The sequence below is a fragment of the Arachis hypogaea genome, chromosome 9 (genome assembly GCF_003086295.3).
Source record: "Arachis hypogaea cultivar Tifrunner chromosome 9, arahy.Tifrunner.gnm2.J5K5, whole genome shotgun sequence".
Classification (NCBI taxonomy): Eukaryota; Viridiplantae; Streptophyta; class Magnoliopsida; order Fabales; family Fabaceae; genus Arachis; species Arachis hypogaea.
Window position 1 is genome coordinate 3,905,349 of NC_092044.1, and position 143,362 is coordinate 4,048,710.

General features: G+C 33.0%; 12 protein-coding genes, 2 long non-coding RNA genes and 1 pseudogene across 30 annotated transcripts; 11 read left to right on the forward strand and 4 right to left on the reverse strand.

Moving 5' to 3' along the window:
- Positions 1 to 4,222: 4,222 nt before the first annotated feature.
- Positions 4,223 to 6,503, forward strand: LOC140173183 (uncharacterized). Its single transcript, XM_072203823.1, has 2 exons — positions 4,223 to 4,589; positions 5,882 to 6,503. The coding sequence occupies exons 1-2, from the start codon at positions 4,401 to 4,403 to the stop codon at positions 6,278 to 6,280; spliced, it is 588 nt and encodes a 195-aa protein (XP_072059924.1). The 5' UTR covers positions 4,223 to 4,400; the 3' UTR covers positions 6,281 to 6,503.
- Positions 6,504 to 7,529: 1,026 nt separating this feature from the next.
- LOC112710007 (uncharacterized) lies at positions 7,530 to 13,290 on the forward strand. Of its 3 annotated transcripts, none has more exons than XR_011866185.1 (4): positions 7,530 to 11,508; positions 12,079 to 12,153; positions 12,437 to 12,509; positions 12,772 to 13,290. XR_011866185.1 is itself a non-coding variant. In XM_025762059.3 (3 exons), the coding sequence occupies exons 1-3, from the start codon at positions 7,821 to 7,823 to the stop codon at positions 12,961 to 12,963; spliced, it is 573 nt and encodes a 190-aa protein (XP_025617844.2). In that variant the 5' UTR covers positions 7,617 to 7,820; the 3' UTR covers positions 12,964 to 13,290. The 3 variants fall into 3 exon arrangements, 1 of the variants encoding a protein (XP_025617844.2); XR_011866184.1 differs by having other exon boundaries at positions 12,084 to 12,153; XM_025762059.3 differs by lacking the exon at positions 12,079 to 12,153 and having other exon boundaries at positions 7,617 to 8,128.
- A 1,479-nt stretch (positions 13,291 to 14,769) lies between these two features.
- LOC140175424 (uncharacterized) lies at positions 14,770 to 18,839 on the forward strand. The gene is made up of 3 exons (XR_011866189.1): positions 14,770 to 17,595; positions 17,826 to 17,913; positions 18,245 to 18,839. It is a non-coding gene; the product is annotated as an uncharacterized lncRNA (long non-coding RNA).
- A 1,525-nt stretch (positions 18,840 to 20,364) lies between these two features.
- LOC112710010 (polyadenylation and cleavage factor homolog 4) lies at positions 20,365 to 23,797 on the reverse strand. The gene is made up of 3 exons (XM_025762077.3): positions 23,480 to 23,797; positions 20,922 to 21,023; positions 20,365 to 20,837 (listed from the first exon to the last, which is right to left on the reverse strand). Exons 1-3 carry the CDS (start codon positions 23,747 to 23,749, stop codon positions 20,670 to 20,672), a joined length of 540 nt encoding a protein of 179 aa, XP_025617862.1. The 5' UTR covers positions 23,750 to 23,797; the 3' UTR covers positions 20,365 to 20,669.
- Positions 23,798 to 42,189: 18,392 nt separating this feature from the next.
- LOC112709998 (tubulin-folding cofactor D) lies at positions 42,190 to 51,513 on the forward strand. Its single transcript, XM_025762038.2, has 17 exons — positions 42,190 to 42,576; positions 42,878 to 43,425; positions 44,019 to 44,121; positions 44,339 to 44,515; positions 45,316 to 45,501; positions 45,769 to 45,885; positions 46,055 to 46,159; positions 46,789 to 46,959; positions 47,070 to 47,285; positions 47,758 to 47,956; positions 48,214 to 48,419; positions 48,524 to 48,748; positions 48,840 to 49,415; positions 49,504 to 49,773; positions 50,222 to 50,266; positions 50,761 to 50,946; positions 51,034 to 51,513. Exons 1-17 carry the CDS (start codon positions 42,364 to 42,366, stop codon positions 51,322 to 51,324), a joined length of 3,834 nt encoding a protein of 1,277 aa, XP_025617823.1. The 5' UTR covers positions 42,190 to 42,363; the 3' UTR covers positions 51,325 to 51,513.
- Positions 51,514 to 52,145: 632 nt separating this feature from the next.
- Positions 52,146 to 73,430, forward strand: LOC112710001 (LRR receptor-like serine/threonine-protein kinase IOS1). Its single transcript, XM_072201906.1, has 14 exons — positions 52,146 to 52,815; positions 54,692 to 55,198; positions 64,138 to 64,684; positions 66,046 to 66,527; positions 66,637 to 66,778; positions 66,889 to 66,960; positions 67,228 to 67,299; positions 67,381 to 67,461; positions 70,715 to 70,884; positions 71,035 to 71,273; positions 71,546 to 71,672; positions 72,336 to 72,404; positions 72,500 to 72,689; positions 72,802 to 73,430. The coding sequence occupies exons 1-14, from the start codon at positions 52,146 to 52,148 to the stop codon at positions 73,217 to 73,219; spliced, it is 3,786 nt and encodes a 1,261-aa protein (XP_072058007.1). The 3' UTR covers positions 73,220 to 73,430.
- Positions 73,431 to 81,559: 8,129 nt separating this feature from the next.
- LOC112712814 (probable LRR receptor-like serine/threonine-protein kinase At1g05700) lies at positions 81,560 to 93,971 on the reverse strand. 7 transcript variants are annotated; one of them, XR_011866182.1, is made up of 16 exons: positions 93,598 to 93,971; positions 92,982 to 93,519; positions 91,875 to 92,374; positions 90,816 to 90,948; positions 90,637 to 90,708; positions 90,483 to 90,554; positions 90,184 to 90,264; positions 89,792 to 89,973; positions 89,450 to 89,679; positions 89,240 to 89,366; positions 89,081 to 89,149; positions 88,805 to 88,994; positions 87,332 to 88,655; positions 87,096 to 87,184; positions 86,766 to 86,831; positions 81,560 to 82,158 (listed from the first exon to the last, which is right to left on the reverse strand). XR_011866182.1 is itself a non-coding variant. In XM_072203813.1 (13 exons), exons 1-13 carry the CDS (start codon positions 93,668 to 93,670, stop codon positions 88,187 to 88,189), a joined length of 2,736 nt encoding a protein of 911 aa, XP_072059914.1. In that variant the 5' UTR covers positions 93,671 to 93,971; the 3' UTR covers positions 86,859 to 88,186. The 7 variants fall into 7 exon arrangements, 1 of the variants encoding a protein (XP_072059914.1); XR_011866181.1 differs by having other exon boundaries at positions 81,560 to 82,305; XR_011866183.1 differs by lacking the exon at positions 81,560 to 82,158 and adding an exon at positions 83,880 to 86,665.
- Positions 81,813 to 85,490, forward strand: LOC112710005 (putative disease resistance RPP13-like protein 1). Its single transcript, XM_025762056.3, has one exon. It carries the CDS (start codon positions 81,813 to 81,815, stop codon positions 83,577 to 83,579), a length of 1,767 nt encoding a protein of 588 aa, XP_025617841.1. The 3' UTR covers positions 83,580 to 85,490.
- LOC112710004 (putative disease resistance protein At3g14460) lies at positions 83,710 to 86,235 on the forward strand. Its single transcript, XM_025762055.3, has 2 exons — positions 83,710 to 85,453; positions 85,718 to 86,235. Exons 1-2 carry the CDS (start codon positions 83,710 to 83,712, stop codon positions 85,753 to 85,755), a joined length of 1,782 nt encoding a protein of 593 aa, XP_025617840.1. The 3' UTR covers positions 85,756 to 86,235.
- Positions 93,972 to 97,671: 3,700 nt separating the features above from the next.
- LOC112710002 (probable LRR receptor-like serine/threonine-protein kinase At1g51880) lies at positions 97,672 to 102,851 on the reverse strand. The gene is made up of 13 exons (XM_025762046.3): positions 102,004 to 102,851; positions 101,376 to 101,919; positions 100,766 to 101,250; positions 100,538 to 100,670; positions 100,393 to 100,464; positions 100,228 to 100,302; positions 100,063 to 100,143; positions 99,625 to 99,803; positions 99,324 to 99,541; positions 98,891 to 99,017; positions 98,721 to 98,789; positions 98,454 to 98,643; positions 97,672 to 98,202 (listed from the first exon to the last, which is right to left on the reverse strand). Exons 1-13 carry the CDS (start codon positions 102,083 to 102,085, stop codon positions 97,800 to 97,802), a joined length of 2,658 nt encoding a protein of 885 aa, XP_025617831.1. The 5' UTR covers positions 102,086 to 102,851; the 3' UTR covers positions 97,672 to 97,799.
- Positions 102,852 to 111,040: 8,189 nt separating this feature from the next.
- Positions 111,041 to 112,062, forward strand: LOC140175017 (disease resistance protein RGA2-like). Its single transcript, XM_072201907.1, has 2 exons — positions 111,041 to 111,455; positions 111,542 to 112,062. Exons 1-2 carry the CDS (start codon positions 111,041 to 111,043, stop codon positions 112,060 to 112,062), a joined length of 936 nt encoding a protein of 311 aa, XP_072058008.1.
- On the forward strand, positions 111,175 to 116,512 carry LOC112710003 (putative disease resistance protein At3g14460). Of its 9 annotated transcripts, none has more exons than XM_025762051.3 (5): positions 112,361 to 114,641; positions 114,958 to 115,158; positions 115,419 to 115,512; positions 115,669 to 115,709; positions 116,040 to 116,512. In XM_025762051.3, exons 1-2 carry the CDS (start codon positions 112,361 to 112,363, stop codon positions 115,017 to 115,019), a joined length of 2,343 nt encoding a protein of 780 aa, XP_025617836.1. In that variant the 3' UTR covers positions 115,020 to 115,158; positions 115,419 to 115,512; positions 115,669 to 115,709; positions 116,040 to 116,512. The 9 variants fall into 9 exon arrangements, with proteins under 9 accessions (XP_025617834.1, XP_025617836.1, XP_025617835.1 ...); XM_025762050.3 differs by having other exon boundaries at positions 115,435 to 115,537; XM_025762048.3 differs by having other exon boundaries at positions 115,435 to 115,512.
- Positions 116,513 to 119,016: 2,504 nt separating this feature from the next.
- LOC112710013 (uncharacterized) lies at positions 119,017 to 121,335 on the reverse strand. The gene is made up of 3 exons (XR_003156613.2): positions 121,168 to 121,335; positions 121,018 to 121,072; positions 119,017 to 119,355 (listed from the first exon to the last, which is right to left on the reverse strand). It is a non-coding gene; the product is annotated as an uncharacterized lncRNA (long non-coding RNA).
- A 798-nt stretch (positions 121,336 to 122,133) lies between these two features.
- On the forward strand, positions 122,134 to 124,821 carry LOC140173010 (putative disease resistance RPP13-like protein 1). The gene has a single exon (XM_072201908.1). It carries the CDS (start codon positions 122,134 to 122,136, stop codon positions 124,819 to 124,821), a length of 2,688 nt encoding a protein of 895 aa, XP_072058009.1.
- A 243-nt stretch (positions 124,822 to 125,064) lies between these two features.
- Positions 125,065 to 126,594, forward strand: LOC140173019 (isocitrate dehydrogenase [NAD] catalytic subunit 5, mitochondrial-like; annotated as a pseudogene).
- The last annotated feature ends 16,768 nt before the right edge of the window (positions 126,595 to 143,362 follow it).

Consider the following 143,362-nt stretch of genomic DNA (forward strand, 5'->3'; position numbering starts at 1 on the left):
ACAATAGAAAATTGTAAAAATTCCTAAAGAAAAATAACACAAAAAAAAATAAAAATAATATAATATAATACAATATAATTTTAAAAGATACATACAATGAAAGAGAAGAGAGGACAGTAATACTGGTGAGGTGCAAAAAGAATAGGAATTAGAGAAGGGTTAGAGAAAAAAAAAGGATAATATATGATACAGTAAAAGAGTATAATAAAAATTAAAATTAAAGATGGTTTAAAATATTGAATATAGACTTGAGAAAAATAAAAAACACTTTTGCAAAGAATGGATATTATTCTTTACTCATTAGCATTGTACACGGAGATGGCAGATGAATGAACAACTGTGTTTTTTGAATAGAAATTTATAATTAGATTTCAATTAACGTTGTGGGAAAAGAAATAAATTTCAACGACATTTGAAATAACTAATTTATAAATAAGATTTGTAAATATATTCATCTTCTGTTATACATGATATTGTAATATTTTTTCTTAACTTATTTAATTCAAATTTATTTAGTCTATGCATTTTAAATATAAAGATCGATAACTTATGAAATATTGTTATACATTTTTCGAATCATCTATTATTTTTAATTAATTTTCAAATTATTGATCTCAAACTTATAATCATATGAATAAAAATATAAAAAATAATTCTTCTAAAAGACAATAAATAAGTAACTGAATAACCGTTTCGATTGAATTACTGGCATAAAATAACATTACTAACAACTGTCAATTTGATTTTGGAGTTTCTACCAATAATAAAATTGTTACTTGCATTTTAATCAAATTTTAGGGTGAGGGTGCACAAGAAACAAGTACTTTTTGCATCAATGATGAAGAACATCATCTATAAAAAATGTTTCAAATATTTTAAAAATATATACTAATATTCTAATCATTTTAGTTATTAATTTTAATTATAAAATATATACATAATTAAAATTAATGGCTAAAATAACTGAAACTCCAGATGAAATGCTTGAATATTTCGTGTAATATATATATATATATATATATATATATATATATATATATATATATATATATATATATATATATATATATATATATATATAATTATAGCATTAACAATGTCTCAAGTAGTTTGAACAAAACGCTTAAATAAAGAATAATACATTACTGTAAAAAAATGTTAAAAATTTATCTAAATTTATTTTTAGTCATTAATTAGTTATTAATATTTTTATGTTAAAATATGTTGTTGAATTACTAAATTAAAAAAAATTAGATTAATAACTAAAAATAATAATAAAAAATAATAAATTTTAATAATTTTCTATTATTTCTCTTAGAAAAATAATATTTATTTTGTCATAAATCAATCTATCTATTTTTTCATATACAAGTTGATACAAACCTATGATAAAATAAGCTTGTGTCATATTGGTTTATATGATTGTGCCACGTCAATGATTTTACATAGATGACAATTTTACAATTTTATAAAATAAAAATAGTAGATATTTATATAAAAATGATACAAAAATAATTAAATTTAATATCTGTTATTATTCAATTAAATTAAAAAGTAACTAAATATAATTAGTATCTACATTAAAATTGTAATAATTATTTTAAGTTAAAAATATTTAAAGTGTATAATGTCACATTAATATTTGTTTACTATATATACATATATTCTAATATATCATAAAACGTTCATGAGTTAATATTTAAAAGGTGTTTGTTATGGTACGATGATAAATTCATACGTACCGATATGTTTAAAATATGAATAAATAATAACAAGTCATGTGGAATTTATTTTTTACATTAACATTTAATTTTTGTTTTTTAAATATATATTATATCATCACTTTTGCTAATATACCTATTTAATTAAATAAAAATAAAAAAATATTTTTTATTTGATTAGACAAAAATATCCTTTTAAATTAACGAAATTTTAGAATTCAATTAATCTTAATTTTATAGTTTCAAATAATTTAAACAACAAAACAAAAACATATTAAACAAAAAATCAAAATTTCTTCATCTTCTCCAATTTCTCTAATCATTCGTATCTCCTCTAAACAAAACATATCAAAGAAATAAAAAATCGATCGTTCTTTATCTTCTCCAATTACCGACCCTGTCAAACACCAAACCGACAGCCCACTTCTTTTTTCAAATGCAAAGAAGACAGAGATCTTTTTCAAAGTTCACACATCACAATAAATGCAAACATTTCATATTTATTTTTTTTTCTAAGCTTCCTCAACAACCAAACATTGATCACCAAACAAGAATGAAAAGTTCAAAATTAGAAGAGAGGAGATCAGCGAAGAGATCTAACCGGCGGCGAGAAAGAGTACAGAAAAAGTGACCGAGACTGAGAGTACCATGCAATTGGATTGGTGTGCAATGCACCCATTCATCATTGGTAACTTCCGTTAAACTCTACCACCTTAATCTATCTAGCACTTTATCTCCTAGAATCTGTGACCTTCCAAGGATAATTGAGTTGAATCTCTCAAAGAATTTTTATTCTGGTCCAAATTCGGGTGGTTTTGCTAATTGCCATAGTTTGGAGATTCTAGATCTTTGTACCAACAGGCTTCATAGAGAAATTCTAACCCCAATTCGGAATATAACAAAACTTAGGAAGCTTTACCTTTGTAAAAATTATATGCATGGTGAGGTACCTGAAGACCTTGGAAACTTAACTTCACTTGAAGAGTTAGTTATATATAGCAACAACTTAACAAGGAGAATTTCTAAACCAATTAGCAAGTTGAAGAAGCTTAGGATTATTTGGGCGGGACTGAATGCTCTCTCAGGGCCGATACCAGCTGAGATTAGTGAGTGTGACAGCTTGGAGACATTGAGTTTGATGCAGAATCAACTAGAAGGTTCTATTCCAAGGGAGCTTCAAAAGTTTCAGAACCTTACCAACTTGATTCTATGGCAAAACTCACTATCCGGGGAGATTCCTCTTGAGATTGGGCACAATTGCTTGCTTTGCATATGAATTCGTTTGTCGGTGATGTCTCGAAGGAGCTTGGAAGAAAGAAGTGGACTACTGACACCTGTCAGGGTCAGAGACTGGGAGCTGTCGAAGAAAAAGATTAGGGATTTGGATTTTAGAATTTAGGGTTAAATATAGAGGGAGGGACCAATGTAGGTATAAACTGGAAACGTGCCACCTAAGCTAGCTCCAACGTGGTGAAACGACACCACGTAAGCGCTCCGGTGATGACTCATCACCAGAAATATGTCCAGGGACCACTATGAGTGCTCGGAACTTTATCTGGAGGACTACTATGGGAAAATTGAGATCTTGAGGACTACATTGAGTATTCATGCGAATCTCAGGGACTATTATAGGGATTTACTCTGTTTTCATCTTTAGCTATCCTAAACCCTAATTTCACTACAATGATTCTACCGTTGCAACCCCTACAACGACGCCCATCGCCGCCTCCCTTATGACGCCGTTCACTGTCGCCGACACGAAACTTTTCAGTGCGGCATTCACCCACTTGTCATTGCAACAAAACCACTGTCACACGTCTTCAACGGCCAAGTCCGACCCAATCCGTCACTGCGCCACCACCCTTTTGTTTTTATTGCGTTCGTACTTGTTTCTTTTTTTCAAACTATATATTGGAGGGAGAATAAATTCGGGTTTCTTTGAATGGTGTTTAATAATGAACATCCACATATTAGTGAAAAGAACCATCTGCATATGTAATCAAATGAACATCCTGCGAAGTATGAGCACTCAGAATCAAGCAAATCAAATAAAATACCAACAGTATACCTAAATAAACATCAATTTTAGAATGAAAAAGAACCATATGCATACATAATAAAATGAACATACGAATTAGTTAATAAAAAATAAGTAACGAACCAGCAACTGCGGGGCACCGAAGTCGCAATACAATAGTGGCGGTGGTGGCACAAGATTGCGAAAGAGCCGTTGCGGCAAAAATAAAAAAATCAAAATTATAATTAAACCTAATTAATTTGAAATTTGATTTTTAAAATTAAAATAAATTTTCCTTTTATTATGATTAAACTTAATTAATTTAAAATTTAACTTTTGAAATTAAAATAACTTTTTTAACCTATTATTTAGATTGTTTAGAAAAAGCATTGTTCTCCTATCATAATTTTAATAGTTTAAATAATATTTAAATTTTTAATATAAACTTATTTAGGATTCTTTATAATTGTTATATATAAAAATTGAAAAAAAAATGGAAAGATAATGATTAATGACAGAATGTGGTAAGATGTGGTGCATTTGCGTCTCCTGTGTCTCAAATTCTCAATTCTCAAACCCACTGTCATTTGCTTTCCCAACTGCCTCTTATCTCCCCTGTTTTCCTTATTCTTCAATTCCAAAGAGAATTCCAATCAAGAGGGATGACGCCACTTCAACTTGCATTGCCGCCTTCACAACTGCCCAGGCCTTACAGCTGTCCGCCGCTCCTCCGTCTCTCTTCTGCCACCTCCACTGGCCGCTGGTGGTCAGCTGTTGGCACTGCTCCACCTCCTTCGTTGTCCTTCTCCTCCATCCAGCCAAGTCTCCACCTTCACACTCATCTCTCTGAGGTTAGTTTCTTTCTTTCTAGTTGATTAGGGTTGCACTTGGAAATCATTATTTTCTATGTTAATTATTAAAAGCCTTTCTAATCCAATTGCCATTCGTACCCTACTTCATCCTCTCATGAACTTGAAGCCTAAGATGAATTAAAGGTGATAGTAAATAATAAAATAATTGTAGATTGGATAATGGGTAAAGAAGAGACTAGTTGGGAGATGAGGTTTATAAGGAATAAAACACATGACAAGAAACATGCATTTCAAAAGACTCACATTGAGTACAGGGGAGAAAATGAGTTCAAAGAGAGGAAGAAATGGATACAAGAAGCTAGTAATAATAACAATTGGGTGCTATAGCTAGACCGCAGACATGCATGTCATGAGGTAGTGGTATGCTTAAAACTAATAAGCTCAAGGCAGTATGGTGGAATGGGCACAAAAGAAACAACTCTTGGAAACTACCAAAAGACTTGAAGTGGCGTTAATTTTGATTGCTGTGGCAGAGCTCTATAATTTCATTAGTTCTCTTTAAAATAATTGTGTACAATGCTTTTCTGATGATCTTATTCATGTGTTGCATGTTTGGTGTGGGTTGTTTTAGTGTGTTATGTTTGGAGTATCTTGACTTGTAACTGTTGTAACTTAAAACTCGTGGTTTTTGGTTCGTTCTTGATGGCAATGCCAAAGGAGATAGATCACAAATCTTCTGTTGTTTTCTCCCCGTTTAGGGTCAAGCTTGTACGAACGATCTAAAAACAATTGCAAAACAAGATATGGCCTGCCAACACTTATTTATCGACCTTAGTCAATACTTTGAGCCAACGTCTTATTTTTATACTATTAAAATTTAGAATTTAGAGTTTATGGTTTAGAATTTAGGATTTAGTATTTAGAGTTGACCAAGTATTGGCTAAAAATCGATAAATTTTGTTAGTCATGTAGTATTATTCTCCCAATTTAGTTACTAACAATTTTCACGCTGCACAATTGTCCTAATCATGCAATTTACCGGAAGAAATCCCTAGGAATATGAACATTACAAATTCACCTTTCATCATTGCTTTACCAAAAAACTTTCTCCCTTACCATTAAAAAAACTGGAAATATTAGTCCTCCTTTGTGTATTATGTACAACTTGCGTTGACGATTTATATGCTTAGGAATTTCGAGTATAATAAAAAGATAGTGACTAGATTGTCTAAGATTGAAATTGTCAGTGACCAAATCAGGGTGTTAGTAATTTTAATCTTCTCCTTCTCCATGCTCAATCTACTCTTTGTATCAACATCTGTGTTTTGTAGGGGTGCTCTTTCATTCGAGCTGCTTGGACCCGAAGATCTCGAAATGAAGCTGCAAAGAAACCTAACAGGAAATCATGGAAGCAGAGGACAGATATGTACATGAGACCGTTCTTACTAAACGTTTTCTTTTCAAAAAGATTTATTCATGCTAAGGTGATGCACCGAGGAACAAGCAAAGTGATCTCTGTCGCTACCACAAACGCTAAGGATCTTCGAAACTCTCTCCCCTCCTTGACAGATCACAATGCATGTAGAGTGGTTGGAAGGCTTATTGCCGAGCGATCAAAGGAGGCTGATGTATACGCATTGGCTTATGAACCAAAAAACAATGAAAGGATTGAAGGTAAACTGGGTATTGTTATCGATACCATTAAAGAGAATGGAGTAATTTTTGTTTGAGTTCATTCCATATGAATATACATTTGTCAATAATATAGTTAAATAGATGTAGTGAAGTACCATTAGTTTGTTTTCATATTTGTTTTATCTTTTTCTCCCTCTAATTGCTCCCATTATTTTAATTTGCATTTGTACAACCACCAATATAATGGTGAGAAATAGAGGAGATGAGAAAAAAGTTACAAATTTGATGTGTAATTTATGAAGAAATTTTTTCGATTTATCTGCTGTTCTGTCTATTTCTCTCCAATCAAATAAAGCCTAAGTGTCTAAGTCAATAATTTTTAGTTTTTGCAATATTTCTTATTATCTTTGTCCTTGTAAAAAAAAAGTATTTAAATACCCTAAAACTTCCGCTTGGATCAAGGTAAGTTCTTGTCTCACAATGTCAGCAAGTTTACGAGGAGAAAATTTGACTATAAATCATGGATTTGTTGCCGAAAATTTTGATGTTTTAAATGTTCAAAAAGATTGTAATAGTAGCAATAACTCGTAATTTTTTGTGGCATGAATAGAATAAACACAGATAGAATTTACACTACTTTTCTTTTGTGTTTCATGAGTTACCAATTTGTCATGTTAAGATAAACAAACTTTTTACCATTCAACGTTGGTAAACATGATTTTGATAAAAGTTCATATTAATACTCAAGTATGAATATACATCTTAGAAGGGTATTATTGAGTCACTTATATAATATAACATAGTGAAGTATGTATAATCTAAGTAGTTCTAAGTTCTAACCTGAGACAGAGTGGGGCACTAGCCAGCAAGCAGTAGTAGGAGTGAAAGTGGCATCATCATATAGAAGATAAATAAAAAGCGTCCTACTAGATTCTCACCATATGTATCATTATCACAAGGGACAAGACAAAAGCTAAGTTATTAGCCGTTGCATTGGAGCAAAGGTATCATAATTCATAGAAATTTTAAATTATTATTTTATCTGCAAGTGGTTTTAATTTACCATGAAACACTGCTCGAGGAAGTGTTATAAAAAATTATTAGAGATAATATCGAGTATGAACACAATTTTCTAAGAAATATATATATTTTTTAAATAGATTCTTACATTACTTAATACTAATATTATATCTGTAACAGCTGGCTGCCATTCAACAAATAAAAAATTCCTTAATCTTCTTTTTATATTTTTAATTATTTTTTAATGCCTAGTGGAATTTGAGTTTAAAATCTAAGGGGGGCAAAAAAGAACTACTTCCTCTAACCAAGTGAATTAACGTACATTTTTAGTTTAGTTGGTAAATTCGTTGATTTTATTGCTTGTAGTATAACAATTGTTGGGGTATGTACGAGTATGCATATCATGTTATTAACTAATTATTATATGTTGTTTCAGCACTAGTATATAAAACTAAGCAAAGAACATTGTTAGTGCACTACAAACCACAAACACTTGAGATTCCTTGTGCTTGAGAAAATCCAGAGATCTAAATACAATACATCGATCTACGTATAACAACTTCCCTCAACCCCTTTCATTGTTTTCTCATCATCTGGTGCACTTGATTTTGAATCATGGCTGCAAAACTTGAAGGTGGGGCTTATCTTTCTTCTTTTGTTGATGCTGTTTTGGAGAAGCTGTCTCCAATACTTGAAGATGATGACTTTGTCCTCGAAGGAAGCGACTCTGCCCTGGAGTTGCTTGGAAGGCTGGAGAGAAGTCTATTTGATGTTGGATCTGTGCTTGATGATGCTGAGCTGAAGCAGTTCAGTGACAAGAAAGTGAAGAAGTGGCTCGTTGATCTCCAAGATGCTTTGTATAAGGCTGATGACTTGCTGGATGAACTCGCCACTAGAGCCGCCACTGCCACTCAGAGATCCAGGTAACTCTTCTCCCTGGTCTCACTATGTTGATTCATGTATTGAAGATAGTGCCATCAATGTCATCGAAAAAACAGTTGCCACACTAGAGTCTGTTGTAAAACGAAAAGGTTATCTTCGTCTTCTTCCGAAGGAGAGTGCTAAGATGGACATCTCGTCATGGAGAATTCCGTCCACATCTCTCGTTGTAAGTACTGACATATTTGGTCGGGACCAAGACAAGGAGAACATAATCAAATTGCTGTTAGATGATACCTGCGATGTTGGGTCACCTGTGACTGTGATCCCCATCGTGGGTATGGGTGGAATAGGAAAAACTACTTTGGCTCAATTGGTTTACAGTGATGTCAAAGTCGTGGGAAAATTTGACACTAGAGCATGGGTGTGTGTTGCTGAAAATCCTGACCCTGTTAATGTTACAAAGACAATAATAGGGGCAATAGATTCTTGTCCGGGTAACATGGATAAGTTTGATTCACTTCGGAATAATTTGAAGGAAACGGATAATTTTGATTCACTTCAGACTAATTTGAAAGAAAAGTTGACAGGAAAGACATTTTTAGTTGTCTTAGATGATGTCTGGCATGATCGACGAGACATGTGGGAGGATTTTTTAAAACCTTTTCGTTTTGGGGATAATGGAAGTAAGATTCTTCTAACAACCCGTAATGAAAATGTTGCTTCTGTGTTCACGGCTAGTAATTTACATTATCGACTAAGTTTATTGTTGATTGAAGATTGTTGGTCGATGTTTTTGAAGCATTCATCTATTTCTACTAATTCTAAACAATATGCAACTCTAGAACAAATTGGTAGAAAAATTGTTGAAAAATGTAAGGGGTTACCTTTGGCTGTGAAGACACTTGGGGGTTTATTGCGTAATAAGTTAAATAAAGGAGATTGGGAAAATATACTTGAAAGTGAAATGTGGGAACTCTCGGAAGATGACAGTAAGATTATTCCTGCATTAAGAGTTAGTTATCACTATCTTCCTTCCTATTTGAAGCGGTGTTTTGTTTATTGCTCATTATATCCGGAGGATTATGAATTTGACAAAGACGAATTAATTTTGCTATGGATTGCTGAAGATCTTTTACAACCAAAAGAAAACAACACATTAGAAAAAATTGGTTGTGCATATTTTGATGAATTAGTTGCAAGATCATTCTTTCAACCTTCTAGTGCTAGTGGAAAGTTATTTGTAATGCATGATCTCATGCATGATCTAGCAAAGTTTTTTGCTGGAAAATTCTATTTCAATCTCAAAGAATTTGGCAATCGGCACATGATAGATAGCAAAATTCGACATTTGTCATATACCACAAAATATGAGGACAACTTCAAGTTATTTCAAGAGGACTTTAATGGAACAACACACATGAGAACATTTTTAAATTTTCCTTTGTTTCGCTTTCAAGCATCAATTACTATGGAAAGCGAGTTTTGGCTCTTAGGACAACAATTGGAGTGTTTAAGAGTTTTGTCATTTAAATACATTTTTCTAAAATCATTACCTGATTCAGTAGGTGAATTGATTTATTTGCGTTATTTGAATTTATCTTTCACACTTATCGAGACATTGTCTGAGTCAATATGTAAATTATGCAATCTCCAAACTTTGAAGTTGAGAAAATGTTTAAGGCTAAAGATGCTTCCGAGCTGCATGCAAGATCTTTTGAACCTTTGCCACCTTGATATTCGAGGGGCTTCTCGTCTGAAAGAGATGCCAAAGGGAATGAGCAAGTTAAAGCATCTAAACTTCTTAAGTGATTATATCGTCAGCGAGCAAGAAGAGAATGGGATGCGAGAATTAGGAACATTGGACAATCTTCATGGCTCATTTTGCATTTCCAACTTGGAGAATGTCAAGAATAGTGGTGAAGCTTTGAAGGCAAAGATGGGTAACAAAAAGCACATCAACACTTTAAAACTGAAATGGGTTCCAGATGGTGACATTGATGATATTGGAATCGAAAGAGATATACTTGACAAGTTGCAACCTCATGAAAACTTGAATAAGTTATCAATTAAGGGTTATCCGGGTGAAAGATTCCCAGATTGGTTAGGCTTTTCTTGCTACTCCAATATGACCAAATTGAGTCTGGATTGTTGTATGAATTGTTGTGAGCTTCCTTCACTGGGACAGTTACCCTCTTTACAGCATTTGGAGTTTTCTGATCTTGATCGGTTGGACAAGATTGGTTTGGAGTTTTACAACAAAAATAATGGATCATTTCAGCAGGAGACACCCTTCAAATCTCTCGAAACTCTGAAGATTGAGTATATGTATTGTTGGCGGGAGTGGCATTTTCCTGATGAGTTTGATGGTTTTCCTTAGCTTAGAATCCTTTCAATAAGAAACTGTCCTGTGTTAAGTGGAGATCTGCCTGCTCACCTTCCGGCTCTGGAGGAATTTACAATTGATAGATGTTCAGAGCTTGCATGTTCGCTGCCGAGAGCTCCCAAGCTTCAGCAATTATATCTAGAGAGTTCTCCGGTTTTTACGAATAATGGTGAACCGCAGAAGTTAGTAATTTCAGAAACCCAGCTGGCGCAGTCTGTATTGGAGTACCTGCCCCACATCCAACCCCCAAGTGTCCAATGTCTGGAAATCAAGGACTGTCGGTCAGCGATATCAATTTCAGCAGATTATTTGCCCTCTTCATTACAATATCTGAGAATATCTGACTGTTCAAAATTAACATTCTTAGATCAACTGCAACACAAGTCTCTAAGGGAGATATATGTAGAGGGTTGTGATTCACTGAAGTTGCTTCCATTGGGGGACTTTCCAAATCTCAAGAAACTCATGATCAGTAAATGCCAAAGCATGGAATGTGTTGTGGTGCCACAGGCTCTTCCAAGTCTCCAATATTTAAGCATCTCAGAGTGTCCCAGTTTAGTATCCTTGCCGGCGCTAACGTTGACTGTTCCCCAGCTAGAGGAGCTGCATATATGTGATTGCCCAGAAATCAATTGCTTTGCTGAGGAGTTCCTCCCGCCAAGTTTGAAAACACTTGAAGTCACTAAGTGCCAAAAACTAGCAAGTTGGATAACATCAAAGGGTTTGCAGAGTGAAGGCCTTACCCATCTTTGGCTTGGTCCATGCTTTGATGTAAAATCGTTCCCAAGAGAGGTTGCCTTCCTGCTTCTCTTCAGGCTCTAATATTGTCAAACTTTCCAAATCTGGAGACGCTTGACTGCAAGGGGCTTCACCATCTTACCTCCCTCAAAAGTTTAGCAATTACAGACTGTGAAAAGCTTGAGAATATCACAGAACAACATTTGCTTGCTTCCATAGAACATATCTACATAGGGGAAGAATGTCCTTTGAGGTGGAAGCTAGAAGAGATGGAAGACCCACGGATTTAATTCGTTACAGGTAAGTGATTTTGCTCTGATCTTCCCTAAACTCAATGCTCTCTAATTACAATGCTAATTCTTTGGATCAACCATTTTCATTCCCTTTTCAATACACCAACAAGTTCATTGAATAGATTATTTTGCTTTATTTGTGAAAGTCATTCCAATTAGCAAGAAAAAAAGGCTCACTTTTCTTATGCCATTGAATTGTAATTTTAAAGATTTTCTTTTATAATTCTGTCATCTTGAACACTTAAGAGATAAGTTGTAGATTTTGAAAGTGTTTCGACCTATTTATAATATTTATGAAAGTATATTTTTAATTTATCTTAATTTATCTGCCTGCTCACCTTCTGGCTTCAATATCTTGCTATATATGGTTCTTTATTATATCTACTTGTTAGTATATTCTTAGGGAATTGAATAGTTTCTTTGAATTAGTTGTAACTCTGAATTCTTACCTATAAATATGCAGAAGACTGAAGGTCTTTTCCTCAAGGTCTATCATTACCTTCCAATTACCTATAAATATCTATCTTATTTTATTTGTGAATCTAACAGTAACCTTCTATTTTGAAATTTGTTTTAGGGCAGTCGTGAGGTTGCAGAGAAGTACCCTGAGATAAAGTATGAGGAAGTTGTCATTGACAATTGCTGCATGATGGTATATTTGTGAACTTGGATTTAGGGTGCAATTGTATTTGGAAATTCATTTTGAGTATTGAAAATGGAATTACTCTCATTCATTTTTATAATCTACAGCTTGTGAAAAATCCTGCTCTTTTTGTTGTCTAGTGATGCCAAACCTTTATTGTAACATTATTAGTGACCTTTGTGCTGGCTTGGTTAGGGGTTTGGGTTTGACAGCAAGGTAATTTTTGCACTTTGGTCAACAAATTCTAGAACCTACAATCTTATCATCTGACATCATTTCATACATGTTTCAGCTGCAAGATTGGTGAGGGAGGTATTGCACTAGCTGAGGCTGTACATGGTTCAGCACCTGATATTGCTGGAAAGGTAAGCTGCAAAGTTCTTTCTCAACCTTATATTATCTTTTATCGATCGGTTCACCTTATCATCAACTTATTACTGAATATGGGATTTGAATGCATGTTTCATGAAGGTGCTCAAGATCAGTTTGCCCTCTGTGATTTCATAAAACTAATTTGATCTCCTCTTTATTTGAAAAACAAAATTGTGAATAGTAATTGTTGTCAATTTACTTCTCTGGTATTGGTCACAAACATGTTCTAACCTATGAAACTTTGTGCTTGTGTAGAATTCGGCAAATCCAACTGCTTTACTGCTGAGTGGTGTTTCAATATTGTGCCATTTAAATCTCCATGACAAAGTGGACCAAATTCAAAATGCCATCCTCGACACAATTGCAGAAGGGAAGTACCGAACTGCTGATCTTGGAGGCAAAGCAAAGACAACCGAGTTCACCAATGCAATTATTGATCATCTCTAAATTACGCTCTTGAGTGGGCAAGGAATTGCTGCTAGTTTTGTTTTCTGTTAATTTCCTATTTATTTTTCCCTGGCTTTTTTTTGAGGAGTAGGATTACCTCAGCAGTCAGCATAATGGGAAAACTCATCTAATGGTGTGACCTTACAACCACAAGGCATGGGCAAGCCTTACAATATTCACTGCCCATGCAGTGTTATGGCCTTGAGAGGGTCGGAGTCTTTTACACTTCTAAAATGCTTTTGATTGATAACCGTCTTTATTCTATTTTACAATTCTTTGTCAATAATACAGTTAAATAAATGAAGTACCATACGCATGTTTCATTCATTCGTCTTTCTTGACTCTGCCTGTTATTTGCTTAAATTTGAGTTATTGTTGGAGGAATTCCCATCAATACAATCATGACTCTGCCTGGATGATTTTTGTTTTTATCTCCAAAACCATATGTTTGACTATGTATATACTTGATCCAAATCATGATAAACCAAATGGGAAAACAAACTCCCGAGTTTCTGTTGTTGGAAGTACGTGGATCACTAGTTATTGGCATGGCAAAAAGGTGAAGAAAGATGATTGTTTTTGCTGGAACAATGAGAAAATAGCTTTTTTTTTTCTTTAATTAATGATAAAAGTTTGATCATTTTTACACTAAGTTTATAATTGAGAAAATTATTCTTTAGCAACATTTGGATATGGTCCTCTTTCTCTATCTTGATAGTGGGATTTGTCCTCTTTGTTGTTCTTTTTTATATTAAAAATAATCTTGCTGATTAAATTGTGTTAAGAATCACTATAATATATGTTCTCTTTATCAATTAAAACAACATTTTATATTTGTATTAGTCTTTTTATAAACCAAGAACCAACTAAAGAAAACAGAATAAAGTTGTTCTTTGAACCCAAAAACTTCAAGATACAAATATGTATGAGGCACGCCAAGGGGATGCTTTCTGTAACAGCATGCCAAGGGGCTGCTTTCTGTAGCCAAATTCATGATCACGGTTCTGCAACTATTAATTTTTTTTAGCCAAATTTGTAACCGTAGCCAAACATTCCTTTACCTCGGTCACAAGTCACAGCATCAATCATGTATGGTCTTTTGCAGTATTGTTTGTTCTACCATTTTGCTTTCTCTTTTTAATGTAAGTGATGTTTACTGCTGCATGATCTACTAGTAGCACAAAAATTGCATCAACAGATTCTATGTTAAGGCTTGTACAAAAATTGCATCAACAGATTCTAGTAGCACAAAAATTGCACAAAAGTTTGAGGGCAGCAAAATCTTTTTCAGGTACCTTTTTAAACTAACTACCAATGCAAAGCTTGTCTTCTATGTTAAGGCTTGTAGCCTCTAGGCATATATCATCTTCTAAGTCTCATATATTATGAGATATTTTACCCTAAAATATATAAAACATTATTCTCTGTATAGCACAAAAATCAATCAAGAGAACCATCCATGCTTCTACACCTTTTTTGGTCTTTTTGTCCCTATAATTACTCCCATTATTTTAAGCGGTATTTGCACAACCACCAATATAGTATGATAGTATTATTTGTTACTATGAGATCTGTCAAAACAACTCAGCACCCACTAATCAAATTAATTGTGAGGAAGACTAACTCAGTATCTTCAATTTGTTGCTTAGTTTTGGAAGGATTTTAAATTCTTGTATGTGGAGGCTGGAGCCAAGATGTCACAAATCAAGTCAACGAATGCTGTATGTTTTATTATTTATTGAATTATTGTTTTATCTACAAGTGGTTTGAGTTTAATTATTATACAGGTTTCAGCACTATATAAATATATTACTAAGCAACGAGCATGGTTAGTGCACTGCAAATGGCAAACACTTGAGATTCCTTGTGCTTTTAGAAACCCAGAGATCTGAATACATTACATCGATCTACCTACAACAACTTCCCTCAACCCCCTTCATTCTTTTCTCATCATCTTCTGCACTTGATTTTCAATCATGGCTGCAAAACTTGAGGGTCGAGCTTATCTGTCTTCTTTTGTTGATGCTGTTTCAAAGAAGCTGTCTTCAATACTTGAAGATGACTTTGTGCTCGAAAGAAATGACTCTGAGCTTAAGTTGCTTGAAAGGTTGGATGATTGTCTGTGTGATGTTGGACCTGTGCTTGATGATGCTGAGCTGAAGCAGTTCAGTGACGAGAGAGTGAAGAAGTGGCTTGTTGATCTCCAAGATGCTCTATATGGCTGATGACTTTCTCGATGAACTCTCCACTAAAGCTGCCACTGCTGCTCCAAGGGATCCAGGTAATTCTTATGACTGGTCTCGCCCTGTTGATTCAATTATTGAAGATAGTGGTGTCATTGTCATTGAAAATATAGTTGGCAAACTAGAGTCTGGGGTACGACGAAAAGGTAAACTTTGTCTGAGAGAGAGTGCCAAGATGGACATCTCGTCATGGAGAATTCCATCCACATCTCTCGTTGTACATTCCGACATATTTGGTCGGAAGGAAGACAAGGAGAACATAATCAAAAAGCTGTTAGATGATACCCGCGATGGTGAATCACCTCTGACTGTGATCCCCATTGTAGGTATGGGTGGGATATGAAAAATTACTTTGGCTCAATTGGTTTACAATGATGCCAAAGTTATGGAAAATTTTGGCACTAGAGCATGGGTGTGTGTTGCTGAAAATCCTAACCCTGTTAATGTTACAAGGACAATAATAGGGGCAATAGATTCTTCCTCTTGTAACGTGGATCATTTTGATTCACTTCAAACTGATTTGAAAGAAAAGCTGACAGGAAAGAGATTTTTAGTTGTTTTAGACGATGTTTGGCATGATCGACGAGATATGTGGGAGGATTTTCTAAAACCTTTTCACTATGGGAATACTGGAAGTAAGATTCTCCTAACAACCCTTAGTGAAAAGGTTGCTTCTGTGTTTGTCGCTAACAATCTACATTATCGACTTAGTTTATTGTCGGATGAAGATTGTTGGTCGGTATTTTTGAAGCATTCATCTATTTCTACTAATCCTAATCAGTATGCAACTCTAGAACCAATTGGTAGAAGAATTGTTGAAAAGTGTAAGGGGTTACCTTTGGCTGTAAAAACTCTTGGAGGTTTATTGTGCAATAAGCGTATTGAAGGCCATTGGAAGAATATACTCAATATTTCCGGAGGATTATGAATTTGACAAAGATGAATTAATTTTGTTATGGGTGGCTGAAGACCTTTTACAACCAAAGGAAAACAACGCATTAGAAAATGTTGGTTGTGCATATTTTGATGAATTAGTTGCAAGGTCATTTTTTCAACCTTCCAGTACTAATGAAAAGTTATTTGTAATGCATGATTTTATGCATGATCTAGCAACGGTTTTTGCTGGAAAATTCTATTTCAAAGTCAAAGAATTCGGCAATCAACACGTGATAGACAACAAAATTCGTCATTTGTCATATGCCGCTACAGAAGATGAGGATAGCATCAAATTATTTCAAGAGGCCAATAATAGAGCAGTACACATGAGAAACGTTTCTATATATATTTTTCTTTTTTTCACCATCGTAAATCAATTGATATTGAAAGCGATCCTTGCCTCTTACGCCAACAATTGGGGTGTTTAAGAGTTTTATCATTTGAACAGCTTTTGCTAGCCTCATTGCTTGATTCAATAGGTGAATTAATCCATTTGCGTTATTTGAATCTGTTTGACACACCTATTGTGACATTACCCGAGTCAATATGTAAATTATACAATCTCCAAACTTTGAAGCTGAAGAATTGTGTTGAGTTAGAGATGCTCCCCAGAGGCATGCAAGGTCTTGTGAACCTGCGCCACCTTGACATTCGAGGTGCTTCTCATCTGAAAGAGATGCCGAAGGAAATAACCAAGCTAAAGCATCTAAACTTCTTAAGTGATTATATCGTCGGCAAGCATGAAGAAACTGGGATAAGAGAACTGGGAACGCTGGACAATCTCCATGGCTCATTTTGCATTTCCAAGTTGGAGAATGTCAAGAATAGTGGTGAAGTTTTGGAGGCAAAGATGGGTAACAAGAAGCACATCAACACTTTAGAATTGAATTGGCTTCCAGATGGTGACATTGATGATGTTCAAACTGAAAGAGATATACTTGGCAAGTTACAACCTCATCAAAACTTGAAAGAGTTATCAATTGTTATGGCTGCGCCCCATCTAGAGGAGCTGCATCAATACGATTGCCCAAAAATCGATTGTTTTGCTGACGAGGGCCTCCCGCCGAGTTTGAAAAACTTCAACTCACTGAGTGCCACAAACTCGCGAGTTGGATAGCATCAAAGGGTTTGCAGAGTGAAGGCCTTACCCATCTTCAGCTTTATCGATGCTGTGATGTAAAGTCGTTCCCAGGAGAGGGTTCCCTTCCTGCTTCTCTTGAGTATCTAGAATTGAGGAAATTACCAAATCTGGAGACGCTTGACTGCAAGGGACTTCACCATCTTACCTCTCTCAAAAATTTAAGAATCAGATACTGTGACTACCTTCATAATATAAGAGAAGAACATTTGCTTGCATCCATAGAAAATATCTACATTGGGAATGAATGTCCTTTGACGCGTAAGCTGAAAGCGATGGAAGACCTACGGATTGAATTTGCCCGTTACTACCTGGGTAAGTGTTTTTGCTCTCATCTCCCCAAAACTCATGCAGTCATGCTCATTCTTTGCATCAACCATTTTCATTCCCTTGTTAATACACCAATGCAATGTTTATTATCTTTTCATTCTTAGTATTTAAATAAAACCATCTTATGGGTGCCAAAATTTTCCAAAAAGGTAAACTTTTTCATGATTGCTTCTTTATTGCTTACAGTATTTGTGATTTTGTATGGTATATTGCAGACTCGGATTACTCTGATGATGATTACTGGTACTATTGATTCTGATTTTACACCATTTTATGTGAATGAGAGGGGTCAAAGGCATACGGGTACGCACATACTTCTTGAAATGCATTATTTTTCTTTATTCTTGAAAAGTTATTCCAATTAGGAAGGAAAAGGGTTACTTTACTTCTTGAAATGCATTATTTTTCTTTATTATTGAAAAGTCAATCCAATTAGGAAGAAAAATGTTTTAAACGTAGAGTCTAGGATTCCAAGAACATGCAAGTCGTTTAGTAGATATGATAATGCAAGAATTCAATTGTGCTTACTGAAAGACATCAGATGATAGTAACTAATGTTGCAAAATTTAAATTCAATGGGTATTGGGCTTCTTATAGTAAACTTGACAATTAAAAACTTATCTTTCCTGTATAGGTATTGGGCTTGCCAGAGACCATGAAAGCAGTATGATTTCTTTCTTGAAACATTGAATCTATAATTGGGACTGCTAGCCTGTGTGACTTGAAAAACCGGTAGCAATTCAATGCTTGGTTGCACCCTAGGTAAAATGTATTAGACTAGAACATCGCCTACTTCTTTAATCTGTGGCTTTTCATCAATAATAAATCCTCTGCCAAGATAACACAGACAATTGAAGGAAAACTTTTTGAATCCTCAAGAAGGAAGAGCTTTTCTTCTTTCACATCAATCTTGAAACCATTCAAGTGATTTTGGGATATGTAAAAAAAAGGTAAGGGGTCTGCATGAATAAAAGGCAAAGATGAGGAGGAAAGAATCTCTCTACTTGAAGGACCCAAACCTTGGCAAAAAATTTCCCATGTATGGGGCATTGATGAGGTATTGCACTAGCTGAGGCTGTACATGGTTCAGCACCGGATATTGCTGGAAAAGCAAGCTGCAAAGTTCTTTCTCAACCTTATATTATCTGTTATGGATCTTTTCCACCTTGTTATCAACTTATTACAGAATATGGGATTTCTTTGAATGACTGTTTCATGAAAGTGCTCAATATCGGTTTGCCCTCTGCAATTTCATAAAACTAATTTGGTGTTCTTTTTTCTTCTTTAAAAAGGATAAAATTGTGAATAGTAATTGTTGTCAATTTACTTCTCCCATACTGGTCACAAACAAGCTCTAACCTTGAAAATTACAACCTTTATTGAATTTAGGGTCATATTTCTGTTGCTTACCTGTATTTCCACTGGACTTTTGCTCGTGTAGAATTTTGGCAAATCCAACTGCTTTACTGCTGAGTGGTGTTCCAATGTTGCGCCATTTGAATCTCAACACAATTGCAGACGGGAAGTACGGAACTGCTGATCTTGGAAGCAAAGCAAAGACAATCACCAATGCAATTATTGATTCACTGATCAATGCAGTGTTATGGCCTTGAGAGGGTTGGAGTCTCTTACGCTTCTAAAATGCACTTTGAGTATTTGATTGATAACCCTCTTTAGTCCATTTTGCAATTCTTTGTCAATAATATAGTTAAATAAATGAAGTACCATACACGTTTCATTCATTCTTCTTTCATGACTTTGCCTGCTATTTGCTTAATTTAAGTTCAATAACTTACTGGAAATCGCCACTCGTTTGTGTTCCTCAGGGTTTGTTTTATTGGAGTAATTCACACCAATACAATCACGCCAATGTTGGGAATTATCCCAAAATAATGTATATTTTTCCTTTTAACTCCAAAACCATATGTTTGAGTATATACTTGATCCAAATCATGGTATACCAAAATGGGAAAACAAACGTTCAAGTTTCTGATGTTGTGAAGGAAAAAAGGTGAGGAAAGAGGATTGTTTTTACGGCAACAATCAGACAAAAGCTGTTTCTTTTTTTTTTTTTTAACTAATGATACTATTTTGATAATTTTTTCAAAAAGTTTGTAATTGCGAAAATTTATTACCTCAGCAAAACTTTGATAGGATTCTCTTTCTCTATCTCGATAGTGGAATTTGCCCTCTTTGTTAATCTGTTTTATATTAAAACTAATCTTGCGTATTAAAATGTTTCAGGAATTACGATAACATAATCTTTATATCAAGTATAACAACAATTGACTAATTGTATTAGTCTTTTTAATAAACTAAGAACGAACTAAAAAAAGAGGAAAAATCTTTGAACGGAAAAATTTCAAGATACAAATATGCATATGACAACAATAATAAACTTAAGATCCAGCCATTTCTGTTTTAAACATCATTATGGGCTTTAATTATTGCTGGTTTACCTGTGATTATCTCCTATAAAAATACTCCAAAACTATAAACATCACTTTTCTCTGTTAGCCTATTAGATACTTGGTACCTGCATGAAAGACCATATACTTGTTTTCGTTGCTTTCATCCTTTTTCTGTTGGTCACAAGAACCGGATTCACATAGATTTGGATTTTGTCCATACCTAGCATCATTAAGCTAGAGAATTATGTATATTAAAATCATCCATGATTCAAAAATCAATCAAGATAACCATTTATGTTTTTACACTTTTTTGTCTTTTTCTCCCTATAATTGCTCCCATTATATTTAATTTGTATTTGCACAACCACCGATATTATCATTTCTTATTATCTTGTGTCCTTACAAAAAGAAATTTGAATACCCTAAGGGTAAGGCTTCCACTCAGAAGGGTCAAGGTAACTTCTGGTCTCACAAAAATTGCGAGTCTGTCATATTTGTCACAAAAATTTACTCTGATTGGGGTAACGTGTACAAAAAACAGCTCTATAAAAATTACAACCTTGGGGAATAAGCTGATAAAAACAAGTGTCAGACTAGCCCCTGGACAATTTTTGTATCAAAGACAGAGATGTAATCGAAAAGCTTACTCTATCCACAGTTGAGCGCTCCAACTGCCGCAGTTACTTGAGAAAGTTGCAACTCAGCTTCAATCTTGCGTAGGGCAGACGGTGGAAAGACTTCTGACCAGGTGCCAAAGAGATGGTGCATAGCAGGGTGCAAATGAGGCTGAACCTGCCTGTATGCCTCACAGAAAACCTGGAGACAGAACAGAACGAGAAGTTAAGTGAACAGAACAAAATGATACAAAGTAAAACAATAATGTGAATCTAATTGACCTACTTCGGGCAGGCGTAATGCAAAGTATTCAACATATTCCTCTCCAAAGTTCTTCACTATACTGTCCAAGAGATAGAGTGAAGGAAGCTTTTGCTCTGCAGGCACCTGCACAAAGGAGATTCAACAAGTGGCATAACAAGGCGTATAATTCAACAGAGGTTCTAAAAATCAACCCCAAACTAACTCTCTACCACTTAGTCACAAATTACATAGTTGGAGTCCATCATTAACAATATAGAATTAGGTATATCATTTCTTCTGATCTGTTGTATTTGTGAAAAGAAATCTGAGAAAGTGTTCCTAAGCCTATATATAATCAAATACCCGATAATGGACCTTTCTTTGTCAAGTTATAGCAAGACTTCAATTCAGCAAAAGTAAAGTAACAACTTCCTTTAGATACGACGCCAGATTCAATTTGCCCCCTTAGAGTTTCCTGAAAGGAATTAAAGTACTCAAAACGTGTTTGCATACTTTCACCTAATCTTCCCTTTTCTAATCAGTTAGATTGCACTAATTCCTGTTCTTTGAATGACCATTAGCAACTAATTGTTTTAGTTGAATGATGATAATACACATAATATAGTACGAGTTGAGGATGACCCATTTGTTCACTCTATGTCTGGGCGACATTGCTTTTCAGATAAGATTAGACCTAAAAGCAGAAATAGCAGAGTTACTGAAGTCCCCTCTCTCACACACACGCACACACCTTTCATTGTTAGAAACAAAAAGTCAAAAACAACAAAATAAAATAAGGGAAAAAAGACAGGTCCTAACTTTTCAAACTTTTGACAAATATATTCCTGACAAAATTTAAATGCAAAAAAGTCCCTGATTTTAACAAACGGAGGACAATTTAGTCTTTTCGTCTATTTGCCTCTCATACACCTAACGGAACTGACGTGGCTGAAACGGTGTACATGTGTCCGTTACGGTGCCACGTTGGAAGGAGAAAAAAGTTCGAAGGACAAATAGGTCCTTGAGAATTTTTTTTTCATTATACTTCTATTATGCTTCTATTATGAGAATTTAGTTTATAAAATTAGGCTAATTTTTTTTTGTATGGAAAAAATATTGGTGTTTTTGTTGAAAATGGGAGAATGTGATGTAATTATAGATGGGTGGATTTTTTTTGTGGGAAGTCAACACGTGGGGCGTGGTGAACACGTGGCATCATTCTGACCAACACGTGGGGAGCGTGTTGAACACGTGGCAGCATCTTAGCCAACATGTGGGGGCGTGTTGAATAATTTCCACAATACTGTAATACACTTCAAATGTCAATATTCAACCAAAACACCAATTTTCTTTCCATATTAAAAATAATTTCTGATAAAATTATGCTTGTATTTTGAAATCTAGTTAACTTGTTTTATTCTACAATTTAAATTATTTGTATTAAAATTGTAGAAATTGGACTTGTTATGTTTTTACTCTTTTTCTTAAATTGCATTAGTTTATTTTTAGTGCATTTGTGTATTATATTAGAATTTGTTAAATTGCATTAGTTCAGTTTTTATCATACCAGTGGCATTAGTTAGCATCAGTTCATTTATGCATCAAGTTAGCATTAGTTCATTTGTGCATCATTAATGTATTAAGTTAGCATTAGTGCATTTGTGTATTATATTAGAACTAGTATTTTTATGCATAATAACATTACGAGAATATTTTTTAAATTATAGTTCACTTTGTTCTAACAGTATAAATTATGCATGACACAAAACATTTATAAAACCAAACTACTTTTACAAAAAAGTCGTAAGTTGACAAAAGTTTCTGACTAAGAAGACCAAGATATTGCAGATAAAAAATTAAATAATAAGATTTTTAATTATTATTTTTATATGAAAAGTCTAATTTTTTATTAGTAATTAATTTTAACATTCGTTATTGAAAATTTAAAATAATTTAATGTGTATAATTTTACATTTAAAATATTTTAATTGTAAAAAAATATCGAATGGCATATTTTGATTTGTCAAATCACTAATATAAAATATAATTATATATAGAGTAAAAATAGTAGAGAGAAATATAAAAATGGAGAAAGATAGATGAGAGAATTTAGGAAATGAGTTTATTAATTTTGAAAAAAAAAAATTCTCAAGGACTTATTTGTACTTCGAACTTTATTTATAAAATGACGTCAAGGACTTATTTGTTCTTCGAACTTTTTTCCCTTCTAACGTGACACCGTAACGGACACCTGAATACCGTTTCAGCCATGTCAGCCAGTTCCGTTAGGTGTATGAGAGGCAAATAGACGGAAAGACTAAATTGTCCTCCGTTTATTAAAGTAAGGGACTTTTTTGTATTTAAATTTTGTCAGGGATGTATTTGTAAAAAGTTTGAAAAGTCAGGGTTGTCTTTTTTCCTAAAATAAAATCCGAAAGACTTTGAACCCAACTTCTGTCATTCAAGTTACGAAAACTGAAACTTTCACCCAAATATAACAGTGGCAGTATCTTCGATCCTAGCTCCAAAATGGGATTTTTACGAAATTCCGAGAACAAAGAGAAAAAGAGAGGAACTTTTCCGCGGAAACCGAGACAGACCTTGAGAATCCGAGCGCAGATAGCGTCGGCGATGCCCCTGGCATGCTCACTCTGGTGCACAGCGATGAAGGTGAGATCGTTGATAATGAGCTTCTGATTGGACGTGAGCTCCGACAGCAGCATCTCGTACAGCTGAACGATTTCTTCCGTAGACGGAGGGGACACGTGACCGGCGGTGGCCCTGAGCTCGTCGTCGCGCTGCTTGAGCATAGCCTTGAACCTGTCAACGAGCATGGAAGGGGGAGGCTTCTGTGCGATCTCATTGCTCATGGGTTTCGCGTTGGCCGATAGGGTGTGTTTGGAAACGGGGAAGAAAAGAAGTACGTTTAGATTTTTTTAAAGTTTTAATTTTTTATTTTTTACGGAGAAAGAATTAAATAGTCTGTTATATTTGAGTGTAATTTTATTTTGGTATTTAAGATTTAAAATGTCTTATTTAAATATAAAAAGAGTTTTATTTAGCTTTAATTTAGTCCCACCGTTAAGTTAAAAATAAATAATTAACAAAATATCTTACATGGCAGTAATATAAGAATAATGTCAATAATTTGGAGAATAAGTACAAGCTCCAAAGGTACAAAATCATCCGTAGATGTATTAATATATGTATTTAATATTTTTTTTAGTTTTATAGAAAATATTTTATTTTAATTATAAAAAATGATAAATAAATATATTGATGCATCTACGGTTATTTTGTGACTCTGAAACTTGTACTTATTCTCTAAATTATCGACATTGTTCTTCTATTGTTGTCATGTAGGATATTTTGTTAATTATTTATCTTTGACCTTCGGTGGGACTAAATTAAAGGGACTAAATTAAAGCTAAATGAAACTTTTTTAGATTCAAATAGGACACTTTAAACTTTAAGGACCAAAACAGGATTATGTCCAAACGTAGGGGACCAATTTAATACTTTATCCTTTTTATATATATGCAGAAGTGATTTTGCTACCAAAACTACATTTACAGGAAGCAACTTAATGGGCTTTTAGTCATAGATACTAACTATTTATTTATCTTTTTCAACTTTATTCTTTATGTATATTATTATATTATCTTTAGAATTCTTGTTATTTCTATTTATATGAACTCTATTTTTTATTATTTATTGATTTTTTTTCAACTGTTTGTTTGACATTATACACTTTTATAATTGAAATTTTTGTGTATTATATTTGTTATTATCTTTTTATAATATAATTTATTGATTCTATTAGGTAAAATAAATTAAACAAAAAATTAACAGTAAATAATAATAATAGTAAAAAATTATAGCATACAAAAAAAGAATACTAAAAATATTAAAAATATACCATATAAAAAGATTATCAAGAACTTTCAAATATGTTTCAATTACTACAAAGTAAATATTTAATTTTTTTTATTATTTTTAATACTCTCTTTTATAATTGTAATTCTCATATACTATGTTTTAGTGTAATTTCTTATAATATAAATTATAATTTTATTTAAAAAGATAAATTAAATAAAAAATTAATCATAAATAATAATAAAATTATAAACGTTGGATTCCAAATTAATATTAAAAATAAGATTATTAAAAGTATTAGAATAAGAGTATGATGTAAAAAAAATACTAAAATAACATTCTTACAATAATACTTAAAAAATATAATATATTTGATTAAATATTCTTTTAGATATGTATATCTAAAATTTATATTTTTTATTTTTATTTAAAAATATATTTTATCTATTTTTATATGTTATTTTTATTTTAGTAAGTAAATATTAATTTTATTATAAAATTAACTAATAAGATCTATTTAAATATTTAAATTAAAATGATAGGATAATATAAAAAAATTATTTAAGTTGATGTCCATTTTAGTAATTTTTTATCCAAAATGACTTTGAATGGTATAAGGCAAACAACATTTATTTTACTAAAATTTATTTTGATACAAAAATTACCAAACATAAATCACTTTAATACAAACTTACTTTTTATCAAAATTAAGTTTACAAAATCAATTCTATACAAACTCCCGTTTGTAAACTGTAATACAAACACACACGTAGTAGTAGACGGAGAAAAAGATAGATGTTGCTGACACGCGAAGGGCCTAGGGTTTTCAGCGGATACTATCAGATTTTCAGAGTACATAAGAATATGTAGAAGAGATGAAGTGAATTGGGGTTAGGACTTTTATATTTATTTGGCCCATTTTTATTTTAGTAAATTTATGAATTAGAGTTTTAAACTTAAGAGGTATAAAAGTTTCTAAATTCTGGTAGCCATTTTCTTTCCTTAATTTTTATGAATAAATTTTTTTTTGAATTTTTTACTTTTTTTTTTTGAGAAATTTAGATATGAAAAGGTGAGATAGAGTGATTTTCTTAATTGTTGTATCAGGAAATTAAATTGAGGTAGAGAAATTTTTTTCTTTAATTTTTCATTTTACTCTAAATTATGTTCCGTATCATTTGATATCAGATTTCAGGTATTAGATTAATCTTTATTAATCTATATTTGTGCTTCTTTGACCTTATTTAAAAAAAAAAGTTCCCCTAAGCGGTCGCCATCTTACTATTCACTGCGTCATTCATTATTTCTCGTTGCTGTCTTTTTCGTGCCTTGTCTTTTGTCTTTTCTTATTGTTACTTTGCTATAATTACTGTTCCTTTTTCTGTTATTGGTTTCTATCTTCTTTTTTGTTTTTTTTTATTGTGTTTCTTGGGTAGCGTTTATTTTGAGATACTGAGACAGAGACTGGGAGACTGAGACTCAGTATCATGTTTGTTGGTTTAGAGACTGGTACTAAAATTTCTGTCTCTGTTTCTAAAATTTCAGTTTTTCAGTACCTCCAAAAAGTAGGGATATAAGGGACTAAAATTTGAGAGATGGAGACCGAAACTTTAATAACATTTTATACCTAAAATATTCTCATTTCAATTAATTAATTCCAATTTTACCCTTGGTATAAATTAAATTAAAATTTTATTCTTGTTTCAATTTCTGTCTCTCACTTTGCATCAAACAGAATACTGAGATTTATTTCAATCTCTGTCTCTTAATCTCAGTTTTTCCGTCTCTGTCTCTCTACCAAACGCTACTTTGGTGTCTTTTATTTTTCTCTTCTTTTCCTTTTCTTCTTGTTTCCGTACAGTTTAGATTTTTTATTTTTATAATACAAAAAAAAAAAACAAATTGCCCATTAGCATTTACGTAAAAAAAAATACAAAACACCTACAAGAAAAAGGCAGTTGTGTTACCAAAAAAAAAACACACCAATCTCAATCAAACAAATTCTTGAAAGAAAAAATATTATTATTATTATTATTATTATTATTATTATTATTATTATTATTATTATTGTATTCTATGTCTTTTGCCTTTTGTTTTCGTCATTTTTATCTCTTATCGTTGTGTCGGATTTTTTCTACTTTTTTTTATTTTATTTGATTTCTAAAGTGCAACAGTAAAAAAGATTCAATAGTGGTAAAGAGATAAGAGTGGTAAGTTTAACAGAGGATAAAATCCAATTTTGAGAATAAACACGAGTGCCCATCATTAAATGAAACACGTGAGAGAGTGATTGTGAGGTCCTTTCTATAACATTTTTTTTACAGGTTCATTGTTATAGGGCTCATTTCGAAGATACTTTAGTTGACATGGAATTGATGCAAAGGGTCATTCAACACTTAACTAATCGCTTGACTGAATTGAAAGCTTGGAGGCAAGAGGTGACATAGACATTGTCCAAGAATACTAAATCAGGAACTTTTCGTAATCGGCGTCAGAATCATGTACCTTCTGATGATGACTCTGATGGGGTTATAACACCTCGACACAAAAGTCAAGATGTAAATACTACCATTCAAAGGGAGAAATGATCCTGAAGTTTATTTGGAGTGGGAACGTAAGGTGGAAAGAATTTATACTTGTCATAATTACTCTGAGGTAAAGAAGGTTCGTTTGGCAGCAGTTGCATTTTCTAACTATATCTTACTTTGGTGGGATGAACTAGTGAAGACAAGACGGCGAAATGATGATCACCCTATAGAGACTTGGGATCTTATGAAGCGCCTCATGAAAAAGAGATTTGTGCCTTCGGACTACTACAGGGAAGTGCATCAGAAATTACATCGGCTGACTCAAGATTCCAAATCCGTTGAAGACTACCATAAGGAAATGGAGATGCTTATGATCACTGCCAACATAGACGAGGACACTGAGGTTACTATGGCACGATTTGTAGGTGGTTTGAATAGAGCGATTGCTGATGTGGTGGAGTTACATTATTATGTGGAGATGGAAGATTTAGTCAGTATGGCAATGAAGGTGGAGAGGCAATAACAAAGAAGAGCACCAAGGAGATTGTCTCATGCTAATCCAAAGTGGGAGTCTCGTAGTGCTGACACAACAAAGCCTAAGGATGCTGAATCCAAAGAGTTGTTTGATGCTAAAAAAAAGAAAGGTAATTCTAACTCTTCTTCTGCTACTTCTACCGAGATATTAAATGCTTTAAGTGTCATGGTATGGGTAATTATGCTAGTGATTGCCCAAACAGGAGATTGATGATTATTAGAAGGAATGATATTGTGTCTGATTCTGATCATGGTGACGATTCTGATCACAATAGTATGCCACCTTTGGAGGGTTCTGATGGTGATGTTGAGTATGCAGTCCATGGTGAATCTCTTGTTGTTAAACGTGCTTTGAATTTGCAGATGAAAGAAGATAGCATAACGCAACGCCAAAATATTTTTTCGCACTAGATGCTTGGTGGGTGAAAAGGTGTGTAGTCTAATTATTGATGGCGAAAGTTAGACTAATGTGGCTAGTACACTTATGGTGGAAAAATTGGGTTTGACATGTGTTCGACATCCTAAACCATATACGTTGCGGTGGTTGAATGACAGTGGTGAGATCCAGGTTGATAAGAAGGTGACAATTGCATTCTCTGTTGGAAAGTATGTTGATGAGGCTTTGTGTGATGTGGTGCCAATGCAAGCTTGTAATTTATTATTGGGGAGATCTTGGCAGTTCGACCGTCGAGCATTTTATGATGGTCACACGAATCGGTTCTTCTTTGATTTTAATGGTCGTAAGACCACTCTTGCTTTTTTATCACCTAAGGAGGTTTAGCTTGACCAGTTGAAGTTTCAACAGGATACCAAAAGAAAAATGGGATGTGAGTTCACAGAAAAATATGAGAGAAAAGAGGCTATGAGAGAAAATAATATAGCAAAAGGCTCAAAGGTGAGTGAAAAGAAAGAAAAGAGTACTTGTCATGAGAATAGTGCAAAAATAGAGAAAAATGAGAAAGTTGAGAGCAAATTGTGTTTTTTTGCAAAAGAGAGAGATTTAAAGAGTGCTTTAATAGGCAAGAAAGCTTTGTTTATGGTTCGGTTTAGGGATACTTTATTCTCTAACACTGAACTTAACCCAAATTTGTCAAATAGTTTTGCCTCTTTGTTGCAGAAATTTGCAGATATCTTTTCTACTGACGTGCCATGTGGTTTGCCTCCATTACGAGAGATTGAGCACCAAATTGATTTTATTCCTGGTGCTAGCATTCCTAATAGACCAGCCTATAGGAGTAATCTTGAAGAGACAAAAGAGCTTTAAAGGCAGGTGGAGGACTTATTAGCCAAAAGTCACATAAGGGAGAGTATGAGCCCATGTGTTGTACCAGTTTTGTTGGTTCCAAAGAAGGATGGTACTTGGCAGATGTGTGTGGATTGTCGTGCAGTCAATAAGATTACGGTAAAGTATCGTTATCATATTCCTAGGTTAGATGACATGCTTGATGAGTTATATGGTGCATGTATATTCACTAAAATTGATTTGAAAATTGGATATCATCAAATTAGAATGAAACCAGAGGATGAATGGAAGATTGTATTTAAAACAAAACATGGGTTATATGAGTGGTTATTAATGCCTTTTAGGCTAACTAATGCACCTAGTACTTTTATGCGTCTAATGAACCATGTTTTGCGAGAATTTTTGGGTAAATTTGTTGTTGTTTACTTTGATGATATTCTCATTTATAGCACTTGTTTGGATGACCACTTTGTCACATGTTTCAACTATTTTGGAAGTGCTTCGAAAAGAAAAATTATGTGTCAATCTTAATAAGTGCACATATTGTATTGATCGAGTTGTATTTTTTGGTTTTGTTGTGAGTGCAAGTGGAATTGAGGTTGATGAGGAAAAGGTGAAGGCTATTCGTGAATGGTCAACGCCTAAGAATACTTATGAGGTAAGACGTTTTCATGGATTAGTTAGATTTTATATGAGATTTGTGAAAATAATTTTTACCATTACTGCGCCTCTCACAAAGGTTATAAAAAAAGATGTTGGATTTAAATGAGAAAAGAAACAAGAAAATGCATTTCATATCCTAAAAGATTGTTTGTGTTCTGCCCCTATTTTTGTTTTACCTAATTTTGATAAAATCTTTGAGATCGAATGTAATGCTTTTGGAATTGGTATAGGTGCTGTTTTGATGCAAGAAAAATGAGCCATTGCTTTCTTCAGTGAAAAGTTGAATTTAGCTTAGCGTAAATATTCAACTTATGACAGAATTATATGCTATGGTTCGGACTTTGGAGGTTTGGCAACACTACCTCTTACTTAAGGAGTCTGTGATTCACACGAATTATGAATCTTTGAAGCACTTAAAGAGACAAGGTAAGCTTGATAAAAGACATGCTAAATGGGTGGAATTCATTGAAACATTTCCATATGTGATTGCCTTTAAACAAGGTAAAGAGAATGTTTTGCTGATGCTTTGTCTCGGAGGTATGCTTTGATTACTACAATTACTTCTAAGTTATTATGATTTGAGTTTTTAAAGGAGTTGTATGCAACTGATTTTGACTTTTTTGCTATTTATGCCTCTTGTGAACATGGTGCATTTAACAAATTTTATAGACATGAAGGTTTTCTGTTTCATGGTAATAGAATTTGTGTGTCTGCTTATTCTATGAGGGACTTACTTGTTCTGGAATCACATAATGAGAGTTTGATGGGTCATTTTGGTGTGCATAAGACATTAGATGTGTTATCTGAACATTTTTACTAGCCACACATGCGTAGAGATGTTGAAAAATTTTGTGCTAAGTGTATTGCATGTAAACACGCTAAATCTAAATCTTTACCATATGATTTGCATACCCCTTTACCTGTTCCTACACATCTTTAGGTTGATATTTCTATGGATTTTGTTCTTGGTTTGCCTCGAACTAGAAAAGGCAGAGATAGCATTTTTGTTGTGGTAGACAGATTTAGTAAAATGACTCATTTCATTGCATGCCATAAAACTGATGATGCAACCAACATTGCTAATCTATTCTTTAGAGAGGTTGTGCGCTTGCATGGTGTTTCCCAAACTATTGTTTCTGATTGTGATGTAAAATTTTTGAGTCATTTTTGAAAAGTTTTATGGGGTAACTTAGGCACAAAATTATTATACTCTACTATTTGTCATCCTCAAACTGATAGTCAAACTGAAGTAGTAAATAGAACATTATGGATCTTATTACGTGCTGTTATTGGTAAGAATTTAAAAACTTGGGAAGATTATTTACCTTTTATTGAGTTGCTTATAATAGAACCATTCATTCTTCTACGGGTTTTTCTTCTTTTAAACTTGTGTATGGTTTTAATCCTTTAACTATTTTGGACTTATTGCCTTTGCCTTTGAGTGATCTTGTTAGTTTAGATGTAGAAGGTAAAGCTGAAAAGGTTAAAGCAATGCACTTGAAAGCACATGAGTTGCTTGAAAAGAAAAATAAGTTGACAGCTCAATGGGTGAATAAAGGTCGAAGACAACTTTTCTTTGAACCTTGTGACTGGGTATGAGTTCATTTGAGAAAGGAGAGGTTTCCTACTCAAAGAAAATCCAAGCTAGACCCTAAGGGTGATGGTCCATTTCAGGTGCTCGAAAGGATCAATAACAATGCTTACAAGATTGACCTTCCAGGTGAGTATAAATGTGTTAGCTACTTTTAATGTCTCTGACCTATCTTCTTTTGATTTGAATGCAGATTCAATGACGAATCTTTTTCAAGAGGGAGGGAATGATACCGGCTCTGTGGGACAAACTGAAAACTGTCATATGCCAATTAGTCCAATTACAAGAGCAACAACTAAGAAAATAAAAAAAGATTTTGCAAACATGGCTAAATTATTTGTTCAGGAGATGCATCAAGAATTGGATAAGACAATAATTAACGATTATGGAAAGTCAAACGTCTTACTGTTTACATGATGCATTGAAGACTCTCCTTAGTCAAAATGAATTAAATAGGCATCGCGTCCTTAGTATTTATTTTATGTTTATATTTTAGTTTGTTTTTGTTTGTTTTAGGCCCATTTATGATTTGGTCCATTTTTATTTTAGTGAACTTATGAGTTAGGATTTTAAACTTAAGAGGTATAAAAATCCTCTAAAACTTGGTAGCCAATTCTTTGAGTTTCTTTGAGAAACTTAGGTGTGAACATGTGAGGTAGAGTGATTCCCTTAACTGTTACATCAGGAAATCAAATTGAGGTAGAAGAGTCCCTTTTCTTTGATTTTTCATCTTACTCTAAGCTATATTCCGAATCATTTGAGGGTTTGGGAATTTGCAGCGAGAGATAGAGAGAGAACGGAGATGGATTTTGGTGCCAGTTGAGATAGAGGGACGGATGAAGGGATATTTGAATCGGACGGTGTAGAAGAGATGAGAGAGATCTATGCTTGTCCTAATATGGAACCACGCAATGATGCAGTCTGCATGATTTTATAGTTCAGTTCAGACTTTAGCGTCGTGAGCATTCTAAAATTATTTTAAGCCCAACTCAATTAATTTAATCATTTTCTTGAAAGACAAGTTAGGTTATAAATATATTATCAAAAAAATAAAAGTTAGGTTTACAATGATCCCGAATCACCTCTGACTATGATCCCCATCGTGGGTATGGATGGAATAGGAAAAACTACTTTGGCTCAACTGGTTTACAATGATATCAAAGTCGTGGCAAAATTTGAGACTAGAGCATGGGTGTGTTGCTGAAAATTCTGACCCTGTTAATGTTACAAGGACAATAACAGGGGCAATAGATTTTCCTCCCTGTAACATGGATAACTTTGATTCACTTCAGACTGATTTGAAAATGAAGTTGACAGGAGAAACATTTTTAGTTGTCTTAGATGATGTCTGACATGATCAACAAGAAACATGGGAGAATTTTCTAAAACCTTTTCGATATGGGAGTAATAGAAGTAAGATTCTCCTTACAACCCGTAGTGAAAAGGTTGCTTCTGTATTCGCAACTAACAATCTACATTATCAACTAAGTTTATTGTTGGAGGAAGATTGTTGGTCGGTGTTTTTGAAGCATTCATCTATTTCTACTAATTCTAAACAATATACAACTCTAGAACTAATTGGTAGAAAAATTATTGAAAACTGTAAGGTTACCTTTGGCTGTGAAAACACTTGGAGGTTTATTGCGTAATAAGTATTATGAAGGGGACTGGAAAAATATACTTGAAAGTGAAATTTGGGAACTCTCGGAAGATGATAGTAAGATTGTTCCTGCGTTAAGAGTTAGTTATCACTACCTCCCTTCACATTTAAAGAGGTGTTTTGTTTATTGCTCGTTATATCCTGAGGATTATGAATTTGACAAAGATGACTTAATTCTATTATGAATGACAGAAGATCTTTTACAAGCAAATAGAAACAACAGATTAGAAAATATTGGTTGTGCATATTTTGATGAATTAGTTGCAAGGTCATTTTTTCAACCTTCTAGTACTAATAAAACGTTATTTGTAATGCATGATCTCATACATGATCTAGCAATATTTATTGCTCGGAAATTCTATTTCCACCTCAATGAATGGGAAAATCTACACATGATAGACAACAAAACTTGTCATCTGTTGGTTATTGAATATAAGGGTAGCTTCCACTTATTTCAAGAAGCCTATAATAGAGCAGTATACATGAGAACATTTTTAGATCCTTCTGTGTTTGCCTGTTTTCAATCAATTGATATTGAAAGCAATCCTTGGTTATTACGACAACGATTGAGAGTTTTGTCATTTTATTCATTTACTATAGAGTCATTGCCTGATTCAATAGGTGAATTGATTCATTTGCGTTATTTGAATCTCTCTCACACACCTATTTCTGAGTCAATATGTAAATTATACAATCTCCAAACCTTGAAGTTGAGGAATTGTACAAAACTAGAGATGCTTTCAAACTGCATGCATGATCTTGTGAACCTGCGCCACCTTGATATTCGAGGTGCTTCTTGTCTGAAAGAGATGCCGAAAAGAATGAGCAAGTTAAAGCATCTAAACTTCTGAAGTTACTATATCGTCGGCACGCAAGAAGAGAATGGGATAAGAGAACTAGGAACGCTGGACAATCTTCATGGCTCATTTTGCATTTCCAAGTTGGAGAACGGTCAAGAATAGTGGTGAAGCTTTGGAGGCAAAAATGGGTAACAAGAAGCACATCAACACTTTAAAATTGGAATGGTTCTAGATGGTGACATTGATGATGTTCAAACGGAGAGATATATACTTGACAAGTTACAACCTCATCAAAACTTGGAAAAGTTATCAATTGAGGGTTATCGGGGCGAAAGATTCCCAGATTGGTTAGGCCTTTCTCGCTACTCCAATACGACCAAATTGAATCTAAACCTTGATTTTATTTATTGAAAGGTTTTGTGTTTTTCAGCATCCTTTTGCATTGGTTGCGCTTAGGGAATTCTATTATCAATTGGGTGGGGCGTGTAGTTATGCAAAAACTGAATGTTAGTATTCCAAATTCCCAATAGATTTATATATGTCAATAATAGGGAAGATTGAAATGAAACGTTATATAGTTTGTGAGTGCTAAATGGAATGAAATGTTGGTTTGTATTTATATAATAGGGAAGATTGAAGAGTCAACTTTAATACATGCTTGAGGCAAGGTGAGAAATTGGGTGAACTGAAGTAAGTTTGCTTTGTCCATATCTTGCAATGGCTGCAACCTGTTTGCACTATCTCTGCATATTTTTTATTGTCTGTATAATCCTACCTTGCTTTGTTCAGGTTTATGAATCCAGCAACTTGCTATACCAATGAATCTCTAGAACCACACAGTATGTCAATTGAAGAATTTGCTTCTGCTCCAAAGAAAGCAAATAATCAAGGTTACATATGCTTTTTTATCTTTTTTTCCCATGTTATGCATCATTTTAAATATCTATCATTGCTCTTACTTGTTCTTTGTCTCTATCTAATTTTCTAAATATATTTGTCTGTTATAAATGTAGGGTCCAAGATTGCAAGAAAATGCAAGTTGTTTCATAGATATGATCATGCAAACATTCAATGATAAACTAATGATTGTTTGTAAAATGCTTCCTGAATGTACATTGACTTCAAGAAAGGCGCAATTTCAAGCATCTCGTTTGTGTGTTGGCCCTTATGTCTGGGTACCCTGAATTATAACGGGTCAATGTAATCATGTAACCAAGTTGGCCCAATCTCAAATAGAGTCACGCGCATTAATGAGAGTGAAAACACGCGCCCGCACATTTTAAAAAAAATGTTATTTCTTCCTCAGTTCTTCTTCTTCTTATCTGCTCGCGTTATAGGCTTCACCGTTCTCCTCTGCTCGCATTTTGTTTCTTGTTCTTCTTCTTCTTCTCTACTCGCATTTTCCATACCAAATTTCTTAACTAATTCCTTGGCATACTTTTCTTGATGAATGAAAATACCTTTTTCAGTTTGTTTAATTTGCAGCCCAAGGAAGAAATTAAGTTCACCCATCATACTCATGTCAAATTCACTTGTCATGAGTTTTCCAAATTCAGAACAAAGGGATTCATTTGCTGATCCAAAAATAATGTCATCAACATATATTTGGACTAGAATAAAAGAATTATTTGAATTCTTGATGAATAGAGTTGTGTTAGTGGTGCCTTTTTGAAAACCATTTTCCAAAATGAAAGAGCTAAGTCTCTCATACCAAGCTCTAGGAGCTTGTCTTAAACCATAGAGAGCTTTAGACAATTTGAAAACATGATTAGAATGTTCTTTATTTTCAAAATCAGGAGGCTGCTCCACATACACTTATCTATCTATCACACCATTCAAAAATGCACATTTCACATCCATTTGATATAATTTAAAATCACAAAATGCAGCATAAGCTAAGAGAAGTCTTATGGCTTCCATTCGGGCAACAGAGGCGAAGGATTCATCAAATTCTATTCCTTCTTCTTGGTCATATCCTTGAGCCACTAGCCTTGCCTTGTTTCTTGCAATGCTACCATCTTCTCCCAACTTGTTCCGAAATATCCACTTGGTGCCGGTCACTTTCTTTCCACTTGGCCTTGGAACCAAAGTCCATACATGGTTCTTTTCAAACTCAAGAAGCTCATCCTCCATAGCTTTAACCCAAGAAGGGTCACTAAGTGCTTCCTTGACGTTTTGAGGCTCTATTTGTGATAGAAGGGCAATGTTGGATCCTTCATTTGCCTTTCTAGTGGAAGACCTTGTTTGCACTCCATGAGAGACATCCCCAATGACAAATTCCTCAGGATAATTCTTCAAGAATCTCCACTCACGAGGTCTGGTGGACTTGGAGGCGGATTCAGTCACCAAGGGATTCTGGGCGCTGCTGGCTGTAGGATTTCCTTCAGATTCATGAGACAAAATGGAATTGTCTCTTGAATTTTCAACATTTGCAGTTTCTGGTTCAGCTTGTCCAGAATTTTCTTTTCCATGATTTTGAGCAGATTCATCCTCCTTTTGAGCTTAATTTCCTGCATCACAATCTTCCAAAATGCTTTGCACCAAGTTAGTATCACAAAATGTAACATGTATGGACTCCTCAATAATTCTAGCATCTTGATGATAAACCCTATATGCTTTACTAGTTGTGGAATATCCTACAAACAAACACTCATAAGCCTTTGGATCAAATTTACCCAAATTTTCTTTGTTATTTAAAACAAAACATTTGCATCCAAAGATGTGCAAGTAATCTAAGTTTGGTGGGTAGCCTTTCCAAAGTTCATAAGGGGTTTTCTTCAAAAATTTCCTTATGATTGTTCTATTCAAAATGTGGCAAGCCGTATTGACCGCTTCAGCCCAAAGGAATTTTGGAATATTACTCTCACAAAGCATAGCTCTTGTCATCTCTTGTATGCTTCTATTTCTTCTTTCCACAACACCATTTTGTTGTGGTGTTCTTGGACAAGAGAAGTTGTGAGATATTCCAAATTTCTCACAAAAGGATTCAAACAAATTATTTTCAAATTCAGTTCCATGATCGCTTCTTATAGAAGATATTTTTAAATCCTTTTCATTTTGAAGTTTCTTGCAAAAAGGTTCAAATGCTGAAAAAGCTTCATTTTTGTGTGCAAGAAATAAAACCCAACCAAACCTAGTATAGTCATCCACAATTATTAAACCATAATGTTTACCACCTAGGCTTTGAGTTCTTGTTGGACCAAATAAATCAATGTGTAGCAACTCAAGTGGTATTTTAGTAGAGATGTCTTCCTTTGGTTTAAAAGAACTTTATGTTTGTTTTCTCATTTGGCAAGCATCACAAGTGATGTCTTTGTCAAACTTTATCAAAGGGAGACCTCTTACTAATTCTTTCTTTACAAGTTTGTTTATTTGAAACATACTTGCATGGCCCAATTTCTTGTGCCATAACCACTTTTCAGATTCTTTAGAGTGAAGACAAGCTACATTTTGATCCTTTAGTTCATTAAGAGTAAGTCCATACATATTATTGAAACGCTTGGCAACAAACATCACTTCATTTGTCTTTTTATTAACAACACATCATTCAAGCCTTTTGAAAACAACTAAATATCATAAATCACACAGCTGACTTATACTCAAAAGATTGTGCTTTAAACCACATACTAAAAGTACACCATCAATGAAAGTAGATTTCTCATTACCTACTTTTCCAACAGCAATGATTTTACCTTTACCATCATCTCCAAAGGTCACAAAACCTCCATCATACTTATTTAGTTTGATGAAGTAGGTTGACCTTCTAGTCATGTGCCTTGAACATCCACTATCCATGTACCACATGTCCTTTTTGTTCTTGGATGCTAGGCAAATCTACATGATGAGTTTCAAGTAGCCTTAGGTATCCAAATTAATTTGGATCCTTTGAAGTTAATCCATCTTGGTTGCCCAAGTGCATTGAAATCACAAACAATATTGTAAACTTTGTTTCCAACAACTCTTTTTTCAATGAAACATTGTACATATGAGTGACCAAATTTCTTGCAATTGACACAATGATTTTCTGACGTGTGTCGCTGAACTTGAGGTGAGTTATATTGCTTGAAATGATTAAAGTGTTGAAATTTTCTGGTTTTTGGAGGAGATGCATTTCTTTTGACAAACTGATTTTTATTAAAGTTATTCCTCTTTACAAAAGCATTTTCACCAGAATTTCTTTGAACATTTTTACCTTTCGAATATGAGGTTTTGTTGTAAAATGGTGGTTTCTTGAAAACAGCTTCATTTTTCGAAATGTAACCCAAACCTGGCCGGTTTGAACTCGGTTCAGTTTTTGGTGAAGGCTCAGTTTCACTTGTGTATACTTCATTAAATTTTTTTTCAAGTGTTGGAGTATTTTCAATACCATATTTGTTTAGTATGGTTTTGGTATTTGATGAAGAAGCCACAAATTTTATAGAGGAAATATTAGAGACTGCATCTTCCTTGGATATGTAGCCTAAACCAGATTTTTCAAACAATGGTCTTTGACTTGCAAGTAATTTGTCCAAGTTACTAGAACCTTGAGCAAATTTTGCTAAGTCACCATTCAGCCTTTTAATCATATCATTTAATCTTTCATTTTCAGCAATTAACTCATGTGAAGGATCCACAATGTGCTTTCCTTTTAATTTTTCAAGTTCAGATTTTAGAAATCTGTTTTCTTCAATGATGTCCAAAGCACATTCAGTTTCCTTCACTTTTTCTTTTAAAAACTCATTTTCAGCTCTTAACACATCTCTTTCAGATCTGCATTCATTGTATTTGTCAAGCAGTTTTGAGGTGTTTAAGGTAAGATCATCAATTATAGCATGCAAGTCCTCAATGGTCAAATCATAATAATTTACCTCATCAAGATTGTTGTTTCCAGCCATGAAGCAGTCTTTGTTATCTCCTTCAGATTCTTTTTCTTCATTTGAGTCATTCTCAAGATCCTCCCAAGCTGCCATGAGTACTCTCTTCCTTTCCTTCTTTCCTTTGTCCTCCTTTTTGAGCTTTGGACAGTTTGACTTGAAGTGTCCAGCCTCCTTGCAATGATGACATGTCAACTTGCTCAAGTCTATCTTGTGCTCCTTTGAACTTGAACCCTTGTATTTTCCCTTGCTCTTCATCATTCTTCTAAATCTCCTAGCAAAAAACAAAAGCTCGTCATCTGAAATACCATCACTAGACTCACTCTCTTTTGGTTCTATTTGTGACTTGAGGGCTATTCCCTTTTTCTTTGAGTCTGTGTATGTGTGTATGGCTTCATAGGCAAGGAGTTTTCCTCTCAGCTCATCATAGGTTATGGGATTTATGTTGTTACTCTCGGTTAGGACAGTGGTAGTGTTTTCCCACTCTTTTATGAGGCTTCTAAGGAGTTTTCTCACCAAGGTTTGTTCTGCATAGTTTGTACCCATAGCATCAAGGTTGTTGGTTATGATTGAGAATCTCTCAAATGCTTCATCAATGCTTTCTCCATCCTTCATGCTAAACATCTCGTACTCTTTTCGCAGCATATCAATCCTCGTTTCTTTGACTTGTTTAATGCCTTCGTGTGTAACCTGGAGTTTTTCCCAGATTTCTTTGGCTGTCTTGCATCTAGACACCTTCCGGTATTCTTCAAAGCTGATAGCACAGTGAAGAAGGTTGATTGCTTTAGCATTCAGCTCTATCTTCTTCTTATCATCTTCATTCCATTCAGCTTCTTCTTTTAGAGTCACCACTCCATCAGCACTTGTTTTTGTTGGGATCTTTGGACCGCTTACAACGATCTTCCATATGTTGTAGTCAATGGATTGGATGAAGATCCTTATCCTTTTTTTCCAGTAGGAATAGTTCTTCCCGTTGAAGAAAGGTGGCCGGTTGTTTGACTGGCCTTCAGTGAGGGTGTAAGCAACTGTGGTTGTGCCCAAGTTGTTTGCCATTGGATCTTTGCTCCAAGCGGTTAAGCTTGATTCTTGAGACCTCAGCTCCTAATACCAATTGAAGGTTGTGGTAGGCTTAGAGAAGGGGGGGTTGAATCTATGCCTTCCTTTTAAGTTGCTGTTATGACCCTTTTTAAACAAAATTACAATTCTGATTCTGTTTGAACTCAGCAGCGGAAATTTATGAGACAATTTATTTTTGTCTCATGAATATCAGAAAACAGAACTCAGCAGAGAAGAGAAAAGCTAACACCAGCATGTATCCTGGTTCGGTTGCCTTGTGCTATGCAACCTACATCCAGTCTCCTCCACAATTATGGAAGAATTTCACTATAGTTAACAGTATTACATACACCAATTTCACAAGATTAAACCAATCCTTTCACACTCAAGTTCTAACCTAACTTGACATTGGCTATGCTAATACCTAACTATTCCTCTTAGTGCTGACCCAACTAAGAAAGGGATACCAAAACAGGTACAAGATACAAGACACTTAACCAACCTAAAGAAATCAGAAAATAACTCTAGGCTTTTCTCTCAAGTGTTTCTCTCAGCCTTTTTCCACTCATGGCTTTTTCTTAAGCTTTCTCACAATGCCTTTTCTCTCAAGAAATTACAGAAAGATAAACTTAGAAAAGTACATTACAATCAGTAAAACATGAAGAAGATTGATTTCATCAGCAGCCTCTTTGCTATGTGCAAAACCAGATTTGCAAACCTCAGATGCAGTTCATCAGTATTGGATGAATGCTTCTTTGAAAGAAAGCATTATCCAAGTAGAGGAACTTCTTCACAAAACACTGTTCTCACTCTCTGGTTTTCTCTCCTTACCTCTGAATGAACAGCAAGCTTCTTCTTATCTCCTTGCATGTTGCTTGGTTCTTCTTCCTAGGTCAACACCTTGAGCCTTGAGCTTCACCAACCCACAGATTCACTTTTTCTCAATAATCCTCAGAATAGAAACTCTCCTTCTGACTTCCTCATCTTGGCCGAAAGCCATAAAACAGCAACCATAGAATTCTTCCAATGGTCAATTTGATTTGAGCCCTTGAAAACCAACTTGGTCCCCAAGTCTTGTTTAAGACCGTAGATACATAGCAGAGAAGAACAGAAATCCTCTTTCCCTTGTATCCCATTTCGGATAGAGCAGAGTGTTGGAAAGTAGAGATGAAGATTTGATGCATGCAAGAGGAAATGGGTTACCTTTAATCAAAGCTAGATTTGGTTTGATCTGGGTGATTTGATATTTTTCTTTCTAGCTTAATATTTCTCTTTCTCTCTTCTTCGGTGAAAGGCTTATGGAAGAAGCTCTCTCTCTTTCTCTTTCTTACTTTTCTGAAGCCTTGATGTGACTTGATTAGAGAGGAGAGGAACGTTGCTTCTGGTAAGGCAAGATGGTGGAAAATTGAAAATCAATTTCGGGCTTGGATCAAGTTCTTCTCTACTTCAGCCCGTTCTTGCTTTGCTTCTTTGATGAATTTTGCTTGAGATGAATGACTTGGACTTGTCTTTATTTTTCACTTACCATTCAGCCCATTAGCTGATCTCTTTTGTTTGATGTTGGGCTGCTGCAACACTTGTTTTTAGCCTGCATCACTTATCAAAAATAATCAAAACTAATTGGGTGATTAACCCATTAATCAAATGTTTGTCATTAGCAATTCTATTAATTAATTTCTTAACTCAACAATTTTCATTCAGAAGTGTAGATCGAAGAAGAAAACGAAAAAGAAGAAGAATGACGGAGCTTATCACGTTGAATTCAATGCAGATCAATAATGAAGAATGCAAGCAGAGAAGAAAAACGCAAATAGAGGAGAACGACGAATTTTATTAGGTTGAAGAAGAAGAAGAAAAAGAAGAACGCGAACAAAGAAGAAGAAGAACGAAAACGCGATACGTTATATGAGACGCGTGTATAACAAACGACTGTGGGGTGGGAGAACATGTGTGTGGAGGAAGTTACTTGGATAACATCTATGTATTTTTTACATAGATGTAGAGTTTTTCCCTTCACATAAATAGTATAATTAATTTGATTTAATAAATTAAAAGAAATAAATTAGCAAATATTACCAAAATAAATTAATATTATTAATTAGTTATTATTGATTTGATTTGATTTAATGAATTAGAAGAAATAAATTAAAAAATACTCTTAGGAGCTTATCATGTCATCTCTATCATTAAGTACAAAAAATTTAATTTTTATATAATAGAATAAAGAAGAAGTGATGGATAGACTAAAAGAATAGTTAAACTAAATTTTACTATTAATAATTGAATATTAAATTTTACATGTACACAGAAACCAAATTCTTTTAACAAAATAATACACGAATAAATATTAGAAAAGGAAACTTAAAAAATATATTATTTGTTAATTAGTCGAAAGAATTTGGCTTACAATAATTTTCTTAATTAGTGGTTTTAGAAAATTTATTAGCAAAAAGTAATTTTCAAGCGGGCAAGTTAAACCGGGTACACCCGACCCGTAACAATATTCAGCTGGAAATGGAACTGAAACCAAACCGCCATATGTTGCAACTCCAAAGTTGAAGCTAATTCAATTCTCACGCTTCTTTCTTATCATACAAAAATCGAAACTTCTCCCTATGATCCCGCCAAAAATATAAAGAAAAATCCAACTTACAAAGATAAGTGCATTGTGACAGAGAATATGGAACCGAAGCAAGAGACAGTGAAGAACAATGATGATGGGGTTTCGGAGGATCTGACTTTGAATCAGGACGAAGATGAGTTCGATTCCAAGGAGAGGGTGCTCCACAAGTACTTCCTCCAAGAGTGGAAGCTCCTCAAGTCACTCATTGACGGCACTGTTTCAAATGGCCGTGTCTCTGATCCTTCGTCTGTTCACAAATTCAGATCCATTGTACTCTCCTCCAACCCAATTTATTTTTTTTTATCTATTGTTTATATTTTCTGCTAATTTTATTATTTGTGTATTTATCTTGTGTAAAGCTAAGATGGTGGTTTATGTTTTTTATAGAAATAAGAGTCACTTGGGCACTAGCAGTTTTCTGTTGCATTTGTTTTGTACTGTTTGAATATGGATGCTGGGTTAAGTAGAATGTAAAATGGTGTGTACAGTATACTTTTCTTTTTCTTTTCTCTTTTGCATAATGTGTGCTTTGCTTAGTGTGAAATTTGTGCATTTGTTCCTTTATATGCAGATAGATAAGTATCAAGAGCAGGGCCAACTTATAGAACCTTACCTAGAAAGTATGATTTCTCCACTGATGAACATTATTCGTTCCAGAACAATTGAGCTCGGGGCAACTTCCGATGAAATTCTTGAAATAATCAAGCCGATATGCATCATTATATATTCATTAGTCACGGTTTGCAGATACAAGGCTGTGATTAAGTTCTTTCCCCATCAGGTGTCGGATCTGGAACTTGCTGTATCTCTATTGGAGAAGTGTCATCTTACGAGTTCTGGAACGTCGCTGAGGCAGGAAAGCACGGGAGAGATGGAAGCTAAGTGTGTGATGCTACTATGGCTTTATATACTTGTACTGGTGCCTTTTGACATCTCCACTGTTGACACCAGCATTGCCAACAATGAAAATCTCAATGAATTTGAGCTTGCCCCTCTTGTGTTGAGAATAATAGGGTTTTGTAAGGATTACCTTGCAACTGCTGGTCCCATGCGTACTATGGCTGGACTAGTGCTCTCAAGGCTACTTACTCGGCCAGATATGCCGAAAGCCTTTACGAGGTTCACATGAATATTTTTATGGCTTACTCATTGTTAATTCAGCTTTTTCTCTTCATGCTTTGAATATTTGTCTCTTCCAATGATGTGGTATCATGCTGCATTAATTCTTTGTGGCTCATGTTTACATATGCTAGAAATAAGAAACTAGTGAGTAGCATGTTGAAAATTTAAACTATTTAAGCTGCTAACTTTTATTTTAAACTAGTACCTTTTAGGTTAGTTAGTGTGCGCCTAAAAGCACTCTATTTATCTATCATTAAGGGAAGAATGTCTCATAAGTGCAGTGAATATTACAGTTAAAATTCACTCTCTCAAGAAGGGCGCCAAATTTGTTACATAGTGGCAGATTCTTACTAAATATCATTAGATGTCGTTATCAATAATTTTCGGTATGCCCTGCTTTATGGAAAATGATTTGGTGGTGGTCATTATTGTTTATCTGTCCTGAGTAATTATGTATTAGGACTTCACACTTGTTTGGGTCTGCATTCATTCTTGCATTTGATGTATAGAACTAGTTGTTTCCAAACTATCATGCTAGAAAATCAATCCTGCTGCTATTTCTGCCAAAAACTGACTTTTGACTGTTTCAGCTTTGTTGAGTGGATCCATGAGGTCATGTCTTCTGAAACCGAAGATATACTCCATCATTTCCAATTACTTGGTGCTGTTGAAGCAATGGCTGCTATTTTCAAGGTTCTGCTTTTATTGCTTTTCTGCAAATAAAGTCTGCTTCCTTTCAGAACCAAGAATGATGACACATGTCAATGTATATTGAATGAATGCACCATTTAGCTTCAGGAGATGATCTAGCGTCTCTATCTTTTTCTTTCTTTGGGCATCAAAGAATTCTAAATTAAGTCTTCATAATATTTGACGATTCTAACTGTTGTAGCATAAATTCTTTAAGCAGGCTGGCAGCCGGAATCTATTGCTTGGTGTAATCCCCATTGTTTGGAATGACACTTCAATATTGTATAAGTCCTCAACTGCAGCTCGAAGCCCTTTACTTCGCAAGTTTATAATGAAGTTAACCCAACGGATTGGGCTCACTGCCCTTCCTCATCGGTTGCCCTCATGGCGATATACGGTTAGCTTTTATGTTATCCATATCGGATCTTAAAAGTGCAAAGACACTGTTTTTTTGGGGTGTGTATGTACTTGCAAATGTTATTGTCTATTTTTTGTTTATTTTTTTTCTTATGTTTTATATATAAAGCCATAAGAACTAATAGTGATACTTATATGCGCTATCTGGAAATGTGTGTTCTGCTGAGAAAACAGCAATCGCTCCTCATGCAAGTTAAGAGCTGTACGTAGAGTTTGTAACAGAACAGGAACAATGAGATTAGAGCCATTATTGGTGGTGAAAATATGAATAGCACTTAATAAACAATAGTTTAAATTTGTGAAAATTTTAATATTGACATTGAGTTCATAGAAAAGATTTAATAATGAAACTTCACATTTTTGAAGATTTGTTTTACTAGTGAGCTAAATCATTATGGACTTTGCAGTGTGCTCAGTTGTTTAAATTACTACTAAAAGTTGAGAGTTATGACCATATCTTATGCCTGGCTACTTTCTGAATTATTATTTGTTCCGCCGCATCGATGACATCGATGGAAATTGTTTTAAATGTTGTTTGTTGTCTAAGCTTTTTCTCCTGAACTTGAAGGATGACTTGGAAAGTTCTTCTACCTCTTTCTTCACTACAATAGAATATAATAGGCAGCTTAGTACCCCATCTAGTGGAATGATGCTTTGTTGTTGTTGTTATTGTAGCAGGGTTTTTAGCAAACTAAAATGTTACTGACTTTTCATAGGTAACTGTAGAACCTTCATGTCTATCTATTTTCTTGCCCTGACGAATGTATGCTTGTCATGCAGGGAAGGACTACCAAACTAAATGTTTCTCTGAATACATCCATTTCAATTGACCAGTCCAATGTGGCTGCGCATGGCAACTCCTCCAAATCAAATGAAGTTATAGATGGAGCAGAAGATGAAGATATGGAGGTTCCAGAAAATGTTGCCGAGATTATTCTGATGTTGCTATCTGTTTTGAGGGATATGGTATGTCTAAAAGGTTAGATTCTTGTAGTGAATTTTGTGTTTCACCTCTGTGCTAAGTTGCTGACATTAGATGATATGAAGTATGATGTTATGTCTGGTTACATGTAAATGACGATACATTACAAAGCAAACTGATGTTTGTTGCTTGCTTTCTTTGTAAATGGTTTGTATAAATTAGTTATCTAAGCTATTGAAAGTTGTAATGACTTTGTTGACATTGTCCATTTGTTATAGCTTCAATTACTGAAATATTGCTTTCGGTTATAGGATACCATTGTCCGCTGGTCTGCAGCTAAAGGCATTGGGCGTATAACTTCACGATTGACATCATCTCCTTCTAAGCGGGTTTTATCATATGTTTTGGATCTATTTTCACCTTGGGAGGTATGATACTTGACTATCATTTCATATGGGTTCTTGACCTAACAACTATATTTTACTAGCTAAAGTTACATTCGACTACCTAGGTTTTCATTTGCATTGCAGTATAGTTATAATATGCTTAACTATTTTCTGATCCTCTATTATAGCTTACACACATCACTTTTTTCAGGGTGATGGTTCCTGGCATGGAGGCTGTTTAGCTTTGGCTGAACTTGCTCGTCGAGGCCTTCTCTTGCCTACTAGTCTTCCCGAAGTTGTTCCTGTTGTTGTGAAGGTGATGCTTAAATTTGACAGATATATCCATAGGTTTAGAGATACAAGATTGAGACTTAAAAAGTTATTATAGCAGCTTATAATTGTTTAGTTGGTCAAATTACTTTATTAATGCTGTATCATGACATTAGCCAACCTTATCTTGGGGGATAAGGCTTGGTTATCGTTGTTATGTTGCTCCAAGTAAGAATCTAAAAACAATTCTGACACCTTGCAGCAGCTTATTGTGACACAACATATATGATAGGAAAAGAAATGGTAAAAGATAGAATATAAGAATGGAGTGAATCTTCGACTAATTTAAAGTTTTGTTTTCTTACTCTAGGGTACGTTGTCCCTATCTTATGATGCCTATGAAGCTTAAGACATCTTCCCTTTCCTTGACAATTTGGTTTACAGCTGGTGTTCTCAATCTTCTAGTTGGCCTGATAAATCATTCCAATCACAGTTTTGATTTAACTAGACTCTTTACTGCAATGTTAATGACGATAGTTTTCCCTTATTCATTGCTGTTGTTGCCAAAGATTTGTTTCATTGTTGTTTTCTTCTAAATTTGAACTATGTTGAGCAGTTGTTTGGCATACAACAGCTATGTAATGGTTGAAATTTTAAACCATTTTTTTTAATCAGGCGCTGCACTATGATGTTCGGAGAGGTCCACACAGTGTTGGTTCTCATGTACGTGATGCAGCTGCTTATGTATGTTGGGCATTTGGGCGTGCATATTATCATGCAGATATGAGGAGCAACTTAGAACAGCTGGCCCCACACCTCCTTACAGTGGCATGCTATGACCGTGAGGTCCTTTTATCTTTCACGCCCTTCGTGTGACTTGATTTTGTTCTAGAATGGTTGATATTCATTCCACCATTCCATGTGAACAGAATGTCCTAATCAACCTGTGATCTTAGGTTAACTGCAGAAGAGCAGCAGCAGCTGCTTTTCAGGAGAATGTTGGACGGCAAGGGAATTATCCACATGGCATTGACATAGTGAATATTGCAGACTATTTCTCACTTTCTTCTCGAGTACACTCCTATCTTCACGTTGCTGTCTTCATTGCTCAGTATGAGGGATATATTCTTCTGTTCGTGGATGACCTGCTGGATAGAAAAATTTGCCACTGGGTATGCTTTACTTCTAGTTCAATTGCTCAAATGTTAACCCTAATCGGACTTGCATTCTAGTTTACCTTCTAAGTAAAATAAGTTGATCCTGGTTTCTGCACATTGAATAATAAAATTGTTATAGGGAGATCATATACAGCAAAGCAACATTGGAAATCTTCCTAGAATGTGTATGCTTTATGGTTACTAATATGAAGTTAGATTCGATTTTAAAGTAGGGAAAAGAATGAAAAAGGAGTTATTTCCAATGTAAAACTCTTCTATTCTATAGATGTGACTATAGAGGATAATAAAACCTTTTAATTTTGTCCATTATATTTTCCTTCTAATTAGTATTATTCCTTGCATTATTGTCACACATGCACACAAATCCTTGCATTATGTCATATTTTGGGGATAAATTTGTTCATATTCTCAGTTATTAACAGTTTATGGTTATTCCTTTTATCATGTTGTTTCAATTTTTCTTCAGGATAAAAGCTTGCGAGAACTTGCTGCAGAGGCTCTTTCTTTTCTTGTAAAATATGACCCTCGGTATTTTGCAAACACTGTCATGGAAAAGTTAATTCCTTGCACTCTTTCATCTGATTTATGCATGCGCCATGGGGCTACTCTAGCAACTGGGGAGCTGGTTCTGGCTTTACATCAATGCAGCTATGCTCTTCTTTCTGGTTGGTACTTTCTTCCTGTAACTTCTTATTATGCTGTTAGTAGCGGTAGTGAAACAGACCTGTTCTATTAAAATAAAAGGGAAAAATAAGAGGAAACTGTATAGAGCTCTTAGTACTGAAATATATACAGCTATTGTGATTACTCTAGTCTGTGTCTGTTCCTGGTTATTGTTAAACCTCTCTTTGTTTAAGGTAATTTGTTTCAAAATTTTATACACGTTTTAGCAGAAATGTGACATTTTTACTGTCATTGACAGATAAGCAAAAAACTCTTGCTGACGTTGTTCCTGCGATTGAGAAAGCGCGGCTTTATCGTGGAAAGGGAGGAGAGATAATGCGTTCAGCTGTTTCTAGATTTATTGAATGTATTTCCATATCTAAAGTGGCTTTATCGGAAAAGATAAAGAGAAGCTTGCTTGATACTCTTAATGAGAATATAAGACATCCTAATTCTCAGATACAGGTCCTGTCCCTTTGTTACAAGCAATTTGTATCATCGATTTTTTGGGTAATTCCAATATGCTCACTTTGTTGGATACATGAATAGAATAATCTTGTGATTTTCAGAATGCCGCTGTTAAAGCCTTTAAACATTTTATCCCGGCATACTTACTTGCTTCAGATAATAAAGGTACAAGTGATGTGACAGCAAAGTACCTCAATATGCTGACCGATCCAAACGTAGCTGTAAGGAGAGGATCTGCATTGGCAATTGGTGTTTTGCCATATGAGTTATTGGCTAGCCAGTGGAGAAATGTGATTTTGAAGCTATGTAGCTCTTGTGCAATTGAGGTGCTTTACACAGTTGCAAATCCTGTCTATTATTTCATTATACTATTTTGGCTTCTGGTGATTATGTTATAGAAATTTTTCTTATATGCAGAAAAACCCTGAAGAGAGAGATGCTGAAGCACGTGTAAATGCTGTCAGAGGGCTCACATCAGTATGTGAAACATTAATTAGTGAAAGAGAAGATGCTGCAACACCTCTTATTGAGAATGATATTTCTCTGTTTGTTCTAATAAGGAATGAGGTGATGATGAGTTTATTTAAAGCTCTTGATGACTATTCTGTTGATAACCGAGGTGATGTTGGTTCTTGGGTTCGTGAGGCTGCATTAGATGGCCTTGAAAAATGTACATATATGCTTTGTAAGATAGATAAGTCAGCCTCTTTGTCCGGAACATCAGATGGAAAGGAATTTGAATCTTTAGTGCAGCCTTTAAATGATAACTTGCCTAAGAACAACCAAGAGCTTTTATTATTTGATGAAAATCTTGCTACCAGTTTAATCAGAGGAATTTGTAAGCAAGCCGTAGAGAAGATGGATAAGTTGAGAGAAGCAGCTGCAAATGTTCTCCGCAGAATTTTGTATAACCAGATGATATATATTCCATATATACCTTTTCGAGAAAAGTTAGAAGAAATCATTTCTAAGGAAGCAGAAGCAAAATGGGCAGTAAGTTTATGGATTTCTTTTATCAGTTCTTGATGTTGGTAACATTGATTATATTTTATTTTTTGGTGAACACACTGTTTTGATGCAGGTTCCTTCCTACTCTTATCCATGCTTTGTGCGGTTACTTCAATTTGGTTGTTATAGCAAAGATGTGCTATCTGGATTGGTTACCTCTATTGGAGGGTTGCAAGATTTTTTGAAGAAGGTATCACTCTCAGCAGTGTTGGAATATCTAGAAGAGGTTGAATCTGAAGAACATAGTACAAGAATGTCCAGAGAGTACATGCTATCTGTTGACATCCTGTGGGTTCTCCAACAATATGAGAAATGTGATAGAGTTATCATTCCCTCTTTAAAGGTATTAAGTTACCTTAGCAATGCTTAACTATTCTTTCTTCTTAAACTGAACTTTTTTGATGTTTCTATTTTATAGCTTCTTTTCTTTCTTGGGGGAAGGCTAAAATTCTTGATGTGAAAAACAGTTCTTGATTAAAAGTGTGTACAGTTGATACACCTTAGGATATAGCATAAAGATTACCCATTATAGCCCAGTACTGAGCCATAGGTTGTAGCTGAAGGACCATTATTTCAAGAATTCCTAGCCATTTATATGTTTCTTGTGTTTAGAGTACTTTTTGAGCACACTCCTATCATCAATACTTAAAAGTATTCCTTATTTTTAGCTTAAAATTTCCTTAGTATAATACTGATTCCTTCTCTATTATGAATGAATTTTTATGAATAAATTGATTTGCTCTAGTTACTGCTTAAATCTCATGTACTGATGAACTTAATCTGTATTTCAGACCATTGAGATTCTATTCAGCAAAAAGGTGTTCCTTAACATGGAGGTTAGTCTGTATTTTTCTCTTTATTTTCATTTTCCCTGTTAGCAGGTCATCTATATTTCCATACACATGCGGTCTATTTCTGCTATGGCATAATGGTTAAGTATATGTTTGTAATTATTTCTTGCCAATATATGTTTGGTCCCATACCACTCAAGTGGAAACAAATGTGAGAAGGAAGATTGCTGTATTGTCGTTGTACATCAAATATTTTTGTCATAAAGACATCTTGTACCCTATCAACATTGCAAACTTCCCTCTTATAAAATACTTTTAAGAGCAATAATTTGATTTATTTCTTGTTACATGCTTTTGCATTAATGTTCAAAAGTGAGAAAGCAGAGGTAAAAAGAAAATAGAGTCAACTAATATCCCAATGTCTTCTATAGCGCATAGCTGCTTATGAGCAATTTCTACTGTTTAAAATAACGGATCTATCTATTGTTTTTATACTCTATATGATGAGGTTTCATTTGATCTATAAAATTTATTTTTAGGCCAACACTCCAACTTTTTGTGCTGGAGTTCTGGATTCTCTTGCAATCGAATTGAAGGGATCCAAAGACTTCTCTAAATTGTATGCTGGTATTGCAATACTTGGTTATGTAGCTTCAGTACCAGAATCAATCAATATGAGGGCCTTTTCACAACTTGTTTCTTTTCTTGTGCATCGGTACCCTAAGGTGATTTTTGCTTAGAAGCAAATCAGTTATAATCAATGTACAATCTTATTTTCTATTTTCTCATGCTTTCCTTCTCTCGTAAACCAGATTCGAAAAGTAGCAGCTGAACAGGCGTACCTTGTCCTGCTACAAAGTGGGAATCTTGTAGCTCAAGACAAGACTGAGAAAGCACTCGAAATCATTTGCGATAATTGCTGGGATGGCGACATGGATCTAGCAAAACAGCAAAGGGTAGCATTATGTGAGACCGTAGGTTTGGAGGTGGGGCCAATTGGTAAGAACACTGATGGAGCATCAAGAAAAACTAGTACTAAGAAGCCCATAGACTTGGATGAGAATGCATCATATTCTGCATTAGTTGAGGCATCTGGCTTCTGATTTACTTATTTATTTTTGGTCCCATCCCAGGTTTGCTTTTGTACAATCTAACTTGCAACTGTTGATATGAAATCTTCTTGTGAATTGGCAATTTTTCCTGTCATATTAAAATGTACTCTTCAGTGTGTTTTACATTGTATGTTGTTGACTAGATCAAATTAAAATCAGATTCCTGATTTCTTTTATGAATCTTTTATGTAAATAGAATTAGTTATAAATTTTTTTCTATATTTGGTTTAGCTTAATTTTAGAGATTTTATGATTAGAAATCTTTCCTTTATTTTAGGCTACTATTTTTCTCTTCTTTTCCATTTTCTAGTTATTTCTATTTCTATAATTCCTCTATAAAGAGAATGATTCCCTGTTCATTTGATAGAACATTATATTCAAACACTTCAACTTGGTATCAGAGCAGGATCTCTGCACTGAGTCTCTAATTTATAACTATGGTTGACAGTTTCTCAGTCATTAATCCTGAACAGAAGGAGAACACCACTCCTGCTTCATCAGATTTAAAATCTGAGTAACGGGTACTAGTTAGTGGTGACTCCCATTTTGTTCAGATCACCACATTTTGATTTAATGGGTTAAACTATCTTAGATGGTCTCAATTAGTTCAGATGTATATCCGTGGAAGAGGGAAGATTGGATATCTCACCGGTGAGTGAAGCCAGCCTAGCGTCATTGACCCACAATATAATGTGTGGGATACCGAAAATTCTATGGTGATGACATGACTGGTGAACTCAATGGAGAAGGATATTAGTAATAACTACATGTACTATACCACAGCTAAAGAATTGTAGGATAGTGTTAGGGAGATGTATTCTGATCTTGAGAATAAATCCCAGATTTATGAGCTCACTTTAAAAACTAGAGAAATTCAACAAAGGAATGACAATGTCACCAAATATTTTCGCACATTGAAGCGGGTGTGGCAGGATCTTGACCACTTCAATAACTACAAGTGGAATTCAGCTGTTGATACTAAACACCACCAACAAACAGTGGAAGAAGGGATGATATTCCAATTTCTTGTAGGCCTCAACATGGAGTTAGATGAAGTTCGTGGCAGAATTATTGGAAGAGCAATCCTACCTTCAATTGGAGAAGTATTTGCTGAAGTTAGAAGAGAGAAAACTCGTAGAGCTGTAATGATGAGAAAAGACAAGACTAAACAGACTTTTTTGGAGTTTAATGCACTCTTAGTGGCACCTACTGCACTTAAAAGTTCATCAAATCAAAAGCACCCCTCCAATCTTTGGTGTGACCACTGCAATAAACCTCGTCACACCCGAGAAACCTGCTGGAACATTCATGAAAAATCAGCACATCTTAAGGACAGCAAACCTGGTCCCAAAATACGTCCTACCCCAACTGCTCATGAGGCTGAAAAATCATCCTTGAGTAAGGAACAGGTTGAGCAGCTTCTAAGATTATTAAATTCTAGTTTCATGTCTAGTACTCCTAGTGGTTCTTTGTCTCAAACAGGTAATTTTAGTATTTTTATCTCCCTTAACTGCACCTCAAACTTGAATGCACCATAAATTATCGATTCAGGGGCATCTGACCATATGACCAATCTTTCTCCTTTATTTAAAACTTATTCTCCTTGCTTTGGCAATGAGAAAATTAGAGTTGCTGATGGTAGTTTTTCATTTATTGTTGAAAAGGATACAATTAAATTGTCTAAAAATATTGACCTAAGAAATGTCCTACATGTACCAAAGCTTTCTTGTAATCTTCTCTCTATTAGTAAAATTTGCAAGGATTCCAATTGTGTTGTGACATTTTTTGACACTCATGATATTTTTCAAGACCGGACTTCAGAGAAAATGATTGGCAGTGCTAAGATGATGGATGGGCTTTATCATTTTGAGGATATTTCAAAGAATAAAGTAGCTCAAAGATTTAGTGGTATAAATTCTATGCCTATAAAAGACCAAATAATGCTCTGGCATAATAGACTAGGACACCCTAGTTTCTCATATCTCAAACATTTGTTTCCAAGTTTGTTTAAGAATATTGATTCTTCCTTACTTAAATGTGAAAGTTGTATTCGTTCAAAGAGTCATAGAGTTCCTTATTACTAATAACAACTCAATTTGAAAAAAAAAAAATTTTGTAACTTTTATTGATGACCACACACAACTATGTTGGATCTATCTCATGCATGAAAAATTTGAGGTTTCTAAAATTTTTCAGTATTTTTCAACAATGATAGAAACACAATTTGACACAAAAATTTCAATATTAAGAAGTGATAATGGCACTGAATACTTTAATAAAAATCTTCGTGAATTTCTTCAAAAGAAAGGTATTCAACATTAATCTACATCTCCCAATACACCTCAAGAAAATGGCATTACTGAAAGGAAGAATAAACATCTTGAAGTAGCACGTGCTATTATGTTTGAGGGTAATGTTCCAAAGTATTTATGGGGAGATGCTGTCCTAACAGTAGCCTATCTCATAAATCAAATGCCCACATGTGTGTTACACCCCATTGGATACTTTCAAAAAGAATTTTTCAGCATGTAGGTTGCATTCTGACTTACTTTTGAAAGTATTTGGTTATACTGTATTTTTTTATACACGTTCATATCAAAGTAAACTTGATCCAAGGACAGAAAAATACATTTTTATTGGCTATTTTCCAAGTCAAAAGGGTTATAAATATTTCAATAAACACACTAAAAAATTTCATTTAAGCATGGATGTTACTTTTTGGAACATGATACCTTTTTTCAGAAAAATTCTCTTCATAGGAAGAGTCTAAGTGAAGAAAATTTTTTGCATGAACCTTTACCCACTCCTATCTTACATATTGAGGATACAACTTTCACTAATCAAGTAAATTCTGAAACAATTACAAAACAAGATGTGAAAATCAATTCTAAAATTGTGCCAGAATAGTTGGAACCCAAACAGGAAAAGAAATACCATAATAAGAAAAAGAGCTTCGATATTATGTTCGGGAATATCCCAAGAATACTAGAGACTAGTCCATCATCTCTGTACCAACCCAATCTGAAAATCCGAAAGACGGCCCAACTATAGTACTTCAGGAACTTCCAAATAAATCTGAAATTGTCACTTCTAATAATAACTTGCCAGTAGCCCTTAGGAAAGGAACCAGAATCTACACCAAAAAGGTACTCAAAACCAGCACCAACCATCCTATTTCCAATTATGTCTCGTACCAAAATCTCTCTCAAAAACATCAAGCTTTTTCTTTTAAAATTACAAATCTGTTTGAGTTTAGGAACATAGAGGAAGCACTAGATGATCCCAACTAGAAATTAGCAATGATGGAAGAGTGGCATCTGGCATGCACTCAATAAGAATGAAATTTGAGAAATTGTAGATCTGTCACAGAACACAAAATTGGTTGGCTACAGATGGGTTTTCACCATCAAGTGCAATGCTGATGGAAGCATAGAGAGGCATAAGGCTAAGTTAGTAGTTAAGGGATTTACACAAACCTATGGAGTACACTATCGAGAGACTTTTGCTCTAGTTGCTAAACTCAGCTTTGTGAGGATTCTCTTATCTCTTGCTGCGAATTATAATTGGCCTTTACATCAATTAGATGTAAAAAATGCTTTCCTGAATGGGGAGCTAGAGGAAAAGGTATTCATGAAACTTTCACCTGGATTTGAGGCTGAACTAGGGAGGAATAAAGTGTGCAAACTAAAGAAATCTCTTTATGGATTGAAACAATTCCCAAGAGCTTGGTTTGAACGGCTTGGAATGGTGGTGAAGGGACTTGGTTATACTCAAAGCCAAGCTGACCATACACTTTTCTATAAACATTTAGCAGCTAATAAAACTGCCAGCTTAATTGTATATGTGAATGACATTATTCTGACAGGTGATGATTTTTTTGAAGCTAAAAGACTTGAAGGAGAAGCTTGCTGAAGCATTTGAAATCAAAGAACTTGGCTCATTAAAATACTTCCTTGGAATTGAATTTGCAAGGTCTAAGGAAGGCTTTTTTATGAACCAATGAAAGTACATCCTAGATCTTTTAAAAGAGACGGGATTACTTGGTTGTAAAGCTGTTGAAACTCCTATAGAGCCTAACTTAAAATTGAAGTCAGCTGAACTAGAAAATGTAATGGATAAAGGGAGATATCAGCGGTTGGTAGGGAGGCTAAGCTATTTATCCCATACACGCTCAGATATAACCTTTGCTGTGAGCATGGTAAGCCAGTTTATGCATTCACCTGGTCGAGAACAGATGGATGCTGTCTTTAGAATTCTAAGGTACTTGAAGGGGTCGCACGCGCTGGAAAAGGGTTACTCTGCAAAAAGTATAGACATATTCAAGTAGAAGCCTATACAGATGCGGATTGGGTTGGGAATATCATGGATAGAAGTCAACATCTGGATATTGTACTTTTGTTGGCAGAAATCTGGTTAGTTGGAGGAGTAAAAAATAGAGTGTTGTGGCACGAAGTAGTGTAGAAGTTGAGTTTAGAGCAGTGACTCATGGAATATGTGAAGCAATATGGGTAGAAAAAATCCTACGAGAACCAAAAGTTTCCATTTCTCCACCAATAAGGTTGTATTGTGACAACAAATCTGCAATTTCTATTTCTCATAATCCAATGTTGCATGATAGAACTAAACATGTTAAAGTTGACAAGCATTTTATCAGAAAAAGATAAAGAGAGGACATATTTGCATCTCATATGTTCCAACTATGGAGCAATTAGTAGATGTTTTTACTAAAGGATTACCCAAGAAGACCTTTGATAGCATAATAAGCACGTTGTCAATGAAGGATATCTTTAAGCCAGTTTGAGGGGGAGTGTTGACTAGGTCAAATTAAAATCAGATTCGTGATTATTTTCATAAATCTTCTATATAAATAGAATTAGTTATAAATCTTTTTCTTATTTGGTTTAGCTTAATTTAAGGGATTTTATGATTAGAAATCTTTCTTTTATTTTAGATTAATATTTTTCCTTCTTTCCCATTTTCTAATTATTTCTATCTACATTTGATAGAATATTATATTCAAACACTTCAACTTATATCTTACTATAAAACATTTCACAGAAACTATGATTTTATTTTGCTCATCTGAGATATTCATCTGAGATATTACTTATGTATGGTCTTTCCATCGAAATGGTAGACACAGAGGCCATTGCTATTTCAACCGCTCTCCATGCAGAGTTACTGTCAAAATCTCCTTGTAACCTTGAGTCAACAACTTTTGTTATATCTCCTTCAACAACCATAGAATTAACCCGTTGACTTATATGATGAATCATGTCTTCTCTTACTATTATCAGTGCTTTACCTGTGATTATCCTTAAAAGAACTACTCCAAAATTATACACATCACTTTTCTCTGTCAATATATTTGATATCGTATACCTAACACGGGGAATCCAATAATAATTTGGTTAGTTAATTTTTCATTCTCTCATCAAAATTTCTTTCGATAATCAATGTGATGGATAATTAATTATATAATTGAAACTAAACACATACTCAGGATCTAGGTACCCTGGAGTTCCGGCTACAATTGTCGATACATGTGTACCCCCGTCACTCGCAAAACATTTGGATAATCCAAAATCAGCAAGTTTGGCATGGAAGTTTTCATTTAATAGAATATTTGTGCATTTTAAATCTCTGTGAATTATAGGTGGCTTACAACCATTATGCAGATATATTCCAATCCTGGATAAGCTTCCACCATGTATAGATAATTAATAGTTAAGACTCTAGAAATAAAATGGCTTGGAAATTGTGGTGCATTTTAAGTTCAGTTTGTTGTAATAATGTAGTTTGGCTTGTTAACAATTTTATCTTTTGTTGGTTTTGTATTTTAATTAAGTATAAGCGATGAAGTCCTTTGCAAATTTATTATTACAAGATCTGTTATATTCAGTTATTATCAAATAGGTCTTCTGTATGTCTTATGTCTTTCAAGGTAGATTATTGTGACAATTTATATATCTAATAATCGAGTTGAAAGAAGAAAAATTACACCAGAAAACGTAGTTGCATAATAAAATATGATATTTTGTTCCCGCTCCCCCCTTCCCAAATTGTAAGGCAGGCATTGAAGGCTAATTTGAACAAAGATATCAAATTAGGCACTATTATAATTACTAGGCAAAATATAAAAAGAATATACTAAAGCATCGGAATGTGCCATGATTTGATATCTAATCAATTCTCCTACTAAATCTTCATGCTTCCTTGGGTTTGATAGTTTTTTATAAATCATTAATAAAGCTCATGATTTAGTATGTAGTGTATTTTCATGCAAATTTGTGTTAGTAAATTGTTGTATTTAAGTAAATTTTATGAACAAACATAATGTCCAATCATGTTACAATTTACATATAAAAAGAGAAGACAAATAAATATATAACAACATTTAGTTTAAGAAAATTGGATAATTTTGTTTCTCATTTAATTTTGGACAATTGGATAAATTTAGCTTAGTTTCCAAAGTTCTAAGTGTTCAGTTGAAGGAGACTGTGTTTGCAGTTGTTAAGGGATACAGGGTTTGGCAATTTTTATTACTGTTAAAGCAATGGTTAATTAATGTGAAATGAATATTTAAAATTGCTTAACATTTAGGTTGAGAAAGCACCATCTAAAAGCTATTCAAATATTGTTGTTCTATATAAAATAAAAAATTTTGTTTTCTATCTTCTTTTTCACGTTGTAGATGTACTTTCATTCTTTTGACTTCTCTAAAAATCTTATTAGATTAGTAATAAAAGAGTGTAAATAGATATCGTCAAAAAATTAATTTTAGATTTCACATTAAAAAAAACAAACCCAACAATTTTTTTTTTCGATTAGGTGAAGGCTTTTGCCATCTTAATAATCAAATAACATGTTTTAAACTTATTTACTCACAATACTTTTACCATCATATCAGCATTATTATCATGAGTGTCAACTTTTTCAAATTCTAACAATTTGAAATTCAGCACATCCCAGTATTTAGTGATATCTAATATTAATATGTTTAGATCTTACATGAAAGGTAGAATTCTTAGCAAGATAAATAGCACTTTGACTATCATAAAATAACACATAATAATCTTATTTGAAACTAATAAGCTCTCCAAACAAATTTTCATCCACAATAAATCTTTACATACTTTAGTTGTTGCAATAAACTCTACAAACTTGACCAAATAACCTGGAGTAGACTTTTGAGAATCAACATCTCTTGCCAAATCTAGATTAGAGAGGAAACGACACCAACCGCATGAGCAATGTCTAGGGCATACATTAAGTTTCTAACAGTTGAGTCATAAGGAATTTCATCCATTGCTTGTTTTTCCTTGTCAGTGATTGGATACTACTTGGTACTCAACTTAAAATGAGGAGTAAAAGAACTAACAATACATTTGGCATCATTTATGTCAAACCGTTGAACATCTTCTTTGTGTACTTCTCTTGTAACAAATAAAATTTCTTAAAATCTCTATAAACAAGTAATTGTCGTGCCCAAAATCTGTTTGTTGACAGGATCCAAATCTTTCATAACAAATAACTTACTCAACTGTTTCTTGAACTCATTAATCCTCAAAACATTCTTACTCACAATCAAAATATTATCCAATAAAGTAAAACATTGATAAAATCACTATCAAAAAACTTTTGTGCAATGACATAAAATTGTCTTATTATAACTATCCCCTGTAATAGATTCAAACTTCTTAGAAGCTTGCTTCAATTCATAAATACTCTTCTTAAGCTTGCATACAAATCTTTCTTTTCTTTAACAATAAAATCCTCTAATTGCTCCATGTAAATTTTTATGTTCAAATTACAATGAAGAAAAATTGTCTTTACATCTGTTTACTCAATCTTCATATCAAGAGAAGCTGCCAATCCAAGCACAACACAAATAGATAATATCCTCACAACAGGAGTAAAAATCTTTTGAAAATCAATACATTTTCTCTTGGTAAAGCCTCTAGCAACCAATCTAGCTTTATACCGAAGTTTAGAATTGTGTTCTTCATTTTTAATTCTAAATAGAGGTGGAAACAGGCCAGGTCAGGGCAGATTTTGCTCTTAACAGGCCTGATCAGTCATGTAATTAATTGGCCTGAACCTGTCCTGCAGCCTGTTATAGGCTTTTCTTCAAGTATTAAGCCTGCCCTGTTATTCAGTCAGGCCATTGCCTAAAGGCTGTTAAAAGGGCTGATAATTTTTTTTTTGCAAAAATAAAAATATTATTTAAAAAAATTTAATAAAAATATTTATATGTAATATATCATATTTAATATTTATAAAAAATTTTAGACTTTTAAAGTATATAAAATATACAAAAGTATTTATAATTAAATATAATAAATTTAAAATATCTCATAATTTTATTAATAATAAAAAAATTATTTATATATGTAATTATGTGTTCGCAGGCCCAAATAGGCCTGACAGCCCAATAAGGCTAAATAGTGAGTCTGGACTTGCCCTATTAACATATTAAGACTTTTATATGAGTCTAAGTCTGTGTCTATTTTATAACAGGTCAGGCTAGGATAGACTAAACACAGGCCAGACTGCAGGCTCCTAATAAGTCGCCTGGCCTTTTTCTACCCCTAATTTTAAATATCTATTTATTCTTCAAAATTCTCACATCTTTAGGTAGCTTTACTAATTCATAGGTATCATTTTCAGGTAAGGAACTTTGCTCTCATTTTTAGCAGTCTCTTCATAGCATTCAGATTCTCTCCCACTAGTCAACAAGACAAATTCATGCGGAGAATATTTTGACAAAATTTTTCTTTCTCTTGTAGACCTTTCAAGTTCATTAGCATGCACTTTTAAAGCAGATTCTTCATCATGACTATCATCACCAATTTCATTATGTGTTAAAATTCCATCTTCACCTGCATCTGTATCATATTCATTCTTCTGAGTTTTAATGCTATCATCTTTCACCATAGACACAAAGGGAATAATATTCAAAGTAAAAAAAATTACTTGGATAAATTATTGGTTTTTCTACATTATCAAAATTCTTTAATGTTTGGTTTTCAACAAAAACATCTCTTCGAATCATGTTCTTGTTAAGAGGATCATAAAATCTATAACCAAATACATCTATTTCATAACCAATAAAAATACATTAATTAGTTTTTACATCAAGTTTGGATCTTTCATCTTTAAAAATATGAATAAAGGCTTTGCATTTAAAAACTCTTAAGTAATCATACAAAATATCTTTACCTTACCATACCTTTTCTATCACTTCAAATTGTAAAGGAATGCATGTTATCTGATTCAAGACATGAACAACACTGCTCAAAGCTTCACACCAAAAGAACTTTATCAATGTAGACTGTGATAATAAACACCTAATTCTTTCGACCAATTTTCTATTCATGTTTTTAGCCAACAGGCTATTCAACTAGGGAGTATTCGAAGGAGTTTTCTGATGTATTATACCATTCTCTTTACAATAAACATCAAATGGATTTCAGTACTCACCACTATTGTCAGTATAAATATATTTCAACGTCTCAGTTTTTCTTTTAACAAAAGCATAAAATTGCTTGAACATATCAAAAACTTATCTTTGGTCTTCAAGTATTATTGTCTTCATTAGATCACATACATCAGAATACACTAGTTTAAGTATTTTTGACTTCCTGTAAAGGTGGATGTCTCTTGAAAAAAATTCTATTTTATTTTTCAGTAAAACATTAGTTTTATTTTTGCAAAGTAACCTTGCAACTAAATAGAAGATCCTTCTTGAATAGTATATTCATGTTTTTCTCACTCATATAACATAATCTCTTTTGTTATAAATAAGTTGTATCAACAAACTCAACATCATTAACAACATCTTTTACAAGCTTTACTTGAATTAAATAAATAGAATATTGTGTACCTCTAGCAACAACTATGAAATTCTTGGTGAGCCTCCAACTATCACGAGAGAATGAGTTATTTAAATTTTTATCACACAACTTATCAACAGAAAGTAAGTTTAACCAAATATCTGAAACATACTTTACTTGCTTCAAAATTAATTTGGAACTGTTGGAGGTTTCTAGGAAAATCCGTCTAACACCGACACATTTTGCAATATCTAAATGAGCCATTTTTACATCATTAAAATCTCCAGAAAAATGTAAACAAATCTCTCCTAAATATAACATGAATAGAAGCACTATTATCAATCACCCAACTAGTGATATTATCAACAAGGTTAACAGATTCAAACTCCATAACTAAAAAAAATCATCATAAGTTACATTGATCTTGTCTTCATTGCAAAATTCATAGATATTACACCATCAGAAACAAGATTCGACAATAAATTTCTAAGAATTTTTTACGAATCTGATAAGGAGTCAAGAAGTAATAATTCTTTAACTTCATCAAAATTGATACCCGTAAAAGATAATTTGATTCATAATTTTCTAGAAGTTATTCAAGTGACATGTTATTGATGTCCTATCTATATAATTCATTGCCAACAACTATTTAAAGAACGAGCAATCTCTTAAGAATTAATTTGATTATTTACTAAAAAAATAATTGTATTACTATTATTATTCAAAAACATAAAATTTATCTTTATTACTAAAAAACATATAAAATTATTCTTTTATAAAATACTTATATATATATAAAAATGAGAATGTTATATTAAAATTTAACTTATAAGTAAAAAATTAATTTTCAAATTTTAAGATATTATTTTATTATTATAATTAATTATGATAAATATAATTATTTAAGTTAAACATTAAAACTCTCGCATGAAAAAGAGAAAGTTTTTATACTCTACTTTTAAAATTGTAGACTTTATCGTTTTTTAAAGATATTTATCAACTATTTATTGAGACAGCACAAATTTATATGTATAAAAAATTGACTTAATCTTTTTTTTATTAATTTTACAAGAGGACTATGGTGTATTTTTTAATATTTAAAATGTTTTATTTATGAAAGTATTTATTTAACAAAAAAATTGTTTAAATATATTACGAATACGAGGCCAGTGTTTTAAATGACTAAAACTATTTTTTAATTAATGCTTTCGGGTGTAAAAGATCTTTCAAGAATTAACTTTTAAAATTTTCAAACATACATTGATACAGTAATTTTCTACCGACGAAAATTTTTTTGTTTTAAAAGAAGGGGAAAAATATTTAGAATCATTTATATAAAGATCAATATACCTCTTTATGATTAAGGGTATTTAATAAGTATTAGAAATAACATTGCTCAAGTTTTATTTCGAAAACACACATTTCATGTACTCTTGATAAATTTTAGGTACGCAAAAGTCAAAACAGCAGATTTTTTATTGTTTTTCTAATTGTGTTATAGATTGTGAGTATCTATCTATTTATTAGGCCTGACTCATTTATTTATTATAATTATCTACCCTTTTAACTTATCCAATAATAGTTTATAGTTCTGCACCGCGTGAACAACTGCATAAGTTGTCCCCTACTCACTCACCAAGCTGGGGTCAATACACACATTAAATTTTGGACACTTGAAAGCTGGGATAAGTACACACGTCAAATTTGAAGGAAACTGAGAGAAGCTGACTTAGACTTTTCTTTTCTACCCTTCTTGGTCAACACTGTAATAGTATCTCATCATAATTTGTATATTATAGTAGAGTGGATAGCTAGTACCAATAATAACACCAGTATAATAAACAAATTAATAAAATGGTTAAATAAATTGCTACTTACAAAATGTAACTTGGGCAATATAACTATATAAGTAGCGGCTCTCAGCCACTCGTAATAATCCTTGTCACCCCAAACAAATTACTAAACGGCAATGATGATAATAAATTCTCTGCATTATCTTTTTGTACTGCTTGGAGCTCTTTCTTTCCTAGCACCGGTCCTAGGCCAGGATCCATCATCAGGTTCGGTAATTTATTACAGGGTAAAAAAAAATAAAATGTTTAAAGTAAAAAGTAAAATATTTAAAATTTATTAAATATTATCTATTTATCTTTTTTAGTAAGTTAGACACAATTTTAAAAGTATCCTAATATTCACCAATATATATATATATATATATTAAGTTTGACACAAATTTTAAAATTATTTTAAGTTTTATTTTATTTTAATTTAATTTTGTTTTAAAATTTATTTATTTGTACTAAATATATTTTTAACTATTAATTTTTAAAAAAAATTAGAACCAATTCAACAATTATTACATAAAAATAACTTTCAACACAAACAAATTAAACATAATTGTCATGTGTTATTGCTAGATTGATTTTAAATTTTTTAAAAATTTAGCTGTCAAGAATATAATTAATACAAATAAAAAAATTTTAAAAACAAAATTAAAATAAAATAAAATTTAGAGATATTTTTAAAAATTTTTATCAATTTTTTTTTTAAAATATGCTTTAATTTTTATTAAATTTTGAAGGATTTATTTACCTTGTGCATTTAGAGCACATATTATTACAACTGTTTTGCTATGGTGTCTCCTAAGGACATAAATTAAGCATTTTATAAAAGGAAATATTTTAATACTATTTATTGCTTTTATGCATTGAAAATGTAAAAAAAATTATTTTGTAATAAATAGCATTAAAACATTTTTTGTGGTATGTTTAATCTATATCATTTGATACAATAGCAAAATCTAAATTATAAAATTAAAAAAATTTATTGAAAATATTTAAAAAGTTTTATTAACAATAAATTTATAATGTATCCTTAAAATATATGTTAGCTAAATCCAATTTTAAATAATCATTTTAAGTTTTGTAATTTTTTAATCTAATAAAGTCTCATTAATGGTTTTTATCAGGATTTATTAGTATAGATTGTGGACTACCTGAAAATATCAGATACATCGATAAAAATACAGGAATCAATTACATTTCAGATGTTAAGTTTATTGATTCCGGTGTGAGTAAAAGCGTATCGCCTCAAGATAAAAATACTCATCAACCACAATTTAATTACCTAAGGAGCTTCCCTAATGGTGTCAGAAACTGTTACAAAATAAATGTAACAAGTGGTGCTGATTATTTAATTAGAGCTAGTTTCTTGTATGGAAACTATGATGGTCTTAATAAACTCCCACAATTTGAACTTCATCTTGGACCAAATGTGTGGGAAACAGTAAAATTCACAAATTCATCAATCAGCGTAAACTATGAGATAATCCACTCTCCACCGCAGAACCATATACATCTCTGTCTCGCTAACACGGACAATGGAACACCGTTTATTTCGGTAATAGAATTGAGGCCTTTGCCGAATGATACTTATAGCATTAGCATAAAGTCAGTTGGATCATTGGCACGTTTGGTGAGACTAGATCTCGGCTCCATCACCAACCTTTGTATCAGGTTAGTCCATTCAATCAAATCATTATCTACTGTTTTAATTTTTATTTGAGTGACACACTGTTGTTCTCCAATTGCGAGAAAAAAGAAAGAAATTAAGAAGTTTAAGGGAAAGAGAAAGAAGGGAGGTTTAAGATTTTAACAGGTCACCGAAATTTTAACTTTTTAAGTCAATTTTTTTTCAAACACCAAAGATTGACTTAAAATAGGTAGAAATTTAAGTACAATCAACTTATAAAATTGATGATTAAAAATAGTTAAATAATTTAATTAATTTAATTAAACTTTTATTTAACACTCTTAATTATCAATCTTATGTGAAGTTGACTTCACGAGTTTCCACCTTAAAACATTCTATCATTTTTCAATTATATTTGAACTTTTATTAATTTAAGAAGATGATTTTGCGAAACAAATTAGTTATGACTTTCAATTTACGTGTGGCAAATGGGCATGAATACCTTGTGTCGCCCAAGCTCGGTACCAAATGAAGTGGGCAGGCCAACGTCATCTAAATAAATAGGTTAGAAAATGCAAAAAATTATATATATTTTTTTTGGTGTAACTGGCTAATTTGTCAAAACACTATTTTTTAAATTTAATTAAGATATTAAAATCTTAATGACTCATTATCTAGTTTTTAATTTTAAATAAATAAAAGTAAAATATTTCAATAAGAGAACAATAATTAAAATAAAATAAATTTGTAAATTTATCAAAACCATTGGAAAAAAAAATCACAAAGACTTGGGTCCAGAGAAAATATGGGGAATAGCATGTGAGTAGATCCTTTTAATTTTTTCTTTTTTAATTGTGTTGATAAGGTGTGATATCTTATTATCTAATATTTCTTTACATATTTTTTTATTTCACTTAAAAAATATAAAATAAGAGATAATATTTACCAAATAATTAAAAAAGGTTTGAGAAGATTAATGTGGAATCAACGAGCGAGCCGAGGGTTGAAATTTTAATTTTTATATTTAAAAAAGTAATACTAGGAAGATAATTTAAGAATTTTGTATAATTTATTAATATTTAGATAACTTTATTTATCAGAATTCATTTTATGAATGCAATTTTAATTTTATTTTTTTATAAATAAATTTATTGGTATTCTGAATGTTAATGTTTATGGATAAAAATGATATTTTTTTTAAAAAAAATTACTCAAAACTCATTGTGTTAAAAAATATCAAAGGAGATAATAAATTAGTTTATGTAAAATAAAAAATCATTCCTTTTTAAAAATATATATATTTCAAATATAAATATATTATTTTTTATATCTAATTAATTACGATTAAATTTTTAAACTCCTAATTTTGTTGATTGGATTTTTAAATCATGATGATAATAAACAGGTACAAAGATGATTTATACGACCGCTTATGGGAGCCTTATTCGGACAGCGAGTGGACACAATTAAGCACTTCATTGAACACTGATGAACTAAATAATTCAGTGGCATCAACGCCACCGGTAATTGTCATGAGCACTGCTGCTACACCAATAAATTCTAATGCCTCTTTGGATTTCACGTGGGATGCAGATACTGTAACCGATAGTTTTCATATTTGCATGCATTTTAATGAGATCCAAAAACTGAAAGCAAATGAAGCTAGATTATTCAATATCACCTTGAATGGCAAGCTCTTTTATGGTCCTTTTGCTCCTATATACCGTAAAACAGATACTCTATGCACTACTTCACCTTTTGATGGATTCACGACATATCAGTTATCAATTTTGAGGACAGAGTTCTCTACACTTCCACCCATCATCAATGGTATTGAGATTTATTCAGTTAGAAATTTGTCACACTTAGAAACTGAAAAAGATGATGGTATGTATGCAATTAATAATACTTATCTCATTATATATGTACAAATTAATGCAAGGCTTGGAAGTCTATAATTAACTATAAAGTAATATCTAAATGCATGGCATGGCAGCTGATGCTATCACAAACATCAAGGTAGCCTATAGGGTGACTAGAAATTGGCTTGGAGATCCATGTTGTCCCGAAGCATTCAAGTGGGATGGCCTAGATTGTAATTCAATTGATGGTGATGGCACTCCAAGAATAACATCCTTGTAAGTAGTCCTATAAAATTAATTAACCATACTCCTAAAGAATGGCTAATAATGAAGTCCGATTATTAATTAATTAACTGTCAATTCATGACATGTATGTCTAAATGCAGGAACTTGTCTACAAGTGGATTGACAGGGCACATAATTCCTGATTTCTTAAAGCTTACTATGCTAAAGACATTGTGAGTATCTAACTTATATTCAGAAAAAAAATAGTTGTATTCCAAAAATTTGAATTTAAGACATTTTTACTTAAAAGATAAACCGTTAAAGTATTTAATTATCATCTCTATTACACATATTTAATTAATAAAAAAGTTGGATTAGTGCCTTTATTCCACCAGTAAATATTTAATGCGAACAAATCAGTTCAATTTGTTATTTTTCTATTTTTGGATTGTGATCATACAACTGGATTATTTGAATGAATTGCGCTCTCTCTCTCTCAGGGATTTATCAAACAATAACTTAACTGGAGATGTTCCTTATTTTCTGGCACAACTGCAATCACTACAAAAATTGTAAGTCGATCCCGTTGTGGTTGGTTAATTAATACTAAATAATAATAGACAAGGGTATCTTATCCGTCTTTGTTTTGGCAGAAACCTGGAGAACAACAACTTGTCAGGTTCAATTCCAAATGAACTCCTTCAAAAACAAAGAGATGGTATATTATCATTAAGGTATGCTTGATATATATATACTTAAATCCATGAATTAATAACAGGCAATTATTATGATATTTTTTATATATTATTACATAATAAGTTTAAGTATGTATATGTATTTAACAACTAAATTTTTAAATAGTCCCTCATTTTAGATTTATACTAATTTGACCTAGCAATTCGCCTGTACCAAAAATAAATTAAAAGACTTATTTGCAGTCTGAAATTCAATCAAAGGTCAAATTAGTAAAATTAAAAATACATACGATACATACCTAGATTTATTATGTAATAGTCTAATTTAAAAGACCATTTTAAAAATTTAGTCTATTTAACACATAAAATAACAATGTATATTATTTTATTTGAATATAAAATATAATTGAATTAAATTCTAGATAATTAATATATATCACATTGTTTTCATTTTTGTACAACTATAAAACTTAAGAAATATTTGCATAATCCTAAAATATATTTGATTATTATTTCAAAAATTTATTTTTTGTCTAAACTTTTATTATGTGTTAATAGATTGCTTAAATATATTATTATTTCTTGTATTAAAAGTGTAAAACAAATTTATTACGCAATAATACGTAAAAGAAAGTAATTTATTCTCTAATTTTAGATACGAAAATGTTGGATAAATAAATTATTTTGTAAACAAGTCAAACCAACTACAAAATGTATATTTTATTATTTGTCTTACTCACACATATATTTTAAAAGATTAGTATGTGTTCATAATGCGTAAAGGACAAAAAAATAATTCTAAAGATATATTTTGTACTTAAATTTTATTCTAAAAGCAATATATATATATATATCAGATCTAAATATTTGGACACGTTAGTAAAAATTACTTTCTCCTTCGATGCTACGAAAGCGCTATGCGTATCTACACCAAGATCAACTATTATTGTCAACTCCTTGATCAATGGACATCTGATCTATATTGAGAAACTTTTTGTAACTCTTTGCACACCATAAAATTCTTTTCCAATAATTAGGCTTACATACGTTTATGTGTGTAGAGGTAAAGAAATAAAATACTTGTATGTTATTCATGTGTTTCTTCTACTCTTGGCATACATATATATAATACGAAATTTGTTATTGATTTTAGATTTGAATCTTTTAAATTTATAGATTATATCATAACTTAATTTGAAGCAGAATTTATTAGGATCTCATTCAAACTTAGAATTCAAATTTAGAAATAGAATACCTAATTATTTTCAATTCTCATTTAATATTCTCAATTAGCATATTATTATATGATAATTATTTATTTGAATTAATATATTATTTATTTGATCGAATCAAAATAATAATTAAATAATTTTACAGCAAAAATTAGAACATTCGTTAATGTATGTGTGACCTCATAGGTTTAATACTAAGCGGATAGTAAATTAGCCATACTCAATTTACTAATTAAGGTTAGCATCTAGCAACACTCCTCAACGATTCGACACTATGAAATAATATATTTTTACTAAGAACCCACAAAGAATAAAGTATAATTCCTTTCATCTTTCCAACTCTTGGTTAACCTTTAGAATAATTTGGTTTAATTGTCAAACTCTAACTTGTTACCATTATTATAATAAACTGTGAATGATATAAGAAACTCATTTCTTCATTCATTTAATCTCTTTGGCCAAGATTTTATTCATCTGAGTCATTATAATTATAGAGCTCAAACTTTTTACCGAGAGTTGACAGATTTCTTATTAATTAATCATTAATTTTACAAGTATTTAAATGATACTCAATATCCATTCAACTAGCACCCTAGGGTATTAAGTGTCCGAAATTAAAGTATAATAAATACATTGTTAATTACTATGAGTCTATGATAGTCGCAGGTAAAAAAAACTCTATTACTATGCTCATCTTGAGAATATTCTATTAACAAATATACAGTAATTATAACTATTAAAATTTTTTAAAGTGAGTCAGTTTAATGGTTATATCTTTATATATATACCATATATATAATTTAATAAATAAGATCTATTAATCTTCGTCTAATAAAAATTATTATATATATATATATGATAAATCTCTGAATTTAATGACAGATAGATTTTTTTATAATAACCTTTTAATATAATAATAATAAATTATTTAATACATAATTGATTAAATTATAGTCATATTATTAAATTTATTCCCAACACAATCAACTTTTAGCCTCTTTTCCTCTTTTCACCTTTTTTTATATCTTTTTTTTTCTATCTTCTTCTACTTCTCATATTTCTTTTATGTTTTATCCTTCTCTATTTATTTGTTTGTTTTATCTTTTGGTGAATTAAACAAAATTACGAAGAGGAAGAAGAAATAGACATGCATGAAAAAAAAACACAAAAATTCTTTATACAAAAATTTTATGATGATAAATACAATAATTTTTTAGAGATAAATACAATTTTTTGAAGACAAAATTACGAAGAAAAAATAAAAATTTATTGGAAAATTTTTTTTACCACAATAAATATGTAAATTTTTAAGGTAAATACAACTCTTTGAATAGAAATAAATTAAAGGATAACGGTAAACGACAAAATTTTACGATAATAAATATAAATTTTTTTTATTACCAAAAAAATATAAAATTTTTTTAATGTAAACACAGAACTTTTTGAAGAGAAACAATGAAAAATATAAAAATTTATTGACGAAAAAATATAAAAGCTTTTAAGATAAACAAAACTTTTCGAATAAACATATAGGAATAAAAAAGAATTGTTAGGAAAAACACAGAAAATTTTACAATGATAAAACACCAAAAATTTTTTAGGGTAAAACATAATTTTTTAAAGAGAAATAAAAGAAAAAGCAAATACGATTTTGCATTATGTAACTAATATTGATGTGTTATATAATTAAAATTTTCATATTTTTCTTCTTTGTTATTTAGTTAAGAAATCTGTAGAATTCAAAATAATTTATATTTTTTAACAAAAATTTCTGTATTTTTAATTTCTTAAATTCATTTTCTTCCTCCTCTTTTTCTTGTATCATTCTCTTAAAAAAAAAAAACAAGTAGAGAAAGAAAAAAGATAACAAACAAAGAAAAAAAATAGTAGGTAATTCACGCATATTATGTTAGTAGTGATTTTTTGTGAATTTGATAAAAAATTTGGTTAAAAAATAAGAGTAACCAACTTACCAACCAATTCCTTTAATTTTATGTACTTACCATTCAACCGTGATTTCTTAAAGATTTCACTAACTTTACTTTGTTGTCTTATTCTAGTGTGGGACAAAATCCAAATCTATGTGCATCAACTTCATGCAACCCGCAAACAAATGATAAGAGAAAGAAAAAGAGTAATGCAGTTATTATAGTGGTAGCATTAATGGCAGGGATGTTGCTGCTTCTAGTGATTGCAGCAGTTATAATCTTTCGCCAAAGAAAGCCAAATGGTAATCTTTCGCCTCAAAGAGCAATACGGTTACTGTTGCTAACTGTCATTTACGATCTTTTTTATATAAACTTACGTGAGACAATTTCTGACTTCGCTAACTCCACATAATATGTGATAGTGAATAACTGAAAATTATCATAAAAACCAGATGCTGCTAAGAACATTATTCTTGGGAAGCCCGGTAACTCAATTAATGGTTCTCAACTGGGATCAAAGCAACGTCAATATTCATTTAACGAAGTTGTTAAGATGACCAGCAGCTTTGATAGGGTTCTTGGTAGAGGTGGATTCGGAACAGTTTACTATGGCTCTATTGAGGATACTCAATTGGCTGTCAAAATGCTTTCCTTATCATCTGTGCAAGGATATCAACAATTTGTTGCAGAGGCAAGTGTTCAAAATATGAATTAAAAAATAAAAACAAAAATGTCATATGTACACTAAAATTAATTATTAAAATTAATTATTAATATATTTATATATAAATATATATATAGTTTAATTTATTTTTAATATGTATTTTATACTGAAAGTAGTTAATTTTGATAACTAATTTTAGTATAATAATTTAACATAATTGTAAAAAAAATATAATAAGTGAAAGAAATTTCTATTATTGCTATGTTTGACAAAAATAGAAGGTGATTTTTGAATGGCAGGTTAATCTCCTAATGAGAGTACATCACCGAAATCTGACCTCTCTTATTGGTTATTGCAATGAAGAAACTAATATAGGACTCATCTATGAATACATGAAAAATGGAAACTTGGATGAACATCTTTCAGGTGTGATCACAATTATTTCTATTTTATTTGTATTATTATTATAAAAGTCTCTATAATTTTATTAAATTTAAAAATAAATTTTTATATTTTAAAATTTATAATTAATCTTATATTTTTAAAAGTTTTAATTAAGTTCTTTACCATAGTATATAGGATAAAGTATTTTTGTCATTATTTTATTTTTGACATCTGAAATGTCCTATTTTTGTTTTAAACCTTTTTATTTCGTCTTATATTAATTTTCTAGTCAAAATTAATTTTTTTAAGAAAATATTCTTTTTTTCATTATGATTTTTCTTTATGTAGTGACAAAAATTGCAATTATAGTAGTTATAGTAGTAGTTCTGGTGATTTGAAAGTAAAAATAGCAGAAAAATAAGAAAAATAAAAGAATAATAATAAAAAATATTTGTTTTAAAAAAATTAATTTTAACTTAAAAATAAAATTAAAATAGAACGAAATAAAATATTTATAATAAAAATAATACGTTTTAAAAACGAAATTAAAATTTAAATAAAATATTATGAATTAAAATAATACCTTTTTATAGAATATAACTAAGAATATTATTTTTTTTTTATTCATATTATTCAACAAATACATGTCACAAACTTTTAACATGTGAAATCTGTTACTCTCTTTTTTTTATTATTATTTTACAGGAGAAAACAATAGGAAAAAGTCCTTGAATTGGAAAGATAGACTTCAAATAGCATTGGATGCAGCCCAAGGTCAGTAAGAAACATAATTAATGAATATGCAAATTTCGTCCCTATATATTTGTTCTTAACTTAACTATCTATGCATGATTGAAAATTAAATTCAGGATTGGAATATTTGCATAATGGCTGTAAGCCACCTATAATCCACAGAGATATAAAATGCACAAATATTCTATTAGATGAAAACTTCCATGCCAAACTTGCTGATTTTGGATTATCCAAATGCTTTGCGGCTGATGGCGACACACATGTGTGGACAATTGCGGCCGGAACTCCAGGCTATTTAGATCCTGAGTATGTATTAATTTCAATGATATCATTATCCATCACTTTGATTATTGAAAGAAATTTTGATGAGAGAATGAAAAATTAACTAACCAAATTATTATTCGATTCGCCATGCTAGGTATACGATATCAAATATATTGACAGAGAAAAGTGATGTGTATAGTTTTGGAGTAGTTCTTTTAAGGATAATCACAGGTCAACCGGTGATAATAAGAATGGAAGACACGACTCATCATATAAGTCAGCGAGTTAACTCTATGGTTGCTGAAGGGGATATAACAAAAATTGTTGACTCAAGGTTACAAGGAGATTTTGACAATAACTCTGCATGGAGAACAGTTGAAATAGCAATGGCCTCTGTGTCTTCTATTTCGGTAGAAAGGCCATACATGAGTGATATAGTGAAAGAACTAAAGGAGTGTTTGGCTGTAGAGTTAACTCAAAAACATAATAGTTGTGACTTTCAAAATGAAGATTTAATTGGGCAGGTTAGTTTGAACTTGATTAGTACTGATATCAACCCCATAGTTAGGTAGGTTCATAGTTCATTCCCAATTAATGGAAATAAAATAGATTGGGAATTTATGTTGCATTTTAAGTTCAGTTTGTTGTAATAACGTGTTTTATACATTCAAGCTAGCTAGCTAGCAAGCTAGCTATTTTGTCTTTTAATTTGTTGTTTTGTATTTTCTTATATATAACAAGATCTGTTATATTCAGTTATCATCAAATAATTAAGTTTGTATCTTTTAGCGAGACTATCATAATCATTTATCTAATAATTGTACTGAAAGAAGAAAAATTATATAGGGTTATGTTAAGTGTACACTAAAATCAGCTACTAAAGTTAGCTACCAGTAGAATAAAATACATGCTAGAATATAAATATACATTGAAAATAAATTAAACTATACATATATTTATACACAAATACATTTGTGGCTGATTTTGGTATACAAATAACATTTTTCAATTATATATACTAGTACTTCTAGTATGTAGCATGACTAAATTAAATATTGGTGTTCATTATTGGCATCGCCGCAGCCAAGAATTGGCATGTATAGCAGTTTGATATCAACACAGCTTTTTCTCTTGATGGAGATTTAGAGGAGAAGGTATATAGTATATACCATAATGCTTTCTTGAGGTTTCTAAACCTGGTTTAGTGTTTAAATTGAAAAAATCCTATGATTGTTTTGTACAGCGAACATTAGCCCCGCCCCCTCCACATTTTTTTTCCCAAATTTTTTTTTAAACCTTCATATAACAATAATCTTATGTAAAATGTTAAGCCTCTCTCCTAATTGTAGTCTTAAGAAGTGTGTGCTTTTCTTTTAACTAAAAACGTTAGATAATCAATACTTTTTATCTTTTATTTATTTTATATTTGAACTAATATTATTAATCAATTTTATTATTTTTTTTATTAAAAATATTAACATTCTCTTTTTTAAAAAATTTTTACGTTCCCCCAACGATATTGGAGTGATGCAGCCACTTTACTTTGCATTTATTTTTTATTTCATTTCTATTTTTATTTTGTTCGACTGAAGTCGAATCATGATTAAATCGATTTAATTAAATATAACATAAATTTATTAAAAATTTAAAATGGCATATATTGTGAGATAAGGTAAAGAGCAATTAAAATATTGTATGAACTAAAATTGGTCCAAGCTTGATTTTTTCGTTTAAGTTTTTTAATCTTTATGTATATATCACACATTAGCAATAGAACTTCTAAACCTGCTCAAACAATATCAATTTCAGATATAATAACAGAAGATAATTATTCATGATAGACAATCAAAATTTGAGGCCACAAATTTTAGTATGGTGCAAGGAAGAAAAAAAAATCAGTAATTTGAACAAAAAAAAGACTAATAATTAACTAGTCTCAACCCGTAAAAAAAAGGCCAATAAAAATATTATATTACTAAAAAAAATACAAAATATATAATCTATCTCTCCAATAAAAACCTATAGAAAAAAGTAAAGTCATATATAATACAATTTCAAAAAAAAAAAAGGGAGAGAACTCTAGTATCAAAAATAAAATTCCAAAAACAATTCTCGTCGCTTCGTCACTTAAAAATTCCACATTTTTACCGAGGTGCATTGTGTCTGGTATCTGAAAAAATAGATAATAACCACGAGTGAAAGCCCAAAAATTTTTAATAGGATAAAAATTTTAAATAATGGCTACATAAAAAAACATAAATCCTCTAAGTAATATATCTTGATCTTCACATCAACAGGAATTTAAGTCTAGAGTCTTCACTAATTCGTACAAGGTAAATTTTATTAAAGTAAGAGTACTTCAAACTACCATTAATCTTCCATTCTCAACTGTTATCATCATTATTTTCAGACTCAAATCTTTTAATGAGATCAAACACAAACAACGATTAATACAAAACAATCACAAATAAAAAACAATTATATCAAATAATACAATTAGCAGTATCTAAATTTTTACAATTTTTTATCTCTTTTTTTATAATTGCTTTCATTATTTTAATTTGTATTTGCACAACCATCAATATAATTGTGAGAAAGACTTAAGTCAATATCTTTTATTCTGTCACAATCCGTTACTATTTCTTTTCGTCTTTCTATTTGTAAAAGAGAAAAAAAATATATAAATACCTTGAAACTTTCACTCAGAAAGGTCAAGGTAAGTTCAGGACGATGGAGAAATTTGACTATAAGCATGTGTTGCTGAAAATTCTGATGTTCCTAATATTAAAAAGATTGTAATAGTGACAATAATTTGTAGTTCTTGTGCAAGAACACGATCAATAAAGATGTAATTTACACTACTATTACTCATGAATACGACGAAATTATTCAAAATTAAAAGTCGTACATTAATTAATATTTTATTTCTTTGAATAGGAGTGAGCACGAATTGTGGGTACTGGTTATCCGTCTGAATTTGAATTAAACTAATTAAATTAGTTATAAAATTAATGGGTAATTGGGTCCAATGCAAACCGTATTAATGGACTAAATACCCATTTTGGTCCCTGAGATTCACGCGATTACTCATTTTGGTATTTGAAATTCAAAATTACCTATAATGATCCTTCAGATTCAAGTTTAGGCACCAATGTGGTCCCTCGATTTTTTTCGGTGATGATTAGGCTAACGGAGTGCTCAGATGACACCCTTCCTACCACATTGGATGATGGTAAATGACGTTGTTTATCCTTGGCACCCAAACAAGTTAGAAATATCATCGTTTTGTATATAAAGGGAAAAGAAACGATGGAGACACAAAATAAAGTATTCGTCTTCTTCTCTACCTCTACTATTCTTCGTTTCTAACTTGTTTGGACGCCAAAAGTAAACAATGTCGTTTACTCGTCATCCAGCGTGGCAAGGAGGGTGCAATCTCAGCACGGAAAGAATTGAGGGACTATATTAGTGCCTGGACTTGAATATGGAGGACCAACATAGGTAATTTTGAATTTCAGGGATCAAAACAAGTAATCGCGTGAATCTCAGGGACCAAAATGGGGATTTACTCCGTATTAATGACTCTCTCTAATAATTGATTAATTGGTTTGGATAACGGTTCTGGGAGTATGAAACCCAAATTAACTTATAGACCCGACTATATATTAATTAAATAAAAAAATAAAAATTTAAAAAATATATATATTTTAATATGTTTGGATTTTAGTGTCTTTAGTGTTTAATATATTTAAATTTTAATATCTTTAATTTTTAATGTAGTTAGTGTTTAATATATTTGGATTATTTCTATTAATATTACATGTTTATTGTATTTTCAGAATTTTTAAGATAACAATTTTAAATTTTTTTATTTTTTTTTTAGCATACACACAAAAAACTATAAATCTAAACTAAATCAAACCAATTACAAATCAAGTAATTTAGTTCTAATTGCACTTTAAATTTGAACTAACTCGACCCATACCCACCCTTACTTTTGAGACGGTTGCTCTACAGCGATTCGGCGAATGTAAATTTTCTTAGGCATTTTTGGTTTATTTTTTAATACATAATAGAATTTGAGTCGAAAATCTAAAAAAAAAAAAAACAAGAAGACAAAACTAATTATTCTAATAAAGTGAATTATCCTTAGTTAATACATTTTAAATTTAGTCTATAAATTCACCATAAGTATTTTATCTACACTCAGACCGATAAAATGATAAATCTTTGAAAGAAACAATCCTTATTATTAGATTTTACGAGTGTAATTACCCGTGCTATGCACGTGATAAGATTGAAATTATAATTTTAAATTATTTTTTAAAATTAATTTAAATTATAATAATTTAATTAATAAAAAATTAATATGTTATGCATTGTTTGTTTTTTTAAAATTTACTATTAATTAGATTAACTTTAAAATAGTTATTAATCGATTTTAATAATCTACTTTCTTTAATAAATCAGACATATATACTGAATGTGATAATAAATAATATAGTAATAGTTAAATCTACCCACAAACATATTGACTATTATCACACTCTAAAACAAATTAAATATAAAGGCTATTAGCACGCACTTATAAATTATAAAATCGCACTGTCTTTAATTCGTGCAAGGGTTTATTTATCAAATAAACTTAAAAAACAAACAAAAAATATTTATAAAATGGACCTAGCATCACTTGAAAGAATCATGGAAAATAATTAATTCACATTATCATCCATAAGAACTATTTCTATGTAAGTTGGGTTGTTCTTGTCAAATTTGGATGAGACTTTTCATAACCTTATAATTCTTGCCTTTATTTTTCAAACTTTTTCATTACAAAATTTATCATAGGTAATACTGTTGATAGAATCGTAGTTAGTATCCTTTAGGTATGCAAAAATAATAAACAGAAGAAGTTCTATGTCTGAGGTACGAATTTTCTAGATGATAAATAATGGTAACAATTCACTATTAATCCTTATATATATACACACACTAATTATACACGTTAATAGTTAACAAATATTTTAAATGGAGATACTTACTCAATATATATGTTATCGATATTAATTATATGCCAATATTTTTAGGAAAGAGATAAAAGAGGAGATATATAAATATATATAATATTATTGCTATAGGAAGCATATATAAATTGCTACATTTTTTTATTATGTTATACAACTTAAAATTATACTATAATGTTATTATTAATGCTAGATACTTGCTATAATTATATCAAATTTAATTATGAATCTAAATAAATAAAATAGATAACATTCAATATTATTTTTTTTTACATTCAATATTATTGTAAATATAAAAAGTAAAATAATTAATGAAAAAATATGAGCAGAAAATAAAACATATTAATTAAAATTCAATTTGTTATCTAATTAATCTTGTGTCCATACGACATAACTTTACAAAAATATTATGAATCACAACCTTTTTTATTTTACAAAAAAGAAAAACACTATATGTAACCTTTAGTAGTACAAAAAATAATTATAAAAATTAATTATTGATATTGATATTAATCATAATTGATTATTAATACTCTAATTTTTTAAAATATATTTTAGCTTTTTAAAATATAATACATGTACAGTGTAGACTTTATTATTATTATTATTATTATTATTATTATTATTATTATTATTATTATTATTATTATTATCCACTAATTGATATCAAATTAAATGGGTCACTATTAATGTGTGCATCAATTATCTCCTAATAAAATTATTGCACTTGAATGAGAATTAGAACTATATCAATTGATATAATTAGAATGATTAAAAATATTGATGATTTATAAGTAGTTTAATAATGCATTAAATATTAATTTGATATAATTATAATGAAGATATTTTTTTAAATTAATGTAATCATGCATTATTCATGAGCTAATTGTAATATAATTAAAATAAATTTATTTGAGAAAAAAATTTATGTATAATTTTTAGAAATTATAATAATTTTTTATTTATATATACGTATATATTAATTTTGTTAAATAATTCTATATATATATATATATATCTTAAAAATATTTAAATCACATGTATTAATTTTTTTTGTTATAATTATTTCATTTCGTGCAATAATATTTTTTATAATATTATTGCTATATATGAAGCAGCTTTATATTACTATAATTATATCAAATTTAATTATGACTGTAAATAAATAAAATAGGAAACAATCAAAACTAATTTTTTTATAGTCAAAATTTACTGTAAATATAAAAAATAAAATCACTAATGATTAAAAATTTGAGTAGAAAATAAAATTCATAAGCTAAATTCAATTTGTTAACTAATTAATTTTATGTCCATATAATATTATTATTATTATATATTGATTAAAACTGTGAATACATACGAATAAAATTATTACATACAAATGAGAATTAGAACTATATCAATTATATTAATTATATAAATTCAAAATTATTATTATTATTATTATTATTATTATTATTATTATTATTATTATTATTGAGTAATGATGATAATTCATGTGATAATGAATATTACCTATAAAACATCTAAAATTAAATAATATTCAAGTATAATTATGTGACAATTATAATTCAAAAATTACTGTACATGAAGTCACGTGAATTATTATTATAATTGATATAATAATTACTATAATTACTACATATTCTCAATCTTATCGGTTGTATCAATTTAACTATATCGATTATATTCAAATTAGTAGTTAATTATTTTTATGAAAATTTTTGCTATAATTAGGTTATACTTATGAGATTATCTTGTATTAATCGTTATAATTAATTTAATAAAGATATTTATTAAGTGTATGTGTTATCTATATTAATTATATGCCAATATTTATAAGAATGAGTTTAAAAAAGTGATATATAAATATATATAATATTATTGTTATATAAAAAATAGATTTAAATAATATATTAAATATTAATTTGATATAATTATAATAACCTAAAATATTATAATCATACATTATTTATGAGCTAATTATAATGTAATTAAATGGATAATATTATTCTATATTATTTATTTACCGTCATGGTTTGATTTGATTGTTTTCTAGTTTATTTACTTACATAAATGATTAAAATATATAACATAACTATCGTAATTAGTATAATTTTATAATATAATTATAATTAACATATTTTATCATGATTTGATATAATTATAATGAAAAAAGTTTTCTAAAATAATATAATCATACATTATTTATGAGCTAATTATAATACAATTAAAGATATTATTATATCATAATGTCTACTTACTATATTAATATAATATCAAAAGATACATGTTTCATTATTTTTTATAGATAAAATCGATTTTTATTTGCGACTAAATTGTGTTCAGGTCAACGAAAACTATATGTTTAGATAGAGATTTTTTGTCAAATATAATAAAAATACAAATAAAGAAATAAAGGATAAAAATAAACTTAAATAATATATCTGACATTACTTCATTTTATTAATTATTAAATTATTTAAAAATAGTACATCTACGAAAAATACTCATAATATATAAATCGAGGTAATAATTTAAAATTTTTTAATTATAATTTAATCAAATACTAATATTAAAACCAAATTACTTAAACAATATAGAGTCATTCTCGTAACGATAACCAACTGAAATAACATCGTAAATATCAACATTTAGAATTCATGCAAATTCAAACCATCCTCTTGTTAAATAAGCTTCATCATCCGCTATCTATGTAATGCGGTAAGGTATAGAATTGCCACACCGAGAAACCAAACTAATCCTTATTCCTCTCAATGGCATTGCATGCATGCAAAAGAAAGCTGGTAATTTCTGAAAAAAATCACAATATGTTATAAAATTATTCTAATAATGAACAACTTAAAATAAGAAAATTTAAATATATTACCAATCGTTGAAATTGCATATCCGAGTTTGTCACGAATTTAGCAAAACTGAACTTAAACTGAGAGAATTCAATCTCATTATGTGCTCCACTTTGAAGATTTTCGGGCAGACGTAAAAAGCGTGGAGGGGATGGAACTTGAACTTGCCCTATAAAATTCCGTGAATGCAATTCCTCAATAAAAAATCGAGCTCCTTCCAAGAAAGCTAACTTTAACCACATTCCATTAGGTTGGTCATAATAGGTGAGTAGATCCAATCATCCTTCGGTAAAGTAGAGATTATTGCCCCTTCTTTGAACGCTTACATCCATGTAGTTGGAACTTGAATCAGTGAAGACAACTCGATAAGGTATTTCAAGGATGTGATGTATTGTAAACGATTGTGGTAAAAAACAATTGAACTGGAACATTAGACGATAAGAATAACTTAGAGTAATAACAATTAATAAATTATTAAAAGAATAATATAATAGAATGAGTATATGAAAAATATTATAAAAAATTATAAATTGTACCTTAAAAGGATCAACTTCAATAAAAAACGAAGAATATATTCTTATTCTATGAAGTCGTAAAAAAATACTAAATATAAAATTATGAGTTGACTCTCAAATTTAGATTCATGTACCACAGAAAAACACTATTTATAGACCTTAGTAAAACAAAAATAAATATGTAAATTACTTATTATTAAGGAAATTTTTTATTATGTACAGTAATTACGCATTATAATTGATAAGTAGTTTAATAGTGCATTAAATATTGATTTGATATAATTATAATAAAGATATGTTCCTAAATTAGTATAATTATATATTATTTATTAAATATTAATTATAATATAATAATATAATTATAATAAAGGTATTTTTTATAAAATAATTTAAAATAGATGAAAAATTTCATTCGTTTTGGAGGGAAAACAGACTCACGAGAGATTGACACATCACCTTTATTAGTTGGGGAAAAACCCAACTTTAGTATATTAAGTAGATAGATAGATAACAATTGTTATGAATATTTATTAATTAATTATTATCCATGTTCCAGCACTATACAAATACAAATATTAAACTAAAGCAAAGAACATTGTTACTTTATTATTATTTGTGCTCTGCAAATGCAAAACACTTGAGATTCCTTTTGCTTGAGAAAACCCAGAGATCTGAATACATTATATCGATCTAGCTACAACAACTTCTCTCAACCCCTTTCATTCCTTTCTCATCATCTGCTGCGCTTGATTTAGAATCATGGCTTCAAAACTTGAAGGTGGAGCTTATCTCTCTTCTTTTGTTGATGCTGTTTCAAAGAAGTTGTCTTCAATACTTGAAGATGATGACTTTGTCCTCCAAGGAAACCACTCTGCTCGGAAGTTGCTTGAAAAGTTGGATGATTATCTGTGTGATGTTGAACCTGTGCTTGAGGATGCTGAGCTGAAGCAGTTCGGTAACGATAGAGTGAAGAAGTGGCTTGTTGATCTCCATGATGCTCTCTACATGGCTGATGACTTCCTCGATGAACTCTCCACTAAAGCTGCCACTGCCACTCCAAGGGATACAGGTAACTCTTCTCCCTGGTCTCACTCTGTTGATTCAACTATTGAAGATAATGATGTCAATATCATCGAAAAAATAGTTGGCACACTAGAGTTTCTTGTAGGGCGAAAAGATAAACTTGGTTTGATAAAGAGTGCCAAGTTGGACACATCATGGAGAATCCCATCCACATCTCTTGTTGTGAGTTCTGAAATATTTGGTCGGGACGAAGACAAGGAGAACATAACCAAATTGCTGTTAGATGATACCTGTGATGCCGAATCACCTGTGACTGTGATTCCCATTGTAGGTATGGGTGGAATAGGAAAAACTACTTTGGCTCAATTGGTTTACAATGATATCAAAGTCGTGGCAAAATTTGAGACTAGAGCATGGGTGTGTGTTGCTGAAAATTCTGACCCTGTTAATGTTACCAGGACAATAGCAGGGGAAATAGATTTTCCTCCCTGTAACATGGATAACTTTGATTCACTTCAGACTGATTTGAAAATGAAGTTGACAGGAAAGACATTTTTAGTTGTTTTAGATGATGTCTGGCAAGATCAACGAAAAACATGGGAGGATTTTCTGAAACCTTTTCAACATGGGAGTAATGGAAGTAAGATTCTCCTTACAACCCGTAGTGAAAAGGTTGCTTCTGTGTTCGCAACTAACAATCTACATTATCGACTAAGTTTATTGTTGGAGGAAGATTGTTGGTCGGTGTTTTTGAAGCATTCATCTATTTCTACTAATTCTAAACAATATACAACTCTAGAACCAATTGGTAGAAAAATTGTTGAAAAGTGTAAGGGGCTACCTTTGGCTGTGAAAACACTTGGAGGTTTATTGCGCAATAAGTATTATGAAGGGGACTGGGAAAATATACTTGAAAGTGAAATCTGGGAACTCTCGGAAGATGATAGTAAGATTGTTCCTGCATTAAGAGTTAGCTATCACTACCTCCCTTCGCATTTAAAGAGGTGTTTTGTTTATTGCTCGTTATATCCTGAGGATTATGAATTTGACAAAGATGAATTAATTCTATTATGGATGACAGAAGATCTTTTACAAGCAAAGGGAAACAACAGATTAGAAAATATTGGTTGTGCATATTTTGATGAATTAGTTGCAAGGTCATTTTTTCAACCTTCTAGTACCAATAAAAAGTTATTTGTAATGCATGATCTCATACATGATCTAGCAATATTTATTGCTGGGAAATTCCATTTCCACCTCAATGAATGGGAAAATCTACACATGATAGACATCAAAACTCGTCATCTGTTGGTTACTGAATATAAGGGTAGCTTCCACTTATTTCAAGAAGCCTATAATAGAGCAGTACACATGAGAACATTTTTAGATCTGTCTGTGTTTGACAGTTTTCAATCAATTGATATTGAAAGCAATCCTTGGTTATTACAACAAACGATTGAGAGTTTTGTCATTTTATTCATTTACTATAGAGTCATTGCCTGATTCAATAGGTGAATTAATTCATTTGCGTTATTTGAATCTCTCTCGCACACCTATTGTGGCATTATCTGAGTCAATATGTAAATTATACAATCTCCAAACCTTGAAGTTGAGGAATTGCACAAAACTAGAGATGCTTCCAAGCTGCATGCATGATCTTGTGAACCTGCGCCACCTTGATATTCGAGGTGCTTCTTGTCTGAAAGAGATGCCGAAAAGAATGAGCAAGTTAAAGCATCTAAACTTCTTAAGCTACTATATCGTCGGCACGCAAGAAGAGAATGGGATAAGAGAACTGGGAACGCTGGACAATCTTCATGGCTCATTTTGCATTTCCAAGTTGGAGAACGTCAAGAATAGTGGTGAAGCTTTGGAGGCAAAAATGGGTAACAAGAAGCACATCAACACCTTAAAATTGAAATGGGTTCCAGATGGTGACATTGATGATGTTCAAACTGAGAGAGATATACTTGACAAGTTACAACCTCATCCAAACTTGGAAAAGTTATCAATTGAGGGTTATCGGGGTGAAACATTCCCAGATTGGTTAGGCCTTTCTTGCTACTCCAATATGACCAAATTGAGTCTGGATCGTTGTATGAATTGTTATGAGCTTCCTTCATTGGGACAGTTACCCTCTTTACAGCATCTGGAGTTTTCTGATCTTGATGGGTTGGAGAAAATTGGTTTAGAGTTTTACAACAAAAACAATGCATCATTTCAGCAGGAAACGCCCTTCAAATGTCTTGAAACTCTGAAAATTGTAAATATGTCTCGTTGGCGGGAATGGCATTTTCCTGACGAGTTTGATGGTTTTCCCAAGCTTAGAATCCTTTCAATAAAAAGTTGTCCGGTGTTAAAGGGAGATCTGCCTGCTCACCTTCCGGCTCTGGAGGAACTTACCATTGTTGAATGCGAAGAGCTTGCATGTTCGCTGCCGAGGGCTCCCAACCTTCACCAAATACATGTAAAGGGTAATAGGTCTTCTACATATTCGACACGAGGGCACAAGGTGGTAATTGAAGAAACCCAGCTGGCGAAATCCGTTATGGAGTGTCTACCCCACATCCAACCGGCACTTATCCAACATCTGGAAATCAGTAACGTTTGGTCAGCGATATCAATTTCAGAAGATTATTTGCCCGCTTCGTTACAGTCTCTGGAAATCTTTTATTGTTCAAAATTAACATTTTCAGAGCAACTGCAACACAAGTCGCTAACGAAGATATCTGTAGTGGGGTGTCATTCACTGAAGTTGCTTCCATTGTGGGACTTTCCAAATCTCAAGAATCTCAAAGTCAGTGTATGCCAAAGCATGGAGTATGTTGAGGTGCCACACGCTCTTCCGAGTCTCCGTTATATGTGCATCTCCGGCTGCCCCAGTTTAGCATCCTTGCCGGCGCTAGGGCTGGCTGCGCCGCACCTAGAGGAGCTGGATATACGCAATTGCCCTAAAATCGATTGTTTTGTTGAAGAGTGCCTCCCGCCGAGTTTGGAAAAAGTTGTAGTCATTGGGTGCGAGAAACTAGCGAGGTGGATAACATCAAAGGGTTTGCAGAGTGAAGGCCTTACCCATCTTTGGCTTGGTGGATGCTTCGATGTAAATTCGTTCCCAAGAGAGGGTTGCCTTCCTTCTTCTCTTGAGTCTCTAGAATTGTGGAACTTTCCAAATCTGGAGACGCTTGACAGCAAGGGGCTTCACCATCTTGCCTCCCTCAAAAGGTTAGCAATTGGTGACTGTAGAAAGCTTGAGAATGTTACAGAAGAACATTTGCTTGCCTCCATAGCAAATATCTACATTGGGGAAGAATGTCCTTTGAGGCGTAAGCTGGAAGAGATGGAGCACCCACCGATTCAATTTGTTTGTTACAAATGCGGTAAGTGTTTTTGCTCTGATCTTCCCTATAAAACTCGGGACACTCCAATTTCAATGCTAATTGTTTGCATCACCATTTTAATTCTCTTGTTTGATCTACCTTTTTCACTCACAAGTTTTACTTTTAAAATAAAAAGTTCTTATAGGTGCCAATTTTTTTCACTATTTTAAGGATAATAAACTAGATGCTTAGAAAAGAACAAAAAACAAAACTTTTTCATGATCGCTTCTTTCTTGCTTACAGTATTTGTATGGTCTATTGCAGACTCGGATTACTCTGATGATGATTACTGTTACGATTGATTTTGATTTTACACCATTGTATTTGAATGAGAGGGGTCAAAGGCATGCGGGTGCACAGATACTTCTTGAAATGGATTATTTTTCTAAGTGGTTTGGACATGTGAGAAGAAAACTGATAGAACACCCAGTCAGAACTCAGAAGGGTGGATGAGATGGAAGATGGACAAGAGGTGACAAGCAGAGAAAGACCTAAGAAGACCATTCATAAGGTGGTCAAACGAGATCTACGTGTAAACAGTCTCTCTGTAGACATGATACATGACAGAACTCAATGACATCATTTGATTCATGTAGCCGACCCCACCTAGTGGGACAAGGCTTTGTTGTTGTCATCTTGAGCACTTAAGAGTTAAGAGACAAGTGGTAGATTTTGAAAGCTCTTCAATCTGTTTAGTATATTTTTAATTTGATTTAATTTTCCGTAAAACATTGGTCTAAACCTAGATATTATTTAATGCCAAGATTCTATGTTTTTCAGCATATTCTTGCATTGGTTCTTCCAGATTTGCGCTCATGGAATTCTAATATCCTAATGTGTTGCTCATCTGACTTTTATCATCGGGTGGGGTGTGTGGTTATGCAAAAACCGAATGTTAGTATCCCAATATCTTTCTATATGTTAATATCTATAATCTCTAATATACTCATAGTCATAGGGTGTTCAATAACTTACTGGAAATCACCACTCGTTTGTGTTCCTCAGGGTTTTTTTTTTGGAGTAATCCACACCAATACAATCACGCCAATGTTGGGAGTTGCCCCAAAATAATGTTAATTTTTCCTTTTAACTCCAAAACCATATGTCTGAGTATATACTTGATCCAAATCATGGTATACCAAAATGGGGAAACAAACTTTCAAGTTTCTGATGTTGTGAAGGAAAAAAGGTGAGGAAAGAGGATTGTTTTTGCTGCAACAATCAGACAAAAGCTGTTGTTCTTTTTTTCAATTAATGATACTAGTTTGATAATTTTTTCAACTAAAAGTTTGTAATTGGGAAAATTTATTACCTTAGCAAAACTTCAATAGGATTCTCTTTCTCTATCTCGATAGTGGAATTTGTCCTCTTTGTTAATCTGTTTTATATTAAAATGTTTCAACAATTACGATAATATAATCTTTATATCAAGTATAACAACAACAATTTACTAATTGTATTAGTCTTTTTAATAAACTAAGAACGAACTAAAAAAGAGGAAAAGAAGAATCTTTGAACGGAAAATTTTTAAGATACAAATATGCAAATGACAACAATAATAAACTTATGTACATATTTCTGAATCAGATTTCATGGTGGCTGACTTGTGGAAAGGGGTGTCTTGGGAGGTTGATAGTCTTACCACGCCTATTCCGCATGAGATTAAGCAGTTTATTTGTGGTCTGAGATATCCTAGTTCGACTGAGTTGGAGCCACAGTGGGAGTGGTGGCCTGCAGCATCAAAAAAGTATAGTGCAAGGGAGGGTTACAGATGGTTATTAAAGAAAGCATTAAATTGGAATGCCAATAGTAATTGGAACTGGTTGTGGAACACAAACATTCCAGAGAAGTTCAAATTTACTATGTGGCTTGGCTTACATGATGCTCTACCAACTGAGACCTTTCGATTCAAGCGGCATTTAGCTTCTTCAGATATGTGTAAGAGATGTAACAAGGCGCAGGAGACTATGGAGCATTGCCTTAGAGACTGTGAACGATCAAAGGCAATTTGGTATATGTTGGATCCTAGTATCCTGGACTCGACGACTGGTACTGCTCTTGAAGAGTGGTTTCGGAAGGCCTTGGCTAACAATGAGGCGTCCTTTGGTGCAGGACTTTGGTGGGTATGGAGACATAGGTGCAATGACATATTCAATACTGACAACCCTTGGACAGACCACAAGGTTGTTGCCTTGGCCAGAATTACCGCCAAGGACTTACAGGTTTACAGGAATCGAAGCAATGCCTTTAGGTCTCTCCGAAATTGCCTGTGTTGGGAACCACCGGTAGGTAATAGTTTTAAAGTTAATTGTGATGCAAGCTTGTATATGGATTCAAATTTAGCGGGATTTGGGGGTATTATTAGAGATTCTAAGGGAGATTGGATCTCGGGCTGCTCTGGAAGCATTCCCCCTTGGTCTATAATCAGATGTGAATTATTTGCTGCTTGGAGGGGGCTGGTTTTAGCTTGGGATTGCGGTTTGAGGGATATTATATGTGAAACGGATTGCCTTGACATTCTGCCCATCATGCATGAGCTTACAAGTGGGTATTCATCTGAAGTAACAGATTTGGTTCACAAGATTCAGGAGCTTTTATCTCGTCCTTGGCTTGTTCACGTTGAATGGGTGTCCCGAGAAGCAAATAGAGCTGCGGATTGGATGGCTAAATATAGTGCCAAGAATAACTCTAATCATGTTATTTGGTCTGAGCCTTGTGTTGATCTTCAACGAATCATCCGCTCGGATTTAGGATAGTTTTTGCTTTGTTTCTTTCCTTGTTTAGACACCAAAAAAACATCATTATGGAACTAGCCAAGGAGCTGCTTTCTGACTCTGTAGCCAAACTCATAGTCATGGTTTCGCAACTGTTATGTTTTCGAGCCAACTCCATAGCCAAACATTCCTTTAGCTCGGTCACAATATCAGTCATGTATGGTCTTTTGGAGGATTTATTGGACACAGAAGCCATTGCTATTTCAACAGCTCTCCAAACAGAACTACTCTCAAAATCTCCTTGTAATCTTGTATCAACAATACATTTTACATCACCTTTTGCAAGCATAGATTTAACCCACTCACTTATGTGAATTTTCCCCTCAACCGCTTTAAGTATTGCTGGTTTACCTGTGATTATCTCCAATAAAACTACCCCAAAACTATAAACATCACTTTTCTCTGTTAGCCTATTTGATACTTGGTACCTGCACCAAAGACCATATAGTTTGATTCAGTTCATTCTCACTCTCTCAATACAACTTCTCCAAGAGATGTGCACTCATACTATTTTTGAGATAGAAATATAAAATTTGTTTCTAAGAAATATAATTTAAAAGCAGTGCCAAGTACTTACTCTGGATCCAAGTAACCAGGAGTCCCCGCAATGACAGTTGTTACATGTGTGCCGCCGTCAACCGGAAAGCTTCTGGACAGACCTAAGTCTGACATTTTCGCTTGGAAATTTTCATTTAGTAAAATGTTTGTACATTTCACATCTCTGTGGATTATTGGTGGCTTACAACCGTTATGTAGATATTCAAGTCCTAGATTAAAACATTTTGGCATATATAAATGAAACAGATAAAATGATTTAAGGAAAATTCAGTTAGTTTTGAATTTTGATTCTAACCTTGGGCTGCATCCATAGCTATAGTGAGCCTTTCTTCCCAATTGAACAACCTTGTCCTGCTATTTTTCTCTACAGAATCATAATTACGTGCTTTCTAAATCCTTTATCATTTAATTTAGTTAATCCTGGAAGAAAATAATTAATAGGTTGTTAACATACCCAAAAGATGTTCTTCTAAGTTGCCATTTTCCATATATTCATAGATGAGTGCTATGTTGGTTTCTTCGTTGCAATATCCAATGAGGGAAGTTAGATTCCTATGATGAACCCTCATCAAAATATTAACCTATAATTCAATGTCACTTTTCATTACAAGAAGCTAAAACTATGAGATTAGAAGCTACTAAGCAAAGAATAGTTATCACTTGCCTCTGCTAGAAATTGCTGATATCCTTGTACTGATGATTGCGAAAGCATCTTGACAGCTACTTGAATGTCATCAATAATGCCATAGTAAACTGTTCCAAATCCACCTCTACCGAGGACTCTTTCGAAATTATTGGTCATGTTAGATACTTCATTGAATGAATACCGTCTTCTCTTAGATTCCAACTGTGATCCAGTTTGATCACTAAACTCCTTATGAACTTTGAAATAATCTGTTATTGTATCCAAAAAGAAAAACATGTATGTTACAACAAGATCAGAATGTGTTTCATTAATTAGACTTTAAATATTGTAAATGGTAGTTTGAAGTATTGTTTATTTTACTTTTTGGCTTTCTCTTTTTGATGTAAATGATGTTAACTGTTGCAAGAACTAACAGCAGGAGCACCAAAATTGCAGAAATAGATGCTAGTACATAAATAACTCTGTTATTTTTCTTGCTTTTATCCTTTGTCTGTTGGTCACAAAGAGCAGATTCACATAGCAGATTTGGATTTTGCCCCAACCTAGCATCACATCATTCAGTAACGAGAATTAAGTCAGAACGAAAAGCTACACTTGCATTCTTCGGTTGGAGATTCTTACTTTCAAGTTTCTATGTGTCATGACTTAAAAGTTTTTTCGGTATAATATAAAAGGAAAAAAGATAACAATAATGAAATCAAGATATTGTTGCTGATTCATGGCATCAAATTGAATAAGAATAAGATGCACACCTTAGCAATAGTGCTCCTTCACTTGATCTTTGGATGAGTGCATTCGGAACTTGACCTGTGAGGTTGTTATTATGCAAGTTTCTACAAATGAAAACTCATCAGCTTCTTATATATTGCCTTATAACAAGTCTAATTATATACGTAAGATAAATTCTCCTATTTATATTTTATTTGAATATAGAGTATCATGTTTGAATTAAATTTTAAATAAATAACTTATTATACGATTTTCATCCTCACAGGACTATAAAACTTGAAAACTATATACAAATGCATGGAGAAATATGGGATAAACTTACAGGACTCTAAGTGATGGCAGGTCTGCCAGAAAATCAGGTATCTCCCCGTTTAAGCTATTATTTGATAAATCCCTGACATCACAAACACAAATCACTACAAACCTTGGTTGAATCGTTGAGTATATTAAATAAATGAGCTGAGTTAGTTACTCACAAGGACTCTAAGTCAGTAAGCTTGGAGATATAAGATACAATTTGTCCCGTTAGTCCACTAGAAGACAAATTCCTGAATGCATTTCCAAAGATACTCTCAACTTAAGAATATATACATCATTTTTGTGAGGATGAATTCAATTGTTGTACAAAAAATTGGTAGTTAATAAATAAACTTACAAGGCTGTGATTTTTAAAGTACCAACGGAACTACAATTTAGACCGTCCCACTTGTATGCTACAGGGGCACATGGATCTCCTTGCCAATTTTTTGACACCTTATAAGCAATCTTGATATTTCTCATAGCATCAACTGCCATTTTATTTTGATAAACACCAGTTCAAAAGAATTTTAACTTATAAGCCATTCTATACATATATAGATGAGAATGGAAATTAAGGAGTATGCTTAGAAAAATAGAATCAGGCAACTACTGGTTATGGTATTGAGGAGTGCTAGGGGGACATCAATTTTTGTGATTTGTAGCCATCAAATAGCCATCAATGACGATTTTAATGGTGTGAGATTTGTTTGAGATTTCATCTAATGGCTCACTCTTCTTTGCTGGTTACATGCTGGCCAGAATTTAATAAAGTTGCTGGCTCCTATACTTTTCCTATGGTATTTTCTTAAAATTTGAGGGTAAATTATTTTTGTCGTATATTACTGTGTAATAAATCTGATTATGGACTCATTTAATGTATGCAATAAATTTCTTTACATAATTTTTTTTGAATGTAAAGTAATGTGTTTGAATTGGACTAGAGAATAAATAACTTATTGCATTATTTCTACTTAGAGAAATATAGAAGTTCATAAATACTTCTGTAATTCTAAAGTATATTTAATGCATACTTTAAAATTTGTTTTTGATCAAACTTTAATTTAGTTTACAGGTTAAATTGATTGAAAATGTGATAATTTTATGCATTATAAGAGTGTAATAATGTTTGGAAATAATAAAAAATTAGCTAAAATAATTCAAAATTACTTTATTTAACATTCATTAAATTATCGCTAGGATAATTATATAATTTTTGATGTAACAAACATATAGTTACAAATGTTATATGTATATAAAATAACTTTAGATATTGTCTCCATAGCATTACGGATAAAAAAGTATGTATGATAAATCTATCATACAATTATGCATACTAGAAAATAATTTACCTTTAGCTTTAGTTTCAAAAGATACCAAAACAATTGCCATAGAATTATAGTTTTATTATACATACCTTGATCATTTTGAGTTTGTGGCTGTGAGAAATCCTTAATAAGAAAAATCTCAATAGCGTTGGTGATAGGAGGAAGGGTAGAGAACTCTGTAGGAAGAAGTGAGAATCGATATTCACTAACTCTTTCAAAATATGTACTCTGAAAATTGTAGAAAACTGTTTGATTGTATGTGGGTACAATGGGTCCTTTCCAATAATTGCCATTGACACTGATGTTGAATGATCTAATTTCATTTGCTGACAGCTTTTGTACCTCAGCAAAATAGAATCTGACAACATGTATCTGTGCAACATAATCAAACTGAAAGTAGAAATCCAAAGAATCTCTTGCATTTCTTGGTGTAGCGGCTGTTCTCATCACACTTGCTGGTGGAACATAATTTTTATCAATATATGCCTTTTTCTGACTTGGATTAGGATCAATATTTGTGCTGATTAACTGTCTCCACCCATTCACGGAATAAGGCTCCCATAAGAAGTCATATATGTCATCTCTGTACCTGCATGTACACCCCCAATTTTCTTTCTTTTAAATATTTATTCTTTTAATCATTTCTAAAAGAAAAATGATATATGTATTACTTTTTCTGTATGAGAAAGTATGACGAGCCAATGAAATATTTATACAATGTGTACAATGAAGGTTTATGGAGTATTAAAGATATAATCATTAGTGTTACCTTTTCCTATCAGCTGAAACTTTTGGGATGAGTGGTATCATGACATGGTATTAGAGCGCTATATTCTTATTCCTAGTACTCGGATGGTTATTCTAGATAGTATGAAAGATGTTCATTTTGTAACTCAATAGCTCATTGTACACATTGTACAAATAGTCCATTGTCTCCCTAGCGGGATCCGTGGAATTCACACAATATCATATTGATGAATTGGTTTATATAAAATTTGGATTATACTCTAACCATTGTGGTTAGCTAAACTATAGAGACTAAGTTACTGTAGCCTTATACACTAACCATAAATAGTAAAAGTAGGTGTATAATCCTTTAAGGTTTATATCTAATCAAATTCATGCGTGTTGAGCACCCCTAGTAACAAGTGAAGTTGGCATGCAGAAACTGCAACCATATTTTAGAAATCACTCACCTGCATGTTGAATTGTTCTTGCTGCCCAAGTCTAATCCTTTGAGACGTGCAACTGAGTAAGAGCTGGGACCATTATTCTTCTCAATAATCCTCAATTCTATAGCCGAAATGAATGGTGTGCCAGTGCCTATGTTAACCAGACAGATATCTACATAGTCCCTTGTTGCAGAGTAAACGAGCTCTCTGTATATGCTCACTGATGCATCCGAGAATTTCAATGTGTCCCACAAATTAGTTCCAAAATGAACTTCAAACTGTGGGAGCTTATTTAGACCGTCATAGTTTCCATACAAAAAACTAGTTCTGATTAAATATACAGTGTTGATGGTTACATTATTTATTCTGTAACAGTTTCTTGTTCCATAAGGAAAGCTTCGAAGGTAAGTAAAATATTGTTGATGAGTAGCCTTATCTTGAGGCGACACAGTCTTACTCACACCAGAATCAATGAAATTAGCATCTGAAATGTAATTGATTCCAGTATTCTTCTCAACGTAGCTGTAATTTTCAGGTAGTCCACAATTTATGCTAATAAATCCTGACAGAAATCATTATTATTTAGACATGTTAAAATTAAGAAATGATGAAACATAAAATGACTCTTAAGTAACCGAACCTGATTGATCCTGGCCTTGGATCGTTGCTATGAAAGAAAGAGCTCCAAGCAGTAGAAAAAGAGAATTTGCCATTGCACATGCATATCAAAGATTACGAGTGGTTCAGTTCAATGCTGCTATTTAAATATAGCTCAAGATTTTTTTGTACCTAGCAATTTATTTGCCACTTGAATTTTTATAGCTCAGGTGTAGTTAAAGTTAACTGCACATAAATTTTTATTTTTTGGTAAACATTTTATTATAGTTGTATTTCTTTTTTGTACTAGGCTACTAGCTTCCTTTGATATATGATTTTTAATATACACATTATCTGATATTGTAAAGTTGACCCGGGCCGTAAGGGGAAAAAATCCTGAGTCGGCTTCTATTGTTCATTCATATATATGATTTTTTTCTTTTTATATTGTTTGTGGTAATAATTGTTTATTGTTTCTTCAGAGTTCAGATATTCGTCCTATTTCACACCAAGACTATTCAAAGTACTAGTTTATAATATATATACGAGGAGTACCAACAAATTTTATAATTTGTAGTAATTAATTAGTTATCAATAATATTTTTAATATTATAAGATTATATCTAATAAAATAAAATTATTTATTTTTTTATTAAATGCTGACAAAATTTTAATAAAAATATAGATTTTTAATTTTTTTTATATATAAATAACATCTGTGGTGGAATAGGAAATGGTGACTAAAGATGTATAGAAATTGATTAACCAATACCTGTTGAACACTTGACATTTGGCAAGAGAATTAGAAAGGAAGGATAGTTAATCAGCACAAAAATCGAGTAAGTTACAGAAATTTACTAGTGTTATTATTATTATTTTTTTTCGGTTTACTACTAAAGTGTTATTGTGAGGGTATAAATAGGATTTGGACACCAAAAAGTTAGGCCTGTGTTATGGGACCTGGACTTAGGTAAAAATTGGGATAAAACAACATCAATAGGCCCAAAAAAATTGTGCAGTCTATAAATTTTGATGGTGGTTTAATATTTTGTTACCCCAATACTAAATAAGTAATATCAATAAAAAAAGGTAACAAGATTATAATTGAATAAATTACCGTATATAGCCATGGTGGTAATAATGATGGAGAAAATGGTAATTTAAGATTTTTGAATAAATTTTTAGGATTTGAATATTTTTCTCACACGAAATCCATTTTTTATGGATATAATAGTTATTTTTTTTATTTGTTAGCGTTCATATCTTTTATGGGTATATATAATAATTTATTCTTTATAATTCTTGAGTGGGAAGGGGAAAAAAACTAGAAGAACAAATTTATTAGAATAAATAGTAAAGATTAAAAAAATTGTTAAATAGATGTTTGAGATAATTTTTTTTTAAATGAAATGGATTATATTGAGACACAAATTTTGAATAATTTTTTATCAATTATATATCAATATTGAGGTTTAAATTTTAGATTTTACTTGTATATTTTTTTTTATTGACATATAAGAATTTAGGATTTAGAATTTTAATTTTTTTCTTTTTTTATAGAATTTATGGAAGAGATTTTCTTTGAAAAAGATTTACATACAACGTATATTTGCATAAAAAAGTTACACAAATGTTCCAAAAAAAATTTCACTACATACAAAATTCTACGTTATATGTTTTTAAATTGTGTAAATAATTGGTTTAGGAAAAAACTGTGTGATATGAGCAAACTTAACCAAAGTGATAAAAAATTAAGTAGAATTTGATTAATTTAAGATGATTTGTAAAATTTAAATATTGTATGAGTCAGAAAGCAAACTCAGCTCGATGAGATTTTTTTTTTTGTTACGATTGATAGATTTGTCCTTGACATAGCATATCCCAAATATTTGGGTTTATTTCTGATTTTGATTAAAATTATTCTTTTGGTAGTATCAATTGAAAGTTTTTTCTAATGTATTAAAATTGAGTTGTTAAAAATAAATAATATATAACATGAATGGACAATAAAAGTTATCTTAGATTTATTTGTTTAAAACAACTTTTTTTTAAAAAAAATATTTTTTTTGTCTAAAATTTTTTATTATCAAATAATTTAAATAATTCGCATTAGTTTGTAGCCCCTTGATAAGTTGGAGAAATAAAATTATTCAAACAGTAGGTAATTAGAATGATATCCGAAATTTTTAATGCAAGAATTAAAATTGTAAAGTATAACGATTTATTGTGTTATTTTTTGTTTATTTTAAAATAAAAAACAAAAATAGGATAATAAATAATTTTGTTTAATCTAATAATTGTAAAGTATAATTTTGTTTGCTCTTTTTGTTTTTTCAATTTTTAGAATAAATAAAAAAATTATACAAGTAAAACCTAAAATCTAAACTCCAATATTAATATATAATTGATAAAAATTTATTCAAAGTTTGTATCTCAATATAAAGTACTTCATTTTAAAAAAATTTCATAGCAAACATCTATTTAACATTTTTTTTTACTGTTTACTCGAATAAATTTATTCTTCAGTTTTCTTTTCTTTTTTCTACTCATAAATTGTAAAGTTGTTTTCTTTTTTCTACTAACTAATATTACTTATTTAATTATTTGGAGTAACAACAAATAATTCATCATCAAAATTTTTGGATTCTATGAATTTTTTCTGCCTATTATTAAATCTTTTTTGTCTAAGTCCAGGGCCTATAACTCAAACCTAATTTTGTGGTATCCAAATCTCATTTATACTCTTATACGTAACACTCTAATGAATTACCATATCTTTTTTTCATAATCCTTTTGTCAAATATCAAGTATCTAACAAATATTAATCAATCAACATCTGTCCATCCTTAACCATTCTTCTTTATGCCACCACAGACGTCACCATCTGATCTCGTGGCATTGAATTTGAGGCACAATAAAACAATCAATCATAATATATACCAATTTGGTACGAAGAAAATGAAAGAAAGACAAAGCCAAGACTTAGCGACTTAAGTCTTCAGCTACAATATAAAACATATCTTTCAAAGTTGCCTGGCTTTCATTTGTGCTTATTTATTTATTTATTTTGTGATGAGAGTGGAATGATACTTAATTTTATACTGATAATAATTTGTCCTGGGACCATCAGCTTCGACACTTATCTTGCATGCAGCGGAAAAATGATAACAACTTTTTGAAAATATTTATTTCCATCCAAAATATTGGTCTATTCTTAACATTCATATTTTTTCATTAATAAATTTATTAAATGAATAAATATAGGATTTTTCACACAAAAAAAAGAATAAATATATACAGGAATAAAATAATTAATAAGTATAATTTTATATTCTCTTGAATGTATCTAGAATCAAATATTTTGAATACATTTTTAATCTTTATAAGTAAATATAACAGGTTCTTTTGATAGAAAAATATATCATACGTATTAGCATTTTTTATTTTCTCCCTTTAATTTTTCTTTTGCTTTTTTGCAGTTCGGTAAACTAAAGATTAATTTATTACGAACTAAACTCTATTTAAAAATATGTTATTAGTCAATAAAATGTTGTATACACAAAGTAAAACTCAAATTCTCTTTAATTAAACAATAGAGGTTGCAAAGTTTTTCTGATTGTTGTACAAAATAATTTGCCACAAATGATCGACATAAAAAATAATTCAATAGTTAAAGTCGAAAATCATATATGACTATAGTTAAGGAAAATAAAAATGAGTTAAATTTGGTGGTTAAGTTAACTTACGTTTTATACACAAATTTACTTAAAGTATAAAATTATTTGGAATTTAAATTTGCTTGAGGTCTAAGACTACTTGAAATCCAAAGTTATACCAATTACTTTAGGATTTTTTTTCTATAAATAAAATTAGTTTAAATAAGCTAGAGAGGGCTTTGATTTATTTACACGCTTACTCACTCTATATTGGAAGACTTCATTTTTCTTTTTGTCATTTCAATTTTTTTTATTATTTAAATTTTATTATTGCACATTTTAATACAAGCTAAGTTTTGCAATTTTTTATTTTTTATTTTTTGTATTTATTTTTTTTACTTCTTACTTTTCATAATTTTTTTTTTACACGTTTATTAGACATGATTTCTAAATCCTAAGAATAACCCATAAAAAGAGTCATACCACTGGAATTAAAGTAAAGAAACAAGGAAACAAAAGAAAATGAAACACAATACAACTTAGAGTATTTCATTTTAAGCACTAGGATTAGGAAGGAATTATTTATTAACTATCTAGCTATGGGACTAATTTCAGTAACTGGATTCATGGTAACCAACTCATTTGAATCTTTGGCGCCAACATTTTTCCGAGCTGATTCCACCGCCAAACACTCCTTCAGCTCAACTAAAACATCTCTCATGTACGGCCTTTCTTTAGAACTAATAGAGACACATGCCATTGCTACTTCAACTGCTTTCCATGCAGAATAAATGTCGAAATCTCCTTCTAAGCTTGGGTCTACAATACGTTCTATGTCCCCTCTAGCAACCACAGAACCCACCCACTGACTTATGTGAGCATTGTTATGTGCTTTTGATGCTGCTGCTGCTTCACCTGTGATTATCTTCAAAAGGACTACTCCAAAACTATACACATCACTTTTTTCTGTTAATTTATTTGATGTTTGGTACCTGCATGACCAATAATATAGTTTCGTTAATTTATAAAGGTCTTATAGTAGTTTCTTCAAACTCATGAAAATAACATAATTACAGAATAAAAAATAGTATAGAGACCTAATTGAAAAGAAAAAAAAGTATTGAGACTTAATTATAAATTTGGTGAAACTATAGAGACCAACACAGTAATTAAAATTAAAATTAAATAATTCAAACCAAACTTTAAAAATAAAATTTAAACCAAAAGTAATTACAACACTTACTCTGGATCAAGGTAGCCAGGAGTTCCAGCAACCATAGTGGACACATGTGTGTCTCCACTGAAAATGAAGCTTTTGGAGAGGCCTAAATCCGCCAATTTTGCTTGAAAGTTTTCATTTAACAAAATGTTTGTACATTTTACATCTCTGTGGATTATAGGTGGCTTGCAACCACTATGCAGATATTCCAATCCTGACACAAGATTTTAGTACAAATTAAAGAAAATAGGATGAGATTGAAGAAAATAGTTTGTTAGCTTTCTAGTTAACCTTGGGCTACATCCACTGCTATTTGGAGTCTGTCCTCCCAAGTTAAGAATTTTTTCCGGGTAGTTTTTCCTGCACAATTATGATTAAGTACTTTTAAAAGCCTGTATTTGTAGCATAATTAAGTTAATTAAATCTAAATTAAATAAAAAATAAGTAATTCAGATATACACCTGAAAGATGTTCATTGAGGTTCCCATTTGCCATATATTCATAGATGAGCCCTATGTTGTCGTCTTCATTGCAGTATCCAATCAGAGAAGTCAGGTTTCTGTGGTGAACCCTCATAAAAAATTTAACCTGTAATTTATCTCATTTTAGTGTGTAAAAGAATTTGATAATTTGGTTATAACGTGTTTAATTTGAGGAGTGCTAGGGGCCAGCAAGTTTTGTGATTTGTAGTCATCAATTAGTCATCATTAATGTTTTTAATGGTGTGGAATTACTCACTTTTTTTTTGCTGGTTAAGTGCTAGCCTCCTAGACTTTCTCAATAAGTAATTACGTGGCGGTGATTTAGTAGCGGATTTGTTTTTATACTTATTGAATATTTTGTATTGAGATTCAAGAAATATTAGATAACCAACATTTTTATTATCAAATTTACCTCTGCAAGAAATTCCTGATATCCTTGTACTGATGATTGCAAAAGCATCTTAACAGCTACTGGAATATCATCAATAATGCCATAGTAAACTGTTCCAAATCCACCTCTACCGAGGACTTTTTCGAAGTTATTGGTCATGTTAACAACTTCATCGAATGAATATTGTCGGCGCTTGGATTCCAAAGGATCACCAGATTCCATATGAATGTAGACATCATCTAATTTTAAGGTCAAAATGTGTGTCATGGTTAATTGTACTTAGAGGACTGTAAAATGTAGTTTGCAGTATTGTTTCTTTTACCTTTTAGCTTTCTCTTTTTAATGTAAATGATGTTGACTGCTGCAAGAACTACCAGTAAGAGCATCAAAAATGCAGAAACAGATGCTAGTATATAAATAACTGAATTGTTTTCCTTGCTTTTATCCTTTGTCTGTTGGTCACAAGGACCAGATTCACATAGACTTGGATTTTGCCCCAACCTAGCATCATTTAGTAACAAGAATCAAGTTAAAGTGAAAAACTACATTTAATTTGCAATCTCTATGGTGGTTCTTACTTTCAAGTTTCCATGTGTCATTATTTAAAGTTGTATGTATGTGTATAAGATAAAAGAGAAATAATGAAATCAAGAAAATAATAGTTACATGGAAGGTAATACATTTGCTGATTCATGTAACTATGTAAATAACAGGTATTGCTGATTCAGGGTATCATATTAAATAAGAGTAAGATACATACCTAAGTGATAGTACACCTTCACTTGACTTTTGGAGAAGTGCATTTGGAATTAGACCTGTGAGGTTGTTATTCTGCAAGTTTCTACAAAAGAAAATGCTTCTTTATTTTTTTGTAACAATCAAATCAATAATTTATATTAATGCAGAGAGTATGAAATAAGCTTACAGGACTCTAAGCGATGGCAGATTTTCTACCAGAAAAACAGGTATCTCCCCAATTAAGCTATTATTTGATAAATCCCTGACACAACAAACTCAAATCACTACAATCCAAGGGGAGGATAGGAAAATACATGCAAAAATTCAACGAATTTGCATTGGAGTCACTCACAAGGACTCTAACTCAGTAAGCTTGGAGATATAAACTGCTATGTGTCCAGTGAGTCCTCTTGAAGATAAATTCCTGCATGAATTTCCAAATACATTATAAATGGTTCATTATACTTAACAAGTTAAATCTATATATGCATACTTACAAGGATGTGATTCTTGGGGTGCCATTAAAATTACAATTTAGACCCTCCCACATGTATGCTACAGGAGCGCATGGATCACCTTGCCAATTTTGGGTCACCCTGTAAACTTTCTTGATATTTGTGATAGCATCAACTACCACAGATATTAGAGAGTTAACAATGAGGCTCATATATACAGGACTATAAGATTACTGATGACAATGAAAAGAATAATATTTTAGAACATACCATCATCTTGTTGAGTTTCTAATTGTGAGAAATCCTTAACTTGATAAATCTCAAGAGCATTGATGATGGGTGGAAGGGTAGAAGCTTCTGTCTTAACAAGAGAAATGTTATTATTCTTATAGAATACATTATATGGAGATGGATCAAATATGGTATTTACAAAGTGACCGGGTCGAAGTAGATTATAAAAGTCCTCTCCATTAAGGGTGATGTTGAATTCTCTAGTTTCATTTGGTGCCAGCTTTTGAACCTCAGCAAAGTGCAGATAGAAATAGCACTGTTGCTGTGTAGTTTCATTAAGTGCATCAAAGTAGAAATCTAAGGAGACACCATTAGCATTTCTTGGTGTAGCAGCAGTCCAGATTACTGAAATTGGCAGTTCATAATCACGGGAAGGTAGATCATTGTTAATAGGGTTGTGTAGTTGTGCCCACTGGTCGTTGGAATAAGGCTCCCATAAACGATCATGAAAATCATCCATGTACCTGGATACCACAATTTAATGTTAATTAACATACTTTTTCAATTAAATTATCAACAACTATAACAATCAAATTTGTAGTAGGGGAATAATCAAATATCGATCCAAACAATACTAGCAAAATCTGACCTGTATGTTAGGTTGGTGAATGAACCAAAATCTAAACCAGCCAAACGAGCCAATGTTGTAGCTCCGGAAGTTTTATAAACATTGTTAAAGTCCATATTCCTGAACTCTATGGCAGAAATAAAAGGAATCCCGTTGCCTGTGTTAACTAGACAGATGTGTACATAATTCAGTGTGGGAGTGTGCATCAGTTCTCTGTAACTGCTCTGTGATGCATTGGTTAGTTTCACTGTGTCCCACAAATTAGACCCGAGATGAATATCAAATTGTGGAGGCTCATTTAGACCGTCATAGTTTCCATACAGAAAACTTGCTCTGATTAAATATTTAGTGCCACTTGTCACACTAATTTTGTAACAGTTTCTCATACCGTTGGGAAAGCTCCTCAGGTAACTAAACTGTTGTTGGTGAGTAATCTTATCTTCACTCGATACCATTTTGCTCACACCTGAATCAATGAAATTAGTATCTGAAATGTAATTAATTCCTGTGCTCTTCTCAGTATAGTCCTTTCCTTCGGGTAGCCCACAATCTATGCTAATGAATCCTGTGGCATACAAATATTGGTTTCAAATTGAGTTGTTTCAATTGACTCTGATCTTCAAATAATTAAATATTGGTAAGCATATACCTGATTGAAACTGGGTTTGAACCAGGAGCCCACTAGTTACAACCCCAAGCATCACAAAAAGCAAGTGCATTAACATTCTCATTATTTTTCTTTGTATTCTATTCTGCACCTTATAATGAGCGGGAGAGTAAAAAGAGTTCCATATATGATATGGTTGATAATGTTGAAGTATGAATTCGAGGTAATTTAAGGGGCAACGTAGTCAATTATGGTGTAAGATGTAGTTTAACTGTTTATGGCAAATTTAGAGCAAGGATATTTGTATATATCATTTTTTAAATATGTAATAGAAATAAGCACACTGCATATATATTTCACGTTTCTGAGAAATTAAAGCCAGGCTAGTTTGAAAAGTATGTTTTATATTGTAGCTGAAGACTCAAGTCGCCAAGTCTTGGATTTTCCTTTATCTCTGCAAATTTCAAACTCGAACTAATTAGTCTCTGAAATAAAAAAGTACTAATTTGGTTATCCACGATAGTAATCGGCGGACATGTTTATTTATGAAGATCGTCATGCAGATCGATAATAACATTTGGAGTAAAACTTCATCGGTTTTGATAGAATTCATGATAAATAGTGACCAGTTGATAAATATTATATAGATACTCAAAAGATAATAAATGCTTTACGATCTAAAACTATATCGTTTCAGTGCTCATGTGGCAATAACGGAATATACACCACTGTAGCTAATGAAATATATAGACAACTCCATTGATGGAAAGAGATACATGTCTACCGTTTATTATCGTAGAGAACTTAATTGATAATTTTTTTTCTTCAAAAATTAATTAGTCTGAAGTTAAAATCTTCAAAAATTTAATTATCACTTTACTCATAAATATATTTTTAAAAAATTTTGCGAAGCTAAGTTTAAACATTAAATGGTTGAGTCTTGGCTTTTCCTTTCTTTCATTTTCTTCTTTAAAACAAAAAGACCAAACTTGTATATGTTGTGACTTGTGACTGATTGTTTGTATTGAAGAGAATATAAAGTTCTCATTAATATTATTCTATATATTCCTATATTTATTCATTTAATAAATTTATTAATGAAAATAGATTAATTAATATTCTAAATTGAATTGAATTTTAAGAATAGACCCTGCCTTTTTGTTTTTTTCAATATTCCTTAATTTGACTGGTTAAAATTTAATTGGTCATGGATTGAAATTTTTGTTAAGAGTTTATTATTGGCCAATATCTAATAAATTATTATATGTACAAATTAAAATTTAAATTCTAACATTTATTTAAACAGATAAGTAAGTTAATCACTGAATCAACCCGATTGGGTAAGCTTTTAAGAAAAGATCTTTTTTGGAGTTATCTTTTTTTAAAAGATCTTATAGAGAAGTAAAAGTAATTTTATGTTTGGATATCTCATGTAAAAAGGTCTTTTTATCTATCAATTATGTTTGGGTATAACAATATAAAAGTACTTTTTTGTTTATTTATTACATGAAAAACATCTTTTTTTTAAGGAAAAAATATCTTTTAAAAAAAGATGTAAATTACAGCTTCTCAAAAAAGATCTTTTTTTGATTTTACTAGTGCTTTTACTTTTATTACTAGAAATTTGCCAAACACGTTAAAAAATAAAAAAAGATATTTTTTCATTAAAAAAAGATCTTTTATTAACAAAATAATGGCACCCAAACATGCACTTAATAGACCATTGTTTTGGACCAAAAGAAATATTTCCAAAAAGAAGTTGTCATTTTTTCCAGCACTAAGTAAGACAAGTATCGAAGCCGCCCATGGTCCTATGTAGTCTAATTCATTGCATCTAGAGAATCAATCCTGCACCTCATGACAATCACAGCTACCAATTCAATTGTTTTGGTAGTTATTGATACCAATTGGTTGATGAGGTAGACGAAGACGTAGCTTGGATAGTGATCATGGAGGATAGGTGCCAAGGTAGACGAAGACTTAACTATAATAGTTATCGAGGACATTAACTTCGTGGCCTGGCTCTTTCATGTTGTTATTGCATGTCTCAGATTGGATGGTCCAACCCAAAACCTTGACCACAAAATTAAAAAGAAAAAAAAATCAAGTATTATTCCAGTCTCATCACATAATAATAAATTAATAATAAAGTAAAAATAAGCACATCGGATATATATTAGAGCTAGATACTTAGATAGTTTGAAAGGTATGTATTATACTGTAGCTGAAGACCTAGACTTTGCTCTAGACTTTGTAACAAAAAGACCAAATTGTTATATATTGTCATTGATTATTGTTTTTTTTTTTTTGTGCTTCAATGGTTTATGGCATGATGGGATTATCGATTACAATATATATCAAAGCAATAAATTATTACCACAAATAAATAATAAATAAATAATCCTACGAATGAATAGTATAGAAGCGGACGTAGGATTTTTTTTTTCTCCTATTCCGGGTCAACTTTAAAAATCGCATAGTAGTTGTAAAACATAGCTGTAATTTGTAATTTAATGTCTGAGCATGTGACTAAATTGTGATGTTTCTCGAGTTTGTTGATGAATGAGGTGTTATTTGTTGATGTTACAATACTCTTGGACCTCATCAAGCTAAGCTTATATTCAACCAGAGTAACTTGTATTTCCTAGTTCAACCATGGGCTTGATTTATGGCTGAACTCACAAATGGAACATCAAAGTGAATTTATGCATTGATTGCCTTCTCATTCTTCTGTTTTAATTGAAGCCGAAGAGAGACACACTTTTGCTTCATGCAAGTATGTATAAGTCATTGAAATGCTCATTGTGTAGCCTCTTTGGTGAAGAGGGTCAGTGAATAGAATTATTTTCTATGGTATCTTTTTTAATTTCCACCTTGAATTTGATATCTAATTGAAATTCAATCCAAAATTTACATTATATTATTCTTACTAGAATGTTAACTGTTTTTAGACCCTTTTTTCTTATGTTGAGATGTTAACCATTTATGTTTTTATACTTTTTTGTCTATTTTTTTCCCTATAATTGCTCCCATTTTTTAATTTTGTATTTGCACAACCACCAATATAATTGAGAGTCTGTTATCATTTCTTATTATCTTGTATCCTTACAAAAAGAAAATTGAATACCCTAAGGCTTCCACTCAGAAGGATCAAGGTAAGTTCTGGCCTCACTCTCACTATATCAGATTTGACGTTATAGCGACGGATTTTTTATTTTAATAAATAAAATAAATGTATTAATTATTGAATTAAATAATTTTAAAAGTTATTATCAAAATTTGTTACCTTGTCATATTTCGTTTATATTGTGAACGAGATGAATTTACATATATCTCATTATATAATATAAACGAGATAAAATACGAAAACGTCAGACGTGTATATCTCGTTTACACTGTAAATGAAATATATGTAAACTCATCTCGTTCACAGTGTAAACGAGATACGTGTAAACAATTTTGCAACAACTATACAAGGATGTCTAATCCTTGGGATTCTCCACATTCATTTCATATCTTCTTCTGTTCCGTTTTTCTCACAAAAAGACGGCAACAATGGCCAGTAATAGCGTATACATAGTTGTGTGTGTTTACCCCAATTGTCGTATAAGAAATGGTGACAATTGGGTGATATTTGAGTGTGAGAATTCGATTCTATTGCGGACTCAGCATGTGAGTTCGTTGTCCGAGTTAAAGAGTTTGATATTGAAAAATTTTGGGGGCACCGAAACGAGGGAGGTTGGAAGGGTGGGATTGTTGGCACCGCCGGGTAATGCAGTGTTTCGGTTTCGACTATTTCAGTTTATAGGGGACGAGCGTGAGCGACTGATGTTCGATATCAATGGGAGAATCATGGCGGAGCAAGTGATGAAGCATTCTGCCGAGGTTGGAGATGTTGGTGGCGGTAGTTCTGTACACTCAACCAGTGACGGACCCAAAAAATTTATGTTGGGGGCAAAAATAATATACATTACTATCAAAAGATATATTAATCTAAACTCAAAAAAATAAAAATGAACATTAATTATTCAAATAAAAAAAACCAAAAATTATATATAATAAAATAGAACAAAAGATATTTTTTAAATATTTTTTATTATTATTTTTATAAAATATATATATATATATATTCTAAATTAGTAAATTGATCCATTGACTTTAGAAATTTATATACAACATAATTACATATAATAAAATAGAACGAAAGATAAATAAATAACTAATAAAATCACTAAATTGAGAATAAAATAAAATATATAAATTTATAAAGAGAATAAAAAATTAGATTAATACCTAAATTATAATTGCTTGAATTATAATTTGTAATTGAAAATATCAAAAAAAAAACAATGAAATTGAAAGATATATAGAGTCATAAAGAGTTATATTAAAAAAATAGAAAATTTAAATTTTACCTTTTGATGAAGAAAAAATTACCACTAGAAAAGGAATAGAAAAAGAAGATTGAAACTAAGAAGAGAATTTAAGAGAATAAAAGAGTGATGAGGGCTGGGATTTGAAAATAAGAGAAGACTAAATTTGATTAGGTTAACTAATAATCAAAATGATAAAAAGATAAAGTGGATTTAAGACTTTAAATAATTGGGATAAATTTATTTATAATGAAGTCATTTAAAATTTAAAATGAGATATATTATATATGTATATATTTAAATAAAAAAAGAGTGAGGGCAAATGCCCCCCTAATACACTAACTAGGTTCGTCCCTGCACTCGACCTACGTACAGGATGACCGACCTTTCGCATCACCACCCATTCATGTCTTCATTCCAGTGGAGGACATGGAGGTGGGTGAGGAAGACTCTGATGAGGAGTACGTTGCCAATAGTGGTGACAGTGATTCTTCGGGGGGGGGGGGAGATGACGAGGAGTTTGTACCAGAGATGCCCGCTCAAGCAGCTATGCGCTATGTTTTGCCTCCCCCCACCCAATTCCGGCATTATCCGATGTACCAAGTCACTATCATACGTTGGATCTGGATGCCATGCACGAGAGAACTCTGTTTTTCATCATGGGGAGGAGGATTACAACCTAGACGGTGGAATAGAGTTTCGGATCGGTTACAGATTTCGAGATATAGTGATGCAGGGTGTGAAGAACTACAGTATTCGCCGGAGTGCAGAGTACTGGGTGATCGAATCCGACAGACTGAAGTACCATGTGCAATGCCGTCAAGCTGTAAATGGCTGTCCATGGAGTCTCCGTGTTGCCCTTGGACAGAACCTCGGATACTGGTGAGTTCAAGATTCATTGAGGCGTACTTAGTAGTTCATGGTTTCCATAGATTACATATTTTTTATGCCTGCCACTTAAACATCGCTATTTTATTTCGTCAGGGAGGTCCGGAGGGTTGGAGGAGTTCACAGTTGTTTAGCACCCACCATGTCCCAAGACCACCGACAGTTGGATAGCAGTCTCAGCTGCAAGGTCATCTTGTCGTTGATACAATCGAACCCCTCCGTCAGCATCCTGTCCTGCAAGGTGCGGCCCACAAATCTATCACTTCAAACCCTCCTACAGAAAGGTGTGGATGGCGAAGCAGAAGGCATTTGCTCAGATCTACGGGGACTAGGAGGAGTTATACAACAAAGTGCCAAAACTACTTCAGGCGTTGCAGAGTAGCTTCCCTGGGACTATTTGTGAGCTACGGGTCGCATCGTACTACGATATGCATCGACTGTTATGCGATTGTAGCATGTTCGATAAAGTATTTGGGCTTTTTCATCCTGTGTCGAGACTTTCAAGCATTGCAAGCCGTTTGTTTTCGTTGATGGCACGCATCTGTATGGCAGATACGGTGGGGTGTTGCTTATAGCGGTGGCACAAGATGACAACAATAATATCCTACCTATCGCTTTTGTCATTGTGGAGTTTAAGAGTACCGAGTCATGGTCCTTCTTCCTAACTAATCTGAGATGCCATGTAACCCCACAGGAAGTTTTGCTAGTTATCTCTGACAGATCGCAGGCTATTAAGGTTGCACTCAGTGCCGATGATAGTAGTTGGCATCCTCCTAGGGCGTTTCATGCTTATTGTATCAGACATATGACCGCTAACTTCATGACTCGTTTTAAGTCGGTTGAGGGCAAGAGATATCTTATAAACGCCGCTTACAGTCCAAGCAAGGCTGGGTATGAGTGGTATATTGATGCCTTGAGAGGAATTTCTCCAGCGATGACGGACTAGGCTGGTCGTTTCAACAAAGAGATATGGTTCCAACACTGCGACAGTGGTAGGCGGTTTGGTCACATGACTATCAATCTGTCTGAATAGATCAATGCCGTCCTGAAGGGTACACGATACTTGCCAATTTTCGCCATCGTGCGCATATCGTACGAACGAATGCAGAAGTTGTTCGTTACGAAGGGCAGGGAGGCACAGTCACAGCTGGTTGCTGGAAACTGCTTCTCCCAAAAGCTGCTGGCAGCCATTGAGAAGAATAGAGAAGGCATCCCGAAGATGCGTGTTACTCATTGCGATAGGCGGACTACTGTTTTTGTCGTAGAGGAGTTGGAGCCGTTCGAGGATTGGTCGCAAGGTTCATTCCGTGTCCGTCTTTCAGCGGGTACGTGTGACTGCGGTCTCTTTCAGTCTCTCCACTACCTGTGCCGGCATGCCCTTGCCAGATGTGCCACTGCTAGCATTGAGTGGGCTCATTATGTTCATTCAGTTTACAGACAGAAGACAGTTTTCAAGGTGTACGAGATGAAGTTCCCACCAATTCCGGATACCGGATGAGTCCTTGTGGCCGGAGTGGTATGAGAGGTTGCTGCGTCCTAACCCACTCATGCGGCGGAAGGCGACTAGGAGACTCGTGTCGACTAGATTCTGAGGTGACATGGATGAGATGGAGCGACAGGAGAAGCGATGTGACCTTTGCAGACAAGTCGGTCACACCAGACAGGGTTGTCCTAATCAACCCATGGAGGATCCTTAGTGTAGATTGTACTTTTAGGATTTGTCCATCCATCTCATTGTAGTAGTTTGTTCATCTTGTTATTTTCTTTTGTTGTACTTGTTATGTTATGGTATGTCATATTTTTATTTCCATTGTAGTACCTGTTATGTTATGTCAGGTTGTTGTTAATGTACGATCTAGTTTATTTAAGTACCCGCTTATAATTGTGCACTCTTATGAAATAAACAAGAAGTAAATATAATTCGTAACGTAGGAGATATAATGCAAAAGGAATATAACAGCGCTAAGTCTATAAACAAAGCACATATACGTAACAAAACAACAATAAAGTAACAAATAGGAGCGGTTCACATTACAACTACCACCGAGGGCCTTTTTCTTTAAATTACAAAATCACGACATAAACATGCAACATGACTACAAAACAGATCCTAAACCCTCAACATATAATAACACATCATTGGTGGTGTGGATCTTGTAAACTTATTTTAGCGGAAGCATTAATTAAGATCTTAAAAGTTGTGATTTTTATACCTGAATTGATTGTCATAATAAGTTTTGGTTACGGTAGATTTGAACTTTAAGACTGATTTAAAAGAGTTTTTGTTACAGTAAAGTTGAACTTTAAGACTGATTTCTCTCCCTTTCCTTTCTTCCAGACGTTCATTAGGATGATAGTTTCTCAATATTTTTCAGTGAGTAAAAACTGTAAAGACGTCGTGTGTATAGAAGCAGAGAGATGACCACCTTTTTAATGTGTTATTATCTTTAAATCTAATGCGTCCATCAAACATTAGAATTAACAGATGAGATTAAAACATTAATAGATTTTGATAGTGGTGCCTATGTCCGGTACCACACAGTGAAGGCTGTGTTTGGTGCTGAGGTTGGGTAGGTCGAGGATCTCCCGTAGGCATGTGCTGAATAGCAGGATCCTGTGGGGGTGGTGGAGGAGGTGGAAGAGGCGGGACGTAGTATCCAACTGAGTACGGAACTGTGGTGTATTGATGGTGAGACGGTGGATTTGATGGAGGGGTAACTAGAGGTCGTGAGGAGGTCAGTAACATACTAGAGTCGTACGACGGCGGAGTGGCATACTATGCATATAACAACAACAGTTTTTTTTAAACAAAAAATAATGAGTTCAGTTTATTTATGATAATTGTTGATTAAAAAATACAGATTATCGATTTTATACTTATACTACTGTTATGCAGGACATTCTGTTAATTATTTTGTACCTCTGAAGTTTGTACTTGTTCTTTATATTATCGACCTTGTTCTTGTACTACTGTTATGTAGGACATTCTGTTAATTATTTAACTTTGACTTTATGGTAGAATTACATTAAAATTAAATAAAAAATTTTTAAATTTAAATAGAATATTTTAAACTTTAAAAACTAAAATAAAATTATACCCAAACATAAAAGATCAATTTAGTATTTTTACCCAATGTTAATTATCATTATCAAAAGGTAGAGTACAGACTACAAATGTGCAAACGAAATTATCCAAAATTAAAAGTAAATTCATATTCGTACATTAATTAATATTCTATCTCTTTGAGATGGTTGCTCTACAGCCAATGAAAATTTTCTTAGGCATTTTTGGTTTATCTTTTAATACATAATAGAATTTGAGTCGAAAATCTAAAAAAAAAAAGAAAGTTAATTATTCTAATCAAGTGAATTAACCTTAATTAATGTATTTTAATTTAGTTTATAAATTTACCATAAGTATTTTATCTACACTTAACTATTCTAATATATCATTATTATTCTTTTCAGACCGATAAAATGATAAATCTTTGAAAGAACAATTCCTTATTATTATGTTGAGAATTAAGATTAGTAATGAAATCTTATAAAATGTGCGCAAGAAATAAATAAACGATTTTATAACAATTGTTATGAATATTATTAATTAATTATTATCCATGTTTCAGCACTATACAAATATTAAACTAAAGCAAAGAACACTGTTACTTTATTATTTGTGCTCTGCAAACGGAAAACACGAGATTCCTTTTGCTTGAGAAAACCCAGAGAACTGAATACTTTATATCGATCTAGCTACAACAACTTCTCTCAACCCCTTTCATTCTTTTCTCAGCATCTGCTGCGCTTGATTTTGAATCATGGCTTCAAAACTTGAAGGTGGAGCTTATCTGTCTTCTTTTGTTGATGCTATTTCAAAGAAGCTATCTTCAATACTTGAAGATGACTCTGTCCTGGAAGGAAATGACTCTGCCCTGGAGTTGCTTGAAAGGTTGGATGAAATTCTGTGTGATGTTGAACCTGTGCTTGATGATGCTGAGCTGAAGCAGTTCGGTAACGATAGAGTGAAGAAGTGGCTTGTAGATCTCCAAGATGCTCTCTATGTGGCTGATGACTTTCTGGATGAACTCTCCACTAAAGCTGCCACTGCTACTCCAAGGGAGCCAGGTAATTCTTATGACTGGTCTCGCCCTGTTGATTCAATTATTGAAGATAGTGGTGTCAATGTCATTGAAAAAATAGTTGCCAAACTGGGGTCTGTTGTACGACGAAAAGGTAAACTTGGACTGGAAAGGGGTGCCAAGTTGGACACATCATGGAGAATTCCATCCACATCACTGACGTATTTGGTCGGGATGAAGACAAGGAGAAGATAAATAAATTGCTGTTAGATGATACCTGTGATGCTGAATCACTTGTGACTGTGATCCCCATTGTGGGTATGGGCGGAATAGGAAAAACTACTTTGGCTCAATTGGTTTACAATGATCCCAAAGTTGTGGAAAAATTTGGCACTAGAGCATGGGTGTGTGTTGCTGAAAATCCTGACCCTGTCAATGTTACAAGGACAGTATTAGGGGCAATAGATTCATCTCCTTGTAACATGGATAATTTTGATTTGCTTCAGACTAATTTGAAGGAAAAGTTAACAGGAAAGACTTTTTTACTTGTTTTAGATGATGTTTGGGACGATCGACGAGACATGTGGGAGGATTTTCTAAAACCTTTTCACTATGCGAATAATGGGAGTAAGATTCTCCTAACAACTCGTAACGAAAATGTTGCTTCTGTGTTCGCACCTATCAATCTACATTATGGACTAAGTTTACTGTCAAAAAGATTGTTGGTCGGTGTTTTTGAAGCATTCAACTATTTCTACTAATTCTAAACACTATGCAACTGTTGAACCCATTGGTAGAAAAATTGTTGAAAAGTGCAAGGGGTTACCTTTGGCTGTGAAGACACTTGGAGGCTTATTGCGCAACAAGGATAATAAAGAGGATTGGGAGAATATACTTGAATGTAAAATCTGGGAACTCTCTGAGGATGGTTGTAAGATTATTCCTGCGTTAAGAGTTAGTTATCATTACCTCCCTTCATCTTTAAAGCGATGTTTTGTTTATTGCTCTTTATATCCCGAGGATTATGAATTTGACAAAGACGAATTAGTCTTATTGTGGATGGCTGAAGATCTTTTACAACCAAAGGAAAACAACACATCAAAAAAGATTGGTTGTGCATATTTTGATGAATTAGTTGCAAGGTCATTTTTTCAACCTTCTAGTACTAAGAGAGGGTTATTTGTAATGCATGATCTCATGCATGAACTAGCAACTTTTTTTGCTAGAAAATTCTATTTCAAACTCGAGGTATCTGAGAATCTACACATGGTAGATAGCAAAATTCGACATTTGTCCCTTTTTTCAAATTATCGGGATACCATCACACTATTTGGAGAGGCCTGCGAGAGAGCAGTACACTTGAGAACAGCTTTAGATTTTTCTTCATATCGTCCATCAATTGATGTTGAAAGCAATCCTTTGCTCTTACAACAATTTAGGGTTTTCTCATTTCGTGTAAAGTCAGTACCTGATTCAATTGGCGAATTGATTCATTTACGTTATTTAAATCTCTCTGGCACATGTATTGTTACGTTGCCAGAGTCAATATGTAAATTATACAATCTCCAAACTTTGAAGTTGCGGGGTTGTGTTGAGTTAGAGATGCTTCCCAGCCGCATGCAAGATCTAGTGAACCTTTGCCACCTTGATATTCGGGGTGCTTCTCGTCTGAAAGAGATACCCAAGGGAATGAACAAGTTAAAGCATCTACACTTCTTAAGTGATTATATCGTCGGCAAGCAAGAGAATGGGATGCGAGAATTGGGAACATTGGACAATCTCCATGGCTCATTTTGCATTTCCAAATTGGAGAACGTCAAGAATAGTGGTGAAGCTTTGGAGGCAAAGATGGGTAACAAGAAGCACATCAACACTCTAGAATTGAATTGGCTTCCAGATGGTGACATTGATGATGTTCAAACTGAAAGAGATATACTTGACAAGTTACAACCTCATCAAAACTTGACAGAGTTATCAATTAATGGTTATCCAGGTGAAAGATTCCCCGATTGGTTAGGCCTTTCTTGCTACTCCAATATGACCAAATTGAGTCTGGATAGTTGTATGAATTGTTGTGAGCTTCCTTCACTGGGACAGTTACCCTCTCTACAGCATCTGGAGATTTCTAAACTTGATGGGTTGGAGAAAATTGATTTAGAGTTTTACAACAAAAACAATGCATCATTTCAGCAGGAGACACCCTTCAAATGTCTCGAAACTCTGGAAATTGAGTATATGTATAGTTGGCGGGAGTGGCATTTTCCTGATGAGTTTGATGGTTTTCCTCAGCTTAGAATCCTTGAAATAAGAAACTGTCCTGTGTTAAGTGGAGATCTGCCTTCTCACCTTCCGGCTCTGGAGGAACTTACCATTGATGGATGTAAAGAGCTTGCATGTTCGCTGCCTAGGGCTCCCAAGCTTCACAAATTACATGTAAAGTGCGACATGTTTTATGGGAATTTGGAACTGCACAAGGTAACAATTTCAGGAAGCCAGCTGGCGAAATTTGTATGGGAATGGCTGCTGCACATCCAACCACCATATGTCCAATATCTGTACATCGATGATTGTCAGTCAGCGATATCAATTTCAGCAAATCATTTGCCAGCTTCATTACAACGTCTGGAAATCATTGATTGTTCAAAATTAACATTCTCTGAGCAACTGCAACACAATTCTTTGACGAAGATACTTGTAGAGGACTGTGATTCACTGACGTTGTTTCCATTGGGGGACCTTCCAAATCTCAAGAAACTCACAATCAGTGAATGCAAAAACATGGAAAATGTTGAGGTGGCACATGCTCTTCCAAGCCTCCGTCGTTTAAACATCTCAGACTGCCCCAGTTTAGTATCCTTGCCGCCGCTAGGGTCGGCTGCGCCCCGCCTACAGGAGCTGGATATACGCAATTGCCCGGAAATCGATTGTTTTGCTGGGGAGTGCCTCCCGCCGAGTTTGGAAAAACTTGTAATCGTTGAGTGCCAGAAACTGGCGAGTTGGATATCATCAAATGTTTTGCATAGTGAAGGCCTTACCCATCTTTGGCTTGGTTCATACTTTGATGTAAAGTCGTTCCCGAGAGAGGGTTGTCTTCCTGCTTCTCTCAAGTCTCTACAATTCTGGGACTTTCCAGATCTGGAGACGCTTGACTGCAAGGGGCTTCACCATCTTACCTCCCTCACATATATAGCAATTAGATACTCTGAAAAACTTGAGAATATCACAGAAGAACATTTGCTTGCCTCCATAAAAAAAATCTACATAGGGGAAGAATGTCCTTTGAGGAGCAAGCTGGAAGAGATGGAAGACCTACGGATTCAATTGGGTTGTGACGAATCAGGTATGTGGTTTTGCTTTGATCTTTCCTAAACTCAGTGCTCTCCAATTACAATGCTAATTCTTTTCATCAAACATTTTCGTTCCCTTGTTAATACACCAACGCAATGTTTATTATCTTTTCATTCTTACCCATTTCTCTGTACTCTAGCTACCCGTTTCACTCACAAGTTTTACTTTTTAAATAAAAACTTGTTATGGGTGCCAATTTTTGCAATTTTTTAAAGGATAACAAATTACATGCTTAGAAAAAACAAAAAAAGTAAACTTTTTCATGATCGCTTCTTTGTTGCTTACAATATTTGTATGGTTTATTGCAGAATCATGTGATGAGTATGCTTGGAATGATGAGGATGCTGCTTCTGATTCTAATTCTGATTGATTAATGATTACAAATCTTAATTTATCTTTCTAATTATTTTTCTGATATTTAAAGTTAAAAAGATAATTACGAAAGTGAATTAGAATTCTAATCATTTATACATCATTTAATGTGCAATGGGAGCAGTCACGGCATACAGGTAAGCACATACTTCATGAAGTAGATTATTTTTCTTTATTTGTGAAAAGCCATTTCAATTAGGCTTACTTTTCTTATGCCATGAATTTTAATTTTTAAACCCGTTTTTCTTTATTTCTGTTATCTTGAACACTTAGACGAGTAACTAATTTTGAAAGTGCTCCAATCTATTTATCGATTTGTAATATTTATAAAAGTATTTTTTTATTTATCTTAATCCCGCCTAAAGCATTGGTCTAAACCTAGATTTTATTTATTAAGGTTCTATGTTTTTCAGCACACTGTTGGATCAGGTCTTCCGGATTTGCACTCATGGAATTCTGTGTTACTCATCTGACTTTTATCATTGGGTGAGGTGTGTGGTTATGCAAAAACTGAATGTTAGTGTCCCAATATACTTATCTATATTAATAGTTAGTTATTTACAATCTCTAATATACTCATAGTCATAGGGTGTTATAGAGTTTGTGAGTGACAAATGAAATGAAATGTTGGCTTTTATTAATAATAGGGAGGATTGAAGAGTCAACATTAATACAAGGCTGAGGCAAGGTGAGAATGGGGTTGCAATGAAGTAACTTTGCATTGTCCATGTCTTGCAATTGCTACTACCTCTTGCACTTGTTATTTTGTCTAAACTTAACGATTTATAATATCCGTTATGGATCTTTTCACCTTATTATGAACTCATTACAGAATATGGGATTTGAATGGTTGTTTCATGAAAGTGCTCAATATCAGTTTGCCCTCTGTGATTTCATAAAACTAATTTGGTCTTCTCTTTCTTAAAAGAACAAATTGTGAGTAGTAATTGTTGTCAATTTACTTATCCGGTAGTGGTCACAAACATGTTCTAACCTCGGAAACTTTGTGCTTGTGTAGAATTTGGCAAATCCAACTGCTTTACTGCTGAGTGGTGTTCAATGTTGCGCCATTTGAATCTCCATGACAAAGCTGACCTAATTCAAAATGCCATCCTCAACACAATTGCGGAAGGGAAGTACCAAACTGCTGATCTTGGAGGCAAAGCAAAGACAACCGAGTTCACCAATGCAATCATTGACCATCTCTAAATTCTGCTCAGAGTAGGCAAGGAATTGCTGCTCAGAGTAGGAATACCTCAGCATAATGGAAAAACTCATCTAAGGTTGTGACCTTATAACCACCAGGCATGGGCAAGCCTTAAAATATTCACTGCCCATGCAGTGTTATGGCCTTGAGAGTTGAGAGGGTTGGAGTCTCTTACACAGTTACACTTCTAAAATGCACTTTGTCTGATAACCCTCCTTAGTCCATTTTGGTATTCCTTGTCAATAATATAGTTAAATAAATGAAGTACCATTAGTTTGTTTTTATATTTGTTTTGTCTTTTTCTCCCTCTAATTGCTCCCTTTATTTTAATCTGTATTTGCACAACCACCAATATATTGGTGACTAAGACTTTGTTCATTTGGAGTGAAGTAGAAGGGAAATAGGGGAGAGGGGAAAGAAGTTGCAAATTTTGTAAAGAAAATTTTCCAATTTATCTTCCTACTCTCTATTTCTCTTCAATCAAACAAAACCTAAGTGTATATGTCAATATCTTTTAGTTTTTTGAAATATTTCTTATTATATTTGTCCTTGTGAAAAAAAAAGGATCTAAATACCCTAAAACTTCCACTTGGATCAAGGTAAGTTCTGGTTTCACAATGTCAGCTAGTTCACGAGGAGGAAATTTGACTAGAAATCATGGATTTGTGTTGCTGTAAATTTCGAGGTTTTGCTCTGCTATGCTTTTGATCTTTTTGATGTTACTGCTCTGTTCTGTTCAATTTCTGCCATGTTTTGTTTGGTATTGAGCTGGATTTTAGTTGCTGTCTGTGTACCATCCCTCAGTTAATATGTTAAATTGTTTGAAAATCTTGAGGATTGCTTCATCCATGGAAAACATATAGTATGTAGTATATTATTGTGTTCTCTATGAGAATATGTAAACAGGAAAGAAGAAAAGAGAACAAATTCACGGGGAGCAACTCTTGGAAAGGAAAGGGGGGAGTAAATTCAAAAGCAAGTAACATCACTAAAAGGGAAGTACCTTAACTTTATTAAAATTCAACTCCTATGATCAATGTCGTAATTATGTTTGTCGTCAAGGAGGAGATTGTTGAATTATATATAACTAATTTAATTTGATGATGACAAACATTATTTTATTGAGTTAAATACCCAATTAGTTTTAATTGTGTTTGGTTAAGTAATGCAGGCCAAAAATCAAAGAAGCAGCAGCCCATTTGGAAGAAAACAAAAATGAGATTATTGGTGAATCTCTAGCCAACAAAGCCCAAAGTAATTGAGCAAAGAAATCAAACGGGCTGAGAGGTAAGGAAAGCGAATCCAAGCCCAAGTTGATCCCACCAAGCTGATACGCTTCAAAGCCAACGTTCACTTGTTACTTCGGTCAGACTCAGAGAAAAAGAGAGAGAAAGCTTCGTTCTTCTTCTTGTTCATTTCACCAGAAAAGAAAGAAAGAGAAAGCAAAATAAAAAAGGACAAAGGTCTAATCACCTAAATCAAACCATTTTAAGCTAAGTCAGAAGTTAAAGGTGATTTATTTCCATTTGCATGCAAGTTACTTTCTTCACTCCTTCTCCAAATTTCTGCTAATCTAATTTGGGATAAATGGAAAAGTGTTTTCTGATAATCACTACTGTGAATCAAAGGCTAAAACTGTTTCTTGGGGACAAAGCTCTTGTTCAAGGGTTCAGATTCAAGTTTATCTTTGAAACTTTTTCTTTGCTGATCTAAGACATTCGGTCAAGCAAAAAAGATCTATTCCAAAATTCCTAATTTGGGGGTTAATGGAAGAAAGTGAAATGACAAGTTTGGGAAGCACACAGCTCAAGGAGTTGACTCAGAAGCAACCAAGACAGCAATTTTGAAAGAGGTACAAATAAGAAAAATTTCATTTTTATTAGGCAAGGAGAGAGAACCAAATTTTGAGATTGTTCTGAAGGGTTCTCTGTGAAGAGTTCATTAACCTTGGACAGTGTTTTCTAGTAAAAGAAGTATTTTGCCAAAATGAAGAACTTAATCAGAGTCAATTGAATCTGGTTCAACATATAGCAACAGAGGCTATTAATGCATCAATCTCCTTCATGTTCTACAATTTGTATTTCATTTTTAATGTATATTTTTCTGTAATTTCTTGAGTGGTAAAAGTCAAAAAGAGAGGAATAAAGAAAAAGCCTATGAGTGATAAAAAGATTGAGTGAAACACTTGAGAAAAAAGTCTAGAGTAATTTTAGATTTCTTTAGGTTGTTTCCTATGTCTTGTGTCTTGTACTTGTGAGGTGCCCATTTCTTAGTTAGGTTAGCACTAAGGGTGAAGAGTTAGGTATTAACATAACCAAGTCAAGTTAGTTGAGAACTTGAGAGAAAAGGATTGTATGAATCCTATATAATTGGTGTATGTAATACTTTAATTATAGTGGAAATTCTACCACAATTGTGGTGGAGACTGAATGTAGGTTGCATTGCACAAGACAATTGAACCAAGATACATGCCTACGTTATTTCTCTTCTCTGTCTCTGAATTCTATTTTCTGATATTTATGAAACAAAACGGAATTGTCTCATAAAGTTTTCGTTGCACAGTTCAAACAGATTCTAAGTAAAAGTTTGTAAGTGTAACACCCTACCACACAGAACTGTACACCTAGGATGTAAAACAGAGGTTTCGAGGCGCTACGACTTCTAAAAGTAAAAATTTATATACATAATATAGTGAAAAAGATTTATAACTAGGAGCCTTTGAAGAAAGGTTAAAATCGAAAATGGTAAAATGAAAAGCGCAAAACCTACGCTACGTAAATGAAAAACGGAAAGATAAGAGAAGCTAATATAGATATAACCGAAAGAGAGCTCCAAGGTACAAATATCAAAACTCAAGACTCGGCTCGCGAAGACAAACCGGCTTGAGCACATAAGTATATAACATATATATAAGAGAATCCAAAATAAGCCCAAGATACAGAGTTACAGAACCTATTTCTCCAAAATAACCTCTAAGAGGAAGTTAATACACCAGTACATAAGTAGTGGAGATAAAAGTATCTACATATATACATATATTTAAAATAAAGTCTCAAAGACAAGGATCTCCGCTATCAGAAGATTTCAGTATGCCTCAGCGAGGTACTTCACGTCCTACATCTGAAAACTACAAAATATTTATGAAATAAGAACTGGAGGTTCTCAGCATGGTAACGGTGCCCACATAACTAATATATAAGGTCCCGGAAAAGTCGAAGGCAATCTAGAACTTCCGACAATAGATTCAAACTTAAAACTAACATTTTAAACAATAAACAGAGTGATGTATCTAAGGATTCCTGGTTCTGTCTAACTTCCTAACTTAACCCCTAAGCTCTTCATCTATTTCTCCAATCCTCCGAAACACCGATGCATAGACAGACAAAGCAGATAAGGAAAGCACAAGTAGATATTCAAATATAGCAAATAAGTATATATATTCAAGTAAGCAAACCCAAGTAGTACAAACCAAACAAGTTACATAAATGCATATGATGCATTCATTTCGTACTAGCCGTGAGCTCACATGTCAGTTACTTTGCCAGAGCCCGACACATCCAGTAGTTAACTCGGATATCGTTCTCTTGAAAATCAGTGGGTGGTACACCACCACAAACCCCACCATTGCGAGCGGTACACCACCACGAACCTCGCAAGATCTTCAATTGGAAAAATAACACACACATGTGGGCGGTAAACCACCACGAACCTCACACAACATTCTCTTTTAAAAACATGTGGGCGGTACACCACCACGAACTCCACATACATTCTCTTTCTTTTAAAAACATGTGAGCGGTACACCACCACGAACCCCGCATACATCTTGACAATGGGCAAGCGGTAAACCACCACGAATCTTGACAGGTCAAGCTCAAAACAATTTCATTTTCAAATTCATTATAAATCATTCATTCATATCCATTCATAATCATTCAAAATCCTTCATTAAGGCTAGATTCATCATATATATATATATATATATATATATATATATATATATATATATATATATATATATATATATATATATATCACATTCTACTCATTTCATTTTTATTTAAAACCAATACCACTCCTTATAACCTTTTCCAAAACCTCCAAAACCACTTTACTTAAAACAAGTTCTCTTTTCACACAAACCCAGTTCTTACTTAGCTAAGATTTTCCTCTAATACAACTTCAAAACCATTTCATATTTAAACCTCTTTCAAAGCACTGAGCGAATCATTTATTAACTAAATCGCATGGCAGAGTCTCAAGACTTTAGGGAGGACAACAACCAATCTCTTTCTTTAAAATTATTAAACTCCTTGAATCATAATTCCTTAAAATGTAGTTTTGTAAACAAACTCAAAACATAAAACTTTTCTTAATAAATCAAAACTCAAAACATAATTCGTTATTTTCTTAATAAATCATCATTTCTAACCAATATACATTTTAACTAAATCTCAATCACCAACCACACCAACAATTCAATTCTTATCTTACGGTCAATTAACCTACATTTTCACGACACATTATATTTTAATTACAAAAAACTGAAATCATACTTTGGCCGATTCCCCGATAAACCCGAAACACCTCTCTTATATACCACACCCCAAGCTTTGAAATTCTAGCTTCTTTCCAAGCAAAACCCAGCCTCCAAGGCTTGATCACAAGCTTCCCAAATTCTCAAATTGACTCCAATCAACAACCAATTTTAATCTAACAACACATTTACCATCACAATCAATGTAAAGCTCACTAACTAAACATTTCAAAAGGATTTGTGGATGCTTACCTGACATATAGCTCTAATGAGCTAAACTCAATAATACCCGCAAGTTAATTCGAACCTAAATACCGAAATTAAACAAAATTTAACATAGATTCTCATTGAATTTTAAAATTTGAGAAGGAGAGTTCTGAAATTGAGAAGTGGGTTCCATACCTAATAAAGGACTGGACTTTATAGAGCTCGACGTTGCGGTCGCGTGATCGCAAATGGCTCATCAATTAGAGTTTTGGATCAAAAGTTATGGAGGATTGAATTTATGAGTGAGGGTTTGGTGTTTCTCCCCCATTCCTTAGCTGCCCGAGCGTGTTTCATAACGAGAGGGGAGAAAGAGAGAGTTGAAGCTCTTTTGTTCATTAAGTTAGGTTGAGTCCAATATAGGTCCGATTCATCCGGTTCGGTCTAATATTGGACCAAATTCTTTAAAATTAGTGTCAAAATTCTTATTTTAATTAGCTCTACCTCATTAAACTATAAAATTTTATTTTTTAATTTTTTTATTAATAATTAATTTATTAACTAATTATTTACTAATTTTGTGAGTTTTACAGTAAGCAAAGACATATTTCATTAAAATAAAAGAAGGTCATAGATTCAATCCCCTTCTCTAAACCTTCTACAACCTTCACTATTACCACAAAATACATAATAAATAAATAAATCCTACGAAGGAATAGTTTAGAAGCGGACGTAGGTTTTTTTTTTCTCCTATTCCGGGTCAACTTTAAAATTCGGATAGTAGTTGTAAAACATAGCTGTAATTTGTAATTTAATGTCTAAGCATGTGACTAAATTGTGATGTTTAATTCAGACACTCTCGAGTTTGTTGATAAAAGAGGTGTTAGTTGTTCATGTTACAGTACTCTTGGATCTCATCAAGCTAGCCTTATATTCAACCAGAGTAACTTGTATTTCCTGGTTCAATTAATTATTGCACATGTTTCAGCACTATTCAAATATATAATACTAAGCAAAGAACATTCATAGTTCACTGCAAAACGCATATACTTGAGATCCTTTGACCCAGAGATCTGAATACATTATATCGATCTAGCTACAACAACTTCCCTCAACCCCTTTCATTCTTCTTTTCTCATCATCTGCTGCATCTGATTTTGCATCATGGCTTCAAAACTTGAAGGTGGAGCTTATCTCTCTTCTTTTGTTGATGCTATTTCAAACAAGCTGTCTTCAATACTTGAAGATGACTCTGCCCTGGAGTTGCTTGAAAGGTTGGATGAAATTCTGTGTGATGTTGAACCTGTGCTTGATGATGCTGAGCTGAAGCAGTTGAGTGACAAGAGAGTGAAGAAGTGGCTTGTTGATCTCCAAGATGCTCTCTATATGGCTGATGACTTTCTCGAGGAACTCTCCACTAAAGCTGCCACTGCTACTCCGAGGGATCCAGGTAACTCTAATGACTGGTCTCGCGCCGTTGATTCAATCATTGAAGATAGTGGTGTCAATGTCATTGAAAAAATAGTTAGCACACTAGAGTCTCTTGTTAAACGAAAAGATAAACTTGGTCTGGAAAAGAGTGCCAAGTTAGACACATCATGGAGACTTCCATCCACATCTCTCGTTAGTTCTGATGTAATTGGTCGGGACGAAGACAAGGAGAACATAATCAAATTGCTGTTAGATGATACCTGCGATGTTGAATCACTTGTGACTGTGATTCCCATTGTGGGTATGGGCGGGATAGGAAAAACTACTTTGGCTCAATTGGTTTACAATGATGCCAAAGTCATGGGAAAATTTGAAACTAGAGCATGGGTGTGTGTTGCTGAAAATCCTGACCCTGTTCATGTTACAAGGACAATAATAGGGGCAATAGATTCTTCTCCCTGTATCTTGGACAATTTTGATTTACTTCAGACTAATCTGAAGGCAAAATTGACAGGAAAGACCTTCTTGGTTGTTTTAGATGATGTCTGGCATGATCAACGAGACATGTGGGAGGATTTCCTAAAACCTTTTCGTCATGGGAATAATGGGAGTAAGATTCTCCTAACAACCCGTAACGAAAATGTTGCTTCTGTGTTCACACCAAACAATCTACATTATCGACTAAATTTATTGTCGAAAGAAGATTGTTGGTTGTTGTTTTTGAAGCATTCATCTGTTTCTACTAATTCTAAACAATATACAACTCTAGAAAAAATTGGTAAAAAAATTGTTGAAAAGTGTAAAGGATTACCTTTGGCAGTGAAGACACTTGGAGGTTTATTGCGCAACAAGCATAATGAAGGGGATTGGGAGAATGTACTTAAAAGTGAAATCTGGGAACTCTCCAACAGTAAAATTGTTCCTGCATTAAGAGTTAGTTATCATTATCTCCCTTCATATTTGAAGCGGTGTTTTGTTTATTGCTCATTATATCCTCAAGATTATGAATTTGACAAAGACAATTTAATTTTGTTATGGATGGCAGAAGATCTCTTACAACCAAAGAAAAACAACACATTAAAAAATATTGGTTGTGCATATTTTGATGAATTAGTTGCAAGGTCATTTTTTCAACCTTCTAGTACTGAGAGAGGGTTATTTGTAATGCATGATCTCATGCATGATCTAGCAACGTTCTTTGCTGGAAAATTCTATTTCAAACTCGAGGGATCTGAGAATCTACACGGGGTAGATAGCAAAATTCGTCATTTGTCCTTTTCTTCAATATCTTGGGGTATTATCACGTCATTTGGAGAGGCCTGTAAGAGAGCAGTACACTTGAGAACAGCTTTAGATTTTTCTTGGTATCGTCAATCAATTGATGTTGAAAGCAAACCCTGGCTCTTACAACAGCAATTGAGAGTTTTGTCATTTCCTATCAAGTCATTGCCTGAATCAATAGGTGAATTGATTTATTTGCGTTATTTAAATCTGTCTGGAGCATGTATTGTGACATTGCCAGAGTCAATATGTAAATTATACAATCTCCAAACTTTGATATTGGGGACTTGTTATGAGTTAGAGATGCTTCCCAGCCGCATGCAAGATCTTGTGAACCTACAACACCTTGATATTCGAGGTGTTTCTCGTCTGAAAGAGATGCCGAAGAAAATGAGCAAGCTAAAGCATCTAAACTTCTTAAGTTATTATATCATCGGCAAGCATGAAGAGAACGGAATAAGAGAATTGGGAACACTGGACAATCTTCATGGTTCATTTCACATTCTCAACTTGGAGAACGTCAAGAATAGTGATGAAGCTTTGGAGGCAAAGATGGGTAACAAGAAGCACCTCAACACTTTGAAATTGCAATGGTTTCCATTAGGTTACATTTACACCGATCATGTCAAAATACTTGAGGAGTTACAACCTCATGAAAACTTGAAAGAGTTATCAATTGAGGGTTATCACGGAGAAACATTCCCAGGTTGGTTAAGCCTTTCTCGCTACTCCAATATGACCAAATTGAGTCTGAATGATTGTGAGAATTGTTGTGAGCTTCCTTGGCTGGGACAGTTACCCTCTTTACAGCATCTAAAGTTATCTAATTTTTATTCGTTGGTGGAAATTGGTTTAGAGTTTTACAACAAAAACGATGGATCATTTCGGCAGGAAACACCCTTCAAATCTCTTGAAACTCTGAAATTTCACAAAATGTTTAGTTGGGAGGAGTGGCATTTTCCTGATGGGTATGATGGTTTTCCTAAACTTAGAAGCCTTTCAATGAGATACTGTCTCAAGTTAAGAGGAAGTCTGCCAGCTCAGCTTCTGGCTCTGGAGGAACTTGCCATTGTTGAATGTTCAAAGCTTGTATGTTCGCTGCCGAGGGCTCCCAAGCTTATATGGCACCACACACGTTAGACATTTCAGACACCCAGCTGGCGCAACCCGTGTTGGAGTGGGTCCCCCACCTGCTTTGGTAGATTCAACTTCAAAAAGGCCGCCTTACCCGTCTTTATCTTTGTGAGTTTGATGTAAAGTCGTTCCCAAGAGGGGGTTGCCTCCCTGCTTCTCTTGAGTCTTTAAGATTGTGGGACTTTCCAAATCTGGAGACGCTTGACTGCAAGGGGCTTCACTATCTTTCCTCCCTCAAATATTTAGCAATTACATACTCTGAAAAGCTTCAGAATATCACAGAAGAACATTTGCTTGTCTCCATAAAAGAAATCTACATAGGGGAAGAATGTCCTTTGAAGAGCAAGCTGGAAGAGATGGAAGACCCACGGATTCAATTGGGTTGTTACGAATTAGGTAAGTGCTTTTTGCTTTCATCTTTCCTAAACTCAGTGCTCTCCAATTACAATATTTGTTTGGTTTATTGCAGACTCAAGCAATGGGTAGGCTTCGAATGATTCTGATTGATTAATGATTACAAATCTTAATTTATCTTTCTAATTATTTTTCTGATATTTAAAGTTAGAAAGATAATTAAGAAAGTGAATTAGAATTCTAATCATTTATACATCATTTAATGTGCAATTAGAGCAGTCAACGGCATGATAAAGTATGAGGAGGTTGTCATTGACAATTGCTGCATGATGGTATATTTGTGAACTTGGATTTAGGGTGCAACTGTATTTGGAAATTCATTGAGTTTGAAAATGGAATTACTCATTCATTTTTATAATTTACAGTTTGTGAAGAATCCGGCTCTTTTTGATGTACTAGTGATGCCAAACCTTTATGGTGACAATATTAGTGACCTTTGTGCTGGCTTGGTTGGGGGTTCGGGCTTGACACCAAGGTAATTTTTGCAGGTCGATCAACAAAAGCTAGAAGTTACAGTCTTATCATCTCACACCATTCCGTCATTCTGATTCATACATGTTTCAGCTGCAACATTGGTGAGAGGTATTGCACTAGCTGAGGCTGTATATGGTTCAGCACCTGATATTGCTGGAAAGGTAAGCTGCAAAGTTCTTTCTCAACCTTATAATATCCGTTATGGATCTTTTCACCTTATTATGAACTCATTACAGAATATGGGATTTGAATGCTTGTTTCATGAAAGTGCTCAATATCAGTTTGCCCTCTGTGATTTCATAAAACTAATTTGGTCTTCTCTTTTTTAAAAGAACAAATTGTGAATAATTGTTGCAATGTACTTATCCGGTAGTGGTCACAAACATGTTCTAACCTTGGAAACTTTGTGCTGGTGTAGAATTTGGCAAATCCAACTGCTTTACTGCTGAGTGGTGTTCAATGTTGCGCCATTTGAATCTCCATGACAAAGCTGACCTAATTCAAAATGCCATCCTCAACACAATTGCAGAAGGGAAGTACCAAACTGCTGATCTTGGAGGCAAAGCAAAGACAATCGAGTTCACCAATGCAATCATTGACCATCTCTAAATTCTGCTCAGAGTAGGCAAGGAATTGCTGCTCAGAGTAGGAATACCTCAGCATAATGGAAAAACTCATCTAAGGCTGTGACCTTATAACCACCAGGCATGGGCAAGCCTTAAAATATTCACTGCGCATGCAGTGTTATGGCCTTGAGAGTTGAGAGGGTTGGAGTCTCTTACACAGTTACACTTCTAAAATGCACTTTGTCTGATAACCCTCCTTAGTCCATTTTGGTATTCCTTGTCAATAATATAGTTAAATAAATGAAGTACCATTAGTTTGTTTTTATTTTGTTTTGTCTTTTTCTCCCTCTAATTGCTCCCTTTATTTTAATCTGTATTTGCACAACCACCAATATATTGGTGACTAAGACTTTGTTTATTTGGAGTGAAGTAGAAGGGAAACAGAGGAGGGGAAAGAAGTTGCAAATTTTGATGCCTAATTTTGTAAAGAAAATTTTCCAATTTATCTTCCTCCTCTCTATTTCTCTTCAATCAAACAAAGCCTAAGTGTATATGTCAATATCTTTTAGTTTTTTGAAATATTTCTTATGATATTTTTCCTTGTGGAAAAAAAAAAGATCTAAATACCCTAAAACTTCCACTTGGATCAAGGTAAGTTCTGGTTTTACAATGCCAGCTAGTTCACGAGGAGGAAATTTGACTAGAAATCATGGATTTGTGTTGCTGTAAATTTCGAGGTTTTTAATGTTAAAAAAGATTGTAATAGTAATAATAAGGGATAAGTATTGTTTTGGTCACGTTGATGGTCAGAATCGAACCCGTCCCTAATCTAATTTTCGATTTAGAATAGTACTTAACGTTTTTTTTCGTATTAAAATCGTCTTTTTTATTTTTTTTGGACAAAAATACCCTTACCCCCTACCCCTACCCCTACCCACCCCCTCCCGCCACCCCACCCCGGTCTCCCCTTCCCCTTCCCCTTCCCCCTCCCCCTCCCCCTCCTCCTCCCCTTCCCCAGTCTTCCCCTCCTCCTCCCCGGTCTCTCCTTGCCCCCTCCCCCTCCCCGTCCGCCTCCCTTTCCCGCCTCCCCCTCCCCCTCCCTTCCCCTTCCCCTCCCCTCCCCTCCTCCAACAGTTTTTTATTTTTTTTTAATTTTATAATTTTTATTAAAGTAAGAGTAGTTTAGGAATAAAATTAAAAATTTTATTAAAAAGGATGATTTTAATACGTAAAAAAAGTTAAGGACGATTCTAAATCGAAAATTAGATCAGGAACGGGTTCGATTCCAACCCAGGACCAAAATAACACTTATCTCTAATAATAACTTGTAATTTTTGTGACATGAATAAGGTAAATAAAGATTCAATTTACACTACTTTTCTTGTGTTTCATGGATTTCCAATTTGTCATGGAAAGATAAACGAACTTTCCACGTCTGTCGAGGATTCTTTTGAAATTGTTGATCACACGTCGGATACTTCATAGAATTAATACCATCTTTGCTTAGAATCGAACTGTGATCCCATTTGATTATTACTATGATCCCGTCAGAGCGAAAAACTCTTCTCTATCAATCAGTTAGTTCCTTCACATATATATAAGATTGTGCTTTTGTATCTTGTGCATAATCAATGAATGAATCTATTCAGTTTCATATCATCTGTCTCACGAAGTCTTTAAGCTCTTTTTTCCGACACATTCTAGTTCACATTTTTATTTTGCAGCTCCTTCAATAATGCCTAGTGTCAATAGGGGCCTTGAGATTTCCAAGTGGGAAATAAGATAATTTGTGTTCGCTTAACTAGTTTGGTTATACAATTTTTCATTTGTAAGGTGAGCCTATATGAACAATCAGTTATTATGATATATTTCTATCAAATGTGGGGACTGCAATTTTATGTTAACAGTTACATTGCAAGACATGATTTTGATAAAAGTTCATATTTAATACTCAAGTATGAATATCCATGTTAGAAGGGTATTATTGAGTCATTTAAATAATATAATATAATCAAGTATGTATAATGTAAATAGTTTTAGCCTTTGAGAGATGCAAAGAGGTACGAGTGAAAGCGGCATCATCATGTAGAAGAAGAATAAATTAGAGGGCAAGTTATTTAAATAAAATAAATGGCAATCAAAATTACCCATATACAATTTTTATATAAGGGTTACTTATATACACTTTTTTTATAATTTTATGTAAATCACTACGGAGTGTAGCGGTTTATAAAAATAACAGAAACCGCTATAGGTTAACGTGATTTTTATGCACCACGTGAATTATCAAAACCGTTACAGAGTGTAACGATTTCTAAAGGAGGTAGGTGAAGCAAGCATAATCCGCTGCTATAAACCTGTAACGTCCTGAATTTTTTTTAAAAAATATTTTATATTTGATTTCTTTTATTATTATCCTACCCTATAATTTTATCAAAATTTCTTCACTATCCTTATTTCTTTTACCAAATCCTAACCCTAATTCTTAAATTAAACCCACTAACACTCACTCTATCCCATACACCCCCACCCCACGGATAGAAGACAAAACAAAAAGAGAGAAAGAGGAAGGAGAGGGGGAGTGATGGAGGAAGGAAGAAGAGAATAGGGGAAGAGAAAGGCATCACCGGTGGGAGTTACTGCCACCACCGTCACCATGCTTGAAAGGAGCCAGAGGAGCGGGAGAGAGAGGACGTGATGGCCAGAGAGAGAGAGAGAGTAGTGTCGCTGCTGTCACTGTTGGGGCTGTTGCGGTGGTTGCCGTCGTCACTGAAGGAGCTCGTCGCTGAGCTGCTGTGTCGCCGCCGAAGGAGAGCTCGTCAGAAAGCTGTTGTCCTGTCCGGCCGTGCTCTATCCTCCATTCTTCCTCCACTGGAGCCTTCCGCCACTACCCTTGCTCTTTGAAAATATTGTAGGAATTGTTTCGCACCTCTGTCAGTTCTATTTCACCACCGTTTTAACCTGGTTAGTGGTTGCTTGTTCTGTTTTATTTTTGCTACTGTTTTACCATAGTTGCTGATGTTGTCGTCGTTCCTCTGCTTTTAGTCGTTGTCGTTTCTGTTCTGTTGTGCCCCTGTTCGTTGTTCTACTTGCCTATTGGAGCTGCCGTTGCTCCAGTCCAAATTTTGCGCTCTTTCGTACCCTTTAGTTTGGTGCTCCGGGTTTGGTCTCTTCGATCCCTTGGGACCAAGTTGTGAGTAGGCTTTATATTTATAACCGATAACTTTTTGATTTATGTAATTATGAGTTTTTAATTATATTTATAAAACTATTGTTGAAGAACTTTGATTTTATTAGAATAATAAATTTATTATAGTTGAATAATTAATTTTATGAAGATCATACCTTATAAATTTTACATGAGACTATATATATGTTTGGTAAGGTTTTATATTATTTTAGAATATTTGATTTTACTCGAATATATACCTTTGAAGCATTGAAGTATTTGTTGGCACTCAATTATTTTGAAACGGTAAAATATGTTCTTATGATTGAAAAGTATGATTGAAAAAGATTTCTAATGAAAAAGTATTATCTTGATTCGATTTGATTCGATACCTTATATTTGAAAGATAAGAGATTTATTGTATTTGAAACTATATGTTTTGAATTGGTTTAGGAGGCTCGTATTAGAAAACCATACTTAGCAGCAGTTATGACGTTAACCTAAATGCTTCTGGCTCAGAACTCAGCTAGCAGGGGCGTTGCTAGCCTAACGTGTAGGCCACACGTTGAATCTGTTGTTCCGTACGGACACACGAGAGGAAAGGGCTACCCATAGAGGTGGAGATGCCCAAGTATATGGACTTTTGATTTGATTTCTAGATGAGAACTCCCTTATTGATACTTATTATTATCAACTACTATTTTCTAATTAAAATTACTTTGATAATAATGTTTATATGGTCTCATGTCGATTATAGATGTATTGTCTAGTCATTGAGTTACAAAACTCACCCCCTTTTTTTATAAAATATTTTTCAAGAACAAATACTTGACTATGTGAGACTTTCTATTCAAGAGTAACGATCTACAATGAGTACTTATTCTTTATCGAGTTCCTAGATGTATATGCTCCGTATGTCATAAGCAGGATCTATGCATATTTATTTATTTTACCTTTTGTTAAAATATATAATTATTCATTTTAGAAACAGTAAATTTATTTAAAATATTTGTAACTTTCTTATTCAACTTATATTTGAGTTGGTTAGGCTTGTTAGGGAATTATCTTCCCGAGCGCTAGTCATGGCTCATTTTGGGTCGTGACAAAGTGGTATTAGAGCTTAGGTTAACCTATGCAATATGAAGTAAGTGTCCTATGGTAGGATCACAATGGTATAAATAGAAGTGCGCCTATTTGTACAAATTGTAGCACTATCAAATGTCTATAGGAATGTCATCCTTGTCTTTTTGTCATTCTTGTCTTCTGGTTCTTGTCATCATGAGTCATCTGTCGATTCTTGCCACCTCTTTCCTCTTCTTTGTACCCAACCTTGAGTTAATATTTGGTAGCTTTTTTTGAACTTATTTTTGCAATGACTTCAGTTTCGGTTTTGGTTTGCAATTCCTGCTTTGTAGCTAGTTCTAATCTTCCTCGTTTTTGTGAATGTATGCTTTAATTTTCTTCATCTTTGTTTTGTTATCTATGATTTTTTATGTCAATATCTCATGCATTACTTAGAAGATTCAATCGGTGGTTGCCGTGAATTATTATCTAATTCCCTTATAGAATTATATTTAGATTTGTGGATTACATGGATTTGCTGAGTTTCTGATCAAAATGTTTTGTTCTAGATTTGCTAAGCGATATTGGAATTTTTCTTCTTATGTTGATAAGTTTTGAAGTTATAACATAATTTTGATTTGCTTTTGATTCTTTCTTTCAAATCAATAATTTTAAAAACTGTTATTTAGTTGCTCAAGAAGAGTGTTATTGCTGTTTGTTCGATTGGTATTTTTTTTTTTTGCTTAAGTGGAGTGAATTATTTGGGTGATCAGTCAGCTAGATTCAAAGTTTTTTCTAATCTAGAAGTTTGGTTGTGCTTTTCTAATTGGATGATCTAATTCTGTTATGGTTCTTTGTTGCTGAACATGGCTTTTCTGTCACGGAACTATTTTTTTGCTTGATAATTTGAGATAAAGATTATGAACGCTTACTTTTGGTTAGTGATTAAAAGATTAATTTTGCTTTTAGCTAAAATATGAAAGTGTATTATTAATAATGTCTGAATAGTTATTTATGTTGGAGCATTATGGAAAAGATGTATTAAATAAATACTACATGGCATGTGAAGGAATTTCTTCATCTTGGTACAGAACAAATAATAACAAAAGTATTCTAAATCAAGTCATGTGAAATCATCTAATTGAACTTGTGAAGTCAATTTTCTTTAGCTAGAAAATTCTTATTTGTGCGGGATGATTCTGGAATAAGAAGATAATTGGAATTGACATCTTAAAACTTCTTATACTAGTACGAAGTTAAGGAAAATATAACGCTGATGCTAGAAGTAGAAATGTGCTTTGTGATGGAAACTATTTCGTCTGATGAACTATGTTATTTGTTTCGTAAAGATTGTTTGTTTATATTTTAAAAACAAATAATTTATTTTGCCAAAAGTATAGAAAACCCAACTATAAAAAAATTTGCGGTGTTAATTCATGTTGCTCAATAGTAATAATATTGGTTTTTGGCACCAGAAATTTTCTTCCTTTATCATATAAAATCATCTTTAGTACATTATAATTACTGACTCGCGCACACAAAAAAAAAAATTACATTAGCCATTGTCTTTTCTATTCTCAACATGGTTTTTAAAAAGTTCATATCTCCTATGGTGTTCCCTTTTTTTTATCTGACGTTTGCGAATTTTTTTTCTTGTTTAGTATAATAAAAAGAATAGTCAAATGTACTGTTACTTCTCATGTTTATAGATTTATAGTTAAAATAATTATCTTATTAGTTAACATATTGTGACAATCATAAGATGATACATATTACATTCTTGCAAATGATTCTATTCTCCTTTTAATTAACTATCTCACACATATCATTAGTTACTATTGTAACTTAATTATTGCTAATAAATTTGCTATACCTTTTAATACATTGAAATGGCATCTTTTCCAGTTTGTCTTGCCAGATCTTGTACCTTGATTTTGATAATTTAACTAATATTTTATGTCAACTTTTATTATAGTATTTTTAATGTTAAGTTTGCAATTTTGACTGATTTTTCTTACATTTCGATAGTAAGATGATAAAATCCAGCATGAGCTAAGTGTCACAATAAATTTTAGAAGGTTAGATTTAATGGTGTGTGTGTGTATAGTTTTTTAGAGTATTTGAGAATGTTCTAGATAGTTTCGGAACATTCTAGAATGTCCTAGAAGGTCCTGGAATACCCTAGAAGGTTCTAGAAGACTCTGGAGGGTCATAGAGTAATTTAGAAGAGTGTGGATATATATAGAAGTATGTGTAGTATGGAATAATCTAGAAATATTTAGAGGAATGTGGTAGGATAAATATTTGTAGTGAAGGTTCTAGATGATCAATCTGGACCGTTGATTAGATTTAATCATAACCATCTATTAAAGAGGTGGATGGCTATAAATAGGGGTGAGAATTGGAGTTTGGGTGTGTGAGTCATTTGTAATAAGCACTTGAGTAAAAAGTGTTCTTTCCACCAAAACTTCCTTTCTCTTGTGTTCTTAGCTTTCTTGCTAAGTATTGAGGGTTAGACTGACTTGGTCTTAGCTCAAGAGGTTGAGTAAGTCCGAGTGCCAACATGGTAGCATTGGAGTGTGTACAAGGTCGTGACAATTTGGCATCAGAGCAAGGTTCAAGAGGGAGCACAAGTAGTTTGTGGGTATGGTTTCTAGTGTAACCATGGAGCATGTTGAGTCTCAAAGGGGAAGGGACGCTATTCCTTCTCAATGGGGAGGCAAGAAGGCCTGTTCTTCAAGTGAGCCTAGAAGTAAGGACTCTAACTTCTTAGAAGAGAGTTTATATGTTAGAGAATGTTCTATCCTCTATGGATGAATGCTTCCAAAGGATAGAACATGACAAGGAGACCCTCGAAACTCATGTGTTAGGAGAACTAGATGCTTTCAAAGAAAGCATGCTCCAAATCGAAGAGAAGCTTGAGAATCCCTTGAAGCTATTTGAGGAAGTTCGAGTTTGGTTCGAGGAGGCAAAATCTCGACCAACCATTATAAGGGAGACGACAAAAATTGATCTTCCAAAGCCAAATGAGTTCGAGGGCGTGAGGGATGCTCGAGAGGTGGATAACTTCCTATGGCAAATAAAGAGGTACTTTGAAGACCAAGGGGTGGTCGAAGAAGCAATAAAGGTATGCACTGCAACTCTCTACTTTTTTGATAATGCTACTTTGTGGTGGAGGAGAAAGTGCGAAAATATTGAAAAGAGTACTTGCAACATAGCCACAATGGAAGATTTCAAAGAGAGTTGAAAAGACAATTCTTCCCTGAGAATGTGGTCTATAAAGCAAGGAAAAAGTTGAGAGAGTTGAAGCACAAGAGTACGATTAGTGACTACGTAAGGGAGTTCACTACTCTTATGCTTCAAATCTTCAACTTAGCATTAGAAGATGCATTGTTCTTCTTCATTGATGGACTCCAACCTTGGGCAAAGCAAGAACTACAAAGAAGGAATATTAAGGATGTCGATGAGGCTATTGTGGTGGCCGAATCACTCACTGAGTATCATTGGGAAGACTCTAAACCTAAGTCTTCTTTCAAGCCTAGTTCTACTAAAGGTGGGGAAGACAAGGGGAAGAGTTTCTCAACCAAGAAGGAAGAAAAATACTCTTCAAAGAAAGAGTACGAGGAAAAGAAGAAACATTTCGTACCCAAAATAGGATGCTTCGTGTGCAAGGGACCATACCAAATGAAGGATTGTCCCAAGTTGGGAACTCTGGCATCTATCGCCGAGGAACGAGAGGCTCAATCTCAAATAACTGAGTGTGTTGGATCTATCCAACTCATGAATGTTGTGAAGGGCAAAGTGGCAAGCACTGTAGAAAAGAAAGGATTGATGTATGTCAAGGCCTTTATCAATAAAAAAAACCCGTCATGGCTATGATTGCCACTGGTGCTACACACAACTTCATCACGCCCGATGAAGCAAAGAGGCTTGGGTTGAAGATCACCGAAAAGAATGGCAGGTTCAAACCCATGAATACCAAAGTTGAACCCCTTAAGGGAGTACCAAAAGGGTTAAGATGACTCTTGGTTCTTGGAAGGGCTTTGTGGATTTCTCAGTAGCACCCATGGACGATTTTAAAATATTCATCGAGCTCGATTTAAAAAGGAAAGGAAAATATAATACCTATGCCATACTACGACATAGTATGTGTCACGGAGAAATGGTCTACATGCATTGTCCCTACAATCTCTAAAGCTGGAAGACTACCGATGCTTTCTGCTATGCAACTTAAGAAAGGGTTCAAGAAGGGAGAGATTACATATTTGACTGTATTACAAGAGGAGTCAACATCTAAAAGAGAAGACATTCCTCCCGAAATCAAGGAAGTCCTTGAAGAAAATAAGGATGTGATGTCTCTCGAGTTGCCAAAACAACTACCACCTAGGAGGAAGGTGGACCACAAGATTGAATTAGAGTCAAGAATAAAGCCGCCTACCTCAGCACCTTATAAGATGGCACTGCCAGAACTTGAGGAGTTGAAGAAGCAACTCAAGGATTTGCTCAGTGCTGGATTCATCCATCCGTCGAAGGCACCTTATTGGGAACCAGTATTATTCCAAAAGAAGCATGATGGTTCGTTGAGACTATACATCGACTATCGAGCATTTAACAAGGTACCCATCAAGAACAAATATCCTGTTCTTTTGATTGCCGATTTGTTTGATTAACTTGGTAGAGCTAAGTGGTTTTCAAAGCTAGATTTGAGGTCAGGATATCAACAAGTGAGGATTGCCGTTGGTGATGAACCTAAGACTACGTGTGTCACGAGGTATGGATCGTATGAGTGGTTGGTGAAGCCTTTTGGCTTGACCAATTCTCCTGCGACCTTCTATACCTTGACGAACGAAATCTTTTGACCTTACCTTGATCGATTTGTAGTGGTCTACTTGGATTACATTGTTGTCTATAGCAATACCTTGGAAGAACATGTAGAACACTTACGAACTGTGTTCAAGATCTTGCAAGAGAATAACCTATATATGAAGAAGGAAAAATGTTCTTTTGCATCAGACGAAGTTTACTTCTTGGGACATATCATTAAAGATGGAACTCTCTGCATGGATGAAGAAAAGGTAAAGGCTATCAAAGAGTGGGAGCTGCCAAACAAGGTATCTGAATTGAGGTCATTCCTTGGGTTGGCTAATTACTATCGGAGGTTTATCAAGGGATAATCTACCAAGGCTACATCATTAACTAATCTTCTCAAGAAGAATCACTCTTGGGAATGGTCAAAGTAGTGTCAAAAGGCCTTTGATAAGTTAAAGGCTGCTATCACAAAAGGACCAGTACTAGCACTGTTTGACTATTCAAAGGTGTTTAAAGTCCACACTAATGCTTTTGACTACACTATTGGAGGGGTTGTGATGCAAGAAGGCATCCTATTGCCTTTGAGAGTCGCAAGTTGAATGTTACAGAGAGATGATACACTATCCAAGAGAAGGAGATGACCGCGGTGGTGCATTATTTGAGAATTTGGCTCCACTACTTGCTTGATTCATACTTCATCATCAAGACAGACAATGTGGCTACAAGTTATTTCCAAACTCAGAAGAAATTAAGCCCCAAATAAGATGTCACTTGTTCTTTCCTCAACAAATCTATAAAGAGAATGAAGAAATTGACAAATAAGAAGGGGAGGTCTGCAAGCTATCAAGTGGGAGACAAGGTAATGATTAAACTTCTTTCACAATAATTCAAAGCCTTTCGCAAGGTTCATAAGGGCTTAATCCGCAAATATGAAGGGCCATCTGAGATCTTGGATGTGTTGGGGAGGTTGCTTACAAAGTACAACTCTCTCCCTTTATGAAGATCCATCTCGTCTTCCATGTGAGCATGCTTAAACCATATCACGAAGACCAAGATAAACCGAGTAGAGGTGACTCGAGTCATGCTCAACCTGTGGTGATTAGATCCATTGATAAAGAAATCGAAGAGATCTTAGCTAATCGCGTCATGTGATGAAGAGGAGTACCACCAAGTATCTAATACTTGATCAAGTGGAAAGGACTCCCGATAACCGAAGCTAGCTGGGAAGCTCGTGAAGGCCTATGGCAATTCTAAGAACACCTAGAGCACTATCGTGAATAGAACGGACGAGGACGTCTACACATTAGGTGGGAGAGAATGTCACGGTAAATTTTAGAAGGTTAGATTTAACGGTGTGTGTATAGTTTTTTAGAGTGTTTGAGAATGTTCTAGATAGTTTTGAAACATTCTAGAATGTCCTAGAAAGTTCTGGAATATCCTAGAAGGTTCTAGAAAACTCTGGAAGGTCATAGATAATTTAGAAGAGTGTGGATGTATATAAAAGTATGAATAGTAGTATGGAATAATCTAGAAATATTTAGAGGAATGTGGTAGGATAGATATTTGTAGTGAAGGTCCTAGATGATCAATTTGGACCGTTAATTAGATTTAATCATAACCATCCATTAAGGAGGTGGATGGTTATAAATAGGGGTGAGAGTTAGAGTTTGGGTGTGTGAGTCATTTGTAACAAGCACTTGAGTAATAAAGTGTTCTTGCCACCAAAACTTTCTTTCTCTTGTGTTCTTAGCTTTCTTGCTAAGTATTAAGGGTTAGGCTGACTTGGTCTTAGCTCAAGAGGTTGACTAAGTCTGAGTGCCGATACAGTAGCATTGGAGTGTGTCCATGGCCGTGACATAAGTGTTCCCTAGAAAGCTACAAGCCTACAATTCGTATATATGGAAACTCAGAACAATGCATATGAAGAAAAGAGTGATAAGTGGATTCTTAGTATGGTTGAACCCAAAATATGGTTATATGACATATTAATAGAGATCATTGAGATTTTTTAAGTAACAAGCAAGTAAATTTCTTTTGTGATTGGACTTTTGGGTTTCTTGATTTGTATGTAGTTGTTATTTTGTGTTTCCTAACCTTACTTTCGAGTTGAAAATTTGTGAAAGACTTTGTGTATTAAAAAAAAAAGTTTTTTATTCTTATGATATTATAAAAGTTTTTTATTCTTATGATATATATATGAGTTTGTTCTTAGTTCATGAGTTTTAAGTTCAATTAACTATTTATAAAGGTGAATTTTCTTTTTGGTATTTTATCTTTACAAAATTCTTTTGCTATGTGCTTGGATTATGTTAAAATAAAAATAAAAATAAAAAAAGTTGTTATTATAATTGATCTTAGTGTGTTAATTACCAGTACTTCAAGTTTTAGTTTTATTATTATTATTATTTTATATGCGAATTTAATTTGTAACTTCATACTAAGTCTTGTATGATTGTAGGAAATCATTTAACTTTATTTTACAACGATGACCAGAATGAGTTAAATGTATATGTAAATTTTGGCATAAAGGGCGACAAGGAGATCAATTACAATTTTTGTCATGCTTTACATAACCTATCTACTATTTAAAGTCATGAGATATTAAATTTTATAATGACATAGTTACTTAATATCTAAGGTCGTGATGATAATCTAAAAGGCACTTAGTTGAAGGTTTCTATAGAATAGGAAAGGAAGCATACAGATTTTTGTGACAGTTGTTGTTTTTAATTTTTATGACTGTCAAGTTGGCTATTTTAAATTGTGTTGTTGTATTTTTAATTTATGTTTTACTTTGCTTTCTTTGTTGCTCCTTGCTTGATTGTGCATCTAGGTATCCTCTAAGGTTCTTGAGGAAATAAAAAAAAAAACCTTTGCCCTTAACCCTTATTAATATTCAATTCATAAACTCTGCACCTTTTATTTCAACTTGAATTTATTTGACGTGATAGCATTTATACTTTTATTATTTCTTTTGAAATATTCGTCTTATATCTTTTCCTTTGAGATTGGAAATGATTCTCTCTTAGTTGTATCCATTGTTGATAGATATCCTACTTGATTGTATTCTTAATCATTCTCTTAAACTTTCGTGAACATTGACATCGACTTTAGTGGTTATCTCTTGTGAGCTATGTACTCTTTTTATTTAGCTTGAACTTGTTCCGATATAATACTCCATCCTTCTTTTATTGCTTCTATCAAAGTTCCCTGATTCAGGTTTTCTTATTAGGATGCGATTGACACTCTTTCTGGCACACTTCATTGTTTTTGCACAGCTTAATGCAATCTTATACATCCTTCCAAGATCTTGCGAACACCATCTATGATGTTTGCTTTTCTCTTCATAAGTTTTATATCCTTTTGAGTAAACTTGAGTTTGTTTCAGTGTCACGTGCGATTTCTAGATATAGCAAGCGATACGTTAGTTTTTAGGACACAGCTCATGGACTCAGAAGGTAAAACTTGTAAGGGTGCGATGTCATAAGAAGATTATGAAGTAGGAGTGTCATAAGGAGGAAATTAAGGAGATTTTAGTACAAGTTGAAAGGTTAGTCCTGATGTTTAAAATTCGGATGTACTTTGGGAATGACGAAAAAAGTGAAAAGTGCTATGTATATCTGAGTCGTCAAGGGAATGAGAGTAGATAAATGTCAACCGCGTCATTTTAGCACAAACCAATTTTGTAACTTTTTCATTCCATTATACTTCTTTCTCATGTTTGGTAAAGTGTTAAAACCACATAACATTTTACATACTATATCAATTTTCGAGGGCGAAAATTTTTATAAGAGGGTAGAATGTAACGTCCTGAATTTTTTTTAAAACATTTTACATTTGATTTCTTTTATTACTATCTAACCCTCCAATTTTATCAAAATTTTATACTACCCTTATATCTTTTACCAAACCCTAACCCTAATTTCCAAATTAGACCCACTAGCACTCACTCTATCATATACACCCCTATCCCACGGATGGAAGACAAAACAAAAAGAGAGAAAGAGGAAGGAGAGGGGTAGTGATGGAGGAAGGAAGAAGAGAAGAGGGGAAAAGAAAGGCAGCGCCTGTGGGAGTCACTGCCACCACCGTCACCATGCTTGAGAGGGGCCAGAGGAGTGGGAGAGAGAGAGAGAGAAAGAGAGAGAGAGAGAGAGAGCAGTGCTGCTGCCGTCGCTATTGGGACTTTCACGGTGGTTGCCGTCGTCACTGAAGGAGCTCATCGCTGAGCTGCTGTGTTGCCTCCGACTGTGCTCTATCCTCCATTCTTCCTCCACTGGAGCCTTCTGCCACTACCCTTGCCCTTTGAAAATGTCGTAGGAAGCATTTCGCACCTCTGTCAGTTCTATTTCACCACCATTTTAACCTAGTTAGCGGTTGCTTGTTCAGTTTTGTTTCTGCTACTGTTTTACCACAGTTGCTGATGTTGTCGTCATTGCTCTGCTTTTAGCCATCGTCGCTTCTATTTTGTTGTGCCCATGTTCACTGTTCTACTTGCCTATTGGAGCTACCGCTCCCCCAGTCCAAATTTTGTGCTCTTTCGTACCCTTTAGTTTGGTGTTCCGGATTTGGTCTCTTGGGACCAAGTTGTGAGTAGGCGTTATATTTCTAACCGATAACTTTTTGGTATATGTTATTCTGAGTTTTTAATTATATTTATAAAACTGTTGTTGAAGAACTTTGATTTGATTACAATAATTAATTTATTATAGTTGAATAATTATTTTTATGAACTTCATACCTTATAAATTTTACATGAGACTATATATATGTTTGGTAAGTTTTATATTATTTTAGAATATTTGATTTTACTCGAATATATACCTTTCAAGCATTGAAGTATTTGTTGGCACTCAATTACTTTGAAATGGTAAAATATGTTCTTATGATTGAAAAGTATGATTGGAAACATTTCTAATGAAAAAGTTTATCTGATTCGATTTGATTTGATACCTTATATTTGAAAGATCAGAGATTTATTGTATTTGAAACTATATGTTTTGAATTGGTTTAGGAAGCTCGTTTTAGAAAACCGTAGTTAACGATGGTTATGATGTTAACCTAGATGCATCTGGCTCAGACCTCAGCTAGCAGGGGCATTGCTAGCCTAACGTGTAGGCCACACGTTGGATCTGTTATTTCGTACGGATACACGAGAGGAAAGAGCTACCCATAGAGGTGGAGACGCCCAAGTGTGGACTTTTGATTTGGTTTCTATATGAGAACTCCCTTATTGATTCACTTATTATTATCAATTACTATTTTCTAAATAAAATTACTTTGATAATAATGTTTATATGGTCTCATGTTGATTATAGATGTAGTGTCTAGTCACTGAGTTACAAAATTCACCCTTTTTTAAAAAAATATTTTTCAAGAACAAATACTTGACTATATGAGACTTTCTATTCAAGAGTAACGATCTGCCATGAGTATTTATTCTTTGTCGAGTTTCTAGATGTATATACTCTATATGTCACAGGTAGGATCCATCCATATTTATTTATTTTACCTTTTGTTAAAATATGTAATTATTTATTTTAGAAACTATAAATTTATTTAAAATATTTGTAACTTTCTTATTCAACTTATATTTGAGCCGGTTAGGCTTGTTACGGGTTTATCTTCCTGAGCGCCGGTCATGGCTCATTTTGGGTCGTGACAAAACCGCTGAAAGCAGCAGTAGTTTATGTTAATATGTTATCCAGGGTAATCTGCTGCACTTATACACATGTTTATAAAAGGTATATGGGCATCAAGTGTTTTCTCTTTTCTGTTGTTTTGGGTATATAGAATTTGTTTTGGTTTTTTACCCGTATCTTTCATTCGGGTAGGCCAAGAACTCATTTATCGCTATGACTAATCTATCGCCATGCACAAGACGAAATTTAAATTCTTTTATGTTGAGCCAAGGTGTCATAAATCATTGAAATTTTAAGTTGCTATTTAATCTGCAAGTGGTTTTTTACTTTATTTTTTTGGGTGACTACCTGTGGTCTTAATTTACGATGAAGCACCTTTCAAAGAAATGTTAAAAAAATAAATAGGTGTGAACACAACTGGAATTTGAGTTTAAAATCATGAAGCACCTTTCTAATAGCTGGTTGCCGTTGATCAGCAAATAAAAATTTTCTTAAGCTTTTTACATTTCTAGTTTGGTCTTTTAACACAATGAAATTTGAGTTTAAAATCTGAGAAAAAGCACACAAAATTACTTACTCTAACCAAGTGAATTAACCTCGGTATTTTAGTTAAGTTTATAAAATTTGAGTGTCAAATCTTAAAAAAAAAAAGACAAAACTTACTTACTCTCTAAACAAGCGAATTAACCTCGGTTAGCCCATTTTAATTTATAAATTCAGCTTAAGTATATTATCTATACCAAACTATTTCAATAGAACGAGATTGTTCATTTTCCAGACCGATAAAATGATAAATCTTTAGAAGAAACAATTTCATATTATTATGTATGAGAATTAAGATTGATAATATGAAAGTGAAACCTTATGAAATGACGCATAAAAAATTAAAATGGATTTTTAATTGGATTTGATTTGTTCACATATAAATTTTTTTTATGCGGGGTTGAATTGTTGGTTTTGTTGCTTATACATTAACAAATAACAATTATTTAGGTATATACGAATACGAATATGCTTATCCCTTATCATGTTATAAATTAATTATTGCACATGTTTCGCTTGGAGTCATATCTTTCCAATCAAACTCCTCCTAAATTTTCAGTATTCTTTCAAATTTGACTCGTGCACCAATTTAGCCTCTTATATTCTAATTGCACTATTCATATCCTTGAGATTGCGCTCCGGGCTATATAATAGTTCTTTACTGAAATTCCGGTGTGACTCAACGACGGACTTGCTTATGTGGCACAGTCACTGCCACCTAGGACCTACGAAACGATGTCGTTTTATGGGTGAAACGTTTTAAAGCCTAAACGTCACCGCTTTGATCCCAGGGAATGTAATGATTGCTTGAGTAAAGAGTTTGTCATTCGTTACGTCTTTTTCATACTTTCTCATCTCTCTCAACGCTTGTTTTCCTCCTCCATAACCAGAGACAGTGGCGATAGCCTAGGGCACTGCTGCTTGCTCGCTGCTTTCTTACCGTTGTTGCACTAAACTTGGTAGAAGGTCCATGCGAAGCCATTGAAGCAAAGAGTGAAAAACCGTTTAATCTAGCTTCAAGGTCAGTTAATTTTTTTAAAAAATTTTTTGGATCATTTTTCATTCTTCGGACGGGTGATTATTTAAGTTACTCTTATATGATGCATTCAAATTTTGTTGGAATCCATATGGTGTTAGGGTGTTTCTTGTTGATATGTTCCGACCGCTGCTGGATGCTCTGTTTCTTTTCAATAGAATAGGGGCAATCTCTAATGGTGCATAATTTGGTTGTTATTTATTGTTTTTGTGTTGCATGTGTGTTAAATTTATTTTTTCTTCTGTTATGTTGCAGATGGACGCCAAAGTGTTAGATATAATGTTTCATCATGGGAAAAATTTTGAGAAGGATAAGGATGGGAGATGGACATATTATCCTCACAATAAGCACTGTTTGGGTGAGCTTGATGTGGACATGTTGGATACATTCTACCTAATAAATTACTTCAAAGAGTTAGGCTATGAGAAAATGAAGGAAGTTTGGTGGTAGGTGCTAGGAATGAGCCTGGAAGTGGGTTTGAGACATTTAAACTCTGATAACGAGTTGAGGGAGATGTGTTCTCAGAGTGGAAAGAACAATGGTGTAGTTGATGTCTACATTAAACATAGTATTTCAGAACCCTAGATACTACAAGGGCAGGATGTTATTGTGCACATTGATGACCAGGTGAGGGATCTTGGAGAGCAAGCAAAGTCGAATGCTAGGAATGTGATAAACCCCCTTCCGAAAACTACTACCGAGAGGGAGCCTCCAATGAGTTTGAGCATAGTAACAAATAATCCCCAAGATAAAGACACAGTACCAAAGAAGATCAATATGAATTCGAAAATGGAGTCCAAGCCTAAGCCTGTCTAAGCCTAAGCCCAAGACA

What these genes read in the sequence shown, in the direction of transcription:
- LOC140173183 (XM_072203823.1), top strand. Translation starts at nt 4,401, where the DNA reads ATGACGCCACTTCAACTTGCATTGCCGCCTTCACAACTGCCCAGGCCT. An exon ending in TTCACACTCATCTCTCTGAG is followed by an intron (nt 4,590 to 5,881) that starts GTTAGTTTCTTT and finishes TGTGTTTTGTAG; the next exon opens with GGGTGCTCTTTCATTCGAGC.
- LOC112710007 (XM_025762059.3), top strand. Translation starts at nt 7,821, where the DNA reads ATGGCTGCAAAACTTGAAGGTGGGGCTTATCTTTCTTCTTTTGTTGAT. An exon ending in ACTGCCACTCAGAGATCCAG is followed by an intron (nt 8,129 to 12,436) that starts GTAACTCTTCTC and finishes TACATGTTTCAG; the next exon opens with CTGCAAGATTGGTGAGGGAG. An exon ending in CACCTGATATTGCTGGAAAG is followed by an intron (nt 12,510 to 12,771) that starts GTAAGCTGCAAA and finishes GTGCTTGTGTAG; the next exon opens with AATTCGGCAAATCCAACTGC.
- LOC112710010 (XM_025762077.3), bottom strand. Translation starts at nt 23,749, where the DNA reads ATGAGCAATGAGATCGCACAGAAGCCTCCCCCTTCCATGCTCGTTGAC. An exon ending in TCTGCGCTCGGATTCTCAAG is followed by an intron (nt 21,024 to 23,479) that starts GTCTGTCTCGGT and finishes TCCTTTGTGCAG; the next exon opens with GTGCCTGCAGAGCAAAAGCT. An exon ending in TTGCATTACGCCTGCCCGAA is followed by an intron (nt 20,838 to 20,921) that starts GTAGGTCAATTA and finishes TTCTGTCTCCAG; the next exon opens with GTTTTCTGTGAGGCATACAG.
- LOC112709998 (XM_025762038.2), top strand. Translation starts at nt 42,364, where the DNA reads ATGGAACCGAAGCAAGAGACAGTGAAGAACAATGATGATGGGGTTTCG. An exon ending in TTGTTCCTGTTGTTGTGAAG is followed by an intron (nt 46,160 to 46,788) that starts GTGATGCTTAAA and finishes TTTTTTAATCAG; the next exon opens with GCGCTGCACTATGATGTTCG. An exon ending in CAGCTATGCTCTTCTTTCTG is followed by an intron (nt 47,957 to 48,213) that starts GTTGGTACTTTC and finishes TGTCATTGACAG; the next exon opens with ATAAGCAAAAAACTCTTGCT.
- LOC112710001 (XM_072201906.1), top strand. Translation starts at nt 52,146, where the DNA reads ATGTATTCTGATCTTGAGAATAAATCCCAGATTTATGAGCTCACTTTA. An exon ending in AGAAACTGAAAAAGATGATG is followed by an intron (nt 66,528 to 66,636) that starts GTATGTATGCAA and finishes ATGGCATGGCAG; the next exon opens with CTGATGCTATCACAAACATC. An exon ending in AGCATTGGATGCAGCCCAAG is followed by an intron (nt 72,405 to 72,499) that starts GTCAGTAAGAAA and finishes AATTAAATTCAG; the next exon opens with GATTGGAATATTTGCATAAT.
- LOC112710005 (XM_025762056.3), top strand. Translation starts at nt 81,813, where the DNA reads ATGGCTTCAAAACTTGAAGGTGGAGCTTATCTCTCTTCTTTTGTTGAT.
- LOC112710004 (XM_025762055.3), top strand. Translation starts at nt 83,710, where the DNA reads ATGCTTCCAAGCTGCATGCATGATCTTGTGAACCTGCGCCACCTTGAT. An exon ending in ATTTGTTTGTTACAAATGCG is followed by an intron (nt 85,454 to 85,717) that starts GTAAGTGTTTTT and finishes GGTCTATTGCAG; the next exon opens with ACTCGGATTACTCTGATGAT.
- LOC112712814 (XM_072203813.1), bottom strand. Translation starts at nt 93,670, where the DNA reads ATGGCAAATTCTCTTTTTCTACTGCTTGGAGCTCTTTCTTTCATAGCA. An exon ending in ACTTTAAAAATCACAGCCTT is followed by an intron (nt 90,709 to 90,815) that starts GTAAGTTTATTT and finishes AAATGCATTCAG; the next exon opens with GAATTTGTCTTCTAGTGGAC. An exon ending in CAAAAAGAGAAAGCCAAAAA is followed by an intron (nt 89,680 to 89,791) that starts GTAAAATAAACA and finishes ATACAATAACAG; the next exon opens with ATTATTTCAAAGTTCATAAG.
- LOC112710002 (XM_025762046.3), bottom strand. Translation starts at nt 102,085, where the DNA reads ATGAGAATGTTAATGCACTTGCTTTTTGTGATGCTTGGGGTTGTAACT. An exon ending in TAAAAAGAGAAAGCTAAAAG is followed by an intron (nt 99,542 to 99,624) that starts GTAAAAGAAACA and finishes CCTTAAAATTAG; the next exon opens with ATGATGTCTACATTCATATG. An exon ending in CCTCAATGAACATCTTTCAG is followed by an intron (nt 98,790 to 98,890) that starts GTGTATATCTGA and finishes ATAATTGTGCAG; the next exon opens with GAAAAACTACCCGGAAAAAA.
- LOC140175017 (XM_072201907.1), top strand. Translation starts at nt 111,041, where the DNA reads ATGGCTTCAAAACTTGAAGGTGGAGCTTATCTGTCTTCTTTTGTTGAT. An exon ending in GTCTGTTGTACGACGAAAAG is followed by an intron (nt 111,456 to 111,541) that starts GTAAACTTGGAC and finishes GTCGGGATGAAG; the next exon opens with ACAAGGAGAAGATAAATAAA.
- LOC112710003 (XM_025762049.3), top strand. Translation starts at nt 112,361, where the DNA reads ATGGCTGAAGATCTTTTACAACCAAAGGAAAACAACACATCAAAAAAG. An exon ending in ATTGGGTTGTGACGAATCAG is followed by an intron (nt 114,642 to 114,957) that starts GTATGTGGTTTT and finishes GGTTTATTGCAG; the next exon opens with AATCATGTGATGAGTATGCT.
- LOC140173010 (XM_072201908.1), top strand. Translation starts at nt 122,134, where the DNA reads ATGGCTTCAAAACTTGAAGGTGGAGCTTATCTCTCTTCTTTTGTTGAT.